Here is a 122,775-nt window from a genome sequence, read left to right on the forward strand (position 1 = left end):
AAATTAATCATTTGGCTGTGTATAGAAGGGAAGATTGGAAATCATTTTCCTCCAGAACATTCAAGGCATTATTCTGTTGCCTTCCAGCTGCCAGTGTGGCTGGCGAGAGTTCCACTGTTGTTGTGATTCCTGATTCTTTGTATGAAATGTGTCTTTTTGTTTATTTTTAATCTTTCTGAAAACATATAGGAGGATTTCCTCTCTGTCTTCAGTGTTGTGAAAACTCACCATGTTTTGTCATTTGTGAAACTATTTTCATCCATGATACTTGACGCTTAATGGGCCCTTCAGTTCTAGGAAATTTTACTGAATTACTTCCTGGTAGTAGTTATTTGATGGATAATTGGATAGTTCTCTCTGCTTTCCCTTTCTGGAACTCCTATTATGTGAGACCTCCTAGGCTGGACCTTATCTTTTGTCTACTATTTTCCATTTTCCATCTTTTGGCTTTTTTTGCTCTACTTTGTGGAAGATTGCCTCTAGCTCATCTTCCAACTGTTCTATGGAGTGTTTCATTTCTGCTATTATATTGTTAATTTTCAAGAGGGCTTTTTTGTGCATTAAATGTTCTTTTTTTCCAATATTTTGTTATGAAAATTTCCAAACACATAGAAAAGTTGAAAGAATTTATGGCAAACACCCATATAACCATCACCTGGCTTGAATGTTCTTTTTATAGCTTGTTTCATGGATGCAGTATTAGAGAATATTGATATTTCAGGGGCTTTTCTTGACACTTTCTTCTCCCTGTATTCAGATCGATGTTTATCAACTCATAGCCAATCTTGTTTTACTTATACATCTTCCTCTCTCCCATTCTTTTGAAGCATTATATCATTTTACCAGTAAATGTTTAAACGACTATTTAGAGAAGGTAAGAATTCTTTTTAAAACTCTAGCTACAAGGCCAGGCGTGGTGGAAAAGGTAGCATAATTTATCTAACCAGTTCCTCATTGTTGAACTTCTTGGTTGTTTTCAGTTGGTTCTCCTGTTATATAAACAATGCTTAGATGGACATCCTTAGGAACTTATCCTAAGGAATAAAGTATGTAATGATGGAACTCTTCCTAGCTTTAAGGTTCTGAACACTTAACTGAAGTCCTCTAGATCTCATAGTATGTCAGTTGCTGAAAAGTAGCTGGTAATTCATACGTGCCTGAAACAAAATGAACTTTTCTCATAAGAAATGAAAGAACAGCCAGAAATATGGTCTGAGAGTTTAAAAATACTTCAGACATCACTTTTTGTTCTTTTCACTTTAGCATAGTCATTGTCAGCAAATGAGCAGTTTATGGAAAGCAAAATGAAAACAGAAAGTGTTTATGAAAGAAAACCCGGGCAGGCACTGTGGCTCGCTCCTATAATCCCAGCACTTTGGGAGGCCAAGGTGGGCAGATCACCAGAGGTGGGGAGTTCAAGATCAGCCTGGATAACATGGTGAAACCCCGTCTCTACTCAAAATACGAAATTAGCTGGGCATGGTGGCACGCACCTGTGATCCCAGCTACTCAGGAGGCTGAGGCAGGAGAATCATTTGAACCCAGGAGGCAGAGGTTGCGGTGAGCCAAGATTGTGCCACTGCACTCCAGCCTGAGTGACAGGGCGAGGCTCTATCTCAAAAAAAAAAAGAAAGAAAGAAAGAAAGAAAGAAAACCCCCTGAATTTACTGACAATGTCCAGTTGAGCCACAGACAGAGCCAGCCTGCATCAGGAATATCTTTTTTTTTTTTTTCTTTTTTGGGACAGAGTCTCTGTCGCTAGGCTGGAGTGCAGTGGTGCGATCTTGGCTCACTGCAACCTCTGCCTCCCAGGTTCGAGCGATTCTTCTGCCTCAGCATCCTGAGTAGCTGGGACTACAGGTATGCATCACCACGCCCAGCTAATTTTTGTATTTTTAGTAGAGACGGGGTTTCACTATGTTGGCCAGGATGGTCTCAATCTCTTGATCTCGTGATCTGCCCACCTCGGCCTCCCAAAGTGCTGGGATTACAGGCATGAGCCACTGTGCCTGGCCAATATCACTTTCTTGGGTACAAAAATACAGTTAGCTGGAATAAATAAGATATTGTATTCAGTAGCACAATCTGGAGACTGTAGTTAGCAATAATGTATTGTATATTCAAAAGTAACTAAAACAGTGAAATTGGGATGTTCCTAATACAAAGAAATGACAAACACATAAAGTGATGGATCTCAATTTTTCTGATTGGATTATTACACACTGTATACCTGAATCAAAACATCACATGTACCCCATAAATATACATGACTATTCTGTATCCATAATAATTAAAAATTAAAAAATATTTAAAAGAATAATACTTTCCATTCCCAGGACTCTTCATGTAAAATCTTTGTCCTACTCAGTAACATCCTGGGCTCAGCATTTTCTTAATGCCAGCACCTCCATTAATGATTGTTCTGAATAGTTCTCACTCAGTGAGCCTATTGCCAGCGTTTATAATCCATTCATCTTTTCATTGCAGGCAAAAACTTATGTTTTTCCTGAAAAGACCGTAGCCTTTGATTACTTCTTTGTCTGGGCTTTTTCTGTAATATTAACCAGTGTTTTGCAGTCATAATTTCAACTCAGTGCAAAGCCATTGCAAATTCCTAAGGAATTCCGGGTCTCCATCAATCAAGCAGAAGAACACAGGTTGAGCCATCACAGGCTGGTGGTCTTGTGCCTTAATCCATTTTTTGTTGTCTGTTCTTCTGGAGGAAGGTGGTCCAGTACTGGTATGATGGCTTCATGGTCATCAGTACCCAGGTCCCTTCTATGTTTTAATCCACTATCCTTAGTATTTGCTTTCGTCTGCCATGATTCCTCATGCTCACAAAATGGCTGCTGGAGATGCAACCATTATAGCCAAGTTTCAGGCAGCAGGATGGAAGAAATAAAAAAGGGGCTAAAGGGCATATGGCTCAATCCACCACCCTTAACTGGAAGTCTCTTATGCCCTTTTCAAGCCTAGTTCTCCTGTTTTTCTTTTACAATCTGTGAATTCTTATATATCCTTTCAACAAATTCCTTTTCTGTTTATCAACCAGAGCCAATTTCTTTTGCTTGCAACCAAGAACTCTAATTGATACAATGAAAATAGTTTATGTCAGAAGAGAAAGGGGAGAGATTCTGAAAATAGCTGACAAGATTAGCTGTTAATCACCTGCAGGACCTGTGGGATTTCAAAGGGGACAAGAGAATGGTTGAGATTGTGGAGGGTAGGCTAGAGAATACCTCACCAAAAGATCCTCTTCTCAGTAATTAGGGAAGACAGATTGTTGGCTTAATGAGACCCTTGAGGTCTAAAACATATCTTGGGAGAGAAATGGAGGATGAGAAATACCCTTGTTTCCATTTTACCTTCCATATGGGATTGAGGTTAAAAAAAAAAAATACCATCACGGGAATAAGGAGAACCCGAAGTCTAGACCAGATTAAATGAAATAATGTATAAAGTCCAGTGCCAATTGGCTGGTCAATATTTCACAAATATTCACTGCCTTTCTCCTCTCCTGTTTTTCCCAGACAGAAACTAGTTCGCTTTCTCACAAACCCGCGTTGTCTTCTTCCTGGACACGCTGCTAGCCCACCATTCTTGCATCCAGGTGGACTGCGAGACTGAGTTCTGGCCAACGCATGGAATGTGTGAGGAAGAGTTAGGAACGCCCCTTCTGGATCTGGCCACAAATCTTCCCTTGAGATTCTCTAGGCTCTCTTCTCCCTCATCTGCAGCCAGGTTCAGAGGATTTTCAGAGGATTCACTGGAGGACTCAGTCCCCTAGAAAAGGCAGAGCTTCTAGATGCACCCATGAAGTCTTTGAGAAAGAGTGCCCTCTCCCGCTCTCCCAGTGACCCACATTGAACCGTGATACTGGATGAGTAAGTCACCGAGATTTGGGGATTGCTTGTTATAGCACTTAGCCTACCCTGAATAATTCAGCCCTATCTTTGGAGAAATTTTTTTTACCTCCTGGGTCTCAGTTTCTTCATCTGAAAATGAGGTCAAAGCAGGACCTGGGATATTGAAAAAGAAAAAAGAAAACGAGGAATTTAGAATACGGGCACTCTTGGTTGCCATGAGCTATAACACTGCATTTATAAATCCTATGGTTATTCTTTCCAAATGGTTTAAAACTCTACAAGGACTAAATGTAGAATTTCTCGACTATAATAAAGACTAAATTCCCAATTTATACATGGGTTGTGTTTCAAAAGTTCAGGTACAAGTTCCTTGTTGGAGCATTGTTTCTGTGAAAACACACACACACACACACACACACACACACATATATATATATATATTTTTTTTTTTTTTGAGATGGAGTTTCACTCTTGTTGCCCAGGCTGGAGTGCAATGGTGCAATTTTGGCTCACTGCAACTTCGGCCTCCTGGGTTCAAGTGATTCTCCTGCCTTAGCCACCCGAATAGCTGGGATTACAGTCATGTGCCACCATGACCAGCTAATTTTGTATTTTTAGTAGAAATGGGGTTTCACCATGTTGGTCAGGCTGGTCTCAAACTCCTGACCTCACATGATCCACCTGCTTTGGCCTCCCAAAGTGCTAGGATTACAGGTGTGAGCTACCGCACCTGGCCAGATTCAATTTTTAAACATATACATAGGTTCCTGCTTCATCCTCAGTTCTGAGGCCCCCTAAGCTCTACCTTGGAAGCAGTGAGTGAGATAGGCAAGCAGCAGCTGAGCAAAGGCTCTGAGGTGTGATCAGAGAGGGACAGGAGGGTAGGATGGGCTGCACCATGGGCCAGGATGTCAGCTGTACAAGCTTCCTGTGGGAGGAAGTGGAAGCCATGATACATGCAAGTCATTGCTAAATTGGATATTTCCAATTCTAGGTCTACCTCTTCTTTTTAACTGTGCTTGGGTACATGTTCTGTGCAGGGCAGAGATAGATTTACCATGAAGCTAATGAACCTCAGGCTTCGAGGTCCTCACTCCCATGTAGGACCTTTCCAAGGCCCTTGCAATGTGTTTACCAGGTCATTTGTTTTTGTAAAATTGGAAAAAGTAAGATATTTTAACTGCAGTTGGTTAAGGCTGCTGTCTATTTCTGCTCTGACTTCCCCTCCTTCACATTTTCCCTTGTGTTAGATGGCACCGAAGTGGCCACAGGCATTTTTGGGAAATAAAAGCTACAGGGAAGTTGAGTTGGGAATAGACTCCATTTGGTATCTATTCATATGGCATACCGACACTTCCATGCATAGCTACCACCTGCAACCCAGACACAGGAATACCTTCCAGAAGTACTCTTATTCATCCAGCAAGCTGACTTACCTGCTATTGTGACCTGTAGGTAGAAGAGCGGCTGGGCGCGGTGGCTCACGCCTGTAATCCCAGCACTTTGGGAGGCAGACGCGGGCAGATCATGAGGTCAGGAGATCGAGACCATCCTGGCTAACACAGTGAAACCCCGTCTCTACTAAAAATACAAAAAATTAGCCGGGCGTGGTGGCGGGCGCCTGTAGTCCCAGCTACTCGGGAGGCTGAGGCAGAAGAATGGCGTGAACCCGGGAGGCGGAGCTGGCAGTAAGCCGAGATCGCGCCACTGCACTCTAGCCTGGGCGACAGAGCAAGACTCTGTCTCAGAAAAAAAAAAAAAAAAAAAAAAAAAAAGGGCTTAGATCAAACCAGGATATAAAGGTGTCCAATAGCACCTGGCACCCGAAGTTATGTGGGCCTAAAAGTTTGAAAATATATGAAGTCAGAAGCTAGTCTGAAGAAAATTATTCCAATCATAAGCAGAAGATTCTGTCTCTTATTAAACACCAGTCAAAACAAGTTTTGTCCTGTCGGCAATAACACAGTAACTCAATAGCACAGCATATATAATTATAAATGCGCCATGCATTCTTTTATTTCTTGATGGGAATTGTACAATACACAATTTATCAGAATCCCTATGTTTAAATTCTTTTGCTGACTTGACACAAATTACTGCTATCAGTGCAGATGATAAAAATTTTATAATGCACCATTCATAATGAGGTTTTCAACGACAAATTGGCTAATGAATACAGTCCATTTGAAGAGTAGATCTAAGATTATTTCTTGCACAAGAAAATTTGAAATGCTCTGAAATCTTCCAGCTAATAAATGAAAGAAATTTAATCAAAGTTCTCCCCCAATTTGATAACAAACCAAAAAATTTACATGACTTTGCCAATAACAACTTTGAACTTGAAAGAAACTTTTATAACTGCCACAAATAATAAAAGACAAATTTGATCCACCAGGCTAAGAAAAGACTGAATTACCTTCCTGGTCTCTCTCTAAAATGATATTATCAAGTGATTGTCATGTGAAGAAGCAATCAAAGAGTATGCAGCCAAAAATGTAAGAAAAAAAGTAATATTCAAGTGTGACTAGCATTTAGTCAATCAAACTATTATAGAATTTTTTTTTTTTTTTTTTTTGAGACGGAGTCTCGCTGTCGCCCAGGCTGGCGTGCAGTGGCACTAGCTCGGCTCACTGCAGGCTCCGCCCCCTGGGGTTCACGCCATTCTCTTGCCTCAGCCTCCCGAGTAGCTGGGACTACAGGCGACCGCCAACTCGCCCGGCTAATTTTTTGTATTTTTAGTAGAGACGGGGTTTCACCGTGTTAGCCAGGATGGTCTCGATCTCCTAACCTCGTGATCCGCCCGCCTCGGCCTCCCAAAGTGCTGGGATTACAGGTGTGAGCCACCGCGCCCAGCCTATAGAAAATTTGTTGTGATGCTTGTAGTAGTCAGCTTTTCAAAATTTGTAATTTGTTGTGATTTCTCATTATAAATAAATATTCACTTTTATACCTGTCTTTATATTTGTAAGTTGGTGGGAGTTTTTCCTTAAAGAGGGCGCCCCTTCTTCCCCTTTCCCTTGGAATTATATATGCATCTCACTCCATAAAACCTGGCTGACCAAAGTGCAGAGTGAGCTCTTAGGTGCTGCTACAGCTATTTAAGGTGCTGGGGCTGGTATTGTCAAGTATTGTCAAGACACCTGTGCTGTTCAGGCTCTGAAAAGTGGTCATAGGTTAGAAAAGTCACCAGAGTGGATCAAATTAAAACACCTCTTTATGAGGTCACCTCTCAGGCATTTTAGATTACCAGTAATGTTACCAGGGCCTATCTTTGCTTCTGGAGGAACCCCAGGGTCAGGAGTTCTTGCCATTCACTGTCCTGGAAGCAAGGTGATTCCAGCTCCTTGAAAATTGTTAATTATTTGTGCTAGCGTCATCTAGTGACAAAAAGAGGTAAGTTCAGCTCAGCTCACCAAAATTTGTCAAAACGGTGCAGCTTTTTCTCCTTTTCTGTAATTGTGCAGAATACTGTGGTTTACTAAATTCCAGAGTGACTTTTATTAACTTATGTCCTCAAATAAGTGAAACTAGAGAAACAGCAGGCCAGATAGAGATGAAAATATAAAGTAAAGGCTGGGCGTGGTGGCTCTCGCCTGTAATCCCAACACTTTGGGAGGCTGAGGTGGGCAGATCACGAGGTCAGGAGTTCGAGACCAGACTGGCCAACATAGTGAAACCCCGTCTCTACTAAAAAATACAAAAACTTAGCCAGGAATGGTGGCGGGTGCCTGTAATTCCAGCTACTTGAGAGGCTGAGGCAGGAGAATCACTTGAACCTGGGAGGCAAAGGTTGCAGTGAGCCGAGATCGTGCCATTGCACTCCAGCCCAGGCAATAGTGTGAGACTCCATCTCAAAAAAAGGAGAAAAGAAAAAGAAAATATACAGTAAAAACTGAGAGGAAAGCAGCGCTTATTTTAACTCCTGATGGTACTGTTTGCAGGAGTCATGCTCCAGTGCCTTATAAGAAGTTTACCGAACTGCCAGCCTCATGGAGCAGGATACCCCTTTAAGATGGGTGGGCCAGGTGCAGGGGTGGGGTTGGGGGTCCTGCACAACTCTGCTGATGCTTGGTTGACCCTGACGGATATTCTGGGCCATCCTGGCTTTTGACTGGAACCTGCTACCTAGGTTGACCCTTCAGTTCCTCTCCTTATCAGCTCTGTTATTTCCAATCTCTGAGTCACATCTTGCCCAACTCCATTTCACTATGTCTCCTTCAGTTGGCATCCTTTCTCCCTTCCATTTAAAGTTTCCCCAAACAGATCTGGCCTTATTGTATCCTCTATTGAGTTTTCATTCAACAACATTTGTTGAGCATCTTTGTGCCAGGCCCATGTTAAGTATAGGAGACTCAAGGCTGAGAATAACACAGCGTTGCAAGCACATCCTCTGGATCCAAACTACCTGGGTTCGAATCCTAGTACCATCATTTCTAACTGTGGGATCTTGGACAAGTTACTTTGTTGTACTCCAGTGTCCTCATCTATATAAAAAGAATAATAATACGGTCATTTTCTCACGGGGTGAGAGGATTGACTAAGGAGCTTACAAGGGTGTCTGGTGCCTGGTAAGCACTCTTTAAGTGCTGGCTCTTAAGGCACGGTCCTTGCCTCTCAAGGAGCTCATGGTCTACAGTTGCCCCTGGGGGACAGGGCTCAGTCGGCTGGCTTCGCAAGTGACCTGCACCTCCTGGCTACCCTTTCCTGAACCGGGTGGAAGTTTTTGAGTCACAGATTCACTGTATGACCCCAGACAAATAAGTTCTCTCGGTCTCACTTTTTGCATTTATAAAGAAAGGAAATTGGACTAAAATTGATTTCCAAGATCCCAACAAACTAGTATACTTGTTCTGGGTCAAGTAGCCCAAGTTTCAAACTATGTCAGCTTGGCCAAGACACTTAGCCCTCAGAAGTTTGTTTCATCCCTGTAAAACGTGGATGATATTGCTAATCCCCTCCCAGTGTTGTGATGAGGGTTCAATAATACAAGGCAAGCCCCAGGCGCTAGCCGGCTCCAGGTATACAGCGAGAGGAAATCAGGACAGCTTTTCTGATTCACCGCAGAATTCTAGCCACCCGCCCTAGCCGTTCGGCGCACGCGCGCTGGCACCACCACCGCCCACGCCGACAGCAGGTTCCCGGCTTCCGGTTCCGCCACGGCCCAGAGGCGGTGTTGAGGCTAATGGCGGTGCCCACGGAACTGGATGGAGGGAGTGTTAAGGAGACCGCAGCGGAAGAGGAATCGCGAGTTCTGGAACCTGGCGCCGCCCCGTTCGGAAATTTTCCTCATTATTCTCGCTTCCACCCTCCGGAGCAACGGCTCCGCCTCCTGCCCCCGGAGCTGCTTCGACAGCTCTTTCCTGAGAGTCCCGAGAACGGGCCGATTCTGGGGCTCGACGTGGGGTGTAACTCCGGGGTGAGTGACAGGGGAGGGATTGGAGCATCCGGAGCCAAGTGGTTGGCTGCCTACACATCCACTGTGGTTTTGGCCTGGGCTAACACCCATCGAAACTTTCCCAAAACGAGTATAAAGCGTGGCTTTGACTGAGCCAGTGCCGCTGCTGCCTGCCCGCCAGGGTTCCACCATCTGTCTTAGGAATCTCTCTTGGAGAGGAGTCCTTGTCGACTACGTTCCCACTTTTCTTTCAGGGCCAGACCCCAGGTGGGAACGGTCCTTGTATCTAGGGTGGCCTCTGTCCAGCGTGCCTGGCGCTTTGGCTGGGGAGATGGGGCTTCCAGAGACACACGTTTGGGAACATGGGGTTAGGTTTGGTTTACTGGGAGAGAAGAGCCAAGGGTGACAGAATCATGCCTGATATTAAGACCCATGTGTGCTATACAGTGCAGGACAGACCCTGGGACCTGCATGTTTATTTCAAAAAAAGTGAGTAGGCCGGGCGCGGTGGCTCACGCCTGTAATCCCAGCACTTTCGGAGGCCGAGGCGGGTGGATCACAAGGTCAGGAGATCGAGACCATCCTGGCTAACACGGTGAAACCCTGTCTCTACTAAAAATACAAAAAATTAGCCGGTCTTGGTGGCGGGCGCCTGTAGTCCAGCTACTCCGGAGGCTGAGGCAGGAGAATGGCGTGAACCCGGGAGGCGGAGCTTGCAGTGAGCCGAGCTAGTGCCACTGCACTCCAGCCTGGGCGACAGAGCGAGACTCCGTCTCAAAAACAAAACAAAACAGTGAGTTGATAGAGTACAGTGGAGAGGATCGAGAAGCAAATAAAGCATTTTGCCCAAGGGAATGGAGAAGGGTGGCACTGCCACTCTTCTTGCTGCAAACTATTCTTAGGCATATGATTATAATCAAACCACATGCAAAATAAGGAAATGTCTCTCCCACACCTATTTGTAGCCACTGGGATATTCTACACTAGCAGGCAGTCTGAACTTACCATGGCAAATGCTTCAAAAGTTAGTACCCTCTCTGCGCTCCCTGCATCACTCCAGTCCAGCATCTGGAGGGCGGGGGACAATTGTTACGTTGCTGTCCTTTTACAGAAGAGACTTTGGGGGACGACTTCAGACCTTGTGGGACTCAGCTGATAGTAGGAAGGGGACATTTGGATACAGTCTCAAAGACTGGAATGAGGAGATGGGTTGATGTCCTGTGTCCCCTGCAAAATTTCTCCGCTGTGATGATACGGGAAGTCAGAGGGTAAAAACAATGGAAAAGAGAGACTGAGGTTAAGGCTTGGGATTTCACGAAAGGCATTAGGAAACCACCAGAGATTTTAAAGTTGAGAGTAGTATACACATGAGAGGTAAAGACATAGTTGGCAGCTAACTAGGGTAGTGGTTCCCAAACCTGGCTGTACGTTTATGGAGCTTTCTGTTTTGCAGTTTTTAAAAAATGCTTTTTCTTGTGGATCTTTGTAGTCAGGAAAGGGGAAAAAAAATGCTTGCACTTGATGAAACAAAAAAATTCAAACTACAAAGGGGTATATAGTAAAAAGTAAGTCTCTACTCCCAACCCTAAATCCTCCTTTTCCCCCACACAGTGGCACTACTGTTCATAATTTCTTAGGTATCAGTCTTGTGTGTATACCAGCATTTATGTACATATAAGTACCCCCCTTTTAGTTTTACAAATGGTAACACACTATTAGTAGCTTTTAATTCTGAGATTATTTATATCACCGCATTCTTTTTTTAGCAGCTTCCTAATGTTTCATTGGATAGATGTACCATAATTTATGGGTGCTTTTTTTTTCAATTTTAAAAACTCTTTTCCCAGCCTGGGCAACATGGCAAAACCCCATCTCTAAAAAAAATTAGCCAGGTGTGGTGGTGGGCATCTGTAGTCCCAGCTACTTAGAGAGCTGAGGAAGGAGGATCGCTTGAACCCAGGAGGTCGAGGCTGCAGTGAGCCTTGATTGTGCCACATACCCCAGCCTGGGTGACGAAGTGAGACCCTGTCTCAAATAAAACAACAACAAAAAACCCAAAAAACTGCTGGGTGCAGTGGCTGACGCCTGTAATCCCAGCATTTTCAGAGACTGACGCTGGTGGATTGCTTGAGCTCGGGAGTTTGAGATCAGCCTGGGCAACATGGCAAAATCTCATCCCTACCAAAAATACAAAAATTAGCTGGGCATGGTGGTGTGCACCTGTGGTTCCAGCTACTCATAAGGCTGAAGTAGGAGGATCTCTGGAGCCTGGGAAGTCAAGGTTGCAGTGATCACACCACTGTACTCCAGCCTGGGAAACAGAGTAAGATCCTGTCTCAAAAATAAATAAATAATAAACATTTTCAGCACCCCACAACTTCCCCTATATGCCTTTTCCTGTTCATAAACCTCTATCTCTACCCAGAGGTAACAACTAGCCTTCTGTTGTTTCCTTGCTTTTCTTTATAGTGTACTGTTTTTCTTCCCTGAATGATGTACTTTAATTTCACCCATTTTTGAGCTTCATGTAAATGGATGCTTGTCATATATTTTCTGTTATGGCTTGCTTTTTTTCTCAACATTATGTATTTGTGAGAATCATCCATGTTGTGCACCAAGCTGGGTGCCTTCATTTTTTAACTGCTATTTAGTATTCTATCTTCATGATTATACCACATTTATTTGTCCATGCCACTATCATTGGACATCTGGGTGGTTTCCATTGTGCATTTTCTTCACCTGCAGAAAAGGCATAAATAAATATTTTCCTCACATGCTTGTTACACCAAGCAAATAAAGTAGTAAACAGAAAAATGCCTTGAAAATACTATGTGGAAAAACACAAATTTGAGTTAGTTATAATGGTTATAGAAATCAAAGAGGCCAGGTGCAGTGGCTCATTCCTATAGTCCCAGCACTTTGGGAGGCCGAGGCAGGTGGATCACTTGAGGTCAGTTAAAGACCAGCCTGGCCAACATGGTGAAACCCTGTCTCTACTAAAAATACAAAAATTAGCTGAGTGTGGTGATGCATGCCTGTAATCCCAGCTACTTAGGAGGCTGAGGCAGGAGAATCGCTTGAACCTGGAAGGCAGAGGTTGCTGAGATCACACCATTGCACTCCAGCCTGGCTGACAGAACCAGACTTTGTCTCAAAAAAAAAAGAATTCAAAGTTAGAGAAAGGAGATGGTGACTTAAGAGTAAAAAAGGTGCTAATGTGGTAAAAATCACAAATCATTGGACTTGTCTAGAAGGTTGTTAGCAGTGACTTTTAGCAATGATGGTTATAGAAGCAGAATGTCTCAGAAGGAGGTGGTGAATCCTAAGACAGTAAAATTGAAGCTTTAGTGAAGGCTGAATGAGGACTTTGGAATCCAGACTTCCCCCACCGCGGGTCTGAGAAGCAGGTTTTTGTAAGATTGTGCTTGCTGTATTCCTCACTTTCCTGGTAAGAGACACTGGTTATGCCTCTGGACCCCTTTCCTCCGCCCTGGGGTCTTGAGATACCCAGAAAAAGAGTGAGTTTATCAGCATATTACCTAAGCTGGGAAATACTGCTGTAGGCTCCTTTGCTGCATCCATTTGGCTGTAACTTTCAGCTATATAACCCAATCTATCATCAGTGTCAGGAAAATATGGGGATGATGCATTACAGCATGTGACCCCTGGAGGGCACTGAGAGCCTACTCTGTAGAAAATTTTTGCACAACCTCTTTAGGTTATGGTTTAGGAACCTCACATCCTATACAGCCAGAGGTAAGTGGCATTCTCAGTGGGAGAATGATACAGATTTCTCTTCCATTCACTGATTGAGAACTGCAGTGACAAAGCTGTTTTGGATTCCTCTAGGATCTGAGTGTGGCTCTATACAAACACTTCCTCTCCCTACCTGACGGGGAGACCTGCTCAGATGCCTCAAGAGAATTCCGTCTCCTCTGCTGCGACATAGATCCAGTCCTGGTGAAGCGAGCCGAAAAAGAATGTCCTTTTCCTGATGCCTTGACTTTTATCACCCTGGACTTCATGAATCAAAGGACCCGGAAGGTTCTCTTGAGCTCTTTCTTAAGCCAATTTGGACGTTCAGTTTTTGACATTGGCTTCTGCATGTCAATAACCATGTGGATTCATCTGAATCATGGAGACCATGGCCTATGGGAGTTCCTGGCCCATCTTTCCTCCCTCTGCCGCTACCTCCTTGTGGAGCCCCAACCCTGGAAGTGTTACCGGGCAGCTGCAAGGCGTCTCCGAAAGCTAGGACTCCATGATTTTGACCACTTCCACTCCCTTGCCATCCGAGGTGACATGCCCAATCAGATTGTGCAGATCTTGACCCAGGATCATGGCATGGAATTAATATGTTGCTTTGGCAACACCAGTTGGGACAGAAGCCTTCTGCTCTTCAGGGCAAAACAAACCATAGAGACTCATCCAATCCCTGAATCACTGATAGAAAAAGGGAAAGAAAAGAACAGATTAAGTTTCCAGAAGCAGTGAGATGGGAGGGCAAGAAGACCAAGAAAGATATTGAAAGGGTTTTATATTGAGAATTATGTTCATTCTCCTTAATTCCTTAACGATCAGGCAGCCGCAAAACCTGGCAGGAGCTTTTGGTAAAATGTCCAAGGCACATAATTGAAAGAATCAGTATCTGTTCCCCATTGTTTGGAACAAATCTTGAGGAGAATGAATCTGTGGAGTGATGAGCTAGGATATCTGGATTGAGATGGCCTAGGAAAAGTGGTCCTGGTTATGGGTTATGGAGAGGGCTGCTTTTGGGGATTATTTATAAAGATCAGACTAGGCTAGTCTTAAAATATGTCAGTTCCTGGGCTCTCTGAATCTTACCTGGTTTCTTCAGGCTTCTGGACTTGCTAGGCCTGCCTTTGGGCAAAACCTTAGTAATTCAGGTCTGGAATGGGGCTTAGGAATCTATTTTCTGTTTTTTTGTTTGTTTTTGCATTCTTCTATTGTAATATATACATAAAATTTACCATTTTAACCGTTTTTAAGTACAGTTTTTCAGAACGTGGAAATCCCATCAAAAATTGGATTAAAAAATTAAAAGATAAATTGATAATTTTTTTAGAAGTATACAATTTTGTGACATTAAGTACATTTCACAATGAGGCATCTATTTTTAACAGCTCCCCCAGATGATTCTGAGGCAAGCAGAGGTAGACCATACTTTGAGTGCTTACGGTTCCATTCAGTCCTCCTCTATGTATTTTTCCTGGGGTGAGTTCTTCCCTATGGTTTTGACAACTACCTACATGCTTATGGTCCCCAAATATATTGGTAGCCCGACATCCACAGTTCCAGACTAGCATTTTTCCTGTTTTGTCATTATATCCCTTAGTTCTTAGGTACATCAGAATCAACAGATCTCAAAAGCAAGCTCACTACCCTCATTCAAAACCTAGTCCTATCTCATTTGATAGTAATCATTGCTTATGCTAGAAACCTCAGTTGATTTTCTCACTTACACTCCCCTACATTGACATGCTCTCAAAGTCCAGCAGCAAATTCTATCAATTACACGTAAGTTTCATTCCATACATGTGTCCGGTGCCTGGTGGGAGGTTCCTATATTAAAGTCATCTACCTTCCATCCATTGTCTGCCTTACAGCCACAGTTTACTCATCTGTACAACGAAATAACACCACTTTCCTTTTCCTATGCCCAAATGAGCTAAGGATGTGAAGGTATTTTGCAGAATATAGAGTGATAAAGAAAAATAAGGTGCTATTACACTGTGTGAGCATGCCGCAGACCACAACTGCACTTGTTAGACCGGAGGCTTATGAGAAAAACATCTCACCTTGTAGAAAACATGCATCTTACTATCTCTGATAACTTGTTTTTCAGGATGATGAAGTAATAAGCAGTCCAGCTTCAGTGCTACAGAGCATTTTAAAGGAAGCAGTGTTGGGAGGGAGGGATATGGAACTAATGGAAATGAGGCTAGTTTATGATGGTCTCAGTTATCACAGTAGATACAGAGCTGAGTTTACCCACAAGCTCTTAATTTAGGAACACTTTGAAACCTTGTAACCCTGCTGGGTGCTCTCTCCTCTCACTCCACCAAGGCAGTGCACAGAAACATACATGGGGCTGTGGTAGGATGAATAATGGTCCCCCAAGATGTCCACCTCCTTTAGCAAAAGGGGCTTTGCAAATGAGATTGAGGATCTTCAGATAGGGAGATTAACCTGGATGATCAGAATATACCCTAAGTGCAATCATCACTGTTCTTATAATAGGGAGGCAGAGGGAGAGCTGACCACAGTAGGAGATGTAATGACAAAAGCAAGAGGTTGGAGTGATGTGAAGAAGGGCTGCAAGTCAAGGAATGCAGGTGGCTTCTAGAAGTTAGAAAAAGCAAGAAAATGTATTCTCCCCTGAAGCCTCCAGAAGGAACAGCCCTGCCAACACCTTGATTTCAGATTTAATCTCCAGAGCTGTAAGAGAATAAATCAGTATTTTAAACCACTAAGGTTTGTGGTGACTTCTTACAGCAGCACTATAAAACTAATACATGGGCTCTGACTACAGTGAGACTGGCTTACAAAAGCCAAGTGGCACCTTTCCCAGATAACTCCTTGTTAACAGAAAATAACCTCAGTGAGCAGAAGGATACACAAGGGCTTTGTCCAACATGGCTAATTAAGAAATTGCCAGGTGCAGTGGCTCATGCCTGTAATCCCAACACTGGGAGGCTTAGGCAGGTGGGTCACTTGAGCTCAGCAGTTTGAGACCAGCCTGGGCAACATGGCAAAACCCCAAATCTGCAAAAAATACAAAAAAAAAAAAAAAATTAGCTGGGAGTGGTGGCACGCACCTGTAGTCCAGCAACTTGGGAGGCTGAGGTGCAGGATCACTTGAGCCCAGGAGGCTGAGGTTGCAGTGAGCCAAGATCATGCCACTGCACTCCAGCCTGGGTAATAGAGCGATACTGTCTTAAAAAAAGAAATCCTCAATAACTAAAAGCTTTCGGAGACACTTCAGCGTCTGAACCTGACCTGTTCCCTAGTAACAGATTGGCTGAGCAGTTACCTGACCTGTTGGGAGGAACCACTGTATTTCATGTCTGTGGCAGTTAGTTTCAAAAAGGATGTGCAGGCACGCACCTGTAATCCCAGCTACTTGGGAGGCTGGGGCAGGAGAATCGCTTGAACCCGGGAGGTGGAGATTGCAGTGAGCTGAGATCGCACCACTGCATTCCAGCCTGGGCAACATGAGCGAGACTCCATCTCAAAAAAAAAAAAAAAAAGGCAGAAAGGATTGGCTGGGCGCGGTGGCTCACGCCTGTAATCCCAGCACTTTGGGAGGCCGAGGTGGGTGGATCACGAGGTCAAGAGTTCGAGACCAGCCTGACCAACATAGTGAAACCCCGTCTCTACTAAAAATACAAAAATTAGCTGGGCGTAGTGGCACGCGCCTGTAATCCCAGCTACTTGGGAGGCTTGGGCAGGAGAATCGCTTGAACCTGGGAGGCGGAGGTTGCAGTGAGCCGAGATCGCACCACTGCATTCCAGCCTGGGCAACAGGGCTAGACTCCGTCTCAAAAAAAAAAACAAAACAAAACAAAAAAAAAAGGATGTGCAATTAGTGCCCATAAAAATGAGGTCCTCAGGTCGGGTGCGGTGGCTCATGTCTGTAATCTCAACACTTTGAGAGGCCAAGGCAGGAGAATCACTTGAGCCCAGGAGTTACAGACCAGCCTGGGTAAGACAATAAGACTTCATCTCTACAAAAAAAATTTTAAAATTAGCTGAACATGGTGGCGTGTGCCTATAGTCCTAGCTACTCGGGAGGCCGAAGTGGGAGGATTGCTTGAGCCTAGAAAGCAGAGGTTGCAGTGAGCCGAGATCGTGCCACTGCACTCCAGCCTGGACAGCAGAGTGAGACTCTATCTCAAAAAAAAAAAAAAAAAAGGAATGGCAGTTAAGCATATTTAGCCATATAGAAGAATCAGCCAAAAAGTTAAAATGGCTCATTGCTGGAGGTAAGGAATGCAGCAAATAATTGCTTCTGTATTATTTGATTATTAAACCATATGGACATATTACTTTTTATAAAAACTAATCTTAAATGAATAATTTTTAAAATTAGCCAGTGTTTTCTAAAATAACTCTCACTGTACCACCCATCTATCTGCCTAATTTTTCCCTCACAGCATAGCCAAAATCTTAGAAAATTTTTGTTGTTGTTGTTTGTACTTTTGTTTTGTTTTTGAGACAGAGTCTCACTCTATCACCCAGGCTGGAGTGCAATGGCACAATCGGCTCACTGCAACCTTCACCTCCCAGGCTCAAGCGATTCTCCTGCCTCAGCCTCCTGAGTAGCTGGGATTACAGGCACGTGCCACCGCACACAGCTAATTTTTGTATTTTTAGTAGAGACGGGGTTTCACCATGTAGGCCAGGCCGGTCTTGAATTCCTGACCTCAGGTGATCCACCCACCTCGTCCTCCCAAAGTGCTGGAATTACAGGCATGGGCCACTGCGCCCAGCCGAAAAGTTTTAAACATCTCCTGTCTCCATTCCTTACTTTGTAAATTTTTCTCAATCCTTCAGAATCTGGTTTTGCCAGGTCAGGCGTGGTGGCTCACGCCTGTAATCCTAGCACTTTGGAAGGCCAAGAGGGGAGGACTGCTTGAGCCCAGGAGTTCGAGAACAGCCTGGGCAACGGAGTGAGACCCCATCTCTATTTTAAATAAACAAATAAAGTCTGGTTTTATCAAAGTCTCCAATGACATGTGGCCAGAGTCAGTGGGGAAGTCTCTGTCCTGATCCAACTTGACTCAGCAACATCGGGGCGAAAAAATCATCCCTTCCTATTCATGGGGAATTGGTTCCAGGACCCACAAGGATACAAAAATCAAAGGATGCTTAAGTCCCTTACATAAAATAGTATAGTATTTGCAAATGACCTAGGGGTATTCTCCTATATACTTTAAATCATCTCTAGATTACTTATAATATGTAATATCATGTAAATACTATGTAAATAGTTAACACTAAATTTTTAAAATTTTGTATTTTTATTGCTGTAGTTATTTTTTTTTCTGATCTAGTCTTCAGAGAGATGTCGTTTTTATTCTTTTATTTTTTCTGATCTGAGATTGATTGAGTGCATGGATGTGGAAGCCACCAATAAGAAGGACCGACTGTATTTGGTCTTTTTTTTGGAAATCCCCTTCTTGGGTTCTGGTGACAGCATTCATTCAGTTTTCTTTCTCCCTCTCTGGAGCCCCCCCTCTAATGGTGATGTTCCTTGGGGTTCTGTTCCTTTCTTTTCTCTCCTTGCATGATCTCCTCAACTCCATGACTTCAGTAACCACCAACGTTCTGAGGACTCACAAATCTCTTATCTATCATCCCGATTCCTCTCCTGAGCTTCAGAATTATTTATCCCACAGCCTACATCAGTGCTTCCCAACCTTTTCCATGTCAGTACACACATAGAAAATGATGGTGTTTTATATGCTGGATGATGCAATCTGGCATAACCAAGATTGCTCTCTGACTCAGGAAGCTTGTGCTGCCCTGAGAATTGTGAAGCCCATTATGCAGCACCACCGTAAACTCTTCCTGAGGCACACAGTTGGGAAGTTCTGACAAGTTGGAGAGATGTTTCTACTTGGATGCCCCCTGGGCATTTCTACGTCCTCTCCATCACCACTATCACTTTCCTAGTCCAGACCACATCATTTCTCGTTTTTCTCCTCAGGTACTACAAAAACCTTGCCTGGCCCCCCTGACTTCAGTCTTGCTCTCTCTATCCTCCTCACTGCAACCACACGGATCTAAAATGCAAATCTGATTATGCTACCCTCATGCTTAAAACCATTCAAAGGCTACACTGCTCTTAGGATAAAGGATGATCTACCCACTGCTTACCTTTCCAGTCTCATTGTTTATCATACCCCACATGAACTCTGTACAAGTTATCTAATACTTTATATACAGAGCTTAGCATATAGATTCAATAAAAATGTTTGAATGATGAAAAGTGATGAAAAAGAGGTTCAAGGATATGAGTAGATTCATCATATCTGTGCCAGGTAGGAGGTTTCAAAGCACATATTGGCGATGCTGTCAGAATCCAAGGAACATGACTGTTCCGTACAGAATTATGTATATGTAGCAGTAAAGATCTATTCCTATATAGCAAGTGGACCAAAGATTATACAACAGCTCCTTTCTTCCTCTTACTGATCAGGAAAGACATTGAGATTGCACTCAGAGTCCATCCAACTGGAAAACAGCCAGATTACAAAAATGTTTTGAGGCCAGGCATGGTAGCTCACATCTATAATCCCAGCACTTTGGGAGGCCACAGTGGGAGGATCGCTTGATCTCAGGAGTTCAAGACCAGCCTGAGCAATACAGTGAGACCCTGTCTCTACAAAAAATGAAAAAATTAGCTGGGTATGGTGGTGCGCACTTGTAGTCCCAGCTGCTTGGTGGGGGCTCACTTGAGCCTAGAGGTAAAGGCTGCAGTGAGCTGTGATCACACCACTGCACTCCAATCTGGGTGACACAGCAAGACCCTATCTGGAAAAAAAAAAAAAAGAAAAAATGTTTTGAGAGGCTAGTTACCAACCTGACTATCTCCTGTTGCCAGTAGTTCTAAACTAGAGTCAGCTTATCAACCAATGGCTAAATGGCTACAGTTTCAACCTCTGAGAATTGAAGATGCTCCAACATTAAATGAATGACCACACAGTATTAAAGCAGGGAACCCCATTCAAAGTACTGATGTTAGCAGTGACGAGGTGATTCTCTCTGAGAATCCATCTATCAGGCACCAGCACTACATGCATAGTTAGACAATACCACCAAACTGGTTTGTTACTAAACCAGTAGTAACAGCTTGCAGCTACCAGAGACCTAAGAGGCCTAGCCTGTTTTGTTACACAGACGACTCAAGTAAATAACAATATATGATTAGTGGTATATCATAAGAGTGAAGAACAAACTTTGGGACTTCTGTGTAATTTTTAATTTATGCAAATAATAGCACTAAGGAATGAAAGTGCCTTAAGCCTCATCAAAAGACTGAAAGGGATCTTGAAGCAATAGTAGCTACACTTCTTTCAACCCCTGTCAGTGAGGATGAAGGTTTGTGAAGCATAGAGAATCTGCCAAAATCTGAATGCTGAAATTATCAAGTGCACAATAGCCTTTAAGGAAGGAGCGCAGGTACTTGCTCTGACAAATACAGATGTTCTGGCTGTTTATTAAACAAGGGTAAACATCTAAATGAAAAGTAAAATATTGGCTGGGCACAGAGGCTCACACCTGTAATCCCAGCACTTTGGGAGGCTGAAGTGGGCAGATCACTTGAGGTCAGGAGTTCAAGACCAGCCTGGACAACTTGGTGAAACCTCATTTCTACTAAAAATACAAAAATTAGCTGGCTGTGGTGGCGCACGCCTGTAATCTCAGCTACTTGGGAGGCTGAGGCAGGAGAATTGCTTGAGAATTGCAAGAGGCAAGAGAATTGCCTCTTGGAAGGCAGACCTTGCAGTGAGCCGAGATTGTGCCGCTACACTCCAGTCTGGGTGACAGAGCAAGACTCTGTCTCAAAAAAAAAAAAAAAAAAAAAAAAAGGAAAGTAAATTATCATCTTGATATTCTGTTTACTTCCAATAATTCAGTTATTTGGAAACATCCAAAAGTAGTTAGAAATGCCTGGCAGACTTTTAAGGTTTTCTACCTCAAGGCAGAATTAGGAATACAAGGCAATATTAGGAATACAACAGGTACATGGAGTTTTATTGGACTTTCAAGCCCTTTGAGGAAAGGACCATGTCTACTTTTTGTTGTAATCTCAGAACTAGCCCACTGATCCCTATTCAATGTTAGATGATTGAATAAGAATTCACAATGCTGTAGGCTTCCGAAGATGCCACTATCATCAAGAAATAAGGTGAAAAGGAGAAATGAAAACATGTCTATGAAAATATTTGCACCAGAATGTTAATAGCAGCCATATTCATCGTAACCCCAACTGGAAATACCCAAATATCCATCAATTGAAGAATGGATAAACACATTGTGATATATTCATGCAATGGAATAATACTCAGTAATAAAAAAGAACAGATTACTGATACACATGGATGGATCTCAAAAACATTACTAAGCTAAAGGATACAGACACAAGTACATACTGTAAAGCTCCATATATGTGAAATACAAATGCAGACAAATCTATGGTGCTATAATTCAGGAAGTTGCCAGGGGAGGGTGGTGGTGGGTTTGGGGTGATCAACTATAAAGGGGCATGAGGGAACTTTATAGGGTGGTGGTTCAGTATCTTGTTTTGGGTGTTAATTACATAGGTGTATATTTTGAAATTCACCAAACAAAGCACCTAAGATGTGTGCATTTTATTGCACGTTAAGAATAATTTAAGGGCCAGGCATGGTGGCTCACATCTGTAATCCTAGCACTTTGGGAGGCCGAGGTGGGCAAATCACCTGAGGTCAGGAGTTCGAGACCAGCCTGGCCAAGATGGTGAAGCCTCCGTCTCTACTAAAAATACAAAAATTAGCCAGGTGTGGTGGTGCACACTTGTAATACCAGCTACTTGGGAGGCTGAGGCAGGAGAATCACCTGAAATCAGGAGGTGGAGGCTGCAGTGAGCAGAGATTGTGCCACTGCACTCCGTCCAACCTGGGACAGAGTGAGACTCCATCTCAGAGAAAAGAAAAGAATAAAATATTTTTTAAGCAAAAAAATGAGAAAGCTGGTGGGGGTACCCATCAAGACATCTTTTAGGTTCCAGTAATAGCTGTCCTTGGGCACTCTTTTAATCAAACTACCTCTATGCTCAAGAACCCAAAATGACTTCTTTATCTTATGTCTTGTCACATCCATATCCTTATTTTGCTCTCCTCCATAAGAAACCTCCTCCATTAATTTCTCCCACTTCCCAACGTACCACGGTGATCTGCTCACGGTCCCATGCAGATAATTTGCTCTTTCCTATCTGAATCTCCTTGTGGCCTTTACCCTGCCTGGACCCTACTCAAGCTCTCTCTGCCCTTCAAATTCCGTATTTACATAAACCTCCTTCAGAAAAGAACTCTTAATCCTAGCCAATCTGAGCACCCTAACTTGCCTTACTTTTTATGTTCCTTTATTGGACTAATATGATACTCTAAGCTGCATCCTTTGTATACTCGCAACAAAAGAAATTTTAATGAAGTAGGCGGAGACTGTACCTAGGGGATTCCTTCGTATTTCCCTGCAGAACCCAGGTGAGAACCTACATTTCTGGGGCAGTCACTACAATGCAGGCTGTGAAGGTTATACGGTATTTAGGCAAGGGCAAATAGGTGTTTAATTAAGGACTAATGGGAATGATATTGAAGCTCTGAGGCTCTGCAGGGGCCTGGATGGGCTGTTTGCTTTTCCTCATCCTCACCGAGATAGCAAGTGGTTGAGAACAAGGTTGCATCCTTTTTCTGCCCAGCCTTACCCCCAAACCAGTGAGGAAACGACCAGCACTGCCGTCTGATGAGAGGAGCCTGTTCCTGTAACTGTTTTCCAGATTACTGGGGGGACGACCCCATCCTGGAGAAGGAAGAGAGAGGCGGGAGCATTTAAGGCCAAAGAGGCACTCAAGCCTTTCCCCCATGGATTTACACCCAACACGTATGCAGAAAGGCAAATTACAAACACCGACGCTCACAACCACACATACACGTGCACGCCCAGCCCCACAGAAGCAAACGCGCATGCCTGTGGGCCCGCGCGCACCTACTTAGTTTTCTCTGTTCTAGACGCCCTCATTCCACCCCCGCTCGGCCCAGCCCGGCGTCCTCTACCCAGGCACGGCTGAGGTTTACCAAGCCCGGCCCGGCGTGGAGAAAGTGTTTCTATAAGGGGGAAGGGAGGTCCTTCCCACCAAAGCGGAAGCGGCGCGCGCCGGCCGGGCAGACTTAGCTCGCGTCCTGGGAACATCTGGAGGGGGCTGGGAGGGGCGCGCATCCAGGCTGAACGTGGATTGGCTGCTAGGGAGGAGGGAGGCGGGGTCAGAGCCAGGGGCGGGGCTCCCCGGCCCCTTTAAAGCCTTGACATCAGGAGGCGGCTCCGGCACCCCCCTTTCTCTGCCCCCCGCCCCCAAGCCGCGGCCATGGACCTGGCGGATCCGGCCTGCCCTGGCCCAGCTCAACACCTGATTTCGGTGAGTTCTGGGTCTACTTGGGATTGAAAGGGCGGCGAGTGCGGGGGGGCGATCTGTAGCTCCGGGCCGGGGTGAGTGGGGTGTGGAGGGTACGGCTCTCGTGGCAGTACAGGGTCGGAGAGGGCGTCGCGGCTTCCTGCCCAAACCCTGCTGCCCGCCCCTCCGTCCCTCCCTCCAGCCGCACCCTCCTCGGGGGTCCGGCTGCGACTCTGTGCACCCCCACCCCACCCCCTCCCGCCCCCCGCGCCATCCTCGCGCACACTCCGTGGCCCCGGAAGGGAAACTTTCGGGAGTGGGGGATGTTCCGGGGGCCGGGCTCCCCTCCCTCTTTGAAAGCACTGACCTTGCCCCAGCTGCTCACCCCACCCAACCCGCATCCCACCGTCCGGGTGCCGCTTAGCGGTGCCGGGTTATTGCGGAGGGAGGGGCTCTCTCCCCAAAGCGCAGGCGCGGAGACGAGCCTGGGGCTCCCTTTCGCACTCCTTCCCATTCCCCGTGGCCTGGGGCGGTAGGGCCTGGGGAAGGCGGGGAGAGGCGGAAAGACCGGGTCTCCTAGAGAACAGCCCCTTCAAAGGCTTTGAGGGGCTGCGGGAAGGAGGAAGGACCTGGTGGGCTGCACGCTGAAGAGAAGCTAAGGGAGGGAGAAGGGTTGGTTGGGCAGGGAGCAGGGACAGGGCAGCGCCTGCAGAAAAGGCCCTCCGGGTGCTGGCTGCGGTGCCAGAAGAATGCAGAGAATTCATCTGTGCCCGACGCTTCCCTGGCTTAGCCCAACTAAGAAAGCGGCTGCCCGGATCCTAGCTCCCCTCTCCCTGTCCTGGGCCCAAGGTCCCGCGTTATCTCCAGTCCTGGCACGGCCCCAAGGGCACAGAGGGCCCTCACCTCCCACAGGCCTGGTTTTCCAGGCATCCCAGGGCTGGATCAGCTGAGTCCACCTAGTCTGCCCAGCTGCTACTTCTTAAAGGCCTGCCTTGCTGAGGAGCTGGGGGTCTTGGGCTAAGGAGTTCTCTGGCTGTAGAGGCAATCCCTCCCTCCCACTTCTCCGCGTCTGTCATGGGTCCTCCTTCTTAAGCACAATGGTCAGCCAGAGGAAGTGGCCCGGGCAGGGGTGGCCTGGGGAGCAGTAGAAAGAGTGTCAATGCCTAACCGTTTTGTGGTCAGTACTTTCGGGGAAAATGAACATAGCCCATTTGCCTTGTTGCAGACCCTCCCTTGCAGATATTACGCCATCTGGCTCTCTGAGACTCCTTGTGTGATAGGAAAATTCACTTCTCAAATTGGTCCCCCCATCTTCCTAAAAACAACCTGGGATTAGTGGGTTTCCTATCCCAAAGAAACCGTGTGTATTCCTTTCCGGGGAGATATTCCCATGTTCAAGCTTGTTTTCAAAGTCTATGGTCTGTGCATGAGGTGGCTTCGTCCCTCCAGCATCTTTCTCCAGCTCTGGCCCTCACGAAGAGACTGAGGACCTGGAGGGGCAGGTGCCGTGGTTGGCAGGGAAGAAGGATCTTCATGATAGGCCGGTGAAGACCTAAGTGTTTGGGGAGCAAGCGGGTGTCAATAAAGACAGAGTCAGAAGCTCTGGTCCCTACTTTTCCTAGCTTGCTGTATGACCTTGGCCAAGACAGTTTGCTCTCTGGGGCTCAGTTTCCCCATCTTTAAATCTCAGTAGTTGGACTAGATAGCTCTAATATTCCCTTCCACTTTTTGACATTGAATGGTTCCACTGATGGGTGAATCTGTAGGGGAGAAAGGTCCTCTGGCAGAATGGTTCCATTTAGAGGGAGCTAAAGTGTTGGGTGTGCTTTAAATTGCAATTAGTTAGGATTAGAACCCTGGGTAGAGAGAACAGGTTCCCTTATTCTAAGCCTGAGAGTAGACCTTGTCCCACACACCCCTGGTGCCTTGGGATATGAACTCCTGCTCCTGCTGGCTTGGGTTTGGCCCACCCATCACGCCTGTGCTGAGATATCCTGGCCCTTTGAAGAGGAGCTGAGAGAGGAGGAGGCAGCCAAGGGCCAGCAGGGTAAGCAGATTCCCAGGAGACAGTTTACGTCTCAGCTGTTGGGACTTGTTTTAGGATCTGGGCCAGGGAGCACAACATACTCACCCACCCGCCCTCTTATAGGAGGAGGGCAAGGAGGGCCCCACTGCTTTTGCCCATCCCACCCCCAGCCCTGCCCACCTCACTGCTGTACTCACACCCCCAGGTCCCAGGCAAGGGGCTAAGGATTCTTCCCCACCGCCCTCATCCAGCCCAGCCAGCCTCCCAGGCCCTGCTATACCAGCCAGTGGCAGCAGTGAGGAGAAGCTGCCCCCACCCCACCTTTCCCAGCCCCTTCCCTCTCCAGGGTAGGACTTCTCAGGAGTTGGGCTCTCCAGGTTGGGACTTGCTTTCCAGCCCAAGAGCCAGAGGTCTTGAAGTTCTTCTTGTTTGTTTTCATCCTCGGTCTCCCAGGTGAAGGGGAATGTTGAAGGAGAGGTGGTGGTTAAGGAAGCCCTGGGTTTGTTCATGTAGGGGCACATTCTCCCTGGGTTACTTTTCCCTCTGCTGGCTCTCCTGGGCCTGGGAAGCCCTCTGCCCTGGGCCCTGCTGCCTATGAAGGTGAAGCTGCAGCAGGAGGTGTTTAGGTTAAATCCCAAGGAAGCCTTCCTTACCGCTGTGAGCCGTTGGAATGGATAATGGAAGCTCCCAGGGAGGTCAGTTTCCCAGAAAGTGGCTAATGCTGGAGTCACTGTCAGACTGAAGGATGCAGCTGTTACTAGGCAGAAGCTGCTGTTCCCTCTTGGGGTGTGGCTCTGAGGCTGGCCAGCCAGAGGCCCCGTTAGAAGGAGGAAGAGAAAGGGCCCTTGCCTGACAGCCGAAGTGGGGTCCCTGACCCCATCATGCCTGAGTCACCAGAGCTGCATCTCTCAAAACAAGTGCCCTTTCTAGCCCCTGCTTCTCAGCCCCCTCCTCCAGTTCACCACCGCTCTCACTGTCTCCTTCGACAACCCTCACCCGAACCTGGCAGGTTCCCCGAGCCCCAGTCTGGCTGCATTAATGGACTGATTGGATTTTCTATACTTGGAGTTTGGGATTTCTGATTGAACATGCAAATTTATGTAAATCAATCTGGGATCTGCCACTACATCAAAACAACACAGAGCATAGGCTGGAAGGAATCCTAGAGACAGTCTAGTCCAACGCCCTCATGTTAAAAATGGGGAAACTGAAGTCCAGAGGGGGAAGTGATTCATGCGGTGGTGAGTGTCAGAGGCAGGACTCCTGATTCTGCTGTGTAGTTTTACATGGTCCCATTCTGCGTTAATGTTTTATGCATGAGGTAGCCTGGCTGGATTTAAGGCAGAGAGGGCCAGTTCTTGAACCTGAGATAGCAGAGAGCTGGGCCCTTGGAGAGTCAGAGTGTTATCGCAGGACCCCCCAGGGGCTCTGGTCAGCTTTGTAACATGCCGAGGAAAAACAGCTTCAAATCCCTGAGAACAAGACCCATAATATTTTCCCCCAGACACTGACCTGGAGGGTTGGAGGCTAAGGTCATTGGTTGCTGCCTGTCTTGGCCCTTGTGGTTTCTTGGGAGCTTAGATTTTGTCTGTCCCGGCATCTGTCACAGTACCAGGCACACAGCAGGCCGTGGATGGACCTGCATATGCAATGCCTCCATCTTTGTTTACCCTTCCCTCCTAGTTTGAGTCTCTACTGGTTCCCTCCGGGGACACAGTGGGAAAAGGTCGTTGGTCTCTTAGGATGCTTTGCCCACCGTCCTCTGCCCTCTTGGAGGGCAGACGCCAACTGGACCTCCTCTGCAGGTTTCTACGGCACTGGTCAGACAGGCCTTGCTGTAGGAAGGATCTCTTTATTTTAGGATCAATACCAAGGATGCAAGGGGGCTTCAGAGATGGGCTGGGGTCCCCAAGAAGCAGTCTTCCCCATTTCTTGACTCTTCTTGATCTGATCTGCCTACCTGGCTGTAAGGTGCTCCCCACTCCCACTTCATGGACTGTGCCTGTGGCGTGGGGCTGTTGGGAGGGCTGAGCACTCACTTACCCTGTGGTGCCTGGGCATACTGTATAGATGTGGAGGTGCCTGAGGCAGCTGTCAGCCTGCTTTGTGACACTCTGGGAGGGTGGGGCATGGGCTCAAGAACAGAGGCCTTGACTCCCAGCTAAGGCTACTCACCAGGCCCTGCTGCAGCCTAGGAGGGGGCTTGGGACACATATCTGGGTCTTTCTTCACCTTCTCCCCAAACCCAAGTCTGGAGGACTCTGGAATGAGTACCCCTGTCTTCAGCACCTTCCCAAAACACTGCAGATATGGAACTGGCACCCTCACCCCCCACCGCCCAGCAGCCCTCGGCGCCTGTGTCTGTAGTTCTCTGTGAGGGGAAATCCTTCTCCTTGGGCCTCAGTTTCCCAGCCAGTGTTCCTGGATTAATCATGCATCACCACTGGGGTGTGGCATCTGCTCAATAATTACCATTTTCCCAGCTCTGGGAGTTAGGCAGATGAAAGAGGCCAGGCTGTTATTAAGGTGAATTATTGTTGCTGTTATTACTGATTTCTAAAACCCAGCAGCTGCTGAGAAGAGCCCAGTCAGGCACAGCACTGTGAACCTTATGCTGGTCCTTGAACTCTGGGAATTCTCCAATATCCACTATGCTTTTTTTTTTTTTTTTTAATGTATAGATGTCTTAAAGGAGAGAAGACCCCATTCTGCTGCTCCTGCTGTTGCCTGCAGGGCTTGAGTGACAGGTGCTGCTTAGGACCTGTGGTCTGCATGTCTCCTCACTCTCATGTAGTTCAGCCTGAAATTGCCCCTGCCCTTAGACACTCTGGGTAGGCCAATGGTCAAGGTTTTTCTAGGCAGGGCTGTGAGGGGCCCTGGAACTCCCGTAGTGTGGCTCTGGGGTTCTCAGCAGTTGCAGTTCCCAGGGGCTGATTTACCTCACTCCCAGCTGGCTTGATGGGGGAGCTGTAATCGGCCCTTCTGTACAAGGATCTGTTCAGACACCCCCAGAACCTGCCCACAGCAGCACCAGGCACTTCCAGGGTCATTTACCCCACTTGCCCCAAACTTCCCCCTGCCCTCTGCCTCTGACCCTGACCAGACTGTCCCCCTTCCCAGGGACCTAGAATAAACCCAACTTTTACCCAAGTGGAAGTGCCCCTGACCAACTTCTGAATAGTGGTGTTACCATGCTCACACCACAGCCTGGGGTTAGGAGGGCCTCTCTGCTAACCCAGGGCAAGATTGCTGGAGAAGAAAGGATGTGAAGGCATCAGCAGCCCTGGATTGGAGCCCCCACGTTCATCTGACCGGCCACCTCACCTGCTTCCTTGTCCTAGGGGCCTGGAAGAGGTTGGATGCCACAGCTGGGAGGAGCTTTGGAAATCAACTTGTTGAGTAGTTGGATTCCTTCTAATATTTTTTGCAGTTTTATTTTTTCACCAGGTTTTATAAATATAGTTTGAAAATTGAAATCTCTGCTGGGCACGGTGGCTCGTGCCCAGCACTATGGGAGGCCAAGGTGGGCGGATCACTTGAGGTCAGGAGTTCAAGACCAGCCTGACTAAGACGGTGAAACCTCATCTCTACCAAAAAATATAAAAATTAGCTGGGTGTGGTGGTGTGAACCTGTAGTCCCAGCTACTGGGGAGCCTGAGGTGGGAGGATCGCTTGAACCCAGGAGGCAGAGGTTGCAGTGAGCAGAGATTGAGCCACTGCACTCCAGCCTAGGCAACAGTGAGACCCTGTCTCAAAAAAAAAAAAAAAAATCTCACTCCCACCTCCATCGCTTTCTCCCCCATAATCATTTATTAATTTCTTGTATATCCCTTGAGTTTCCTTACACAATACCAAATACACACAAATATATACTCTTTTTTTCATTCTTACCCAAAATACAGCATAGCATGTCTACTGTATTTGTTGCCTTACCTATTAGCAGTACCTGGGTGTGCCTGGATTTCTCCTGCCGCCTATGTCGGCTCTCCTGTTTCTGGGTGTCTTAGTCTGTTTGAACTGCTATAACAACATACCATAAACTAGGCAGCTTAGAAACAACAGAAATTTATTTCTCACAGCTCTAGAGGCTGGGAAGTCCAAGGTGAAGGCAAGGGCAGATTTGGTGTCTGGTGAGGGCCAGCTTTCTGATTCCTGGACAGAGGCTTCTTATTGTGTCCTCACATGGTGGAAGGGGTGAGGAATCTCACCAGGCCTCTTTTCATAAGAGCACTAATCCCATTCATGAGGGTTCCACCTCCATGACCTATTTATCTCCCACAGCACCACCGCCCCGCCGCCCCACAATAGCATTACCTTGGGTATTAGGATTTCAACATGTGGATTTGGGGGGATACAAACATTCAGACCATAGCACTGGCCTTGACCACTCATCCCAGGGTTTCCCAGTTGGCCCCAAGTCATGAGCAGTGTTCTTTCACCTTTGTATACCAAACTTCATTCAGATGCCAGGATTCAGGTCAAACCGGCCTCTGAGGAATTCTCAAGCTATATGAGCGGCCTGTTCATTCAGCCAGCAGATTATTTAGAATTTACTGTGTGCCGGATGCTGTGCTAATCTCTAGGGATACAGTGGTGATCAAAAAAGTCCACGTTAATCAAGTAATTTAACAGTTTTATAATTATAGCTGTGATAAGGGTTGCAAAGAAAGGACATGTGCTATAAGAGCAAGTGCTCCGAGGACCTGCCCCACCTAGTGTTGGGGGTGGCCCGTGCCGAGGCGCATGACATGGCACACATGCTGGGAGCAGGAGTCAGGCCAGGACTGCAGATGTGGGTACCACGTGGCCTAGAATGCTGGCTTTCTCAACTTGGCTTGAGTGGCTTCTCTTCTCCCCACTCCCGCAGTCTGTGGGATGTCCTGGGCCCCTTGAGTTTTATTGTGTCCAAGACAGGAGACCCCCTTCTCTGCCAGATGGTGCTGATCATTTCTCTTCCCCCACCTGCATCACATCGTCTTCTATTTCCCCAGCTCTGAGCCTGCAGGCTCCTGAAGCTGGAGCCTTTCTTTCCATTCCAGGCTGAGGGGAAGTTGGGGGGTGGGGATGGGGGTTTGCTTCTCACTTCCTCTGTAGACAGCACCTCACTTCCTGTCCCCCAGGCTAGAAGAAGGCTAAAACTCTTGGCTTTGCTGTCCCTTCCTCTCTCCTCCCCCACTGCTTTCCTGGAAAGCCTACAGGCCTTGAAGGAGCAAGGCAGCATCAAAGCCAGCAGCTTATCCCTGAAGGCCCTGCCGAGCTCCTTACCCCACCCTTACCCCGCACAAGGGACCTGGCTCCTCAGCTGCAGTCCTTTTCTAGATGGGATATTCTTCTCTCCTGTGCCCTGCAGGGGAGAGGAGTCAGAGTCAGAGGGCTCACCCCCATTTTACAGGAAGGAAACTGAGGCCCAGAGGGGTGCCAGCTTCACCTAGGGTCACGCGGTTTGGCTGCATGAATCTCAGGAGCAGAATCCCAAAAGCCTGACTCCTGTTTGTGATCACAAACAAGAGCAGAGCCCAGTGGGGGCTTGTGGGTGAACCAGAGCTGTTTTCTCCTCCCAGCGTAGAGCTGACAGCTTGGGGTGTCACCTCTGGGCTCTGGCTGGATGGTGCCCACTAGCTGAGCACTGGAGTTGCTTGAGTGCAGAAGGCATATTGGCTGGCCAGAGCCTATTCTTTTTGTAGAAAGAAGCCAGGAGATGGGGGCCTGGGTGCAGTGGCTCACGCCTGTAATCCCAGCACTTTGGGAGGCCAAGGTGGGTGGATCACAAGGTCAGGAGATCGAGACCATCCTGGCTAACACGGTGAAACACCGTCTCTACTAAAAATACAAAAATTAGCCAGGCATGGTGGCACGCGCCTGTAGTCCCAGCTACTCGGGAGGCTGAGGCAGGAGAATCGCTTGAACCCGGGAGATGGAGGTTGCAGTGAGCCGAGATCACGCCACTGCCTTCCAGCCTGGGCGACAGAGCAAAACTCCATCTCAAAAAACAAACAAACAAAAAGGCCAGGAGATAAAGTTTGGGGGATGGGCACTAGGAGCTGGAAGGGTATCTGCCCAGCTCTCCTCCCCGTGCAGGTGCAGCCTCCCAGGCCCTATTGTCTCAGACCTGGGAGAAAATACTAATAGCTGATGTTTCAGTGGTCAGCTCTGCCATCACCTCCAGGAGCCTCTCTGCCTTGGTTCCTCCTGTGGGGCCCAGCATGTGTCTCTGGTTATGCCCAGGATATTGAAAAGATGCCAACTCCCTAATTCGGCCAGGGGATAGGAGAGGAGTTAGTTATTGGCATGGGCCAGGGGAGCAGGAAACCATCACCTTCAAATGTCCTTAGATCCAGCTGCACTGAGTCATTCTGGTTCCATATACACCCAGAGGTTTCTGCCTCCTCACTTCTGTTGCTGCCTTTCCTTCTGTGTGGAATGACACCCTTCCCTTTTGGTTTTATGTAAACCCCACCTGTCTTTACCTTCTGTTCACTTGATGTCTCCAATTCTGAAAAACGGTTTCAGCTTTAGCTTAATATTTCTCTCCTGATTTTTAAAGTTCTTCAAAAGACTCCTCTTATGGAACTTCCTTCATAGTACAGCTACCTATCCACATGTCTGTTTTCTTTTCTTCCCTTGAGGCAGAGTCTTGCTATGTTGCCCAGGCCGGTCTTGAACTCCTGGACTCAAGCAATCCTCTGCTTCTATGCATTCAACTTTTTAGAATCCACATATGAGATCATGTGGTATTTGTCTGGGCCTGGCTTATTTCACGTAACATAATGTTCTCCAGATTCATCCACGTTGTTACCAATGACAGGATTTCCTCCCTTTTTAGGACTGAATAGTGTCCTATTATGTATATATAGCATCTTTTCTTTATCCATTCATCTACTGATGGATACTTAGGTTGGTTCCATATCTTGACTACAATGAATAAACATGGGAGTACAGATATCTCTTCAACATCCTGATTTAATGGTAGTTCTATTTAAGGGTTTTTAATTTTTTTTTTTTTTTTTTTGAAGCAGAGTCTTGCACCGTTGCCCAGGCTGGAGTGCAGTGGCGCAATCTCAGCTCACTGTGAGCTCCGTCTCCCAGGTTCAAGCTATTCTCCCGCCTCGGCCTCCCAGGTAGCTGGGACTACAGGTGCCCACCACCACGCCCGGCTAATTTTTTGTAGTTTTAATAGAGATGGGATGGTCTCGATCTCCTGACCTCGTGATCTGCCCACCTCGGCCTCCCAAAGTGCTGGGATTACAGGCACGAGCCACTGCACCCGGCCTTTTTTTTTTTTTTTTTTTTTAAATACAAGGTCTTGTTGTGTTGTCTAGGCTGGTCTTGAACTCCTGACCTCAAGTGATCCTCCTGCCTTGGCCTCCCAAAGTGTTAAGATTATAGGTGTGAGCCACTGGGTCTGGCCTATTTTAAGTTTTTTGAGAAACTTCCATACTATTTACCATAGTGGCTATACTAATTTATATTCCCTCCAATGGTGTACAAGGGTTCCCTTTTCTCCACATCCTTGCCAACACTTATTTGTCTTTTTTATAATATTCTAAATGTATGAGGTAATATCTCATTGTGGTTTAAATTTACATTTCCCTGATGATTCGTGATATCGAGCATTTTTTCGTATACCCACTGGCCATTTGTCTGTCTTTTAAGAAATGTCAGGCTCTGCACAGTGGCTCATTGCCTGTAATCCCAGCACTTTGGGAGGGTGAGGCAGGCAGATTGCTTGAGCCCAGGAGTTCGAGACCAGCCTGGGCAACATGGTGAAAGTCTGTCTCTACAAAAAAAATCCAAAAAATTAGTTGGGCGTGGTGATGCATGCCTGTAGTCCCAGCTACTCAGGAGGCTGAGGTGGGAGGATCAGCTGAGCCCAGGAGTTTGAGGTTGCAGTGAGCCATGATTGCACCACTGCAACCAGCCTGCACTCCAGCCTGAGTGAATGAGATGTGTGGTTTACAAACATTTTCTCCTATTCTGTAGATTGTCTCTTTAATCTGCTGTTTCCTTTGCTCTGCAGAAGCTTTTTAGTTTGATGTAATCCCCTTTGTTGCCTGTGCTTTTGGGGTCATATCCAAAAAGTCATTGCCCAGACCAATGTCATGGAGTTTTTACCCTGTATTTTATTTTCTCCTAGTAGTTTTACAGTTTCTGGTCAGGTTTAAGGTTTTTTTGTTTTTGTTTTTCCAAGACACAGCCTTGCTGTGTCACCCAGGCCAGAGTGCAGCAGCGCGATCTCGGCTTACTACAACCTCCACTACCTCCTGGGTTCAAGAGATTCCTGTGCCTCTGCCTCCCAAGTAGCTGGAATTACAGGCATGAGCCACCACACCCAGCTAATTTTTGTATTTTTAGTAGAGATGAGGTTTCACCATGTTGCCCAGGCTGGTCTCAAACTCCTGACCTCATGTGATCTGCCTGCCTTGGCCTCCCAAAGTGCTGGGATGATAGGCATGAGCACTGCGCCCAGCCAGGTTTAAGTTTTTAATCCATTTTGAGTTGATTTTTATATATGGTGTGAGATGAGGGTCTAATCTAATTTCAGTCTTCTGCATGTGAATATCCAGTTTTCTCAACACTAGTTACTAAGGAGACTGTCTTTTCCCTGTTGTATGTTCTTGGCATCTTTGTCAGCAATCAATTAACTGTAAACATGTGGATTTATTTCTGGTCTCTCTATTCTGAACCATTCATCTAGTATCTGTTTTTATGCCAGTACCATGCTATTTTGATTACTATAGCTTTGTAGTAGGTTCTTCAAATCAGTTAGTGTAATGCCTCCAAGTTTGTTCTTTTGCTCAAGAACAAACTTTTGCTCAGCTTATTTACCTGGCTTTACTCTAGGATGTGGTGTGATAGGTAGCATGGAGAATTTTGGATTCTCAGGGGTAGGTTCAATTCCTATATTCTAGAAATAAGAGGATTTTAACCTCTATTGTTTACTCTATCAAAGTAATTCTTTTGTGAGATGTATTGCTTTGGCTATTTGGGGTCTTTTATGGTTCCATATGAGTTTTAGGATTTTTTTTCCTATTTCTATGAAAAATATAATTGATATCTTGATAGGGATTGCATTGAATCTGTAGATTGCTTTGGGTATTTATGGACATTTAAAAAATATTAATTCTTCCAATCCCTGAACATGGGACATCTTTCCAGTTATTCATGTCAATTTCTTTTATCAGTGTTTTATAGTTTTTAGTGTAGAGATCCTTCACCTCCTTGGTTAAACTTATTCCCAATATTTTACTATTTTGTACTTTTTTAGGTAGTTCATTGTTAACATATAGAAAGGCTACTGATTTTTTTTTCTTGCATGTCTTATGTCCCCTATAGACTGAAAGCTCCAAGAAGCCCAAGAGCTGACCCTTCTCTGAATTGCCCCCAGCTATATACCCAAGCATTGCATTTCCTAGTAAGTTTGTCGGTTCAGAAATATCTGTAGAATGAATAGGTTAGTACTATTTGCCAGAGAGAGTCACTGCGGTCTAAGATTGGGTTGAGAACTTTTTTTTTTTTTTTTATGAGACAGACTCTCACTCTGTCACCCAGGCTGGAGTACAGTGGCGCGATTTCAGCTCACTACAACCTCAGCCTCTCAGGTTCAAGCAATTCTTCTGCCTCAGCCTCCCAAGTAGCTGGATCACAGGCGCGTGCCACCATGCCTGGCTAATTTTTGTATTTTTAGTAAAGACAGGGTTTCACCATGTTGATCAGGCTGGACTCGAACTCCTGACCTCGTAATCCACCCACCTTGGCCTCCCAAAGTGCTGGGATTACAGGTGTGAGCCACCGCGTCCAGCCTTTTTTTTTTTTTTTTTTTTTTTGAGAGGGTTGAGAACTTTGAAAGGGTCAGAGACAAACCTGAAAATGTCCCTTCCTCACCCTCAGTATGGTTTGTCCTATGGGCCCTAAGAGCCATTTGATGGAGGATAGTTAGGGGTCTTTTGGGGAACCTGATGAGCCCATGTATGTTCTTAGCTGTCCCTTCTTTCTAACCTTCTTTCTGATGAGAAGGAAAGGAGATCACCAGTTCTGCAGGGGGCAGGGTGGCTCAGGGCCTGGTCTGGTTGGTAGGAGTGGTACACTGGCAGAGGGCGTGGCAGGGAGTGCAGAAATACAAGGAAGGGCCTCTCCTCGGGGAGCTCCCCTTCTAACAGTATAGGGAGTCCCCTCCTCTTCACAGGGAATGTTCAAGAACACAATGCATTGCATTTGGAAATACTGATCTTGCAGGAGGCACTTGTAGAAGACAGAACAATGAGGCTGCACGAGTCCAGGAAAGCTTGTCCAAAGAGTTGCTCTGGGGCCAGACAAAGGCAGAGCTTTGAGGGTTGTGTTGAGGGCTTTGGTCGTTCCCAAAAGCAGTAGGAGGTCGTGGGAAGATTTGAAGTGGGAAGAACACCATCAGATTTATAGTTTTAGAAGGTTGCTATGGTGGAGCTCCTTGGAAAAGTGTTTGTGGCAAGGAAAATACAAGATAAGCCAGGAACATCTTATGGCAAGAGAGTGCTTAAAAAAAAAAAAAAAAAAAAAAAAAAAAGGAAGCACTGGCCGGGTGTGGTGACTTACGCCTGTAATCCCAGCACTTTGGGAGGCCCAGGTGGGTGGAGCTCTTGAGGTCAGGAGTTCGAAACCAGCCTGGCCAACGTGGTGAAACCCCATCTCTACTAAAAATATAAAAATTAACCAGGTGTAGCAGCACACACCTGTGGTCCCAGCTACTCAGGAGGCTGAGGCATGAGAATCGCTTGAGCCAAGATCACGCCATTGCACTCCAGCCTGGGCAACAGGGCAAGACTTGTCTTAAAAAGAAAAGGAAGCATGTTGAAAGAAGGACCCAACCTGAAAGATTCTCAGTGGCCAATGGCCATAGCTGGAATTTGAGCAATGAAATGTGATAATATTATTGGATTATAACCCAAAGATTAAAATAAATATCCAGTTCATCCATACCAATATAAATACATGATTAAATGGGATGAAGGGACAATTATTCCTTATAGAAAACTTGCAATTAATAAATATAGAAGGAAGATAAGAAATTGAAAATTATGTTTTAGAGCACCATAGTAATTGCTACAAGCAAGATCCACTGATTTTGGTAAAAAAATTGCTGGGTGAAAATTTAAGGAGAAACAGGATATTTACATAGTCCAAAGTATTGCCCCCAAAAATATTTAATTACCAAAGGAAAAATAGTGACTTTATAATGGAGAAACCAATTAATAGATACTGCCTAACCAAGTGATGAGGTTAAAACATCACCAGGAACAAGAAACCTTGATATCATGTGTGTCCTCAGATATAATGCCCTGGGGAAGGCATATCACCTCCGTGGTATTCTTCTCAAAGCATATAACCTCAGTCTAATCAGTGAGAACATCAAACAACCCAAATTGGAGGACATTCTCCAAAATGTTGACCAGTCCCTTCAGAAGTGTTACGATGATGAAAGGTAAGGAAAGGTCGAGGGATTGTCATGAATTGTAGACACTAAGGAGACTGGGTGACCAAGTACCCTGTGGAATCCTGGATTGGATCTTGGAACAGAATATTGATAGAAAAACTGATAAGATCCATATAAAGGCTATAGTTTCATTTTCTAAAAATTGTTCTGCTAAAGAAAGATGTGGAACCATGAGAACGTGCTACTATGCCTTTTTTTTTAAGTATGTATTTATACATAAAGTAACACATAGTTACACAGAAGAAGAGGTGGAAGAGGGGTGGGAGGAGCAGGGGAATGTAATAGGCAAGGGAAAAGTCATCCAGGAAGAAGTGGATACCCTCAAGAAAGTGAAAAGACAGCCCACAGAATGGAAGAAAATACTTTCTTCTTCTTTTTTTTTTTTTTTTTGAGACGGTGTCTCACACTGTCGCCCAGGCTGGAGTGCAATGGCACTATCTCGGCTCACTGCAACCTCCACCTCCCGGGTTCACACGGTTCTCCTGCCTCAGCCTCCCGAATAGCTGGGATTACAGGCGCACACCACCACACCCAGCTAATTTTTTGTATTTTTAGTAGAGACGGGCTTTCACTATGTTGGCCAGGCTGGTCTCGAACTTCTGACCTCGTGATCCGCCCACTTCGGCCTCCCAAAGCGCTGGGATTACAGGCTTGAGCCACCACACCCAGCCGGAAGAAAATATTTTCAAATCATATATATATATATAAATATAAAATAAAGGACTTGTATCTAGAATATGTAAAGAATTCTGAAAACTAGGCTGGGCAAAGTTGCTCATCCCTGTAATCCCAGTGCTTTGGGAGGCCAAGGCAGGAGGATCACTAGGAGGAGTTCAAGATCAGCCTGGGCAGTATGGCAAGACCCTGTCTTTACAAAAAATTTTAAAATTAGCCAGCTGTGGTAGTCCTAGTTACTTGGGAGGCTGAAGTGGGAGGACCACTTGAGCCTAGGAGTCTGAAGTTACAGTAAACTATGACTGTGGCAGTGCACTCCGGCCTAAGTGATAGAGCCAGATCTTGTCTCTTAAAAAAAAAATGTAGGCCAGGCGCAGTGTCTCATGCCTGTAATCCCAGCACTTTGGGAGGCCGAGGCGGGCAGATCACTTGAGGCCAGGAGTTGGAGACCAGCCTGGCCAACATGGTGAAACCCCATCTCTACTAAAAATACAAAAATTAGTCAAGTGTGGTGGCACATGCCTGTAATCCCAGGTACTCGGACGGCTGAGACAGGAGAACTGCTTGAACCCAGGAGGTGGAGGCAGCAGTGAGCTGAAATCGCGCCACTGCACTCCAGCCTGAGCGACAGAGTGAGACTCCATCTCAAAAAAAATAAAAAATAAAAATAAAGAATTCTCACAATTAGATAATAAAAAGACACAATCCCCAATTTAAAAATCAGCAAAAATTTGAAAAACATTTCTCCAAGGAAGAGATACAAATGGCCAATAAGCACATGCAAAGATGCTTAACATCATTAGTCATCAGGGAGGTACAAACTCAAACCACAATAAAATCTCACTTCACACTTACTGGGTGGCTGGAATCAGCAGATCAAATAATAAGTGGTGACGGTATGGAGAAATCGGAACCCTCATACATTGCTGGTGGTATTATAAAATGGTACACCTGCTCTGGACAACAATCTGACAGTTCCTCAAATGATTAAACCTGCAGTTATTATATAACCCAGCAATTCTACTCCTAAGTATATACTCAAGAGAAAGGAAAACATACATCTATAGAAAAACTTGTGTAGTGATCCACATTTGCAGGGTCCAACCAACTGTGGGCCAAAAATATTTGGGGGAAAAATCAATTAAAAAATAACAATAAAATAAAAATAATACAATACAATAATACAGTAACAACTATTTACATAGCATTTACACTGTATTAGATATTATAAGAAGCCTGGAGATGATTTATAAAGTATACCAGAGGAAGTGTTTAGGTTTTATGCAAATACTGTACCATTTTTTATATAAGGGACTTGAGCATCCTCAGATTTTGGTTTTTGCAAGGGACCTAGATCCAATCCCCTGGGGATGCCAAGGGATAACTACATAAATGATCATAGCAATATTCATAATAGCTAAAAAGTGAAAACAAGCCAAATGTTCATCAGTAGAAGGGATGGATAAACTGTGGCTGGCCCATACAGTGGAGCACTGTTCACCCATACAAAGGAATGGAGGCTGGGTGTGGTGGCTCATGCCTGTAATCCCAGCACTTTGGGAGGCCAAGGAAGATCACCTGAGGTCAGGAGTTCGAGATCAGCCTGGACAACATGGTGAAACCCCGTCTCTACTAAAAATACAAAAATTAGCCAGGTGTGGTGGCGGGCGCCTGTAGTCCCATCTACTCAGGAGGCTGAGGCAGGAGAATTGCTTGAACCTGAGCGGCGGAGGTTACAGTGAGCCAAGATCACGCCACTGCACTCCAGCCTGGGCAACAAGAGTGAAACTCTGTCTGAAAAAAAAAAAAAGATGAAAACAAAACAAAAAGAATGGACTACTGATACGTGCAACAACATGGATGAACCTTGAAAACATCATGCAAAGTGAAAGAAGCCAGTCGTAAAAGGCACCAATGATATGATTGAATTCACATGAAATGTCCAGAATAGGGAACTCAATAGAGACAGAAAATAGATGAGTGGTTGCCTGTGACTGGGTGGGGAGGGGGCAGTGTTAAGGAAAGGAACAATAAAAGCTAATAAAAGTGTTCTAAAATTAACCATGTTGATGATTGCACGTATCTCTGAGTATACTAAGAACCACTGAATTGTACACTTTGAGTGGGTGAATTGTGTGAGACATGGACGGTCTCAAAGCTTAAAAAGTCCAGGAGGAAGTGGTCACAGAGGTCTTATACCTGCGACGGCAATGAGGACTGAAAAATATTGTTTGGATTTAGCATCGTGGTGGTTACCACTGAAGTCGGACCAGGTTAAGGGAAGAATGAGAAGATGGTTTTGGGATTTTCTTTTTTGTTTTTTGAGAAGTTTGGCTTTGAAGTATCTAGAGTATTTTTTGAAATTTGGCAGTATCTGGGAAAATGTCAAGCAAAGATTGTTGTTTTTGTTTGTTTAAGAGAATAAAAAGGGTCCCTCTTTGTCGCCCAGGCTGGAGTGCAGCAGTAGCCGGGTCATAGCTCGCTGCAGCCTCGGAGTCCCTCAAGTGATCCTCCCACCTCAGCTTCCCAAGTAGCTGGGACTACAGGTGTGAGCCACTGTGCCCAACGAGAAGATTGTTTTTAAGATTTAAAGATTTTAAGTTTTAAAGGGCAGATGAGAAAGCTGTCTTCAGGAGGTAGATACTGAAGACGTAAATGGGGAAAGTCTGGGACAAGCAGGACTGGCTTTGCGCGGGAGCAGGCAACTCATCTGCTGTAATAGTGGATGAGGAGGTGGGGAGGGTTCCGAGGGGGATGGGAGGGTGGCGGCAGGAGGTGTGAGGGGGTTTCCCTCTGCTGGCTTTAATCCTCTGGGGAAACAGGAGGGTGGTAAGCCAGAAGTTATAGGAGAGTGGAGAGGGTGTGTGCTACTCATGGCACAGAATGAGAGAGCAGCTCTCTTACTTGAGCCGGGCAGGATTGCCAGGCTGGACTGACAGTGGGGCTGAGCTGGCCTTCTGTGGTGGGGAAGAGAGTGAGAGAGAGCGTAAGCACAAGCCTGGGGACAGCAGTCCCTTTGCAACACCCACTCCTTGTGGAAAGAAGCATTGTCCTAGAATACGCAAGTTGAGGAATCCCAGGGAGCTTCTTGAGCTCGCATGTGGCTATCTAAAATTAAATGTAAAATTCAGTTCCTCAGTTGGACTAGCCACATTTCAAGTGTTCGGCAGCCAGGTGTAGCTAATAGATAGCTTCCACGTTGGATAGTACAGACTAAGCATGTTCATTATTACAGAAAGTTCTACTGGACAGCACTGTTCTAGAAAAACGACTCCAACTTTTTGGTCTGAGGACCCTTCTATACGCTTAAAACTTGAGGACCCCGAAGAGCTTTTGTTTATAAATGTTATACTTACAGTTATTTAATTAATTTGTTTAAAAATAGCAATAAGCCCATCACATGTTAACATATTTTATTTAAAAATTTAATTGTATATGTTCCAAAAACACAAATAATAATAAGTCATTGTTCTCTATTTTTGCAAATTTCTTCTGTCTGACTTAATAGAAGGAAGCTGGCTTCTCCTGTCTGCTTCGGTATTCAATCTTTTGCGGTATCACACAGCATAGTATCTGGAAAATGCCACTGTACACAGGAGAGAATGAGAGTAATAAAGGCAGATAGTGTCTTAGTAGTATTATTAGGAAAACAGCTTTGACCTTACAGACCCCTGGAGAGGGCCACAGGGTGCCTAGGCCCCACTGTGGGAACCACTGTGGCAGAACAACCACCACTTGGCGTGAAGAAACTCATCTCGGGGAGACGGAATGATTTGCCTAGTCACACAGCATGTAAGTTAATTGCAGAGTTCGAACCGGACTCCATGCTAGACTCTTCTGCCTTCCGGTCTAAGGCTGTTTCCAGTACCCTCGGCTGGGCTAGGACGGCCTGGGCTGGACTTTTGGGAGTGGGGCCTGGGCCACTTGGCTGCAGAGCCCCTGGTGTGTGGTCCTATAAATAAACCCATTGTGTCGGCACCCCTTCCCTCTCCCCACCTCCTTCCCTCCCCCCACCCCCAGCAGCTGCTAGTTTTGTTACTGGGTTATGCTGTGGACAGGGAGCAGGAGGGCTCTGAGGGAGGGGAGATGAGGGATGTTGAAATCTGGAAGCCTTTGGGGCTCATAACACGACTGCCCTTCCTTCTTCCCTTCCTGGAAGGGCCGAGGACCTATCCTGCAGCTGGTTTGGAAGAACCCACACCATGGTGGTTGAGGTGCTTGGAGTGCCTGTGAAAAGGAAGCTGGGGGGATGTAGGGGGCCCCTTCCAAGACAGATGCCTCTCAGAAGGGCTATTGTGTCTCCAGTACCAGTTGTCAGGAGGAGGGAAGGAAATTCTTGTCTGCCCTCTTACCCTGAAGGGGGAGGAGACCAGTTGGAATTCTCAGGGCTGAAAGATGCTTTGGGTCAGGGATTAAGTGGCCCCTTTCAGGCTAGAAGTGCCCTGGGAGCCAGGCCTCAGTCCTCCTGTCCCTCCCCACACTCCTCAGCAGCCCAGGGCTGATCTTGGCTGGAAAAGGTGTTTGCTGTGGGGACAGAAGTTGCTGTTTACAAGTGGATTCTTGGGTGTGACTGGTAAAAGGGCTGGGAGGGTAAGAGGGATTCCAGAAAGCAGCTGGGGAGGGTGCGGAGGGAAGCGGTTGGTGTTACGGGTGATTCTGTGATTAAGTGAGTTCTCCATCTCTGCCTTCCTACAGCTGCCCACCCTCCCCCACTCCTGGTCCCTGGCTTCTCTCCCTAGAGGACTCTGGGGGGAACAGCTGGTGAGTGAGGGGCTCACCAGGGGCCAGGAGGCCTTGGCTAAGGGCCGGGGTGAGGGAATGAGGACAGGCTTGCTGCCGCCTGCCTCTCCAGCCCCTTCCTCCCATGCCTGGTCTCTGTTCAGGGAGGGGTCTTGCCTGTGCCCTGCTGGAGAGGAGGTAGGAGCCACAGACCCCTTCTGATCTGGCTAACTGAAAGGCCAGGACAGTAAGATCTCTTTGGAGGCCCTGAAAGCCCCTGTCCCCTCCTGGCTTTAAGGGGGAAGGGAGAGCTGGGGCCCTCCGTGACTGACTTGGCTGAAGAGATGGTGGTCGCCCAGGTTACCCAGAGACCCCTGAGCAAGTTTCCTCCTTCCTCGGCCCTGGCTGCCTGAAAACTGGCCCCCTCCCCACCCCCTCTGAAGGACGAGCCAGAGAGGACTCCGCTCTTCTCCCCCCTCCTTCTCTCCCTCCCCCTGCACTGAGGTCACCTCCCTCAGAATCAGGCCTTTGTGGGTGGAGGGGCCTCCGCTGGCAATTCCGGTGGGAGAAGCCTCCAGTTCAAGTTAGAGTTCCCAGACCCTGCCTGGCCAGCACTGTGTGTCCAGACCCAGCGTCCCAGACGTGTTGGGGCCACCAGAGGAATGTCTGAAACCAGAGCCATTCCAAAAACCCGAAGCCTGGGGTTTTCCCTGCCCCAGGTCGGGCTGAGCTCATGGCTGTGAGCAGGAGCTGTGGGTCCTGAGGGAGGAGGCGGTGCTCAGCCCCTGGGGAGGCAGCAGGGACCACCACTGCGAAGCCTGCCTGGGCAGGCATCCCCCATGAGAGGCAGGCAGAAAGCCCAGACTCCAGAGGGCCACATTCCTGACTTGGCTTCGATTTGGAGCTGGTGATGGTGGTCTCTCTCTGGATCTTGACCTTCCCTAGAGAAGGGTAAGGACGCAGGAAGTTTTCTTTAGAAATCTTGAACTCAGACTCTGGGCCGACTCTCATGGCCCGTGCTCCTCCCCACCACCAAGCTTTCCTGCAGGTCTCTTCCCCGTGACAGCTTCCTGCCCTCCACTGTGACGGCCCTGCAGATGCAGAGGAGGCCCCCTCATCCTGGGCTGACCCCAGACCCCCTCGCTGTGAGGCCAGAAAGTATTTCTCCCAAAGAGGGGCTGAGTCCTAGCCCCACTCCAGCTGGGGCACACTGAGAAGAAGAACTGTGACCACTGGCTGGCTCATAAATCGGAGGGTCTCCCCCATTCTCAGTGGGACTCGGGCCTCCTGGCCTGGGATTCACAGGGGCTCAGCTGTGGATCGGGGCCATGCCTGGCTTTGTGGAGTGTGTGGGGTCTCCATGCTCCTCAACACAGAAAACCACTGCGTGCACACATAGAGAGTCCGCAGCCAGTCCTCACAGCCTGGCCTTGCTCTTAACCTGGATGCTTTTTTATTATTTTGGGAAAAGATACTCTACATTGTTTCGTTGTTGCTTTCTTGTGAAGAACACAAATCTTAGGGTTTCCCGGTCCTTAGCGTTATCCTTTTCCAGACCCCGAATGCTGCCTTCTTCATCCCATTCCTTTCCCTCACCCTCCCAACTTTTTTCTCTTCCTCCACAGCATACCTCAGCCACACCCTAGCCCCTCTGATGGTGAGGGGATTGAGGGACACGCTGGGGACCGATGGGTAGGTTGCTGCAGGCAGTGGGAGGACAGTGGCCCAGAGACCAGAGTTGTGGGTGAGGGTGGCACTGGTCAGATGCCGGAGGTGACCTGAGACATTCTGGGTTTCACCCCATTTGAGTGTGGGAAGGAGGATAATTCTTAAATATTTTTCATTTTTTTTCCAGGCCTGTATATTTCTAAGTCTATCAAACGTGATAATGTTATGAGCAAACCAAGTTAAATATGATACATTTTTATGATGTTAAAATAAAAAACTTCAGATTATTATACAGTATTAACAATAAGCATTAGAGGCCAGGCACAGTGACTCGTGCCTCTCATCCCAGCCACTTGGGAGGCTAAGGCAGGAGATCACTTGAGCCCAGGAGGCCAAGGATGCAGTGAGCTATGAACGTGCCACTGAACTCCAGCCTGGGCAGTGAGGTGAGACCCTGTCTCTTAAAAAAATATAAAAAATCAGTATTAAACAGGTCTTCCTTTTCCTCCAAGTGTTTTCAGAAGTCCCCTTCCCACTGTTGTGTCCACACACACACACACACACACACACGAAGAAGCATTCTCTCTTTTCACTGTAATCCCAGCCCCCAAACATCCAGCTGCTTCTCTTTCTGGGGTATAGAAGAGAAGAGGGAAGGCAAGGCTGGCCCTGGGGCTGGAGGGCCGGCTGGGAGGAGTTGGAGAGGAGGCCTCTGAGGGCAGGGTGGGCAGAGCAGCATTCTGAGATCTTCAGGTGCCCCTATAGCGGAGACCCCTGGGTAAGGGCCCTGGGACTCGGAGTCGGCCTCTGTGTGAATGGACAAGGTAGCAGCAGGCTCCACAACAACCCCATAGCTTTGCACTGTGCCTCTGTCAGCAGGTGATGATATGAAAAGTCTCCATTTATGGAATTCACGCCAGACACTCTACATATATTATCTCATTTTGTCCTCCAACAACCCTTTGGGCTAAGTGTTCTTATCCCTGTTTTACAAGTGAGAACAAGAGAAAAGAGATTCATTAGTGTCAGATTTCTAGCCCAAGTTTCTAGCCTCCAGGGAGCCCTAGGGCTGTACGGAGCTTAAATGTCTGTTTTACTGTGGAGCTTACAGTGAAGCTTGGGTGTGTGCAGAGGAGTGGGAAAATCTAGGCCTGTCTGGTGTGCTTTGTGAAGTAGCCATGTGACTTGGGCAATATCCTCTGCCCCAGAGCCTGCCTCCTCCCGCAGGCGGGTGCTCCCCTTCCAGGGTTGTTAGGAGAACTGGATGGGATGGTGTGGAAGAAAGCGCCTGTGCTATTCATCACACTGGGTAAACACAGTGTGTGCAAGTGTAACTTTCTGTTCCTCGGTTTCCTCATCTGAAACACAGGCACTGATAATAGCATTTAACATTGTTGTGGTTAACTGTTGAGCACGAGGCAAGGCAATGTATGTTGTAGAACCGGGTTGTAAAGTACCAGGTGTGACTGTTCAGTCTCCTCTGTAGTCTGATGATTCCTGGCTGAGAGCTGGGGACCTTTGCACTGGCTCTTTCTGCTGTCCCAAATGCTTTCCCATTCCAGGATTTCATCTGGACTTCATTCAGGTCTCTGCTTAATTGTCATCTCTCCGTGCCTTATCACAACCCAACGCTGTACATTGTCGGCCTCGCCCAATAGAGTGGAAGCATCATAGCGGCTGGGCTGTCTCTGGCTGTTCGTCCCATGTCCCAGTGCCTGGCACATAGCTGGAGCCCAGTAAGTGCGTGGCTGACATCTTTTTTTTTTTCTCCACAGGCAAGGTGACCGTTCTGGATGCTAGAGTGAGTGTGCCCACCTGCATAAGGGGGCAGAGACAGGTGAGGGGCTTTGGGGCCTGTGCATGCTGGGGGTGGGAGAGGCACCCCTGGGCTCCACTGTGGAGGATAAGGAAGCAAGCACTCAGATGGCTCGATGGTGAGCTGCTGAGGACACCTCTCTCCTATAGTCCAAAAGCTCCAAGCCTTTTTATTTTTGTTTTGAAATGGTCTTGCTTTGTTGCCCAGGCTTGAGCACAGTGGCGATCATAGCTCACTGCAGCCTCGAACTCTAGGGCTCAAGGGATCCTCCCACTTCTTTTTTTTTCTTTTGGTAGATGCGGTCTCAGTATGTTGCCCAGGCTGGGTTTGAACTCCTAGCCGTAAGCCGTCCTCCCACCTTGGCCTCCCAAAGTGCTGAGGTCACAATGCATAAGCCACCACGCCCAACCCCATTTTTCTTTGTGGGGGCTTCAATGGCACAAGGGGTAGTCAGTGATGGACCGAGGTTCCACCCTTTTATAATAGGAAGGGTTGCCCATCTACTGGAAACCTCCACAATATTTGTATGAAAGAAAAACAACATTTTTCTCTAGCAGAGAAATTGGAACTCAATTGGAAGATGAAGACTAGTCAGTTCAAGCTAGCAACAATGGCAATGGTTTGGTGGGGTGGGAGGATCCCATGGTGTGACGCAGGTCTGAGCCCTGGCCGTGCTGGATGTGGTCATGAGCTTCGTCTAGTCATCAGTCTGTCTCCTACATGCCCGGGATCCCACCAGGAGGCATGTGAGTTTGGATGGGGAGGCAAATGCAGTGTTCCTGCCCTCATGGAGTTGACTGTCTGGTGGGGGAGGCTGGTGTACAATCTTGCAGGAGCATCGCCTGGGAGCCCTGAAGGATGAATAGGGAGGAGCTGGCCAAGTCGAAAGGAGCGGGTGGTGTCAAGAGACCCCAGCAGAAGGACCATCGTGCACAAAGAGCCTGATCTGACGGGGCCTAGCTCCTGCCAGGGCAGTGGGTGCCTAGTGAGGCTGGAGCTAGAAAGCAGAGCCCCGGAGGGGTGCAGGGCACTTCCCACTTTGTCCAGGAGGAGCCTGAGGCCCAGGGATCGGGACCTTGCCCTGGGATAACCCAGCAAGTGAGCATTGGAGCCAGAGCTAGAGCTAAGGGCGCCAGGCCCCAGGCTCAACTGTATTCTCCACATGTACTGAGTCGTGTTCTCAGGGTGCTCTTCCCTAGGTGGTCACATTTGACTCTCACAATGACCCTGTAAGGGAGGAAGAATTCTTCTGCCCATTTCTCAGAACTAGGAAACTGAGGATCATCTGGTTGACCGAGTGAATGAATGAGCTCGGTTTTCATATGTTCACCCAGTTCATACTAGGCAGAGCCAGGCAGAGGCTTTTGGCCACAAAGCCAGGGTTTTATCCATTGTCTCCACTACCTAAAGCATGTGCCTGCTCCAGGCAGGGGATCACCGATGCCCAGGACAAAATCCTAGTTGTCTTACTTGTTAAATTAGTTTAAATTATTATTACTGTTATGAGTAATAACGGTCTTGTGTTTTAAGTGGTTTTTTTTTTTTTTAACTTCTTCAAATCACTTTCACAGACCTAATCTTTGTTTGCAAACACTGAATGAGATTAGGGGATATTGGTGTTATTTTACAAAGAGAGGGACTGAGACCCAGGGAGGCTGAATGACGCGCCAGCTTGAGGCCAGTCCCAGTAGAGAAATCAGGTTTCTTTTGTGAGTATGGGGCTTTCTAAAACAATGGTCTCTGTTCTTAAGATGAGGAGAGTATCTGTGTGTCTGCCCCGTGACTGTGACCAGGAGATACCCAGCCTGGCCCTGAGTTGTTACAGTGTCATGCATATAGGTCACACTGACCTAAGCTCCAAGGAGACTAAAGGGTTTCATCTTTGTCCTCCTCCTTCTCACTTCCTCCTCATGCCCTGGAGTAGCCTGCCGGGGCTTCTCTTCCTTGTTCCCAGGGCCAGATGTCAGAGGCCATGGACCAGCCAGCTGGGGGTCCTGGAAACCCAAGGCCAGGAGAGGGTGATGATGGCAGCATGGAGCCAGGCACCTGCCAGGAGCTTCTGCACCGACTGCGGGAGCTGGAGGTGCGGCATGGGGCGTGGTAGGGGCAGCAGTGCCAGCCAGAGCCCTGGGGAGGCAGGGCTGCCCCTCCCTCTGAGCTTCCTGCGGGTTTTTGGGTGCCATGGGCCTTCCTCTCAGCCTGCTTTGCCAGGCAGGAGGCTAGCAGAACATTCTTTTGCAAAGGTCCTCTGAGAAGCCCTTTCCTTGCTCTTAGCTGCCCGGCCCAGTGAGGGCTCGGGGACAAGAAGCATGCACAGGGATGAGTGTCCTAACCCCCAAACACCTCCCTTCCTTACCTCTCATGCCTCTGCAGGCTCTAGGAAAGGGGGTGGTCAGAGGCCACAAGAGGAAGAGGCTGGATGGCCCAGGGCTCAGGAGTTGAGGGATAAGGGTGCAGATCCTCAGGCCACACCCCTCACCACATTCTTAACACCCTGTCATCCTCCCTACAGCCTCCTCTACCCGTCTCCCAGGGAAATAAGGGTTACTGTGGGCACCTCCCACCTCAGGTCTACCTGGCCACTGTATCCCCCAGAGCCCCCATTGCCACTGACTGAGGTCGGGGTTTATAGAAAACCATCCCAGGTCAGCCTTGCCCTCCTGCTGCCCTTGGCCTCTGCAGGATTCCTCATATGAGAATCTGCTCACAGCCAAGAGCTGGAGTGGGGGTATAGTTAGCACCCCTGTAGTTGCCTCCCCTTTCCCAAAAGGAATGTGCCCTGGGGGAAGAATAATCCCCAAAGCCACCTTTTTGCCCTCTTCCTCCCTCACTCCTGCAGGCAGAGAACTCGGCACTTGCCCAGGCCAACGAAAACCAGCGGGAGACTTATGAGCGCTGTCTGGACGAGGTCTGTGGGTCTGTAGTGGGACTGGGGGGACGTGGCTCATCTGCTCCTGGCAGAAGCTGGGGTCAGCTGATGGCTCTGCCTCGGGGCCTTCTGTCCCCAGGTTGCCAACCACGTGGTACAGGCGTTGCTGAACCAGAAGGTGAGTAACCCAGACACCCTGGGGAGAAGCCCTGGGCACAGCAGATGAGACCCTTCCTGGAGACTAAGGGCTTGGAGGACATGGGCTGTTGCCCTCCGGTGATTCCCCGTCTTTCCGCCTTGGGCGGGTCCATTCTGTTCTACCTAGAGACAGAGGTGGGACTAGGTAAGGCCAGGTCTCTGAGCAGTGGTCACTGATTTGAGCATGACTCCTTCCCTTACCCTGTCCCCAGCTGGCTTTTCCAGGTTGTGATAGCCCTTAAAGCAGTGTTGATGTTGTGAACCTAAATGGCATCTGAATATTTACTCACCTATGGTGGATAACTTCTTGACATCGGGGCCACTTTGACTCCAAGGCCTTGCTCTGTCTTATATAGGCCCTTTTTTGATGTGTGGTTTCTAAGAGGCAGAGGGCCAGGCACGGTGGCTCACGCCTGCAATCCCAGCACTTTGGGAGGCCAAGGTGGGCAGATCACGAGGTCAAGAGATCAAGACTATCCTGGCCAACATGGTGAAACCCCGTCTCTACTAAAAATAAAAAAATTAGCTGGGCATGGTGGTGCACTCCTGTAGTCCCAGCTACTAGGAAGGCTGAGGCAGGAGAATCGCTTGAACCCAGGTTGTGGAGGTTGTAGTGAGCCGCGATTGCACCACTGCACTCCAGCCTGGCGACAAAGCAAGACTCCGTCTCAAAAAAAAAGAAAAAAAGAGGCGGGGGGTCGATTCTAGGGATGAGAAAGATAACAAAGAGAATAGGATTTACCTCCCACCAGGGTGATAAACTTTAGAGAATTTACCATCCCTAGAAGATGCTATAGCTACCAACATCGGCAGGCTTAGATTCCTCATAGAAGGAGGTTGCAGCGGAAGGGTGTGCCCAGAAGGGTCCTGGGGCCTCCAGACAGATGCCGCTGCTCTGATGAAGAGCACTGTGACACTCTCCCACCATCCTCACCTCTTCTTCCTGCACCTCCCGGGGTGGGCGGCAGGACCTGCGAGAGGAGTGCATCAAGCTGAAGAAGAGAGTGTTTGACCTGGAACGGCAGAACCAGATGCTGAGTGCCCTGTTTCAGCAGAAACTCCAGCTCACAACAGGCTCACTTCCTCAGGTAGGCATCTGCGCTCCTTTCACTCCCATCGCACTGCCTCCTGCCTCCTCGGCTCCATCGGCCCCATCACCGTCTTCTCACATGCCCCTAGGGAAGCAGGCCATCAGCTGTCCACCTTCCATTCTGGGGGTATGGAAACTACCCAAGTCCCCTGGGTTTGGCCGTTCCCTCCTCCCAGTGCTCCCCACCAGCGGGAGGGTGTCCCTTCTTGTTGACAGAGCTTTGCACTTGCTCCTGCCTCGGGTGGGGAGATGGGTGGAGTCTGCAGATGCAATTATTTCAAGCTTCGAAGAGGCTTGTTTGGCCACTGACACAGCCTCTTCTTGGCCGGGCACAGAGGTAGGGCTGGGTGTAAGGCAGCCTAGGGTATGGTGTCACAGAGAGGTCAGGAAAGACATTTCGGTTCTGATAACTGTTCACAGACAGTCTCTGCTGGGAGCCCTGACACCTCCCTTCCCCAGGAGAAGCAGGAGGCTATTGGGGGTGACTCCTGGGCTGAGTTAAGGTGTCACTTGAGGTTACTCTGTGAGGAACCCCCACGGATGGGGTAAGACATGGGGGTGGGAGGATCAGGAGCAGCTCCAGATGCCTGAGGTGAGCAGCAGGTTGTTTCTGAGGTTAGCCAGCCCCTTCCCCTCACTTTGACAAGAAGAGAAGCACTTTTCTGTGTGTGTGTATGGGGGAGGGGGGTGTGCGTGTTTGTGTCTGTCTGAGGCAAACTGGGCAGCTCTTGGCCTCCAGCCCCTGAGCAGGCAGCCCCTCCGCTCACTGGTAGCTTGGCCCTTGCAGAGGCGGCCCCTTGTCACCATGGCCACTCTGGAGCCCCCGTCTCGCCAGGTTGGCACAGAGCTGGGTCAGAGTCCACAGCAGTGACTCTGCAGTTCTCCTTGCCCTAGATCTGTCCCTGTGGCAGGGTTCACCCTGGAATCCCCGGAGGCCCAACCACAGCAGCTCACCCCACCCCAGCACACTCTTCTCAATGACTGCTGATAACACAGGGGTCGAGTGTCCTTAAATCATTTACTTTTTACCTAAATGAATTCTGGAACCTCGTGGGGTTTGGGCCAATAGATTTATCTTCCCCAGAGGTAACATGACATAATGGAAAGAGCACGAAGCTTGGCCTCGGATAAACTTGGGTTGGATCCCTAACTTAGCTACTTCTTAGCTGTGTGACCTGGGGCAAATTACTAAGGTTTACAGACTATAGTTTTTTCTTTACAGATAAAGATAAAAATACCCATATTGCAGTTGATGTGAAGATTCAATGAGATGATATGTCGCGCTTGGCCCACAGTAGATAGTCAGTCAGTGGCAGCTGTTTATGATGTGATTCCCAGCTTGTGCTTTGCTAGGGTGAAAGCCCCTTTGCACAAATGCCAATTAAGCTCTTACTGTGAGCAGTGCCTTTGACAACACGTATGGAATTGGACTGCATCACAAGGCCCTGTCTAAGGGCTGAGGCCTCTGCAGGCCGACAGGAGCCCAGAACCCTGGGACTGTTGGGAGCTCAGGGAGGTAGAGACGCCATGCCACAAGGCAGAGTGTGACAGTGCTGTCAAAGAACCCAGGGGACAGTGTGGGGAGGCCATCAGAGAAGGATGGAAATAACAGTGGAACTGGGCCTTAATGGATGGATGGAAGATTTTTTTGAGATGGAGTTTCACTCTTGTTGCCCAGGCTGGAGTGCAATGGCGCGATCTCGGCTCACCGCAACCTCTGCCTCCCAGGTTCAAGCGATTCTTCTGTCTCAGCCTCCCGAGTAGCTGGGATTATAGGCATGCGCCACCATGTCCAGCTAATTTTCTATTTTTAGTAGAGACGGGATTTCTCCATGTTGGTCAGGCTGGTCTCGAACTCCTGACATCAGGTGACCCACCCGCCTCTGCCTCCCAAAGTGCTGGGATTACAGGCATGAGCCACCATGCCCGGCCGGATGGGAGATTTTAAGAGTGGAATGGGGACTGGGGCAGAGGGATTCCCTGTGGAAAGAACAGCATGAGCAAAGATCCAAGGGCAGGGAAGCCCAGAGAGCAGCAAGCTGTGCAGCTTGGCTGGAGCAAAGTACGTGTGAAGGGACAGTGAGGGAGACAGCAAGGTGGAGACGGTGGCATGGGAACAGCTGGCCAGCCAGGCCCGGAATGCCTGCAGAGGAGTTCACACTTGTTTCCATGGGCAATGGGCAGGCATAGGAGGCTTTTGAGCACAAAAATGCTTTAGAAAAGAAAATGAGGCCAAGCACGGTAGCTCACACCTATAATCCCAACATTTTGGGAGGCTGAAGAGGGAGAATCACTTGGGCCCAGGAGTTCAAGACCAGCCTAGGCAACATAGCAAGACACCATCTGTACAAAAAAAAAAATTTTTTTTAATTAGCCAGGCATGGTGACACGTGCCTGTAGTCCTAGCTACTCGGGAGGCTGAGGCAGGAGGATTGCTTGAGCCCAGGGGATCTAGGCTGCAGTGAGCTACAGTCATGCCACTGCATTCCAGCCTGAGTGACAGAGGCAAAACCCTGTCTCAAAAAAAAAAAAATCTCATCTCATTGTTAGAGTTTATAGTTTAAAGAAAAAAAAAGATGCTTGAGGTTCTCTTGTGCACAGGAGATTGAAAGACCACCAAACCAGGTCAAGGAGACTGAATGAGATGCTGAGCAGTGCAGGCCAGAGGCAGGAAGAACTGGGCTGGAGGCGCTGCTGCAGCTGGCCATAGGTTGTGGGGCAGGGGGCCTTGAGGGGCGCTGCAGAGACAGGGTTTAAAGGCTGTGAAGAATGAGGGAGAGGGAGGAGTTAAAGCTGACTTATATCTAGCCACAAGATGCCCAGGAGAAGGAAATTACATTCTCAGGGACTGAGAATGATTAAATCCTGCCTTTTCAGTCCTCAGAGTAGATGTTCCACATGAGACCAGGTAGGGGAGACAGAAATATTATAACTCCCTGCCATCTCTTTTCTAAGACCATCTAAGACCATTTATCTCAGCTGTCCCTATGATCCTCAGATCCCAGGTGGTCAGAACAGGAAGAGACCTTTGCGGTAACCCTCTTTGTGAGAGGAGAGGAAGCCCCACAGAAAAGTAAAGCAGGCCTGAAGCTAAGAAAGGCACCCAGAGTTAGACTGGCTGTGGCCCTCTGGGCTCGGGACATTCATGTTTCTCCAAAGCCCTCTGACCAGTCTCACTCTGAGACCCTAGATCTGCCTGTGCTGTGGTCTCCCGAGGCTTCTCTTACCGGTGGGTGGGGCAGCAGCAAGAGCTGCATTTGGGGCTGGGAGTCTGGGAGTCCTCCGTGAAGGAGCGGACTCAGAGGGGAAGGCCTGGCTTTGCGAGGGAGTAGGGAGCTGGGGTCAGACAGCTACTGTGCTAACTCTGCCTCTCCCTCTGCAGATCCCACTCACTCCACTCCAGCCACCATCAGAGCCACCAGCCTCCCCCTCCCTGAGCTCCACTGAGGGACCGGCTGCCCCACTGCCTCTGGGGCACTGTGCTGGGCAGAGAGAGGTAGGAGGGCTAGGTATTGTGGTCAGTACTCCACTGATGTTTCCTAGCAAATATCTGGAGAAGGGCTGTTTCCCAGTGCTCAGACGTTTGTCCAGGCTGGAAGTGTGAGCAGCCGAATGCCAAGAAAAGCAGATCCCCAATCCTAGCCACTGGCCCTGTGAGCAAATGCATTAGTAATGCATTAAGAGGCATGGTTAACACTTACTGAGCTCTTACTGCATGCCAGGCACTGTGTAGAACACCCTGGATCTCATTTGTCTTCTTTAGTGAGGTTAACGTAATAATCATCCCATTTTACAGATGACACAATGAAGCAGCTTAGAGCTCAAATAACTTGAAGGCCCTATCAATAGGTAGAACTGGAACTTGAGCCTACACAGGCTGACTCCAGAGCCTATGGGTTGCCCACTATACCACACTATGCTACACCTGAGAAAGGGCTGGGCATGGCATGACCCCCAACCCCTTTCTGCTGGGGATGAGGTCAGCGGGGTCAGCTGTGTTCCCTGAGGAAGCCTGGGTTTGCCTATAGTGACTGACTTAGGACTTGGCCACATCACACTCCCTTCTGGAGTCTGTGTGTTCTTTCTGGGCCCGAGAAATGGACAGGCCTCCCTCCCCTGGGACAAACACAGAGGTCAGAGTTTTAGGTGGTCAGCCCTGCTAATCCAAATGGCTGTGGGGAGTAGGGGCTGGGGCAACCAAGAAAAGGATGTAGGGTGCCTGCCCAACCCCAAGTGTGCCAGGAAGAAGAATTGGGGTAACCAGGGTTGAGCAACCCTTGAGGAAGCGGAACCATCGTATCCCAGTTGCTGTTAATTCCTTTTGGGGACACAGACACAACCAGGCCAGCTCTGTTCCTGGCATTCCCTGTTAAGCCAGCCCAGGGCCTGGGCCTGGAACTGGATCCCAGCTGTGTGTGGTCTCCTCCTCATGCCATCATCTCTCCCCTAAGGTATGTTGGGAGCAGCAGCTGAGGCCAGGAGGCCCAGGCCCCCCAGCCGCCCCACCCCCAGCGCTGGATGCCCTATCCCCATTCCTTCGGAAGAAGGCCCAGATTCTGGAGGTGCTGAGAGCCCTGGAAGAGACTGACCCCTTGCTTCTCTGCTCACCTGCCACCCCCTGGCAGCCTCCAGGCCAGGGGCCTGGCTCCCCAGAGCCCATCAACGGCGAGCTGTGTGGCCCGCCTCAGCCTGAACCCTCACCCTGGGCGCCCTGCCTGCTGCTAGGCCCTGGCAACCTGGGAGGCCTGCTGCACTGGGAGCGCCTCTTGGGGGGTCTGGGAGGGGAAGAGGACACTGGGCGGCCCTGGGGTCCTAGCAGGGGACCTCCTCAGGCCCAGGGCACCAGCTCTGGCCCAAACTGTGCCCCAGGCAGCAGCTCCTCCTCCTCTTCTGATGAGGCAGGTGACCCCAATGAGGCACCCAGCCCCGACACCCTGCTCGGTGCCCTGGCCCGCAGACAGTTGAACCTGGGCCAGCTCCTTGAGGACACAGAGTCTTACCTACAGGCCTTCCTGGCCGGGGCTGCAGGCCCACTCAATGGGGACCACCCAGGTCCCGGGCAGTCATCCTCCCCAGACCAGGCGCCCCCACAGCTGTCTAAGTCCAAAGGCCTCCCCAAGTCAGCTTGGGGTGGGGGTACCCCAGAGGCCCACAGGCCAGGCTTCGGTGCTACCTCAGAGGGCCAGGGGCCCCTCCCCTTCCTTAGCATGTTCATGGGTGCTGGGGATGCCCCACTGGGCTCTCGGCCTGGCCACCCCCATTCCTCATCTCAGGTGAAAAGCAAGCTCCAAATTGGCCCCCCTTCTCCTGGGGAAGCTCAGGGACCCCTTCTGCCCTCTCCAGCTAGGGGTCTCAAGTTTCTAAAGCTGCCTCCAACCTCGGAGAAGAGCCCCAGCCCAGGAGGCCCGCAGCTCAGTCCCCAGCTCCCCCGGAACTCGCGAATCCCCTGTCGGAACAGTGGCTCAGACGGCAGCCCCTCCCCACTGTTGGCCCGAAGGGGTCTGGGTGGAGGAGAGCTGTCCCCAGAGGGGGCGCAAGGCCTGCCCACCAGCCCTTCACCCTGCTACACAACCCCAGACTCCACACAGCTCAGACCCCCGCAGTCAGCCTTGTCCACCACGCTGTCCCCAGGCCCAGTGGTGTCTCCCTGCTATGAGAACATTCTGGACCTTTCTCGGAGCACCTTTAGGGGGCCTTCCCCAGAGCCACCTCCATCCCCACTGCAGGTGCCCACCTACCCACAGCTAACTCTGGAGGTACCACAGGCCCCTGAGGTCCTCAGAAGCCCTGGAGTCCCCCCCAGTCCTTGCCTCCCAGAATCGTACCCCTATGGGAGCCCCCAGGAGAAGAGTTTGGACAAGGCAGGCTCGGAGTCTCCTCATCCCGGCCGCAGGACCCCAGGCAACTCATCCAAGAAGCCCAGCCAGGGGTCAGGACGGCGACCTGGGGATCCTGGCAGCACACCTCTGCGGGACAGACTGGCGGCCCTGGGGAAGCTGAAGACAGGCCCCGAGGGGGCCCTGGGCCCAGAGAAGAATGGGGTGCCAGCCAGGCCTGGCACCGAAAAGACCCGGGGACCTGGGAAGTCAGGGGAGAGTGCTGGAGACATGGTGCCCTCCATCCACAGGCCACCGGAGCAGCTAGAAGCCAAGGGGGGGATACGGGGGGCAGTGGCCTTGGGCACAAACAGCCTGAAGCAGCAGGAACCTGGACTTATGGGGGATCCCGGGGCCCGAGTCTACTCCTCTCACTCCATGGGGGCCCGGGTGGACCTGGAGCCTGTCTCACCAAGGAGCTGCCTCACCAAAGTGGAGCTGGCCAAGAGCCGGCTGGCAGGGGCCCTGTGCCCCCAGGTACCCCGTACCCCTGCCAAAGTGCCAACCTCAGCCCCAAGCCTGGGCAAGCCCAATAAGAGCCCTCACAGCAGCCCCACCAAGCTCCCTTCCAAGTCACCAACCAAGGTGGTGCCTCGACCTGGGGCTCCCCTAGTCACCAAGGAGTCCCCCAAGCCTGACAAAGGGAAGGGCCCTCCCTGGGCAGACTGTGGTAGTACCACGGCCCAGTCCACACCCCTAGTACCTGGCCCCACTGACCGAAGTCAGGGCCCTGAGGGGCTGGCCCCACACTCAGCCATCGAGGAGAAGGTGATGAAGGGCATTGAGGAGAACGTGCTGCGGCTCCAGGGCCAGGAGCGAGCCCCCGGTGCCGAGGTCAAGCACCGCAACACCAGCAGCATCGCCAGCTGGTTCGGCCTTAAGAAGAGCAAGCTGCCAGCGCTGAACCGCCGCACGGAGGCCACCAAGAACAAGGAGGGGGCTGGCGGGGGCTCCCCGCTCCGGAGGGAAGTCAAGATGGAAGCCCGGAAGCTGGAGGCCGAGAGCCTCAACATCTCCAAGCTGATGGCCAAGGCGGAAGACCTGCGTCGGGCACTGGAAGAGGAGAAGGCCTACCTAAGCAGCCGGGCCCGGCCACGGCCTGGTGGCCCAGCCCCAGGGCCCAACACGGGGCTGGGGCAGGTGCAGGGCCAGCTGGCTGGCATGTACCAAGGTGCAGACACCTTCATGCAGCAGCTGCTAAACAGGTGAGGTCCTGGGATCAGTCAACAGGGGCTTGGTGGGCTTGGGGCACTTTTCCCTTCGTGGGCACACCTGCGTCTGGAGCTAGGCCTGCTTTTCCTGGGAGCTGGGGCTTCCCAGAGGTCAAAAGGGATAGAAGGCCACCAAAGCAGCTGGGGGAGGGGGGGGTCAGTGACTTGGCCTGGAGGAAAGATCAGGGGCTTGGCCTCATTGCTGGCTTCTCATTTGAGAAGAGTTAACAGTCCACATCTTCCTGGATGGTCTCCATACCAGATGAGGCAGCCTGCATGTGATAGTTAAGTGAAGGCTAGAGCCTAACTATGGGCTGATAAAGGTCTTCCTCAGGAAAGGGACAAGGGGAGTCCTCTTCCCATCTTGCCCTTTGACATCTGCCACAACAGGAGTTGTGGTTTAAAGAAGGGATCCACCCATCTTGGGGTTGCTCTGTCTGGGCCACATGAGGCAGAAAGTCTGCAGGAATTGGGCCCCAGGTAGGGTGCGTGGTTTGGACCGCAGGTGTGCTCAGAAGTTCAGCTAGAGCAGGTGGAGTGTGTCGTTCATGGACCAGGATGTGACCGGGTCTTCCAGTCTACCTGGAATCACCATCAAGCAGTCTCTAGGCTTGACCCTGGATAACTTTCAGGGAGTTCTCCCATCTTCTCCCCTGCCCTCTGTTCCTCTGGGGTTCCCTAAGGTCCTTGCCTGTTGCCAGTGTCAAGAAGGGTGTTGGGAGCAATCACTAGCGACATGTCCCCTTCCCCGGGGGTGGATGGCAGGAAGTGCCTCCCTAAGCCCAGCACCATTGGCAGGTGCAAGGCTGGAATGTCTGGGCAGGCAAGACCACCCTCACCTATATCTGCACTGTTGCCCATAGGGTGGATGGCAAGGAGTTGCCATCCAAGAGCTGGCGGGAGCCCAAGCCTGAGTACGGGGATTTCCAGCCAGTGTCTTCTGACCCCAAGAGCCCCTGGCCAGCCTGTGGGCCCCGGAATGGCCTGGTGGGCCCTCTTCAGGGCTGCGGAAAACCTCCTGGAAAGGTAAGTTCTTGGGGTAGGGACTGGGTGGAGGGCCTGGCTCTCTGGCCCTGCCAGGTCTCTTACCCCCTAGAGGGTTCCCCTTCCCCAAGACCATGAGTGCTGGATGCACTCACAGTCTCTACGGGGAGACTGGGGAGGGGAGAGGGGCTTCCCAGTCTGCAGGGGCTCTCAGATCCATACTCCTGGGCCCTAATCCTCATACTCCCATATGTTTACAGACACATTCCCACCCTCTAGAGGCATGGGGAGGGGTGTGGAGGGGGGAGGAATGGACTATGAGGTCTCCTGTACCCCACACAGCCGAGCAGCGAGCCAGGGAGGCGGGAAGAGATGCCCTCGGAGGACAGCCTGGCCGAGCCAGTGCCCACCTCACACTTCACAGGTCAGCAGGGTCAGGGGCTGAGGATGGGCCTGCCCCCACCCCCCTACCCACTTCTTCCCACTTTACTTCTTCCCGTCCCCGCAGCAGGTGCCAGGCTCTGTGTGCCATCTTGGTGCCAAGCACCAGGTGGGCACTGGAGCTACACAGGAACAAATCCTTCCCTGCCCTCAGGGTACTCACCCCATCTACACCCCTTCCCCAAGCCCAGGGCAGGTGGGGTTGGTGGACAGGTGCTGTGGAATGAGCCTGTTGGGCCAGGAGGGGCCCTGAGTAAGGGTGGAGCCTGGGCTTGGCGGGAAGTGGAGGCAGGCCGGGGACTGAGCCCAGCCTCACACTCTTAACGGGCCCTCCCCTCCCCAGCCTGTGGCTCCTTGACTCGAACCTTGGACAGTGGCATTGGGACCTTCCCACCCCCAGACCATGGTAGCAGTGGGACCCCCAGCAAGAATCTTCCTAAGACCAAGCCACCGCGGCTGGATCCCCAACCTGGGGTACCCCCAGCTCGGCCCCCACCCCTTACCAAAGTCCCCCGCCGCGCCCACACACTGGAGCGGGAGGTGCCAGGCATAGAGGAGCTGCTGGTGAGTGGGCGGCACCCCAGCATGCCAGCCTTCCCTGCACTGCTACCCGCTGCTCCGGGCCACCGGGGCCATGAGACCTGTCCTGATGGTGAGTGTCCAGGTGGGAGGGTGGGATGCCCCTGGGCATCCTGGAGCTGCCCAGGCAGCTCCATCCACCTTCCCTTTGTTCCTGGACAGATCCCTGTGAAGACCCAGGCCCCACCCCTCCTGTCCAGCTGGCCAAGAACTGGACCTTCCCCAATACTAGGGCAGCCGGCAGCTCCTCGGACCCTTTCATGTGCCCACCCCGACAATTGGAGGGGCTGCCCAGGACCCCCATGGTGAGAATTGCAGCAGAGGAAAGGGAAAGGACTCGGGAGCAGGAGGGAGTGATGTGGGGAGACCAGTTTCTCCAGTGAGGTACGGCCTGTGTGTCGCACAGTCTCAGTGCTGCACCCTCTGGGAGGAGGACCCCTGGGATGCCCTGTGAGCGGCCCTCCCCACTGCCCTCCTTGCACTTCTCTCGTGGGGAAAGGTTTCTGTCCCTCCCCAGAACCTTGTAGGACTGTTCTCAGTTGTACCTCCAGCCTGTTTCCTCTGAAGTATACCCCACCTTGGGCCCCCTCTGGAGCAGCCCCCCATCAGGTGCACAGACGCCCCTCAGAGGTCAGTGCCTCTGAGGCTGGGCCGAAAGGTGGAGAGGAGCTTCCTCCCGAGCTGCCCCTCCTTTCCCAGGCCCTGCCCGTGGACCGGAAGCGAAGCCAGGAGCACAGCCGCCCGTCCCCTACACCCCAGGGCCCACCTTTCGGGGGTAGCCGCACCCCCAGCACTTCGGACATGGCCGAGGAAGGCAGAGTGGCCAGCGGGGGCCCCCCAGGGCTGGAGACCTCGGAGTCTCTCAGTGACTCGCTCTACGACTCGCTCTCCTCCTGTGGGAGTCAGGGCTGAGGGGCTGCGCCACGCCACGGCCCCGCTGGAGCTGGGGACCACAGACTGGACCGGCTCTCTTCATGCCCAGCCCCCGGAGACGGGGACCCCTCCCTGAAGGGACCAAGGAGGCAGGTGGATAAGAAGGTGAAAAGGGGGTCCCTGGCACACCCCACCACCCACTGCTATGGCGGATGAGATGACCGTGCTCAGCTCAGGGAGAGACCCCGCCCTTGGTCCCTTCTCTCACCCAGAGTAAGGCTCTTCCTTGAAGGGACTGGGGGTTAAAGGCCACTGTGTCGCAGCCCCCCAGTCCCTACTTCAGGCTGAGCCATCTTGTGGTGCTGGGCTTCCTGCCCACCAGCCGTGCCATCTCTGCCCAACCCGGCTGCTCCTCTGCCCCGAAGCCCTCGCGAGGCCCTCCTGGAGGCCCCCGTGCTGGTGGAGTTTGGGGGCCAGGGGGACAAGTTGCCTTCTCTCTCTGCCCTGGTCCTCCCTGCTGTATGGATGGTGCTGCCCTCCTCTGCCCCATGCCTTTGGGGTCTATTCGTCCGTCTTTTTTGTTGTTGTTTTTATATATTGAAGCGCCTGGCCCAGCCCCCAGCCCCCAGCCCCGCACTGCGGTTAATTTATGTGTTGTTTAAAATGCGGCTGCTCTGCTTCCTGCCTCTGCTTCTGCCGTATCCCTAATAAAATGTGGAGGCCCCCTCCCTGCCCCTGACTCGGCTTGTTGTGTGGGAGGACTCAGGCAGGCCAGGTCGGGGGACACTGCATGGGTGCCAGGTTGAGGGACCCCAGGCCCCCTTGTGACACAGCCCCCTCACCAGGGCAACTGGCTGGAGTCATCCCAGAAGGTAACTGAGGGTTGGGAGAGTAGGGCCTGCTTAGGCCCGGAAGGGTATCTGGGCTCGGAGAGATTCTCCTGGGCCAGGGCTTGGGCATGGCGCGAGGCTGGGTGGCCCCTTGGAGAGGGAGCTGGGGAAGATGGCTGTGGACATGCACTCAGGCCCCACGTGTCCCAGGCTGGGGGGGACATGCAGACTCTGAGTAGAGTTGCATCTCTTCTCCAGACCTTGGTTTTCCTCCTCTATAGAAGATTAGAAGGTTAATCCAGACGAGCTGGTCCCATCAGCCAGACTTTCTTCTCAGCATTCTCCTCTTCCTACCCCTTCCCCAATTCTCTTCCTACCCCTTCTTAGTTAATATCATCATTGAAGAAATTAACAAGACGGAGAGTGTCAAGTCAGATGTCTGGGTTTTTTTTTTTTTTTTTTTTAAGTCAGTATCCAATTTTCTTACCTCTTGTCTTCTACTTCCAGATTCCTATCCCACTGTCCTATCCTTTCTGCTTTTATGGGCTTAAGCATAATATTACCAAGCTGTAAATCTGCTTCTTGCCAGGTGGGCTTCAAGAGGTCTACCTCCTTCCCACTTTTTATTTCTTGGTTTTTCAAGCCCTCTTCTCTGCTTGAACTTGGTAGATTACCTCATTTCCTAGTTAGAACAGAATTGTTTGCCTGCAGGATATTTCTCCTATTTCCTTTTGGGGAAGGAGTTTGGCATAGTAGGTTTGATGGAGGACTCCACCTCTTTCAAGCTGAGACCAGAGGGTCCATCCGCATTCTTACCACCAGGATCTGATCCATCTGCCTAGGCTTTATTCTCTGGTGTTTGCAAATGCAAGCCGTCACCTTGGTTTCCAGGGCAATGTGGGCTGACCGACCAGGGCAGGGCAGGTGGCATCAGTCACACCTGACGCCTGGAGGCAGCCCTTGCCTACCAACTGTTCCATGGTGGGAAACTTCCTAAATCCCCCAGCATTCTGCTAAGAGACCCTGGACCCAGATGAGTCACCCCACAGCCTACATAATTGTGTGCCCTTCACACAGACCCAGTGTTTTATCTAAAATGATTCTGTGGAGGAGGACATGCAGTTGAGTTTAAAGACACTCCTGGGGAATCAATTTCATGCACTTCAAAGAAAGATTAGGCTAAAAGACCATTTGATCCTTACTAAGGCAGAACACTTCATATCTCAGTTTGCAACATCTTCCTGCAGAATTCAGGTAAATTCACTGTTTTCTCCAAGAATAATAGGTGAATGTTTGCCTTTCCAATGTGCAAGACCCATTCTGCTGGATTTTCCAAACAAAGGAAGACAAAACTGCCAGGCCACCTCCCCCATTCCCCAAAATGGCATCAAGGCATCAGCAAAAGATTATGACAAGGCTTCAGGTTCAACTTCACTGGGCACTTTGCCTTTTGCAGGAAATGTCCCAAAAATGTTAACTCAAGTTTTCTCTGGGTAGCCAGTGGGGTTTTTTTTTTTTTTCCTTCTTTACCGTTTTCTAGCTTTTCTACAAATAGTGTGCTTTGTTTTCTTTAAAAAAAAATTTTTTTTTTTGTAGAGATGGGGTCTCACTATGTTGCCCAGGCTGGTCTCAAACTCCTGGCTTCTCCAAGTTCTGGGATTACAGGTGTGAGCCACTGCATCCAACCTGTTTTGTTTTCTTTATCAAAAAAAGTTTTAAGGCCGGGCGCAGTGGATCACGAGGTCAGGAGATCTATACCATCCTGGTTAACACAGTGAAACCCTGTCTCTACTAAAAATACAAAAAACTAGCCAGGTGTGGTGGCACGCGCCTGTAGTCCCAGTTACTCCAGAGGCTGAGGCAGAAGAATCGCTTGAACCCAGGAGGTGGAGGTTGCAGTGAGCCGAGATCACGCCACTGCACTCCAGCCTGGGTGACAGAGAGAGACTCTGTCTCAAAAAAATAAAAAAAAAAGTTTTAAACGAAAAACAATTATTCTCTGCAGCAAACTCTAGATATATGCCCTCATTCTGTAATCCTGTGTGAGTTAGTTCAAGCATATAAGTAAGTTACTTAAGGCCACGTGAATTTGAAGTTAATATAGGTGAGCATTTCTATAGTCTCGGGAAAAAATTTTTTTTAACTTTTTTTTTTTTTTTTTTTGAGACGGAGTCTCACTCTTTCGCCCAGGCTGGAGTGCAGTGGTGCGATCTTGGCTCACTGCAAGCTCCGCCTCCTGGGTTCACGCCATTCTCCTGCCTCAGCCTCCTGAGTAGCTGGGACTACAGGCGCCCGCCACCACGCCCGGCTAATTTTTTGTATTTTTAGCAGAGGTGGAGTTTCACCATCTTAGCCAGAATGGTCTCAATCTCCTGACCTCGTGATCTGCCCACCTCGGCCTCCCAAAGTGCTGGGATTACAGGTGTGAACCACCGTGTCTGGCCCCTTAAAAGGTTTTTAATTGTTAAAGGAATAGAAATTATAGAAGTATATGTTCCCCAGGCACAATGGCTCATGCATGTAATCCCAGCACTTTAGGAGGCCAAGGCGGGTGGATCACCTGAGGTCAGGAGTTCGAAACCAGCCTGACCAACATGGAGAAACCCTATCTCTACTAAAAAATACAAAATTAGCCAGGCGTGATGGCACATGCCTGGAATCCCAGCTATTCGGGAGGCTGAGGCAGGAGAATCACTTGAACTTGGGAGGCGGAGGTTGCAGTGAACCAAGATTGCACCATTGCCCTCCAGACTGGGCAACAAAAGCAAAACTCTGTCTCAAAAAAAAAAAAAAAGTATATGTTCATGGTTTTTAAAAAAAGGAATTGAAATTGAATGTTATAACTAATTATCAGGGAAATGCAAACCAAAACCACAATGAAATACCACCTCACTCTAGTTAGAATAGCTCTTATCAAAAAGACAAAAGAAAACAAGTGTTGGTGAGGATGTAGAGAAAATAGAACCCTTACACACTGTTGGTGGGAATGTAAATTAGTACCTCTATTAAGGAAAACTGTGGAGGTTCCTCAAAAAATTAAAAGTAGAGCACTATATGATCCAGCAATCCCACCAGTGGGTAAATGGAGGTATCTGTACTCCCTTGTTTATTGCAGCACTGTTCACAATAGCCAAGAATTGAAGTCAACCTAAATGCCAGCAATGGATGAATGGATAAAATGTGGTATATCTACACAGTGGAATACTATTCAGCAATGAGAAAGAATGATATCCTGTCATTTGAAACAAATTATTTGAACCTGAACATTATGTTAAGTGAAATAAGTCAGACACAAAAAGACAAATACCACATGATCTCACTGATACGTGGAATCTTAAAAAAAAGAAAAAGAAAAAGCCAATCTTATGGAAGTATAGAGCAGATGAGTGGTTACCAGAGGTTGCAGAGCCAGTGGAGGAGAGGAGGTTGAGGAGAGGTTGTTTGGAGGTACAAAACTAGATAGGAGGAATAAGTTCTGGTGTTCTATTGCACAGTAGAGTGACAATGGTTAACAAGAAGGTATGGTATATTATAAAATAGAAGAGAGGGTTTTGAATGTTCTCACCACAAAAAAATTATAAATTCATAATGAGATGGCTGTCCTAAATACCCTGATTTGATCACTATACAATGTATCCATGTATGCAGAAACATCACATTGTACTCTATAAGTATATACAATTATAAAGTGTCAGAAATTGAAAAGAGGCCGGTGAGGTGGCTCACGCCTGTAATCCCAGCACTTTGGGAGGCTGAGGCGGGTGGATCACGAGGTCAGGAGATCGAGACCATCCTGGCTAATATGGTGAAACCCCGTCTCTACTAAAAATACAAAAAGTTAGCTGGGCGTGGTGGTCGGCACCTGTAATCCGAGCTACTTGGGAGGCTGAGGCAGGAGAATGGTGTGAACTCGGGAGGCAGAGCTGACAGTGAGCCAAGACCACGCCACTGCACTGCAGCCTGGGTGACAGAGCAAGACTCTGTCTCAAAAAAAAAAAAAAAAAATTGAAAAGAGGCTGGGCACTGTGGCTCACACCTGTAATCCCAGCACTTTGGGAGGCCCAGGCAGGTGGGTCACGAGGTCAGGAGATCAAGACCATCCTGGCCAACACAGTGAAACCCCGTCTCTACTAAAAATACAAAAATTAGCCGGGTGTGCTTACGCACGCCTGTAGTCCCAGCTACTTGGGAGGCTGAGGCAGGAGAATCACTTGAACCCGGGAGGCAGAGGTTACGGTGAGCCGAGATCATGCCACTGCACTCCAGCCTGGCAACAGAGCGAGACTCCATCTCAAAAAAAAAAAAAAAAAGAAAAGAAAAGAAAAAAAATTGAAAAGAAATTAGGCCGGGCGCGGTGGCTCACTCCTGTAATCCCAGCACTTTGGGAGGCCGAGGTGGGTGGATCATGAGGTCAGGAGTTTGAAACCACCCTGACCAACATGGTGAAACCCTGTCTCTACTAAAAATCAAAAAAAAAAAAAAAAAAAAATTAGCCGGGCGTGTTGGCATGCACCTGTAATCCCAGCTACTCAGGAGGCTGAGGCTGGAGAATTGCTTGAACCTGGAGGCAGAGATTGCAGTGAGCCGAGATCACGCCACTGCACTCCAGCCTGGGCAACAGAGTGAGATTCCATCTCAAAAAAAAAAAAAGGAAAAGGAAAAGAAATGGAATGTTATACAAGGAAAAAAAGGGGCTGGGCATGATGGCTCACACCTGTAATCCCAGCACTTTGGGGAGCCAAGGGAGGAAGATCACTTGCACCCAGGAGTTTGAGACCAGCCTGAGCTACATAGTGAGACCATGTCTCTACAAAAAAATAGAAAATTAGGCCAAGGCTGTGGCTCATGCCTGTAATCCCAAGCACTTTGAGAGGCCAAGGCGGGCAGATGACTTAAGGTCAGGAGTTTGAGATCAGCCTGGCCAACATGGTGAAACCCCATCTCTACTACAAATACAAAAATTAGCTGGGCGTGGTGGCGCATGCCTATAATCCCATCTACTTGGGAGAGAATCGCTTGAACCCAGGAGGCGGAGATTGCAGTGAGCTGAGATCGCACCACTGCACTCCAGCCTGGGCAACAGAGCAAGACTCTGTTTAAAAAAAAAAAAATCGAAAATTACCCAGGCATGTTGGTATACACCTGTAGTCCCAGCTACTTAAGAGGCTGAGGTGGGAGGATGGCTTAAGCCTGAGTGATTGGAGCCTGCAGTGAGCGATGATCATGTCACTGCAGTCAGCCTGGGTGACAGAGTGAGACCCTGTCTCAAAAAATAAGTAAAAAATTAGCTGGGCATGGTGGTGTGAGCCTGTAGTCCTACATACTTGGGAAGCTGAGGTGGGATGATTGCATGAACCCAGGAATTTGAGGCTGTAGTGAGCTATTAGCATCCGACTACATTTCAGCCTGGGCAACAAAGCAAGACCTTGTCTCTAAAAATTAAAAATAATTTAATAAAAAACAGAAAAAAGGAAAAATCCCCTTCATACTGCACCCTCAGTTTCATTCCACAAGCAACCTGAGTTAATTGGTTATCCTTTCGGATGTTTTTATTTATTTTTATTTATTGATTGATTTTTGAGACAGTCTCGCTGTGTCGCTTAGGCTGGAGTGCAGTGGCGGGATCTCGGCTCAGTGCAACCTCTGCCTCTCAGGTTCAAGTGATTCTCATGCCTCAGCCTCCTGAGTAGCTGGTATTACAGACATGCACCACCACGCCCAGCTAATTTTTGTATTTTTAGTAGAGACAGGGTTTCGCCATGTTGCCCAGGCTGGTCTCAAACTCCTGGCCTCATGTGATCTGCCAGTCTCAGCCTCCCAAAGTGCTGGGGTTACAGGCATGAGCCACTGTTCCTGGCCCCTTTCAGATGTTTTTAAAATCCACATATATACAAGCATATTTATGTTTACCTTTTATTAGACAATGAGATTATCCTGTAGTTACTGATCTTCCCTTTAGCACTCAATAATATATCTTGGAGATTTTTCCAAAACCCATGAATCTCCACTTTTGTACATCATACTTCATTGTGTAGACATACTTTATTTATTTGTTTTGTCATGAGAACACTGCAGTGAACATTCCATATGTGTCTTTGGCCACTTGTATATTTCCATAAGATAAATTCCTATATTCTCCAGGTATAGTAGCTCATGCCAGTAATTTTAGCATTTTGAAAGGCCAAGGCGGAAAGAATTGCTTGAGGCCGGGAGTTTGAGACCAGCCTGGGCAACATAGTGAGACCCCATCTCTACAAAACCTACAAAAATTAGCCAGATGTGGTGGCACATGCCTGTAGTCCTAGCTACTTGGGAGGCTGAGGCAGGAGGATCCCTTGAGCCCAGAAGTTTGAGGCTACAGCAAGCTATTTTCCTACCACTGCACTCCAGCCTGAGGAACAGGGTAAGAGCCTGTCTCTAAAATAAATAAATAAATTTCTATAAATGGAATTGCTGAGTCATAGAGTGTGCTTAGGTTTTTGTTTTTTAAGACAGTGTCTCACTGTCACCCAGGCTTGCATGTAGTGGCGCCATCTCAGCTCACTGCAACCTCCACCTCCCTGGTTCAATTGGTCATCCCACCTCAGCCTCCCCAGTAGCTGGGACCTAGGCATGCACCACCACACCCAGTCAACTTTTGTATTTTTTGTAGAGATGGGTTTTGCTATGTTGCCCAGGCTGGTCTTGAACTCCTGGGCTCAAGTGATTCACTCGCCTTGGCCTCCCAAAGTGTTGGGATTAGAGGCATGAGCCACTGCCCTGGCCTTAACTTTGTTTTTTAATAGACATTCATAAGTTACACTCCCACAAGCAACATACAAGTTGAACTGTCTCCCCACTTCTTCCATATCATTGATTGTATCAAACTTCCTGTTAGCCAATTTGGTAGAAGAGATCATGTGGGGTTTTGCGTCAGTGTCGGGACAGCTTTGGCTTTCACTCAAAGTGAAATGGGGAAGCAGTGGAGAGTGATGAGAAGAGACTGTAGAGGGCTGACACAGAAGCAGGAGCCGGTAAGGAGGCCTCTTCAGGAACCTCATTGAGAGATGCTGGTGACCTGGACCAAGCGGAGACAGTCAGGATGACAGGATTTGCTAACGTAATTGATGTGAGGAAAGAAGAGTCAAGGATAACTCTAAGAGTTTTGGAGCAAATGGAAGGGTGCCATTCACTGATATGGGGAAGACTGGCTAGAGCAGATGTCGGCGGGGAAGGAAGGTCAGGAGTTAAGTGTTGGCCATGTTAAATTTGAGATGCCTGTTGGATAACATCCAAGGGAAAATGTGGAGTAAGCAGTTGGGTTATAGAAGTCCAGAGTTTAGAAAAGAGGCCTGGCTGGAGGCATAAATTAGTAAGTCATCAGCATGTGGATGTTATTTAAAGCCAGAGGACTGGATGAGATCACCAAAGAAGTGAGAAGAGGAAAAGTCTGGGTCCTGACCCCTAGCATACTCCTTTCTTTAGAGGTCAGAGGAAACGAGAAGGAAATGGCAAAGGAGGCTGCAGGGTGGTCCTGGGAGAATGTGGGGTCTTGGCATGTAAGTGAAGAAAATGTTTCAAGAAGGATTAAATAATCAGCTGTCACTTCTGCTGATGTGTCTGGCAAAAAGAGGATTGAAAATTGCCTTTTGAGCCAGGCGTTGTGGCACACACCTTTTAGTTCTAGTGCTTTGGGAGGCTGAGGCAGGATGATCACTTGAGCCCAGGAATTGGAGGCAGCAGTGAGCTATGATCACACCACTGCACTCTCCAGCCTGGGCGACAAAGAGAGACCCTGTCTCTAAAAAAATAAAAACAAATAATTTAAGAAACAGAAAATTCTTTTAAGATATAGGGAAGAAAAAGGCACATGCCTATGAGTCCCCCACCAGCTACTCAGGAAGCTGAGGTGGGAGAATCTCTTGAGTTTAAGAGTTCAAGTTTCAAGGCCATCGTGATCTTGTTTTCCTTAGACGCCATCTTTTTTTTTTTTTTGAGATGGCGTCTTGCTCTGTTGCCCAGGCTGGAGTGCAGTGTCACGATCTCAGCTCACTGCAACCTCCGTCTCCTGAGTTCAAGCAATTGTCGTGCCTCAGCCTCCTGAATAGCTGGGACTACAGTACAGGCACGTGCCACCACACCTGGCTAATTTTTGTATTTTTAGTAGAGATGGGGTTTCACCATGTTGGCCAGGCTGGTCTTGAACTCCTGACCTCAGGTGATCCACTCACCTCAGCCTCCCAAAGTGCTTGGATTACAGGCGTGACCCACTGTGCCCAGCCTAGACGCCTTCTTTAGGGACAAGTAAGTAGGGTAGAAGAGAGTGGGAGAGGAGATGGGGGTCAAGAAATTAGACTTAGACTTTTAACATTTTAAAGTTTTTATTTTTGAAACTATTTCATACACAAATGTTTCAAATACAGTACAAAGTTTTTTCCTCTCTTAAACTATCTTTTTTTTTTTTTTTTTTTTTTTTTTTAACAGAGTCTCACTCTGTCACCTAGGCTGGAGTGCAGTGGTGTGATCTCGGCTCACTGAAACCTCCGCCTCCTGGGTTCAAGTGATTCTCCTGCCTCAGCCTCTTGAGTAGCTGGCACTATAAGCACCCGCCACCACCTCTTGAGTAGCTGGCATTATAGGCGTCCCGATCTTTCACCTAAACTATTTAAGAGTAGGTTGCTAACATGATGTTTTATCACCCCAAACACTTCAGGTTTGTTTACTACAAACAAGGACACTTTCTTATCTTCCCCAATACCATACCATCATCAAAATCAGAAATTAATATTGATAAAAAAACTTTTCTACTCCTCAGACCACAGTCAACTTTCACTAATTGTTAGAATAATATCCTTTCTAGCCAGTTTAAAGTCACACATTGCTTTCAGTTGTCATGTTTATTTAGTTTCCTTCAATCTGGAACGATTCCTCAGTCTTTCCTAACTTACAGGACTTTGAAATTTTGGAAGATTACAGGTGTTGATATTGATTTGTCTCATTACTAAAAATGCTCATTTTCATTACTCGCTGTCTGCTAGGTTTCTCCGTCACACATTTACTATTTCCCTTTATAATGAATAATTATGTTGTAGGTAGGTACTCTGAAACTATGTAAATATTTAATTTTTATTTAACTTTTTATGTGTTCACTTATTTAAATCAGTATAGAATTGTGGTTTCTTATTTTATTCAGTGGTTTATATCTCAAATGCTCAAACTGTCCATGATTTGGCCAGTGGGAGCCCCTTCAAACTGGCTTCTGTGTCTTTTTGACAAATCATCATTCTTCAAAGACGTACTTACTTTCTGCCATAACATGCTCGAGATTCATCTTGGATTTTCCCCAACCCAGTACTGGAATCAAGCATTTTTCCAAAGAGCCCTGTTTTATTTTCGTGGGGAATATTTAGAAACAAAGATCTGGAAGCTGGGTATGTTCATTGTTGTTGGAGTGTTGTTGCTCCCAGGCTCTAAGGGGGGGTTTCTTAAACATAGGAAAAGTTAGCCAGACAGGCCCAGTGGCACATGCCTGTAGTCCTAGCTAGTTGGGAGGCTGAGACAGGAGGACTGCTTGAGCCCAGGAGTCAAGTTCAGCCTGGGCTGCATAGTGAGACCCCCCATATCTAAAAATTTAAAAAAAAAAAAAGAAATTACAGCATATTCTTATACTTACTGGAACGATAAACTAGAGAAAATCTGGGGCCGGGTGCAGTGGCTCACGCTTGTAATCCCAGCACTTTGGGAGGCCAAGGCGGGCAGATCACAAGGCAAGAGTTTGAGAACAGCCTGGTCAACGTGGTGAAACCCCTCTCTACTAAAAATATAAAAATTAGCTAGACGTGGTGGCACATGCCTGTAGTCCCAGCTACTCAGGAGGCTGAGGCAGGAGAACCACTTGAACCTGGGAGACGGAGGTTGCAGTGAGCCGAGATCGTGTCACTGCACTCCAGCCTGGCGACAGAGCGAGACTCCATCTGAAAAGAAGGAAGGAAGGAAGGAAGAAAGGGAAGGAAGGAAGGAAGGAAAGAGAGAGAGAGAAAGGAAAGAAAGAAAGAGAAAAAGAAAGAAAGAAGGAAGGAAGGAAGGGGAAGGGAAGGGAAGAAGGAAGGGAAGGAAAGAAAGGAAGAAAGAAAGAAAATCTGATGACGCAGGAAAGAGAAGAGGGAATTGTCGGGCTCCAGTGCATAAGTGGCTTTAAATAGCATTCATCATTCATAGGTACAGGAAGGAGGAATGCTCAGAAGCAGGTAGTTGGGTATATGTGATGGTGTCTAACTATAGGAGCTCTCTCCTGGGTGCTTTTATTTTCTCAAGGAAATATTCAAGATCATCAACTGAGAAAGATGGCAGGAGAAGATGTTGGAGGCTTGAGAAGACAGGAGAAGGTATGGGTGGTCATCTAGGAGCTCAAGAGAGTGAATGGACTGGGAAATGTAGTAGGATTACCAGGCAGCATGAAGGGTTCACCTTAGGTAATTAGGAATTTAAAGGGAGACTGGTTAACATGAATGTGTTGGTTTTCTTCTCCAGCCCATGCTTCCCATGCAGTGAGGTGAATTAGCCAGGGGTGCCATTTACTAATTGAGTGCAACAAAGGAGGGGGAAAGAAGCAGGGGAATTGAAGGTGTATGCAGGGGAGTGATTCTATTTTTTTTTTTTTTTTTGAAGTCAGTGTCTTGCTCTATCACCCAGGCTGACATGCAGTGGAGAGATTACAGCTCACTGCAGCCTCAAATTCCTGAGCTCAAGGAATCCTCCTGCCTCAGCCTCCTGAGTAGCTGGGATTACAAGTGGTCTTTGAATTGGATAAAAAGGGAAAAAGGAACAGTAAAAGAGGGAGGCATGGGGGAGTAGGGACAGTACATTGTAGGTCCCAGTGGGATCAAAGGAATTTTGGAGGTAGAGTACTAGTGGGAATAAGTTGGAAAGATGTTGGGAAGAAATGAGGTGGTGGTCACGGGATGGGCAGCATGACATTGAGAGAATGGGAATGGGGTGTTAAGGGTTGAATTGTGTCCCTCTCCCTCTAAGATGTGGAGGCCTACCCCCAGTATCTCAGAATGTGACCTTATCTGGAAATAGGGTCTTTACAGAGGTAGTCAAGTTAAAATGAGGTCATTTGGGTGGGCCCTACTCCTATTTTGACTGGTGTCTTTATAAAAAGGAGGAACTTGAAGCCAGATGGACAAGCACACAGGGAGACACCATGTATATTAGTCCATTCTCATGCTGCTAATAAATACATGCCCTAAACTATGGGTACTTTATCAAGGAAAGAGGTTTAATTGACTCAGGGAACTTACAATCATGGTGGAAGGGGAAGCAAACATGTCCCTCTTCACATGGCAGTAGAAGGAGAAGTGCTGAGCAAAAGTGGGGAATACCCCTTATAAAACCATCAGATCTCGTGAGAACTCACTCACTGTTACAAGAATAGCATGAGGCTACCCACTCCTATAATTAAATTACCTCCCGCTGGGTCCTTCCCACAACACATGGGGATTATGGAAACTACAATTCAAGATGAAATTTGGGTGGGGACATGGCCAAACCATATCACCATGTGAAGATGAAAGCAGAGGTCAGGGTGATGCATCCATGAGCCAAGGAACCCCAAGCATTGCCAGCAACCACCAGAAGCTGGGTGAGAGGCACAGACAGGTTCTGTCTCACAGCCTCAGAAGGAACCAACACTGACATCACCTTGATCTTGGACTTCTAGCCTCCAGAAGAAGGCTACATTTCTGTGACAATATATTTCTGCTGTCTAAGCCATCCAGTCTGTGGTACTTTGTTATGACAGCCCTAACAAACTAATACAGAGGAGGTGCAGTTATTAGTAATGACAAGGAGCAGGGTGTGGCCATGAGAGGTCTTTGGAGGAGAGGAGATCGTGGAAGTGAGAGGCCAGGGTATGGGGAGGATGTATCTACGTGAATATTGAAATCTCTTAGGACCTGGTGCAGTGGCTCACGCCCGGAATCCCAGCACTTTCGGAGGCTGGGAGGAGGATTACTTGAGCCCAGAAGCTCGAGAACAGCCTGGGCAACATGGCGAAACCCTGTCTCTACAAAAAAAACACAAAAATCAGCCTGGCGTGGTGGCACGTGCCTATAGTCCCAGCTACTCAGGAGGCTGAGATGGGAGGATCGCCTGAGCCTGGGCAGTTCAGGCTGCAGTGAGCCGAGATCACACCACTGCAGTCCAGCCTGGGAGACAGAGCAAGACCCTGTCTCAAAAACAACAATAGGCCAGTGCGGTGGCTCACGCCTGTAATCCCAGCACTTTGGGAGGCCGAGGTGTGTGGATTACCTGAGGTCAGGAGTTAGACCAGCCTGATCAACATGGTGAAACCTCATCTCTACTAAAAATACAAAAATTAGCTGGGCGTGGTTGTGCACACCTGTAATCCCAGCTACTCGGGAGGCTGAGGCAGGAGAACTGCTTGAACCCAGGAGGCGGAGGTTGCAGCGAGCCAAGATTCTGCCACTGGACTCCAGCCTGGGATATAAGACCACAACTCTGTTTCAAAACAACAACAACAAACCAAAGTCCAACCAAAGAAACAAAATCTCTAAGAATTAGGGCAGAAATCATGCCAGAGAGAATGACACTGAGGTAGGAATGAAACCTTCTAGAAACACGGAAGTAGCCCAGGGATTGGTAGGTGCATGGAAGAGGGAGGCAGCGTCCTACAACCTGAGACTCAGAGCTGAGGGATTTTAGGGAAGAAGGTTCTGAAAGCAGCACTGAAGAACAAGGAGGGCGCCTCGAGGCACAAAGGTGAGGCAGGGAAAGCTGCACCCACCTGAGGGGATTGCAGGGAGGGCCGTGTCCTCCAGGGGGAGCCAGGAACCTGCTGCCTGGGAAGGCAAAGGGAACACCAGGAGAAGATGAAGTTGGGGAGTTTTGCAGATGTAGGGCTGCGAATTCTGGAGGCAGTGGAAGGGCTTCAGGAGTTGGGAACAGACTTGGGAATGTGCAGAGCAGTTTGAGGATTAGAGTATGAGAGATGAGAGGTCATCACACGTCGATGGAGGAGCTACAAAATACGGTGGCCATTGTCTATCTATTTACCATATGGGGCCCTCACCTTCGTTCCATATCTCTGTACCATTTTAATTTCACACCGTGTGGATGGGGAAGTAGCGAAGATATGGGATGGTCACTGGAGACAGTGGAGAGGGGCCAGGCTGAGGACAAATCAAGGGTTTTCAAAGGAGGCTGGAGCCCAGTGGAGGCTGAAGTCCAGGCATCTCCTTAGCACCAGACTGCAGGAAAGTTGGACTTCTGTGGTTGCTGCTGCTTCTCCTAGCAGGGTGCAAAGGCCTGGTTCTAGGACTAGAGAAGGAAGATTGTGGAATTGGCGAGAGGCTAAGTGGAGTGACCCAAAGCCTCCAGCTCGAGTAATACTAATAATAATACATAGAAGCAAACCCATATATAATATTTACAATGTGCCAGGCACTGTTCTAAGCACTTTATACAGATTAAGTCCATTAATCCTCGCCACAATGTTTTTGGGTAGGTATTATTGTTATTTCTGTTTTACTAGGAGAAAGTGAAGATCAGAGAACTTAAGTAACTTTCCCAATGTCAAAGCTTGTCTATGGAAGAGCTGTGAGACAAGCCCAGACAGCTCAGCCCCAGAGTCTGCATTCAAAATCACAACACAAGCCGGTTGCTGTGGCTCATGCCTGAAATCCCAGCACTTTGGGAGGCCGAGGCAAGAGGATCACTTGAGCCCAGAAGTTTGAGACCAGCCTGTGCAACATGGTAAAAGCCCATCTCTACTAAAAATATAAAAATTAGCCAAGTGTGATGGCGGGCGCCTGTAATCCCAGCTACTCGGGAGGCTGAGGCAGGAGAATCACTTGAACCCGGGAGGTGGAGGTTACAGTGAGCTGAGATCGTGCCATTGCACTCCACCCTGGGTGACAGAGTGAGACTCCGTCTCAAAAAAAAAAAAAAAAAGGAAGCAAGATAAAGTGGAGGGATTAAGGGGCAGGACTGGGCTTGTAATGCAACCAAAGTGTAGGTGAGGAGGGGGCAGAGGAAGTGAGAACTGAATAACGTGGCTGTGGCCTGAGAGTAGGAGAGCAGATGATGAAATGGGGCTGGGGCGGGTGAGCATCCCTGCAGGAGACCAAGAAGCTGGGTTGGGGAGGCTCAGCCACAGGAGCCCTGGGGTATCCCAAGTGACATGAACGAGGGGGAGAGGACACCTGGATATAGGTCTGATAAATGCAGAGAACAGTTCATGCGAGAGTGATGAGGCAGGCCCAGTCAGGTGGCAAATGCCATCAAGAAATCAGGTTTCTCCCGCTGACTCAGGAAGCCAAGAAGATAGCATTGGGGGCCTTCTCTAAGGCAGGAGCATTCCCAGGAACTGTTTTTAAAATAACAAATATAAATTTGCCACATATGTTCTTTGTTTTCGATTCCTTCAACTTAAAAAAATATATTGTTGGCCAGATGCAGTGGTTCACACCTGTAATCCCAGCACTTTGGGAGGCTGAGGTGGGCGGATCACTTGAGGCCAGGAGTTAGAGACCAGCCTGTGCAACATGGTGAAACATGTAGCCATCAGATGGTGCAACCGAGGCAGCGCCCATCCGAGACGTTTGCAGGCCTGAACTGCCACCCTGTGGTGGGAAGAGGAAATATGCAGAGTGCCTTCCTTTCACCCTTTGTGACCAATGCACCAAATCCTGACCACAGTCTCCCCAGCCCACTGCAGGCCTTGGACAAAGTGCAGAGAATAAAAATATATGCGCTTGACGGACAGAAACTCCTCCCTGGCCTTATCTGTTTCTCCTGGAAGTAACCCTGCCAGTCCTTCCCCCAGCCTGGCATGGGAGGCGGGGAACACTTATCCTACAGTCAGCCCGAAGGTAGAAAGCGTTGGCAAGGGAGCAGGATGGATGGTGAGCCTTGTCTGCTTTTCATACCCTGGCCTTCCTAAAGTCAGGACGCACTTCGGGTGACCTCCCTCCCCATGCCGTGCCTCCACTTTCAGGCCTTCATTTTCTCATCCAACCACGTTGTTAATTTGCAGACCTTCACACCTAGTAGGTGTGAAACGCTGAGCCAGACAGCAGGAATTCAGAGGTGAATGGGGCTCCCAGTTCCAGTGGGTGATGCCAACAGCCCCCAGGTGACTCCAGCCGTGCTGTGATGGAGGGAGGCCCCAGAAGAGGCTCCTCTAACAGTCTTGAGGGCTCAGAGGAGACTTCCTAGATGAGGCGATATCAAAACTAAGACCTGTGGCCGGGCGAGGTGGCTCACACCTGTAATCCCAGCACTTTGGAAGGCCAAGGCGGGTGGATCACTTGAAGTCAGCAATTCGAGACCAGCCTGGCCAACATGGTGAAACTCCGTCTCTACTAAAAATACAAAAATTAGGCGTGGTGGCAGGCGCCTGTAATACCAGCTACTCGGGAGGCTGAGGCAGAAGAATCGCTTGAACCCGGGAGTCAGAGGTTGCAAGTGAGCCTAGATTTCACCACTGCACTCTAGCCTGGGCGATAGAATGAGACTGTCTAAAAAAACAACAACAAAAAAACCCCCACAGAACAACCTAAGACCTGCAGGGTAGGTACGACTGACCCAGGCAGAGAGGGTGGAGTGAGAGCTCTAGGCAGAAAAAGAAAAATGCCAATCAATGTGTAACAGTGAGGGATCTAGTGGAATATTCTAGCATAAAAATGAGTCTCATCGCTGGGGCACTGAAATATGGGAGGACAGAGGTAAGTCAGAGCCTGGGAAGTATGAGTTTGGACTTTATCTAAAGAGCAAAGATGAGCCATTGAAAAGTTCAGTGTAGAAAGGTCCTTCTAGAAGTAGTACAGTGGGTTGGGGAGACTGTGGTCAGAATTTAGTGAATTGGTCACAAAGGGTGAAAGGATGGCACTCTGCATATTTCCTCTTCTCGCCACAGAGTGGTAGTTCAGGCCTGCAAACCTTTCAGATGGACTGCAGAGATCCAAGACTAGTGAGGAGGCTGGGACAATAATCCAGGTGAGAGTCAGTGAGGCCTAAACCTAGGCAGTGGCAGAGGGGATGGAGAACCGTGGAATCAAAGTTTCCACACACTCCTTAAGTGGTGAGGTGCCTGGGTTTCCTGATGGAGCCTTTGAGATCCATCTAAGTTGTTGTATGTGTCTGTGGTTCATTCTTTTTATTGCAGAGTAGTATTCCATTGTATGGATGTACCACAGTTTGTTTGTTCATTCATTCACATATTGAAGAATATTTGGGTTTGTCCCAGTTGTAGGCTATTAAAAATAAAGCCTCTCTGAACATCTGTGTACAGGTTTCTTTTTATCTTTTTGAGACTGAGTCTTACTCTGTCGCCCAGGCTGGAGTAAAGTGGAGCAATCTCGGCTCACTGCAACCTCCACCTCCTGGGTTCAAGTGATTCTCCTGCCTCAGCCTCCCAAGTAGCTGGGATTACAGGTGCAGGCCACCACACCTGGCTAATTTTTGTATTTTTAGTAGAGATGGCGTTTCACCTTGTTGGCCAGGCTGGTCTTAAACTCCTGACCTCAAGTGATTCACCCACCTCGGCCTCCCAAAGTGCTGGGATTACAGGCATGCCGTGCCCGGCCTCATGTAGAGGTTTCTGTGTGAACACAAATTTTTATTTCTCTAGGGTAAACACCCAGCAGTACAATTGCTGGGTTGTATGGTTAATGTATGTTTAATTTTATAAGAAACTGCCAAATAGTTTTCCAGAGAGTCTGTACCATGTTACCTCACCACCAGCGACGTTCAATAGATCCAGTTGCTCCACATTCACACGAGCACTCAGTATTATCACTTCAAAAAAATTTTAGCCATTCTAGTAGGTGTGTAGTAGTATTTAATTGTTGCTTTAATTTGCATTCCCTTAATGTCTAATAATGTTGAACAACTTTTTTTTCTTTTCTTTTTTTTTTTTTTGAGACAGGGTCTTGCTCCGTGGTCTAGGCGGGGGTGCAGTAGTGCAATCACAGCTCCCTGCAGCTCAGCCTCCTGGGCTCAAGTGATCCTCCCAACTTCCCAACTCAGCCTCCTGAGTAGCTGGGACTACAGGTGCATGCCACCAAACCCAACTAATTTTTAAATTTTGAACATATTTTCATGTGCAATTTGCCATTTGTGTATCTTCTTTGGTGAAGTAGTGAAGTTCAAGGAGCTGACATTTTTATGGTTTAAAAATGTGCCAAGTTGGCTGGGCGTGGTGGCTCACGCCTGTAATCCCAGCACTTTGGGAGGCCGAGGCGGGTGGATCACGAGGTCAGGAGATCAAGACCATCCTGGCTAACACGACAAAACCCCATCTCTACTAAAAATGCAAAAAATTAGCCAGGTGCAGTGGTGGGCGCCTGTAGTCCCAGCTACTCAGGAGGCTGAGGCAGGAGAATGGTGTGAACCCGGGAGGCAGAGCTTGCAGTGAGCCGAGATCATGCCACTTTACTCCAGCCTGGGCGACAGAGCAAGACTCCGTCTCAAAAAAAAAAAAAAGAAAAAAAAAATGTGCCAAGTCAGGCTGGGCTCGGTGGGTCATGCCTGTAATTTCAGCACTTTGGGAGGTCAAGGTGGGTGGATCATCTGAGGTCAGGAGTTTGAGACCAGCCTGGCCAACATGATGAAACCCCGTCTCTACTAAAAAAAAAAAAAAAAAAAAAAAATTAGCCGGGCGTGGTGGCGGGTACCTGTAATCTCAACTACTCAGGAGGCTGAGGCAGGAGAAATGCTTGAACCCAGGAGGAGGCGGTTGCAGTGAGACTCTGTCTCAAAAAAAAAAAAAAGAAAAGAAAAGAAAAGAAAAGAAAAAAGTGCCAAGTCATCCATACGTCTATTCCTAACTTCTTCTCTTAGCTTTAGATTCATATCCCAATGTCACCTGGCATCTGCAAGGGTGTCCCACACCACTGCAATCTCAGCATGTCAGAGCCAAAACTACCATCCCACCCACAGACCTGGGCCTCCCTAGTGGAAGAACTAACATTTAGAAGTTTTATTATGGGCTGAACACACTTCTAAGTTGTTTACATACAGTAAGACAGGGATCTTGTCATTGTGTGAATATGGTAAAATATACTTACACAGACCTAGATGGCGTAGCCTACTATTCACCTAAGCTCTATGGTATCGCCTGTTGCTCCTAGGCTACAAACCTGTACAGCATCTGACTGTACTGAATACTATAGGCAATTATAGTAACACCATGATGAGCATTTGTGCATTTAAACATAGCAAAGGTACAGTAAAAATATAGTATGATAATCTTTTTTTTTTTTTTTAGATGGAGTCTTGCCCTGTTGCCCAGGCTGGAGTGCTGTGGCGTGATCTTGGCTCACCTCACTGCAACCTCCGCCTCGCGGGTTCTAGCAATTCTCCTGTCTCAGCCTCCCAGGTAGCTGGGATTACAGGCGTGCGCCACCATGCCCAGCTAATTTTTGTATTATTAGTAGAGACGGGGTTTCACTATGTTGGTCAGGCTGGTCTTGAACTCCTGAGCTCGTGATCTGCCTGCCTCGGCCTCCCAAAGTACTGAGATTACAGGAGTGAGTATAGGACCACCATCATATAAGCAGCGTGTCATTGGCCAAAACATCATCATATGGCACATGACTGTATTTTATTAATTTAATTCTCACAATAGTTCTATACAGGAAGTACTATTATTACTTCCATTTTACACATGGGAAAATGAGACACAGAAAGGCTGAGTAACTCTCCCAAGCTTGCACAGTTGGCAGGTGGCTGGTAGGACCATCCTGACCCCCTGAGAATCATCCTTGATCTCCTGTCTTTCTCACCTCCCCATGTCTCATTAATCACTAAGGCCTGGAGATTTTACCTCCAGAATATTTTAGTCCATTGTCTCCTGTCCTTATGACTACTGCTCTACTTCACATCATCTTTTCTCTTGCCTGGACCATTATGCCTTTTTTGTTTCTTTAGTTTTCCATGATAGAACATTTCAAACACAAAAGGAGAGAGAATCGTACAATCAATGCCCATTGCCTAGCCACAACCGATATAAACTCATAACCATTCATATTATCTATACCCTCTACTTTCTTCACTCCCTGCCACCATTCAACTATTTTTTTTCTTTTTCAAAAATTCTTTTAGCATTTTGTACACTGACAAAGTGGTAAAAGAAAATGACTGAAACTTAAATGTAAAAGAACACTTCATAATTAATTGTATACATTTATCTTAAATGTCAGTGAAAAACCAACTATTATAAAAAACAGGACAAAGTATATCACAAAGAAGCTAGAATTAGAAAAAAATAATAAAAAGATATCCAACTATGAAAAGTATGGCCCTCTTGGTGCCTTCACACCCTTCTGTTCTGTGTACTGATGTACTTTTCTCGGATAAATGTAGCCCATACTCATTCTTTTTTTTTTTTTTTTTTTTTTTTTTTGAGACAGTCTTACTCTATCACCCAGGATGGAGTGCAGTGTGTGATCTCAGCTCACTGCAGCCTCCACTTCCCGGGTTCAAACAATTCTCCTGCCTCAGTCTCCTGAGTAGCTGGGACTACAGGTGTGCACCACTGCGCCTGGCCAATTTTTGTACTTTTTTTTTTGAGACGGAGTCTCACTCTGCCGCCCAGACTGGGGGTGCAGTGGCACGATCTTGGCTCACTGCAAGCTCCACCTCCTGGGTTCACGCCATTCTCCTGCCTCAGCCTCCCTAGTAGCTGGGACTACAGGCGCCTGCCATCACGCCTGGCTAATTTTTTTTTGTATTTTTTAGTAGAGACGGGGTTTCACCATGTTAGCCAGGATGGTCTTGATCTCCTGACCTCATGATCTGCCCGCCTCAGCCTCCCAAAGTGCTGGGATTACAGGCGTGAGCCACCGCTCCTGGCTTTTTTTTTTTTTTTTTTTTTTTTTTCAGTACAGAAGGGGTTTCACCATGTTGGCCAGGCTGGTCTCAAATTCCTGCCCAACTCATCCTCCCAAAGTGCTGGGATTACAGGCATGAGCCACTGTACCCAGCTTCCCATACTTATTCTTTAGTTGTATATATTCTTCTGTCTACGCCAAGGCTATATTCATGTAGCCATCCAGGCAAGCCAGGACCCCTCAATAATCCACTCTATAATTTAATTTTACCACAATTGGTCATCCGATGATTTGCTATAAGAAGTCACTAGGGATTTGCTTCTGAAGACTCATTTTAACAATCCTAAATCTCACGGGTGGGATCCAGAACCCTCACTCCAGGCACTCCACAAGCCCAACTGAGTATTTTGATGCAAATCTCAGACATCATAGTAATTAATCCATACCTATTTCAGTATGCATCTTTAATTTTTATTTATTTATTTATTTTTGAGATGGAGTCTCGCTCTGTCACCCAGTCTGGAGTGCAGTGGTGAGATCTCGGCTCACTGCAACCTCCACTCCCAGGTTCAAGCGATTCTCCTGCCTCAGCCTCCCGAGTAGCTGGGACTATAGGCGCCCACCACCACACCTGGCTCATTTTTGTATTTTTAGTATAGACCGGGTTTCACCATGTTGTCCAGGCTGGTCTTGAACTCCTGACCTCAGGTGATCCGCCCACCTCGGCCTCCCAAAGTGCTGGGATTACAGGCGTGAGCCACCGCGCCTGGCCAGTATGCATCTTTAAAAGATAACTTTTGAAGAATGCAATCATAACATTATTAGCGTTATGCATTAATAATATTTCTTTATCATGTAGTCAGTGTTTGAGCTGTTATCTATTGCTGTGTAACACAGTGGTTTAAAACAGCAATAAATGTATTATTGCTCACAGTTTCTGTGGGCCAGGCATTCAGAAACAGATTGGTAGATTGGTGAGGCAGTTCTGGCTCAGTGTCTCATGAGACTGTAGTCACCTGAAAGTTTGAAAATGGAGGATCTGCTTTAATGGTGGCTCCTTCCCACTGGCTGGCAAGTCGGTGCTGGCTGTGGGCAGGGGGCTCCAGTCTTCACTTCAAGGCTTTCCACACAGGGCGGCTTGAATGGCCTCAGAACCTGTACTTAGTTTCACTCAGAGCAAGTGATCCAAGGAGACAAGGAGGAAGCTACAATTCCTCTGAAGACCTGGCCTCAGAAGCCACACACGCTTCTGCAGTGATATTTTGGTCATGCGTGCCAGCCTGCCTCAATGTGGAGAACTCTACCAGGGCACACCAAGGTGAGGATCCTTGGGGACCATCTTGGAGAATGTGAATCGGGGTTCAAATTGCTCCAATTCTCTCCCTTTTCCTTTTCCTTTTACACTTGGTTTTTTTGTTTATTTTTGTTTTTGTTTGAGACGAAGTCTCACTTTGTCGCCCAGGCTGGAGTGCAGTGGGGCAATCTCAGCGCACTACAACCTCCGCCTCCCAGGTTCAAGCGATTCTCCTGCCTCCGCCTCCTGAGTAGCTGGGATTACAGGTGTCCACCACCATACCCAGCTAATTTTTGTATTTTTAGTAGAGACAGAGTTTCACCATGTTGGTCAGGCTGATCTTGAACTCCTGACCTCAAGTGATCCACCAGCCTCGGTCACCCAAAGTGCCTGGATTACAGGCGTGAGCCACTGCGCCCGGCTATACTTGATTTATTTGAATCAGGATTCAAACAAGATCACATCATTGATTGCATTTTGTTGATATGGCTTATAAGTCTCTTAATGTCTAGGTTTCCTTCCCTCTCTTTTTGGATTTGTTCTTTGCCATATTTTTTGAAAAAAGAAACCAATAGTTTGAACTTAAAGTTTTCTTTTTATTATTAATTGACAGATAAAACCATATATGTGTCCAACATCTTTTGAAGTGTATACACATTGTGGCATGATTAAATCTAGTGAACTGACGTATGTATTATTACCTCACATAGAACTTAATATGATTCAGATTCAATTTTTTCTCCCCAGGCTGGAGTGCAGCAATGCGTTTATGGCTCCCTGCAGCCTCAACCTCCCAGGCTCAACTGATCCTCCCACCTCAGCCTCCCAAGTAGCTGAGACCACAGGTGTATTTTTATATTTTTTTGTAGAGATGGGGTCTTGCCATGCTGCCCAGGCTGGTCTCGAACTCCTGGACTCAAGCAATTCACCCACTTCAGCCTCCCGAAGTGCTGGAATTACAGGTGTAAGCTACCGTGCCCAGCCCAGATTCAATTTTTTTGTTGTTAAGAAAACTTCATTGGTAGGCTGGGCGCAGTGGCTCACTCCTGTAATCCCAGCACGTTGGGAGGCCAAGGTGGGCTGATCACTCGAGGTCAGGAGTTCGAGACCAGCCTGGCCAATGTGGTGAAACCCCATCTCTATTAAAAATAAAAAAATTAGCTGGGCGTGGTGGCAGGTGCCTGTAATCCCAGCTACTCGGTAGGCTGAGGCAGGAGAATCACTTGAACCTGGAAGGCAGAGGTTGCAGTGAGCCGAGATCATGCCACTGCACTCCAGCCTGGGCAACAGAATGAGACATCTCAAAAAAACAAAAACAAAAACAAAAAAAATACACACTTCATTGGTATTATTTACTTCTATCAGAAGGTATGTGATGTCAGGTTGTCTGTCTTAATATGATGTTAGTGGCCATTCTTTTTTTTTTTTTTTGAGACAAAGTCTCACTCTGTCGCCTAGACTGGAGTGGAGTGGCATGATCTCAGCTCACTGCAACCTCCACTTCCCAGGTTCAAGCAGTTATCTTGCCTCAGCCTCCTGAGTAGCTGGGATTACAGGCGCGCGCCACCACGCCCAGCTAATTTTTGTATTTTTAGTAGAGAGGGGGTTTCACCAGGTTGGTAAGGCTGGTTTTGAACTCCTGACCTCGTGATCCGCCCACCTCTGCCTCCCAAAATGCTGGGATTACAGGCTTGAGCCACTGCGCCCGGCATGAGTGGCCATTCTTATTTTATCATTATCTACTTTCATTATCAAAGGTGTTTTTTTTTTTTTTTTTTTTTTGAGACAGAGTTTCGCTCTTGTTGCCCGGGCTGGAGTGCAATGGTGCGATCTTGGCTCACCACAATCTTCGCCTCCCGGGTTCAAGCGATTCTCCTGCTTCAGCCTCCTGAGTAGCTGGGATTACAGGCATGCACCACCTTGCCCAGCTAATTTTGTATTTTTAGGTTTCTCCATGTTGGTCAGGCTGGTCTCAAACTCCCAACCTCAGGTGATTCACCCGCCTGGGGTCTCCCATAGTGCTGGGATTACAGGCGTGAGCCACTGCGCCCAGCTTCATCAGAGGTTTGATGCAACAGTGCCTCATACCAGGTCTTCAGTAACTGTTGACTTACCCCCTCCATTTCCTACTAGTTTCCTCCAACTTTCCTAGTTAGCAAAACCTGTTTTTGCAGCTCCTTCCTTGCACTCCCCATGCTGGAGCGTACTCCTGTCTTTCCTCGTGCTGATCCCTTGATCAGAAACATCCACTCCCACTGCCTTTCTTAATCTCTTCACTTGCCTCACTTTGACTCAAACTTTGAGATTTAGACTTAGCTGAGGTGTCATCTACAAAGCACTTTCTCTGACCGACCAGACCAGGCTGTGTCTCCTGCTGTTGTCTCATGGCCCACTATGCTTAACTCCTATTCACATGTAATGTTCACATGTGGCTCTCCAGCACTGCTCAGTGGTGAAGGACTCCAAGGCAGGAACTGTCTTCTACATCTTTATCCCCAGCTTAAACAAGACAGATCCCCTCATCTGCTCACCATGCTTAGAAAGAACATATTGTTTCTTGGCTGGGCGCAGTGGCTCATGCCTGTAAGTAATCCAGCACTTTGGGAGGCCGAAGTGGGCAGATCACTTGAGGGCAGATCACTTGAGGTCAGGAGTTCGAGACCAGCCTAAGCAACTGGGGAAACCCCCTTTCTACTAAAAATATGAAAAATTAGCTGGGCATGGTGGCATGCACCTGTAATCTCAGCTACTGGAGAGGCTGAGGCAGGAGAATTGCTTGAACCCAGGAGGTGGAGGTTGCTGTGAGCCAAGATCACGCCATTGCACTCCAGCCTGGGCCAGAGTGAGACTCCATCTCCAAAAAAAAAAAAAAAAATACTGTTTCTTCTTTCAACCCAGAGGACCTTCCACTTCTGCTGCCCACTAGGGTCTTCCTTGGTCTAGTTTTGGCCTGCAGGTCTCCTACACATGGAAAGAGCTGCTGTTTGTTATCCTCTTCCATTTAATTGGTAATTGGTGGGCTGGCTGGGGGAAGAAAGACTAAAAAGGCCGCTCACTCTTCTACGTTTCTTTGGTTACAAAGATTTGGGGTGGGGAGATTTTGCTCAAACCCCTTCACAATTTCCCTTTCCACCCTTGGCCAGAGCCATAGCCAGGATGTAGGTCAGGATGGAAAGGATGACTCCAGCCCAGGAGGACTAACCTTAACACTGCTTACATAGGTTAACAGTAAAGGGTAGGGGCTCTGGAGATAGTGTGCCTAGATTCTTTCTGGGCACACATCTGCCAGCCCTGGAAGTAACTGACCGTATGTAGTAAATACACCATCTTCTTAAACTACTGGGGATGTTAAGCAATCCATGTAAGGCACTTTGTACAGTGCCTGACCTTGTAAACACTCAAAAGGTGTTGCACCTTGTACTTCTCCCCTAGCAGATAAAATGGGGCTTTAAAGAGTCTTTAGGACCAGTCTTTTCTCAAAGTCAGCAAGAGAGAAAAGATGCTTAAGGAATATTTCCCAAGCTTAAGGAAAATGGCTATCCTTAGTTGGCACGGGCACATGTGGAGTCCGAACAGGTCAACTGGGAGTAACCTAGATGAACCAGTCAGAATAATGGTCAAATTCTAACAGGAAGGCCTGGGTCTACAGTGAATATGACAAGCAGAGAACAAGCATGGTAAAATTGAGCTACTAGGCTTGGCATGGTGGCTTAAGCCTATAATCCCAGCACTTTGGGAGGCTAAGGTGGATCGTTTGAGGAACACGAGTTCGACATAACCTGAGCAACATGGTGAGATTCCATCTCTACAAAAATTAAATCAGCGGGGTGCAGTGGCATGTTCCTGTGGTCCCAGCTACTCGGGAGGCTGAGGTGGATCACTTGAGCTCAGGTGACTGAGATTGCTGTGAGCCATGATCGCATCACTGCACTACAGCCTGGGTGACAGGGCAAGACCATGACCCTGTCTCCAAAAATCAAAACAAAAACACACACACAGAATTGAGCAACCTGATTGTAATGCAAGTTCCGATTGATAATCTCATATCTGAACTACGACAAGGACTTTTATTATTTTTTTGAGATGGGAGTCTCTGTCGCCTAGGCTGTAGTGCAGTGGTGCGCTCTCGGCTCACTGCAACCTCTGCCTCCCGGGTACAAGCGATTCTCCTGCCTCAGCCTCCCGAGTAGTTGGCACTGCAGGCGCCCGCCACCATGCTGGGCTATTTTTTGTTATTTTTAGTTGAGACGGGGTTTCACCCTATTAGCCAGGCTGGTCTCAAAACTCCTGACCTCAGGTGATCCGCCTGCCTCGACCTCCCAAAGTGCTGGGATTACATGCGTGAGCCACCACGCCTGGCCTTTTTTTCTCTGTCACCCAGGCTGGAATGCAATGGTGCATCTCAGCTCACTGCAACCTTCACCTCTCAGGTTCAAGTAATTCTCCTGCCTCAGCCTCCCAAGTAGCTGGGATTACAAGTGCCTGCCACTTTGCCTAATTTTTTTTTTTTTTTTTTTTTTTTTTTTTTGGTGTATTTAGTAGAGATGGGGTTTCACCATGTTGGCCAGACTGGTCTTGAATTCCTGACCTCGAGATCTGCCCACCTTGGCCTCCCAAAGTGCTGGGATTACAGGCATAAGCCACCATGCCTGGCCAACTTTTACATCTTTATTAACTAATGCACTTAGAATACAGCCGGGCAGCAGTGGGTGAACAAAAATACTTGCAGAATGAGTGGGTATCATTTGCCTTTTTTCCATTATGCATCCTCAAACTCCAAAGCTTGGCTGCACATCTGAACCAACTGCACATACCACCACAAACAACATATAGCAAAGGTGGCAGGGGGGGAGAGGACTGGAAAAAAAACTGGCTTACATATTTGACAGAGAAAATTCTCAACATTTGTGGCATGTTGGGGCTACAGAGTGGGAGGTCTAAGTGGGGTGTCTTTGTCTCTATTCATACTTATGACACAAACTCAATCGTGTCCCACTCCCAGCCCCCAGTAGCAAACCCTGGCAGTATCACAAGCTCCATGACCAGCTGTACCCTTGAATTTAACACAAACACCAGGAAAGGTTAAGGAATTTTCTTTATTTTTTACAAATTAAGACTATGCAGATTTCATATATTTCTGAATCAAAAACACCTTTGTCTTCACAGTATGAGTTAGAATGCAGCCTGAGCTGAAAATCAAGAAACTAGAAAAGAAAGTGGTAGAGATAACTATATTAAAAATCTGTTAGGCATTTTCTTTAAAAGTAGGTGTGTTTTTTTGTTTTTTTTTTTCTTTTTTTTTAATATCTTGTCATTCTTGGCACTGTTTCTAAAGAAAAACTCCATTATCCCAAGCAAAAAAGCACAGAAGGTGGAGTTTGGCTTCAAGAGATGTTAACTCAAAATCTTAGGCCTAGCAGAGAATCACCAAATTTATGGAGAGTTAACAGGGGTTTAACAGGAAGGAAGTGCCTTTAGTAAGTTCTCAAGCCAGAGGCTGGAGGCAGCAGCTAAATCAGAGGACAGCATCCTCAGTGAAAGTGAGCCATTTGGGGTGGCATGTCACTCCAGGAATAAACACAACTTAGAAACAAATGATTTCGTGGGATAGCACAGTGACATGGTGCACTGTGAACCTGAGGCCACTGTGTCAAACTGTGCACTGGTTGTGAATAGGGAGAGCCAAAAATTATGTCCTACTGGTAATGAGCTTTCAATGGCTCGATCCTCTCACACTGAAGCTCTGTAGAGCAGCTCAGAGCCACAACCACTCCCAACATTGACCCTTCTGGGGGCAGCTGTCTGTGGCAGCCCACAGGGAAGAAGCTGGAGATCCCCATTAGGACTGTCCACCCACACTTGAAGCCACAAAACTGCAGGGATTGGGGCTCTCACTGGTTTGGTCGCCTAACTCCCGCCTAAAAGGCCACAAATTTCTGGAAAACAGGTAACAGACCAAAAACTAAAGTGCATCAGTAAAATGAACATTTATCTACTGCCCCGAATCTCTGGCTTGACACTACCTACTGGTGTCCAGTTGGAGACAGACTAAAATGCACTGAAGGACTATTAGGATTGCTGCCTCCTAAGTTATCACAGCCTCGCTCTGTTGATGTGAATGAGGAACTACTTGGTTGTTAAAGGAGATTTTGCTCCCTGCTGCCCCAAACAGGTCCTTATCTAGGTTTGCTCCCCACTGCCCCAAACAGGTCTGGCAGGATTGGTTACAATGATCTCCAGAGGCTCAACCATTCCCCTTCCCTATCCTTGCTCGGGACATTTAATCACAGCCACCTAGTAGAGGCCGCTCAGTAAGGGGATAACAAACTAAAAAAACAAAAACAGGGCAAGTTTAGGGGAACCCTACGATGCTGTACCTTGATACACATAATCAGCCTTTTCAAAAATGCCTGACAAGAATTAGTCTTTCCTTTGTGCTGAAGTCTTCCCACCCATGGATGGAAGCAGGCTGACTCCCTGAGGGTCAGGCAAGGGGTGGGAAAGGGAACACATTACTTTTGTGAAGGCAAAGCAGAAAGGTGTGTTTGCCAGACCAGCATGGGCAGCTCAGAGGAAGCAAAGCATCCACCAGAAGAGGCTCTCCATTTTCTTTGTAGGGCCTGACAGTTGAGATTTGAGGCTGAGTTAACAATGGGACCACTGAACTTCTTTCCAATGGAAAACTCATGGCCCAGTCACACAGGAACTGTGCGCATACCAAACAACGATGAGGAAGGAAGGGCCGGGTGGCTCTACCAAACAGTTCAGGTCCACTGGGTGAATGAAGCCTGGTGGGAAAGCGGACTCCTGAAGTTGGCGCCCTCTGCTGGTCCCACTTCTCATCGTGGCGGGTCGACTGCCTGAGTAGAGGAAGAGGCTACAGATGGGGTTGACAAAAAAGGGAGTGAGGGGAACCCCAGGAAGATGAAGCCAAACTCCAAACTATATTCTGCTAATCAGTTTTTTGATCAAAAAATTCAAAATAGAGGAAACCACAAAGTACAAAAGCTTTTCTGATGCTTTTCATTATCACAGAACACACCACCTGTAATGTGTGCAAAAAGGAAATGAGGGGTGGAAGGAGAGGAAGTCAAATTGGGAAAGGCTGGATGGTCACTTCATTTCTTCTCTTTCTTCTTATCCTAGAAATGGAGAAAAATCACCCAATTAATTTTTTGACATTTGACATTCAAGCTAAAACTCTTGAGTGAGCATTTAGTTAGGGACTAGAAGTGAGCCAGACAATTAAAAAGAAATGAGAAATACTTCCTTAGCTCAGCAAGAACTGAATCTTAACCACATCCTACTGGTGGTTCCCAAAGTTGCCGACAGACCGACCAAGAATAAAGGTTAAGCAGCTGTCCCCACCCCCACCCCAGGAGTGCCTAGGTGGGCTGCCTGATTCACAGCCACTACAGCTCAGATCCCAACAGTGAAGGCTGCAGATGGCACTCTATCCTCAAAGAGTGAAACTAGAGGCCAAGACCACCAACCAACCATTAGGCGCGAGAAGTGCTCCACCCTGCAAAGTGAGCATGACTCTGGCATAAACTGACATTCAGAAATAATTTGGTCCAGCAGAATTCTTCATTCAATCTTGGATGGAAGCCCAGTGTATTAAGGAATGAAAATTGAGTTGCTTGTTCTGAAACTTGTACATCTGCCTAGTGCTCAGTCCAACCATGGCATAGCCCAGACAGAGCCAGCAATCCTATCTGGTCAGCTACTCTCGCTACCACTATGCTATCTCTAAGCTCCATAAGGTCTATAAAGAAAAGCTCATTTCATTTGTTTCCCCCACTGCTTGACTCAACTACGTTGGATACTCATTAGCCCTATATAGAATGCTTCCTTGGAAAAAAAATTAACAAATGGATAAAATTAGTCTACTTCTGAAATTTACAACGTCCTCCACAATACCTTTCTCTGAGTCACAACTATATAGCCTTTAAATTATTCATGTAGTAGGTTGTGTTTACTGCCACTGAAGCTTTTTTCCCTTTCATACTAAACTCAGGGATTAGTTAAAAAAATTTTTTTTTCACTTGCTGCTTTTTTTCTAACAACTGAAGACTTCTGGTTTACCTCTTACTCAGTGGCCTGCCTTACAGTTACCCTGGACCTAACACAGTGTGTGAGCAAGTTTTCAAATCTGAAGTATACACACATGCCAAGCTCAGGAGCCATTATTGTCTCATCTTTGGGTTGTAGGCTAACTAACCTTTTCATTCATGGCCAGGATCATCATGAGTTTTCTGAAGAGAGTAATGAAATCTAAGAAGAGATCAATGCAGTGCCTGAAAGGCAAGAACCAGATTAGGATCTGTACTTCAGACTTTCTTTTATCCACAAGCCCACAAAGATGCAGAATATAAACCCCACCCCCACCCCCACGAGCCAGCTTCTCCCACACTTTACCCCCAACTAAGGAAGTAAAACTCTGGTGTCTGAGATCCTTTAGACTCATCGAAGTCATGCGGCATAGAGAAAAGAGACTAGGCCGGGCACAGTGGCTCATGCCTGTAATCCCAACATTTTGGGAGGCTGAGGCAGGTGGACTGCTTGAGCCCAGGAGTTCGAGACCAACCTGGGTAACACAGCAAAATCCCGTCTCTACAAAAATTAGCAGGGCATTGTGGCATGTGCCTGTAATCCCAGCTACTGAGGAGGCTGAGATGGGAGGAACACCTGAGCCCAGGGAGGTTGAGTCTACAGTAAGCCATGACAGTGCCACTCTCCTACTGCGGCTTGGGTGACAGAGCAAGCCCTGTCTCAAGCGCTCTGAACTCTGCAGAGGTCCAAGTCTGAACCCTTAACTACCACTAATTAGTCATGAGACTGAGAGAATCACTACATTAAAAAAAAAGTGCCGAGCGCAGTGGCTCACACCTGTAATCCCAGCACTTTGGAAGGCTGAGGCGGGCATCACCTGAGTCAGGAGTTTGAGACCAGCCTGACCAACATGGAGAAACCCCATCTCTACTAAAAATACAAAATTAGCCGGGCATGGTGGTGCATGCCTGTAATCCCAGCTACTCAGGATGTTAAGGCAGGAGAAACACCTGAACCCGGGAGACGGAGGCTGCGGTGAGCCAAGATCACACCGTTGCACTCCAGCCTGGGCAACAAGAGCGAAACTCCGTCTCAAAAAAAAAAAAGTGAGCTGGGCATGGTGGCCCATGTCTGTAATCCCACCACTTTGGGAGGCTGAGGAAGGCAGATTGCTTGAGGCCAAGAGTTCGACACCATGTCCTCACGGGGCAACGTGGCAAAACCTCGTTCTACTAAAATTACAGAAATTAGCTGGACGTGGTGGAGAGTGCCTGTAATCCCAGCTACTAGGGAGGCTGAGGCACAAGAATCGCTTGAACCCAGGAGGCGGAGGTTGCAGTGAGCTGAGATGTTGCCACCGCACTCCAGCCTGGGTGACAAAGCAAGACTGTCTCAAAAAAAAAAAAAGAAAAAAAAAAAGTGGCTGGGCATGGTGGCTTAAGCCTGTAATCCCAACACTTTGGGAAACCAAGGCAAGAGGACTGCTTGAGACCAATCTGGGCATATGGTAAGACCCCATCTCTACAAAAAATAAATTAGCCTGGCATAGTCGCACGTGCCTGTTGTCCCAGCTACTCAAGAGGCTGAGGCAGGAGTACTGCTTGAGCACAGTAAATTCAGGCTGCAGCGAGCTGTGTTCACGGCACTACGCTACTGCCTAGGCAACAGAGCGAGACCCTGTCTCTAAAAAAAGAGTGTATCTTCTACTCATTGTTTAAAAAATACAGAAGTATAAATAGGAAAAGGAGAAAGATCTCTTTCCCTCACTTCTGCCTGGAGGTAGCCACTATGGATATGTAAATATATAGCCACCCCCCAACACTTTTTTTTTTTTTTTTTTGAGAAGGAGTCTCGCTCTGTCGTCCAGGCTGGAGTGCAGTGGTGCAATCTCCGCTCACTGCAAGCTCTGCCTCCCCGGTTCACACCATTCTCCTGCCTCAGCCTCCTGAGTAGCTGGGACTACATGTGCCCGCCACCACACCCGACTAATTTTTTGTATTTTTAGTAGAGACAGGGTTTCACCGTGTTAGCCAGGATGGTTTCGATCTCCTGACCTCGTGATCCGCCTGCCCCGACCTCCCAAAGTGCTGGGATTACAGGCATGAGCCACCGTGCCCGGCCCCCACACTTTTTTTTTTTTTGAGACAGGGTCTCGCTCTGTTGCCAGGCTGGAGTGCAGTGGCGCGATCTTGGCTCACTTCAACCTCCACCTCCTAGGTTCAAATGATTCTTATACCTTAGCCTCCTGAGTAGCTGGGATTATATACATGTGCCACCATGCCCAGCTAATTTTTTTATATTTTTAGTAGAGACGGGATTTCGCCATGTTGCCCAGGCTGGTCTCAAACTTCTGAGCTCAAGCGATCCAGTGGCCTCAGCCTCCCAAAGTGCTAGGATTATAGGTGTGAGCCACCACACCCAGCCTATTAGCCCAGATTTTTAAAAAATCTGAAATCTTTCAGGAATTGAGGAAGATTATGGTACACAGTTCCAAAACCGTGGGTTTCCTACCACATACACTCCCAAAGCTTGGCCACCTATGTTCAGCCAATGCCAACCTAAGTTCAGCTGCTGAACGGTATGCCTCAACCTTCATGCTTGTTAAAGACTAGTTCCCACACTCACCAGATATAATCTTGATCTCCATGTTCGGCCTTTTCAATAATGAGTTGAGTATCAAAAAGGACGAAGCCACACATGACCACCAGTCCCACATACAGGTTTGCCTAACAAATGTAAGAGATGAAGTTACTATACAGCAGAAGTTGCAGAGAAAAAAAAACCAGCCATACTTTCTGGCTCATAGTCACTTGAAAGTACATCAAATGTGAACCCTATGAACATTACCATTCACGAGAACTGCAGCCTAGGGTGAAGACCACATTACTTCCCTAGGCACAATACTGCACTGGTCACTGGAAGAGTTTCAATCATTTTAACAATCAGCCACTGCCAGACTGGCCTTACACAAATGGTGTCTGAGCAAACCATTTTCTCTTAGCAATGCCCAGCCTTGTGCAGCCTGTTTTCACTTGTGGCAGAAGGCTCCATCCTATGAAGGATAATGGGAAGGCTTAGAGAGCACTGCCCAAAGTAGTACAGAAAGAAGTGCAAAAAAAAAAAAAAAAAAAAAAAGGAAAGAAAGAAGTGTGTGAGGCAAATGGCTGCTAGAAAGTTCCAGGCTAAGTCTTACCTGGAAAAGCCAAATGGATCCAAAGAAAACATTCCCCAGGGAAGACAAAAGCAACAAGCTCAGGGCTGACATCAAGATACCTATAAGACACAGCAAAAAGCTGTCTTGAGAGAAGCCAAGGCAAAGTAAAGCAATCCCATTAAAGCCATTCCTTAACTTCCCCCAGAATGAAGGTTAATCTCAACTCAATAGTCGCAAAGGAGTTAGGGGTAAGGAAGGAGTACTAGTGAGAATTCTGGCTAAAGAGGAGCCCCCATTCCCTGTTTCCCAGTTCACACTTACCTCCCAGAAAGAGGTAGCTACGGCGCCTGGCATAGAGTGCACTGAGGGTGAAGCAGGTAAAGATCATTGCTGTGCCCATGAAAGCAGTGGGAAGGATGCTGTTAGAAAAAAAGTCCATTAGATTAAGGGCTACAGGTATACGGTCTACATTTAGAAGGTATATTCATAAAGATAAAAGCACATAAGACACTACCAAAAGAGTTACCTGGGGTTGACGGCAATACAAAACTCCAGGGCAGGGCCCAGGCCAACTCCTAGAAAACAAAAAACCCAGAACACAGTATTACGATCAATTCTTGAATAGGATCCTCATCCAAAAGCTGATCCCAAAATATAGGCATACTCATGCTCTTAACAAACGTGGACTAAAGAATTAAATCTCTCTCCCCTCCGCTGTAATTGTTTTCAATAAAATGTATACCTGACTGCGTTTTTTTTTTTTTTATAGAAATAGCTGCAAAATTGTCCTCTTAGCTGAAAATCATGGATGACCTCAGGGAGGGTACAGAGATTAGAAGAAAATAAAGTAGGCATGCCAAACGTTTCAGAGCTAGAGTGATGTAAGATGGTAATATAGGCCAGATCAGGAATTAGAAAAAAAGGATAAAGAGCAAAACAGTGCCTCGTGGCCAGCAACCTTATAGTCATGTAGGACTGACTCCCCTTTGTAGCAAAGAAAGGTGAGACTGGTTCTGCAGGTGGACACCTGCCAACAGGAGGGCAACCTGTTCCAGCTCTAACATTTCTTTCGTTCTAATTACTTTCCTCTTTCCTTCTGATAATTCCACCCCTTAATGCCTTCAAAAACTAGCTTGCCCTGATGCAAAAATCTTAATCCCTAAATCTCTTCCTTTCTAAAATTTCTCCTACATATATTAGACTGTCACTCAGAACAAGCTGTTCTAATTCAAATGTTTTGCAAACATTTTTATTACATAGCTTGAGTCTTGTTTCCTTTATGACAATTCTAGAAGAGCTGTGCCTTTCTTTTTTTGAGAATCAGCAAAGTGTCCTGCACAATAGATCTCAATGTATAGCTTTAATGCACTGTCTGTAAGACTCAGAACAGAAGCTCCTATGATAATTGCCAGTATGGGTGCAACTAAGTCGGATTCTCAAGTCTAGTTTATTAAAAGTTCTATACCTACTATTAATAGGTTATGCTACCTAAGCTCTTGAACCTCATTCATTCAAGTACACAATGGCTATTTTTGGACACAAAAGTAGAGTCACAGTGGCTACTCACAGAGTTTCCCCTAATGGATGGGGAAACAAAATGAACCTATATGAGATTAGAAAGCAGGCCAGGAAGGCCAGGCACGGTGGCTCACGTCTGTAATCCCAGCACTTTGGGAGGCTGAGGCAGGTAGATTACCTGAGGTCAGGAGTTCGAGACCAGTCTGACCAACATGGTGAAACCCCGTCTCTACTAAAATACAAAATTAGGGCCAGGGGCAGTGGCTCATGCCTGTAATCCCAGCACTTTGGGAGGCCGAGGTGGGCGGATCACGAGGTCAGGAGTTCGAGACCAGCCTGGCCAACATAGTGAAACCCCATCTCTACTAAAAATACAAAAGATTAGCTGGCGTGGTGGTTGATGCCTATAATCCCAGCTATTCGGGAGGCTGAGGCAGGAGAATCGCTTGAACCCGGGAGGTGGAGGCTGCAGTGAGCCAAGATCGTGCCACTGCACTCCAGCCTGGGCAACAAGAGTGAAACTCAGTCTCAAAAAAAAAAAACAAAAAAACAAAAAAAAGCGCTGGGTGTGGTGGCTCATGCCTGTAATCCCAGCATTTTGGGAGGCTGAGGTGAGCAGATCACGAGGTCAGGAGATCAAGACCATCCTGGCCAACATGGTGAAACCCCGTCTCTACTAAAATACAAAAAATTAGCCGCTGTAGTCCCAGCTACTTGGGAGGCTGAGGAAGGGGAATCGCTTGAACCTGGGAGGCAGAGATTGCAATGAGCTGAGATCTCGCCACTGCACTCCAGCCTGGCAACAGGGTGAGACTCCATCTTAAAAAAAAAAAAAAAAAGCCAGGAGGCAGGGTACTATGGCTCACGCCTGTCATCCCAACACTTTGGGAGGCTAAGGTGGGTGGATCACTAGGTCAAGAGATCAACACCATCCTGGCCAACATGGTAAAACCCCATCTCTACTAAAAATACAAAAATTAGCCGGGCATGGTGGCACATGCCTGTAATCCCAGCTATTTGGGAGGCTGAGGCAGGAGAATCGCTTGAACCCGGAAGGCAGAGTTTGCAGTGAGCCAAGATCACGCCACTGCACTCTCTAGCCTGGGTGACAGAGGGAGACACTGTCTCAAAAAAAAAGGAAAAAAAGGGCCAGGCACGGTGGCTCATATCTGTAATCCTAGCATTTTAGGAGGCCGAGACGGGCGGATCATGAGGTCAGGAGATCAAGACCAACCTGGCTAACACGATGAAACCCCGTCTCTACTAAAAATGCAAAATATTAGCCGGGTGTGGTGGCAGGTGCCTGTGGTCCCAGCTACACGGGAGGCTGAAGCAGAAGAATGGTGTGAACCTGGGAGGCGGAACTTGCAGTGAGCCAAGATCGAGCCACTGCACTCTGGCCTGGGCAACAGAGCGAGACTCTGTCTCAAAAAAAAAAAAGAAAAAAAAAACGGGGGTGAACTAATTAAGAGATACTGAAAATATAGCTCACCCCTCAAAATTAGACAAATCCCTTAACGTACCTGTAAGGAATGCAAATCCAGCAAGAAGTCCCAGTCTTTTCTGTTCAGTTTCATGGCTATGAGGTGTTGCCATCAGCCAAATCATCAATATCAGGGAGCCCAAGGCAGACAGCAGGCCAGCCTGTTAGAGTCAGAATCAATCAATCATTAAAACACTTGAAAGTTTCAAATTTATTTTGCAAGAGACCTTTATTGGGTTCAAACACTCATCTGAACTTCCTAACATTTGCTTATAACCTGGAGGCAGGAGAAAAAGTAGTGTTTTCTCAGGGATGGGGCTGAGGAGAGAACCCAGAAGCCTTGAAGCACAGAGTTAGGACCATGGTGGATGCTGGAGGCTCTTCTGGCTTGCGTAGTCCTTCAACTACAGTACAACTACCCAAGTCAAACTATGAGTGAGTCTTGCCCAAAAAATAGAAAGGATGAATGAAACGTGACAAGTGCTTAAAGTACATTCCATCTGTAGAACAAATAGAAATGATCCCCCTTTGATCACTTAAAAAAAAAACATGGTGGCTCACGCCTGTAATCCCAGCACTTTGGGAGGCCGAGGTGGGCAAATCACCTGAGATCAGGAGTTCGAGACCAGCCTGACCAACATGGAGAAACCCCGTCTCTACTAAAAATACAAAATTAGCCAGGCATGGTGGCACATGCCTGTAATCCCAGCTACTCAGGAGGCTGAGGCAAGAGAATTGCTTGAACCCAGGGAGGCAGAGGTTGCAGTGAGCCAAGATCACGCCATTGCACTTCAGCCTGGGCAACAAGAGTGAAACTCCGTCTCAAAAAAACAAAAACCAACAAACAAAACCCCCAAAAACCAAAACACCAAGACACATACATATACAGAAGACTGCAAAGTACTAAAATGTTAACAGTAGTTATTTCTGGATGATGGGATTATGGAAGTTTCTAAAATACTTCCTTCTCATTGCTAGTCTGTTTTCTGAATTTTCTAAAATGAACACATATTAGCTTTGTAGTAAGAAAAAAGTGTTTCTTTTTTTAAAAACGCCAAGTGGAAAAAACTATAGGCATTAGAAAAAAGAGAAATCATTAAGGATGGACGTAGACACTGAAGTTCCTTCCTTCCTTTAAAGGAAGAAGTTGATTCTCATTATTCAGTGTTTATGTTATAAAATCACAGTGGACAATGAATTAGTAAACCCTTGTTCCTGAGGGAAATAAAAGGTAGGTAGGTTCCTGCAAGCCTAAGGTCACAACATTTTCATCAAATGATCAATAGATACCTTGCTTTTATGTGTGTTTCTGTTTAAGGACACCTCATTTGACATTATTTTTGATTCCTTAACATTGAACTCACAGTTACAACAGCAGTACAACTCATGCCGGAATGAAGCTTATCTAATATACACATTTTCTTCATAAGGCACATTACGGTCTTTCTGCACTCAGGAATACTAGACAGCACTTCAGCACTACGCTGTTTGCATTCTGAACAGCAAAATTAAGCCAAGCATGGTGGCATGTGCTTGTATTCCCAGCTACTTGGGAGGCTGAGGTGCGAGGATCAATTGAGCCCAGGAGTTTGAGACCAGTCAGGACGACACCACAAGACCTCCACTCAAAAAACCCAGCAAAATCACCAATTAAAAGCACAAAAATACAAAGGAAGTGGCACTAAATGACCATGAAAAGAACATTTGTTTACAATATGAGAACTGAAACAAGAAGGCAGAGCACTGTCTTGTTCAACCTCAGCTGAAAATACTGCAACAGCAGGGTGACTCAACTTTTTCACCACTCTGTGACTGTCTGCAAAAAGTGCCATGAGTAACAGAGCGAGACTCTGTCTCAAAAAAAAAAAAAAAGTGCCATGAGTATTGATTTTGGGGTTACAAATTTTAATGAGTAGGTGAATTCACAAATATAGAGTCTGTGAATAACAAGGATTGATTGTATTTTACTAAATTATTTAAGGGCTAACCTTGCCTAAAACTCAAGCGATCAAAGCCCTATCCTTTGAGTGTCTAAAGTAATTTTTCACACAATCCCTGCCAGGAGATGCCTGAACATAAGGATAGTTCTCAACAGTGGCAAATGCCAACAGAGGCCCACCTCTACATTTATGCTAAAAGGAATACTCTACAAAGGCACAAGACTATGTTAGGGAGTCTTCAAACTTTCTGGTTATTCCTCAAACTGTACCTTCTACTCCTACTGACCAAACCCAGATTCTCTCTCAATACAGGAAAACAAATTGTTGAAGGTTTTTACCCAACCATGCAGACAACAGTTATCGGAAAATAAAACAGGTCAATTCCTTAAAAAGATCTCAATCCTGCCTCTCCTGATAGTTAATCACACAATCAGAGTTTTGTAAAGGAAGAATGGAGGAAAAGATAAAAAGGCTTCTGTGCCAAAGAATCCCAGCATGCATGCCATGAGCCTACTCAGTGGGTGGGGGTCTTGTACGTCAGCAGCACACCATTCAGTGCCAAGGTTAAGGCATTCTGTTTTTCGGTATCTAGAGGGGGCACAGTTGCCAGAAAATTAAAATGGCTTTACATGTCCTGATTTAATGTCTGAGTTTAAATCCTAAACTACTGATAAAGATTAAAGAGAGGAACAGGGTCCCTTGGACCACCTTGCTGAGCTGGTTTTTTCCTAATGTAATTTGTACCACAGCAACCAGGAGAGAAAATCGTTCTTACCTGAATGAAATGAGTGACCATATGGACATAGGCCCCTGCAGCCGCCACAAACATACAAAGGGCAAAACTTGCATAGACCTTCTTCAGGTGCTGCTGCGTTGACGGGGTTCTAAGAAAAGAATGTGAATAAGAGCAATCACTCCCAGATCAATCTCATATTTAAGCTAAGAAGAATCATTTCTCTCTTTCCCTTCCTGGGAATATGTAAAAGTTCTGTTACAAATAGTTTGAAATACTTTTAGGAAAAGCATATTACAATAAAAAATAATATTTTGAAAATAGGTTAACAGAACCTTAAATGCTGAGGAAGACCAAATGCCCAAAATTATGAATAATCAGTACCCAAACTAGAATAAATGCCTTTCCAATAACCACACAGCAACGTGTAGAATCTGGACATTTTCATCAGGTCCTCTGGATTCTGGCCAAGTTAATTTGTTAGCTTATACACACAAAAGTTATAAATGCAGAAAAGGGACAAAGAGATATGAAAAGAAATGCAGTACAAAACCAGTCAAGGTCAAAACACTTACATATGAGAAAATTTTAAAAGCGCATCAAAGTTGATCTTTCGATCAAATATGTTCATGGTTCCAGAGTCCGTGCAGCAGTCTCCACTCTGCAGAATAAAGAAAGGTTAGAGTCATTAAGTCATACAGAATCACACGAACAGCTTATAAAAAAAAAAAAAAAGCAACATGTAAGTTCAGAAAGATGAAAACTTGCCTAAAATTCTACAGCCCTAACACAACCATTTTTATTTTTATGTGTCCTACAATATATTTGCAATCATAGTCAACCATCTTAAAGAGGACAGAGGAATTCAATGCATCATCTTCTCCCTCAAACTATTTTGTTACTATCATCTGATTTCTATTCTTTCAGGTGATTTGCCACTTTAAAAGGCAGTAAGTTTATAAAAGAAATTCTCAATTAACAATCTAGTTAAAGGAACCTAGACATTGGCACATAAAGCAATTTTATGTCATTGTTTCAAGATGCTGAAGAATTCCCTTGGCTGGGCATAATGGCTCACTGAGGCCTATAATCCCAGCACTTCTGAGAGGCTGAGGTGGGCGGATCACCTGAGGTCAGGAGTTGGAGACCAGCCTGGCCAACATGGTGAAACCCTGTCTCTACTAAAAATACAAAAATTAGCTGGGTGTGTTGGCACACACCTGTAATCCCAGCTACTCAGGAGGCTAAGACAGAAGAATTGCTTGAAGCTGGGAGGCAGAGGCTGCAGTGAGCCAAGACACGCCACTGCACTCCAGCCTGGGCAACAGGGCAAGAGTCCGTCTCAAAAAAAAAAAAAAAAAAAATTTATCTCACTAGCAGCACCTCAAAGATAAAAAACAAAACTTTGACTAGTCTTAACAAAACAAACAGAAACTATAAAGCTGGGTCTGGCATTAAGACTTGCATTTTAAATATATGCGTATCAAATTTTCTTAACCTAACACATTTAAGAACTGAACTGAAAAGGACTCACAATTTTAAAAAAAGAGAGGTTCCTACCTCCATAAAAAAGGAATTTATGCAGAAAGGAGGATTTTTTGGGGGGTATTTTTTTGACAGTTTCAGAACCTTTCCTACAGAAAGGTTAGAACAGTACAAAGAATTCCTGTACAACGTTCACCCAGATTTCCTAAATGCTAATATTTCACATTTGCTTCATCTTCTTTCTATATAGCAATATATAGACAGATGTAAAAATATTTTTTCCCTAACCATACAGACACAGTGCTCCTAAATACTTCAGTGTGTATATCCTGAAAGCAATGATCAAAATCAGGATATTAATACTAATGCAATACTATTTCTAATCTGCAGACCTTATTCAGATTTTTGCCAACTGTCCCAATGTCAAAAAGGGCATTTTTAAACTGAACTATATCCAGGTTAGATCATATCAACACCATAAAGTCAAGTTCTTAAGTTTTGCTCCCTCCCCTATTTCACATGCAATCCTAAGTAAACGTGTTCAATCTACAGTACTAAAGATCCAGTCAAGAACTTTCATCTCTTCTAAATATAAATCCTCCAAACTGCTATCAGGGCCATAATGCCCATCCATTTTAAATCTACCAGAAAAGGAGGGGCAGGAAGGAAGGGATTCAAACATAAAGTTGTGTGAAACGCCACCTACTGAATGAAGCACTCTAATCAGCACCCAGCGCAACACTCAGAACAATTCATCTAGGTAATAATAAAAGTTACAGTCCCCAAACAAATTTCCTAAGGAATCCTGGGCCAGTGGAAAGATATAAACATCATCTGCTTCCTGAGGCTCTCTCCCACAAATGAAACAATCACAATGGCTGGCTTGCATTCTCTGGTTTCTTCTTTCCTTCTCTCATTAACATCACTACTCACCTCAGAACTTTTGTTAAGTCTGTTCTTAAGGACAGATACAGTGAGAAGTTGCAGAACCTACTAAGGTTGTTGCTCTCTCCTCTGAGTCACACGGATCTGGGCCCTCTTGATCTAGATGGTGCAATTCTTGCAGGTTGTTACAAGGCCAACCACAGCCTTCCATAACCAAGATGAATATGACTATGTCCTCTAGAGAGCACACTTACAGCATGGCAGAATTCAGCACCTGGAAAGTGTCTTTGTTTAAGGTTTCCCATTAACACCCCTAATGACATCCCTAGACAGCACTTACAATAATACTGAAGCAACTTTCAGAGCCAAGTTTCTCAGTATTCACAACAGCAACGCTAAAGAACCTCTTGCTTCCAATTACAAGAATTAAAGAAAGGTAAGGGATGGAGCGGGGTGGATCCTCAAACGCCCAGGGGATTCTAAGAAAGAGGCAATGCTCATGTAACCAGACCCTGCTTGGCGGAATCTGTTCGAGGGGAGGATGGCAGAAACTCCCCTTTCTCAGATACCTCTCTGACATTTCCCAGGGGGTACTGACTGCCTCTTTCTGGTTCTCTCTTAACAACTGTTGATGGAAAAACCAAAACCATCAAAGGCTGTGTGGGTTGGGGCAGGGGGATGAGATGTCAAATGGCAATTTCACTTTAATTTAATAGAAGCTTGTGGTTTGAAATCATTAAAAAATAACTAAAACTTCTGTTTTTCAATATCAGTATTTCAAAATTTAAAACAAAACATGTAACTACCAAATATTATAGATGCAAAAGGGCACAGCAATTTTATTAGCTTTATGGAGAAAAAAAAGAAACCTGGTAAAGCAGATGGTCCCTGACTTACCAGGGTTGACCTATCACTGGGAGAAATTGATACTCATTCGGTACACTCCTTGATTTGCGATGGGTTACATCTGGATACACCCATTGTAAATTAAAAATATCGTTGAGTCAAAAATGACTTACAGGTTGGGCACAGTGGCTCACGCCTGTAATCCCAGTACTTTGGGAGGCCGAGGCAGGTGGATCACTTTGACGTCAGGAGTTCGAGACCAGTCTGGCCAACACGGCGAAACCCTGTCTCTACAAAAAATACAAAAATTATCTGGGCATAGAGGCACGCCCCTGTAGTCCCAGCTACTTGGGAGGCTGAGGCAGGAGAATCACTTGAATCCAGGAGGTGGAGGTTGCAGTAAGCCGAGATCACACCACTGTACTCCAGCTTGGGCAACACAGCGAGACTCCGTTTCAAAAAAAAAAAAAACAAAAATGACTTACAAAAAGAAAAGGACTTACATTTTCAACTTACGGTATTTTCAACTTATGATGGGGTTTTTCCAGATGCAGCCCCGTCTTGAGGAGCATCTGTATACATTTAATGTATATGACACAATGTACAGATGACAATTTCAGAAATGTTAAAATGTGAGAGGGAATACATAGGTCTTAGAATCAAAGAGATATGATAGTTTGCTCTAGAGCTGTTCCAAATAGACAAGAATATACAGATAAGTAATGAGATCAAACTGTTCTGACAAGTTTTGCCAGATAAAATAAACTTACCAAGTTTCAATCTTAGCTTCAACTAGCGAAGCTCAGAAAAGATACCTACATTTGAATGGCCGATATGCAAACTCAGCCAAACAAGATTAAGTTGCACTTAACTCAAAAATAGCAGCTCTCATATCAAGTATTTTCCATTCTAGGAGCAATCAGCTCTTAAGAGCTTGAAGTATTATATTCAGTACCATTAACCAAGTAACTCGCTAACATTCCAGAGGAGCCCACGGTTAAATGAAAATCTTTGTTTTAAAAAAACACATTAAAATGTTATAGTTTACCACAATAAAGAAAAAAAGTACATTACAAGCTGCTAAAAAATTCAATACAGCAGTCCTTTCACACCTCTAAGCCTATTACTTACTAATTCAACTCTAAAATAAAGAGGAGGGGTTATTTACATAGAATACAATGTGGATAGTGCCTCCTGGAGTTGTGGAAAATCTGCCTATACTGCGTTTGTAACTGAAAAGTAAATGTTCAGGTGTTAATCATAACCAAATTCCTCTAATTTCATTCAGAGCCTCCTGTTATGCCTTCATCCCAGGAGAGGAAAACCTGTCAGAAGCTGTCAACATGTCATGCACATACTGCTAAAGTTTTGCTGAAGTGTCATCATTCTGTGGTATCCCTGACCAGCCTCCTCTGCCAGAGCCATGCAAAAACAAAAAGCTAAGAGCTTAATACATAGCTCTCCCAAGAAAAAACTCAAGTAAACACAATTGTTTGAGTTAGATATTCCTGTGGTCTGCTTTTGCTTGGGAAGACAGGAACAGCAGGGGCTGGTAGGAGACAGGCATTCTTAGCAGTGGACATCTAGGTCATGTTAAATGCCTTGTTTTGTTCTAGGTATCTCCCTTACCCTTGTCCTAAAATGAAAGACTATTATCAAGGGTCCAGCCTTAAATTAAAACAAAACAAAACAAAACAAAACAAAACAAAAAAAACAGGCTGGGTGCGGTGGCTCACGCCTGTAATCCCAGCACTTCGGGAGGCAAAGGCAAGCAGATCATGAGGTCAGGAGTTGGAGACCAGCCTGGCCAACATAGTGAAACCCTGTCTCTACTAAAAATACAAAAATTAGCTGGGCGTGATGGCGGGCACCTATAGTCCCAGCTACTCAGGAGGCTGAGGCAGGAGAATCGCTTGAGCCAGGGAAGCGGAGGTTGCAGTGAACTGAGATCACGCCATTGCCCTCCACCATGGGTGACAGTGCGAGACTACGTGTAAAAAAAATTTAAAAATTAAAAAAAACACAACCATTCTCTTCAGTCCTATTCCCACACACCTAGGAGCTACAGTGAACATGAAACATGCTGAAGTAGCCAAAAGCTATGCAAAACAAAACTATCGTGGATTTAGTATGCATTCTATGCAATGCTGGAGCCAAGACAGACTTTGCCTCAGTGTGTACAGCAACATTAAAACAGCAAGTCAAAGAAACACTGTTCGCACATTTAATTAAATATCAGTTTATGTTTTATTACGAAGACAATAAAGTCTCAAGGTTATGTTCACTTCCAAAAAACAAAAAAGGAAAAAGGCCATGCACAATGTCTCACACCTGTGAGCCCAGCACTTTGGGAAGCCAAGGTGGGAGGGTCGCTTGAGCCCAGGAGTTCCAGACCAACCTGGGCAACACAGCAAAACCTCATCTCTGCAAACAATTAAAAAATTAGCTGGGTGTGGTGGTGTGCGCCTGTTGTCCCAACTACTTGGGAGGCTGAGGAAGGAGAATTGCTTGAGCCCAGGAATTTCAGGCTGCAGTGAGCCATCATCATGTTGCTTCACTCCAGCCTGGTAACAGAGCAAAAATGTGTCACTGCACCCCAGCCTGGGCAACACAGCAAAACCGTTTTATAAAATTAAAACAAAAAAATTAGTTTGTCAATTACATGGTTCTTTCTTCCTGTTGTATTAATTCAACCATCCTGAACCTTGTTCCCACATATCTAGAAGGGACCAAATTGATACTTAGAAGAAAAATCCCATATAGTTTAAAAGAGGGGAAAGGGCTGGGCACGGTGGCTCATGCCTGTAATCCCAGCACTTTGGGATGCCTAAGTGGGTGGATCACCTGAGGTCACGAGATCGAGACCAACCTGGCCAACATGGTGACACCCAGTCTCTAGTAAAAAAATACAAAAATCAGCCAGATGTGGTGGTGGGCGCCTGTAATCCCAGCTACTCAGGAGGCTAGGGAAGGAAAATCGTTTGAACCCAGGAGGCAGAGTTTGCAGTGAGCCGAGATCGCGCTACTGCACTCCAGCCTGGGTGACAGAGCCAGACTGTCTCAAAAAAACAAAAACAAAAAAAGGAGGGGGAAGAACTGTTAGTAATTTGTCAGTAGTTTTTTTTCTTCTTCTTCTTCTGTGTTTTTGGCCAAGAAAGCTTTCCATTCATTAGTTTTTACTACTGAGTAATGTTCATACACTGTATAACCATGTCCCCTGCATAGTGGTTAAGACTGCCTGCTACTTCTGAATCCTAGTTATTTCCTTAGCAGTGGGACATGCAGCCAAGCTTCTGGCACTTAACCTCACTGTACTTCAGTTTCACCTACCATGTGTAAAATACTAATACATAACAATCCTTATTTCCTAAGGTTGCAGATTAGGTGAGATAATACAAATAAAGTTCTTAAAATAGCTCTTTGTACACAGAATGAGTTCAATACATGGTAACCATTGTTATTACTGGTGTACTAACATTGTTATTACTGGTGTACTCATTACTACAATGTCTTCAGTAGATTATTCTCTTTTAAAAGTCTAGTTTTAGCCTGTAATCCCAGCACTTTGGGAGGCTGAGGCAGGCAGATCACTTGAGGTCAGGAGTTCGAGACCAGCCCAGCCAACACAATGAAACCCCATCTCTACTAAAAATACAAAAAATTAGCCAGGCGTGGTGGTGGGCACCTATAATCCCAGCTACTTGGGAGGCTGAGGCAGGAGAATGGCTTGAACCCAGGAGGCGGAGGTTGCAGTGAGCCGAGATCGCGCCACTGCACTCCAGCCTGGGCGACAGAGCGAGACTCCGTCTCAAAAAAAAAAAAAAAAAAAAAAAAAGAGAAAAGAAAATTATAAACTGAAACATAAAGGCACTTGAAAAATCTCATTACTGGTAAAAGTATAGATGCTCGATTTACAATGAAGTTACATCCCAATAATCCCATTGTAAACTGAAAGTATCGTAATTTATGCACTTACTACATATAACCTACCAAACATTATAGCTTAAGCCTAGCCTACCTTACCTTAAATGTGCCCAGAACGCTTACATTAGTCTGAAGTTGGGCAAAACTATCTAACGCAAAGCCTACTTTATAATAAAGTGTTAAATATCTCATGTGAAAATATCATACCAGATATCCCTAGTCTGGGAAAAGATGGAAATTCTAAATGTGCAGGTTTTTTTTTTTTTTTTGAGACAGAGTCTCGCTCTGTTGCCCAGGCTGGAGTGCAGTGGCACGATCTCAGCTCACTGCAACCTCTGCCTCCTGGGTTCAAGTGATTATCATGCCTCAGCCTCCCGAGTAGCTGGGATTACAGGTGTGTGCCACCATGCCCAGCTAATTTTTGTATTTTAAGTAGATACAGGGTTTTGCCATGTTGGCCAGGCTGGTCTCGAACTCCTGACCTCAAGTGATCTGCCCACCTCGGCCTCCCAAAGTGCTGGGATTACAGGCATGAGCCACCATGCCTGGCCTGAAGTACAGTTTCTAGCAAACAGGTAGCACTTTTGCATCATTATAAAGTAAAAAATCATTAAGTCCAATCATCATAAATTGGGGCCCGTCTGTACTTTTGTTTAAATGGCATACCTTTCTTCTAGCACATTTATACTATCTCTCTTGTCCCACAGGGCCATGGGCATTTTGAGACAGCCTAATAGCCACTAAGTGATAATCTGATATGGTAAAGGATTTGATGAAGTAAATGCGCAAAAGCTTGATGCTTTCCCTGCCACTCCCAGGAGGTAGGTCAGTTCAGTTTCAGAACCATCCAAGGAATTGTTTCATTCAACTAGGACCGAGCTTTGATCTTCCCAGGTGGACACCCTAGATGTCCCCACCTCTCCCTTAACTTGGACCCAAATCCCTGGATTAGCTAATACTGAATCCATCTCTCCAGGGGGCTGCCTCAAAACCAAACCAGTAACTGGAGATGAAATGCCTACTGCCTTCAGTAAATTATTTTTTGTACCAAACGTTGACACTACTTCATCTCCCTCTCTATAACGTTTGACAGATACTGAATCCTAAGAAGGCCCCAAAATCCTAAATACATAATCTTCTTCCAGTATAAACCAGTAATCCCTCCCTAATAACACCATATTTAGCCCAAATGGGGAGCACACATAAATTAGGACAAACAGCACACCCACTTCACCCTCACTGGTGAAGCTCCTTTTTCAAGTGTTTTGGATTCCAGTTAATTGTGCAGGAACTTCTCACCCTGAGGGCAGAGCTTGCATCTGGTTCAGCTCAGCTATCCCCAAGATTTAAGCACTACAAAGTCTCTAGAGCAAATTTAGACCCTATTATCAGATCAAGAGTGCTGTAACCTCAAATCAACATTCCCCAGCTGGCTCAGAGTGGAACCTACCTCAAGGGGTCACTCAGATAACCTTTAAGTCAAGGAGACAGCCTTTCTCTCCTTGGTCTCGAACACCATCTTTGGAAAACAAAATGTGTATAAAAACTACGAAGGGCTGCATGCAGTTTGGTTAGAAACTCTGGGGGAACAAAACAGAGTGGCAGAAGACATTTCTACCAGATTCTACAACCAGGTCAAAGTAGTAAAGGAAAAAAAATTAGAAGTTAGAGCATCAGAATATTCAATGGTTTCTCTAGAGAAAATTAATGCCCTTGGGCAGTTTACGAAATAAAATGAAACTCGTCAGGCCAGCAGTAGTACCTTCTATACTAATACACCTGACTATATTTATATAAAATTTATAACTTTTAAGGTGCTTTTATATATGTATCACCTTTAATCCTCACACATCAACCCACAAGGAAAGGGAAAGATTAGGCCCATTTTATACATCTTTTTTAAGTTCAAAAAGGCAATGTAATAGTGGCAAGAGGACAGGATTTGGTGTCACAAGTGCTGCCACTTTCTACTATATAACCTAGGAAAAATCATTTTACCTAAGGTTATTTCAGCTTCCTCATCTGTAAGATAACGATGATGATCAATACCTGCTCTACTGAATGCCAATAAGAAAATCTGTGTGAAATCAACGTAAAGTACTAAAACAAACATTAGTATTGATTTGACCAACATTAGAAAGTTAAATAGCAGAGCCAGAACCAGATTTGGGGTCTTCTGACCACTATAGTCTAGTGCTCTTTTTACTATTCCATCCTACAGTAGAAAAATAAGCTTTATTTATATAAGCTTTCAAAAGTTTCAGCCATAGGTGAAAACAAATCTTTAAAACAAAAAAAACCCTCCCAAAACATACACTGATTCCTATGACATTTTTCTGCATTTTCAGCATTTGTATAAAGAGCACGAACTATATCTATAATCAGGGAAAATAACTTGAAAATGCTAAGTATCTGGATTAATTTTACCTTTTCTTATTCTTCAGGAGAGATGACTCTTTTTCTTTAGGAAAGGATTACAGCTGTAATCCTAGCATTTTGGGAGGTCAAGGTGGGCGAATCGCTTGAGGTGTGGAGTTCGAGACCAGGCTGGACAACTTGGCAAAAGCCCGTCTCTACTAAAAATACAAAAATGAGCTGGGCATGGTGGTGCGCGCCTGTCATCTCAGCTGCTTAGGAGGCTGAGGCATGAGAATTGAATGCACCAGGGAGGCGGAGGTTGCAGTGAGCCGAGATTGCACCACTGCACTCCAGCTTAGGTAAGGGAGTGAGACTGTCTCAAAAAAAACATAATAATAATAATAAATAAATCGCTTGAGTTCTGGAGTTGGTAAGCCTGGGCAACATGGTGATATCCCATCTCCACAAAAAATACAAAAATTAGCTGGAGCTGGTGACGTCCACCTGTGGTCCTAGCTACTCAGGAGGCTGAGGTGGATCACCTAAGCCAGGAGAGGTCAAGGTTCAAGTGAGCCATGACTGCGCCACTGCACTCTAGCCTGGGCGACAGTGAGACTCTGCCTCAAAAAAAAAAAAAAAAGAGGAGGAAGGTACTAAACCATGTTTCCACAACCAGATAAATAACGGAAGAAGCAAACTATGGATCAAAAGCACAGATTGTATTTCTCAAGGGTTCAACTATTCTGTCCCTACTGGAGTAAAGTGGCGGCAGAGAATCTAAATGTCAACACATTCTTTAGGCCAGAACAAAAATATTAGACACAAAGAATAAGAAAACACCAAAGAGTGTAAATACAATAATTACAGAAAAAAGTGTGTATACGCAGGTCATAAGAAATGTGTTTATGCAATTCCGGTATCTTTCCAGAATTCAATTCTTAAACCACACATACAAAAGATAAACTGTAAATAAATATCAATAAGTAACTAGAAAAGTCCATTTGCTATTTATTTACCTTTGACCTTAAAATCCTTGTCTGTTTCAAGCACAGTCAGCCCTTCTACTGGGTTACACATTCACAAGTTGCTAGAACACAGTCTCAAGTTCATAGTGATTTTTGTTGTGGGGGTGGTCAATGAAAGGCTGATGACCCCAAGCAGTCCGGGCTGGCACCGGGTAGTAATTCTACACTCAGTAAATATACAAAGATACCAAAGCCTACTTGTTACCACAGGTCCAGCAAGTAGGCCCAAGATAAAAACTGCCCAACGACGCCCTTGCTGAGCAGACTTAGAAAGACGCCCACAAAACCTCAAGACCAAGCAAAGCAAAGCCACCTCACCTGCCCAATCCGAAAAGAGCGGGGCCGCCCCGTGGGCCTGGAAGGCAGCCCCAGCCCCAGACTCCTCTCACTTCCCGCCTCTGCCGTTGGCTAAGTAACTGAGGAGCCTCGCGTGTCACAGAGGAGTGTGACGTCACCCGCCCGCCAGGCCCTACCTCGAGTCTTGGCTCCGGGCCGCTCACCCAGGGTCAGCCCGACCAAAGGACCCGCCCGCAGCCGAACAGCAATCGGATGGGTGGAGTTTCGCGTTCCTTCACCTCGGAAGGACGTGCTCTGAATTCGAACGATCGAAGCTAGGCCAAGGGGCCCTGCGTCTACACTTAGTGGAGGAGAAGGAGCGGGAGAAAGGAAAAGGCGGGCTGAGAAGGGGCCTTCGCCAGCGCTCTGGGGCAGAATAGAGGCCTCGACACCCCCCAAAACCCCCGCAGACTCGCCTCCGCCCCACCCCCGCTTCAGCACTGTTGCGCACGCGCAGCACTAGTTCCCTAGCTTCCCTCCCCACCCTGTTTTCCCGAGTCTGGTCTCCGAGCAGGGCCTCGTTCCTTCAGGGTGCCATCTGTCCGCAGAAAGAAGCTACTGCCACTCTTGCTCAGACAGTAACTGCTAACTCCCTTTCCATTTCTCACTCCCAGTTCGCCCAGTACTAGGTTCAGACGTACCTTCCTAACCCGCCTCTCCAAGTCCTACCAGCGCTTCTAACACCGGATGTGCTCTGACTCGCCCACTTCCGCTCCCGATCCTTTACCCGGCGTACGCCTCTCGAGGGAAACCCCGCCCTGTGGTCCGCTTAAGACCAGTCCTCATTGGCCGTTGGCCGCACTCCTGCCTTTCCATTGGCTGTACGTGCATAAACAGCGGCTGCTTAGTTCAGAGGCCTGAGCTTGTCGATCAAGACTACTGGCCACCAACCGCCGTCGAAGCAAAAGGTCTCCGCCTTCTTACCGTAGTAAGCCAGGGTCACGGTGCGCTGCTGCCTCTAGTGGAGAAAGTGAAAATGGGCCGGCCCCGCCCGGGACAGCCCGACGGCTTGTGAAGGGGTAGCGCTGCAGTCTTGGGATTCTGGCTTTAGTCTTGTCATGCAGTGTTAAAGGGGGAAAGCGATTCAGAGAACACGTTAAAAAAAAAAAAAAAAAAAAAAGCGCCCTCGCAGGGGGCGATTTACCGTGAAACTAGTGGAGCGTAAGCTTCAGAGCACCTTTGAAAACACTTCGATTTCTCTAGAGTATGCGAGAAGGAAATAGCAGGATTCCAGGAGGAAAACCAGAATTTAGGAAACCACTTTCTGGAAAGATAGAACAGTTCTTTTCAGCAAAGAATACAAATATCCAGGGTATGATTCTCAGTAGGCAAACCCAGGTATGCAATTAATAGAAGTTAATTTTCGGCTGGGCGTGGTGGCTTACGTCTGTAATCCCAGCACTTTGGGAGGCTGAGGTGGGCAGATCACTTGAGGCCAGGAGTTTGAGACCAGCCTGGCTAACATGGTAAAACCCCATCTCTATTAAAAATTTAAAAAATTAGCTGGGCGTGGTGGCGTGTGCCTGTAATCCCAACTACTCCGGAGGCTGAGGCAGGAGAATTGCTTGAACCCTGGAGGTGAAGGTTGCAGTGAGCCGAGATGGTGCCACTGCACTCCAGCCTGGGAGACAGAGCGAGACCCCGTCTCAAAAAAACCAAAAAAGTTAATTTTCTATAATACAACCTAATTTTTGCTGTAGTGTAGCAGGACAAGCCACAGACAAAACCCCTCAGACACCGAGTTAAAGCAGGAAGCGGTTTATTCTGCCAGGAGCATCGGCAAGACTCCTGTCTCAAGAGCTGAGCTCCCTGAGTGAGCAATTCCTGTCCCTTTTAAGGCCTCACAACTCTAAAGGGATCCGCTTGAGAGGGTAGTGATCGATTGAGCAAGCATGCACCGGTAATTAGATCAGAACAGGACAGGGATTTTCACAGTGCTTTTCTATACAATGTCTGTAACCTATAGATAACATAACCGATTAGGTCAGGGGTCGATCTTTAACTACGAGGCCCAGGGTGTGGTGCCTGGCTGTCTGCTTGTGGATTTCATTTCTGCCTTTTAGTTTTTACTACTTCTTTCTTTGGAGGCAGAAATTGGGCATAAGACAATATGAGGGGTGGTCTCCTCCCTTATTCCCCCACTTTGAGACTCTCACTCATTTTATTAGTGGGAGTTCTCACCTTCATCTTCACTACCTATGTCTTCCTGCATGACAGATCGATAGTGATTTATGTAGTACACTTGTGCTGAAGCATTCTGGTGAACTAGAGTAGTGATGAAACCTTTTACCATTTGAATGAGTACAGGTAGTAAATAAGGGATCAGTAAGCAGGTTCCTATTACTACTATAATTTTTATTATAAGAGTTTTAAATCCTCCTAGCACTGGGAACCATTTTTAAACATAGCTTCAGGGTCAAATCCGTTTCACACTTGTACAGGCACATGTGCCAGTTTCGTCATGTCTTTAACTATATCTTCGACTACTTGCCTCTGATCATCTATGTGCAGGCAGCAATTGGTAAGGTTAAATTTTCCACAGACTTCTCCTCGAACTAAGATATTTACTCGACGATCCAGTCCAGCCCCGTCGATTCCTAAGGTCACACGCTCCCCTTTTTTTCCAGCGAGGATCAAAGGGATTGGTTATTACTAGCTCTAAGGGGTTACATTGTCCCTTAGTACAGGAAGAGCCATTTTTTCCTTTCTGAAGGTGGACTGGATCCTTTTCATTTTTTATCCAAGTGGCCTAAATGACACAAGACCAGTATCCACATTCATTTTCACACAGTCCTCATTCATGACAAATGTACTTATTTTCGGTCATATAGCCTTTTTCCCAACTAAAAGAGCCACATCCCCTTCCTAACTTATTGCTATTAATGACAGCACAGGCATCAAACTTCAAGGTGACTTGTTTGGGCACCCCTTTTTCTTTTGTTTTGGCTAACACTTTACTCGTATCATTTATGAGTCCTCCCCACCAGTCCTCAGTCCTTAATCTTATTTTAAAAACTGTGGTCATGGGAGGCTCAGATGGGTCATAACACACATCAGGTTGGTCATTTCCTGGGCTACATACCTTGTATAGAATAGCATTATACAAACAAGTTCTTTTTAGAGTCCCGGTACACCTATAATAACCATAAAATAATAAGACTGTAGCAACTTTTTGTCCTACCTCAGTGACTTGATGTATACACTGGGAACAGTCCTCAGTCTGAGGAAGGTCAGTTGAAGTCCTTACTGTACAAGTCCAAATTTTAAGGAAAATGAGTCCCGTGATGAGTTTTCTCATGCTTCGGCCGTGTGTGGATTAGTCAGCTTCCGGATATGACTGGAGCAGGGCTTGTCGTCTTTTTCAGAGTCACTTTGCAGGGGTTGGCAAAGCTGCTCCTGTCAATGTACAGCTCACAGTCTACTGATGTTCAAGGATGGTCTTGGAGGTTCGGCCCACTAGAATAAACTGAGTCCAATACCTCTACACAGTTATGTTCAACTGGGCTCTCTGATACTGGGAGCAAGGTGGCAAGGTTTAGGGTGTTGTAAACTTCAATGGTTATGCGGGGATTTTCACATAGCAAGCTTTGGTACTTGGTTAATCTAGCATTTGTTAGCCAATGATGTCCTCTGGTATTCATCAAAGTTACCACAGCATGGGGGGCCTTTATATTCAGGTTTTGCCTAAGGGTTAGTTTTTCTGCTTCTTGTGCTAACAGGGCCATTGCTGCCAGGGCCCTTAGACATGGGGGCCAGCCTTTGGAAACCCCGTCCAGTTGTTTTGAGAGATAGGCCACTGGCCTTGGCCATGGCCCCACAGTCTGGGTTAAAACTCCAACTGCGATTTTTTCTTTTTCTGATACATAGAGTGTAAAGGGTTTTGTCAGGTCAGGTAGCCCCAGGGCTGGGGCCGACATGAGTTTTAACTCATGAAAAGCTTGTTGCTGTTGGTTATAATAGATATAGTTTATCCAATCTACATTTTTATTAACTGTCACCTACCAAAATATTGACTCAAATCCTGCCGCTATTTGATTCCAAGCTTTAAATTGATCTGGTATTCCCTGTGGGACTCCAATTGTGTCTAAATGGACGTGAGAGTCGGAAGACCAATAAGGGGCTTCTCTCACTTTACGATGTCTTATTTTTTTCTCCCTCTGGTTGATGAAATGCCAGGGTGAAAGGGATAGCCAAATGGACCAAAGCACAAGTGCCACTCCAGTTATTCGGCAGAGTGCTCAGTAAAGGTCCACCACAATACCACCACACAACCACTCGGGGATGAACAAGGGCTGACTGATGGATAAGCTCTTGAAAATTCTTAAGCTCATTGCATCCTTTCAGGTCTCCAAGGAATGCCAGGGAGACATGAAGTGAACTTAGTGTTGAGAGACGGAAGCTGGATAGCCCTTGGGGGCTGACCCGCAGGGTGCCGGACTTCGGGATATAGCAGAGAGAGCTTGGCATGACTTATTACTCCAGGCTGTAGAATCCTGGAAAAGAGCTACCATGCAGACCTACGCCTGGTCAACTGGAGGACCACCTTAGTGGAAGGGGGACAATCTGGGCCTCTGGCCTGCCATGTGCACAAGCATAACAATTGCTTTTGTTTAATGTGCAGATGGAATATTTGATTCATTTTAACCAGGCATTTGCATCTTGGTATCCTGTCTCAACTGCTAAAGTTTGTTTTAGGTCTTTAACTTCTATGATCCTCTAGTAAAATGAATGTATGATTTTAGGAAATTACAAAAACCAGTTAGGGCAGTCCATCCTTGCTCTTTAGTGGTCCACAGAATGTTGGGCCAACTACAGCATAAAAGCTCTACATTGTGGGGCAAGACTCCTGGTTGACACTGGAATCTTTATCGAAATTTCCCCAGATTAAATGGTCCTAATTTACTAATGCCCAGTCTGAGGAGAGTCAGAAGGGACAGAAGTACTTTTCTGAAGTAAAGAGCTGTCTTTGACTTGGCAAGTCCCCACAGGGTATAACAAGGCAAGCATTAAATGCAATAGTTTGAGGCAAAATTGACTTGGTAATGTTAATAACTAGACGGTTAGCAATAGAGTGAGGAAAGAAGGAAGAGTAATAGATAGATGAAAAAGTTAAATTTTTCTTAGCTTTAGTTTGGTAAAGTTTTCCCCTGGGACTATGGCCCACGACTCTGGAGGGGGTTCTTGACTTGGGTGTGGTGAGTCCATCCCCTTTCCACTGTACAAACAACAGTCTCGGTGGTTAGCAGCACAAGGTAGGGTCCTTCCCAGGCTGGCTCGAGTTTTTCTTCTTTCCACCCTTTGATGAGAACGTGATCTTCAGGCTGGTGCTGGTTTACCGGAAATTCTAGGGGTGGTACATGTGCTAAAAGACTTTTAGTTTTTGAGGGAAAGGAAAGTGGAAGATAAACCAAGTATATAATTTTTAAGAAATTGACCTTTTTTTTAAATGTGGGGACCTTGGCAGTGGACTTAGTCCTTAGTGCCTTTTTACTGAGAAATTTTCTTTAGCACCTATTTTTATTAGTTTTTAAACCAAAGAAAGCCAAATACCATTTTACATTTAACAATGCTTTTTCTATGATTTTTACACCAGATAAGCTAAATTTTACTTTTATATTAGTGTGTTATTAATATTAAACCTAATTTTAACAAAACCTTGTAGACATATTTATGCAATTTTTAATGTTAGACCACAAGGTAAGATTTTATAGACTCTTTTTAACTTTTTATAATTTTTGCTAAAGAGCAGGTTGGTGCTTTAAGAAAAACCTGCTATGGTTTTATTTTAATGTCCAGTTTACAGAAAAACTGGATGATACTGCTTTAACTTTAGCCAATGTTTACACACAGAATTTTCTTTCCAATTAACACTTTAAAACTTGATTAAACCTTTAAAACAAAATATACATATTTTTAGCCTTTTAATGTAGGTAAAAATTTATATTCTCATGCCTCCTTATAATTCTTTTACCACAGGTATATTTTACTTTCCTTATACACCTTGCACATAAACTGTTGTTTGTTTGTTTGTTTGTTGTTTACATTCAGGAGGCCTAGTTACTTTTAAATTATACAAAATTTCTTGCATAAATTCTTTTTTTAATAACATTTTTCTCTTTCACAACTTTTGCAGACAATTCTTTGACATGCTTCAACTTTCTGACTTATTACAAATATTTCTTTCTTTAAACAACCAGTTAATTTAATTCAGGACAAAAATTTACCATATAATACTCTTTGTACATAAATTCCGCCCCCCCCCCCCCCCGCTTTTTTCCTTAGGATGCTTCTGAACTGGTGAGGTGTGCTCACAATGAGGTTTCCTATAAGTTTTTTTTTTACTTTTTTCTGTTAGCAAAGCAGTTGCCGCTACAGATTGAATGCATTTGGGCCATCCGTGGGTTACTGGGTTAAGGATTTTTGATAGGAAGGCCTCAGTGCTTTCAGCATACGCCCTTGTTTACACTGACAACAAAGTGGTATTGGAGTGTTATAGGGTTACGGAGAATACCTTCAATTATCAATTACAGGTTTTAAATTTACCTTGGCTTTTAAAGGAATAGGGTACACTTTTCTTTTAACTACTTGTATATCTCTTTTTCTTTGATTTTCTGTCTCTTTTTCTCTTTGACTTTCCTTTTGCCTCTGTCTCTTTCTCTCTTTGACTTTCCTTTTGCCTCTGTCTCTTTCTCTCTCTCTGCCTCTCTGTCTCTCTCTCTCTCTCTCTCTGCTGGTCTTTCCTTGCCTCTGCCAGCCACTTATGCTGCCGTTCTCTCAATCACTGTCAGGGATCTAAAACCAGCTGTAACCAAGTGTCTATGTATGGGAACTGGTCTGGGTGCTTTGGCTTACAGGTTACCTTGTGCCATACCTTTGAAACAAGGGACCTGTCCAGGCTTCCTTCTGATGGCCAACCCACCTCTAATGCTGGCCAGTCTATCTTCCACAAAGTTTTAAGTTTTCCTGGTGTCATAGTACTCCATAGTCTCCCTTAAATTTCTTGAAATTTTTCAACATAGTTCCTAGTGGAGTGGGCTTACTTTGTGCCTGACCCATGCTTCTTTGAGACAAAACACCATGCTCACACCACACGCACACCACAAAACAAAGAACAGGTAAAAAGGGCACACACACACTTTTGCAGTCTACACCAAACCAAAATCAGAGTATCAAGAAATCCAAGCCAGGTCAAAACCAAAACCAAAGTATCAAGCAATCCAAATCAAGTCAAAAACAAAAACCAAAGTGCTGGTACAGGCACACCGTGGGTGATCAGGCCACGCTTCCACCCAAATGGAGTAGGCAAGTTCCCAAGACCAGTCCTGTCAAGCAATTCAAACCAAGTCAAAACCAAAACCAAAGTGCCGATAAAGGCACGTTGTGGGTGATCAGGCCACGCTTCCACTCAAATGGAGTGGGAAAGTTCCTAAAACCGGTCTTGTCAAGCAATTCAAACCAAGTCAAAACCAAAACCAAAACCAAACCAAAGTGCCATTAAAAGCATGCCGCGGGTGATCAGGCCACGCTTCCACTCAAATGGAGTAGGCAAGTTCCAAAGACTAGTTTTACCAAGTTTCAGATGTCCACACTCTAAGTACCAGTTCTTTCCTGGTGTTCAGCCACTGCATTGATCCTCCACAGGGGCCTGCCACACACTGCTCTGGCGAGGCATCCCACCCGGGCAAATGCCTACCCAGGAGCGCTCTCAGGATCTGCGTCACTTGGGCTGGTCGAAGTCCCCCACAGGGATGTTCCACAGGGCAGGCTTAAGCCGCCTAAGGAGCTGTCTCGACCATCTGCCAATCACCTTGCTTCCCGATCAGGTAACCAAGAAATGTAGCAGGACAAGCTGCAGACAAAACCCCTCAGACACCGAGTTAAAGAAGGAAGCAGTTTATTCAGCCAGGAGCATTGGCAAGGCTCCTGTCTCAAGAGCCGAGCTCCCCTAGTGAGCAATTCCTTTCCCTTTTAAGGGCTCACAACTCTAAAAGGGGGTCCACTTGAGAGGGTTGTGATCCATTGAGCAAGCAGTGGGTACGTGACTGGGGTCTGCATGCATTGGTAATTAGATCAGAACAGAACAGGACAGGGATTTTCACAGTGCTTTTCTATACAATGTCTGTAATCTATAGAAAACATAACCGATTAGGTCAGGGGTTGATCTTTAACTACCAGGCCCAGAGTGTGGTGCCAGGCTGTCTGCTTGTGGACTTCATTCCTGCCTTTTAGTTTTTACTTCTTCTTTCTTTGGAGGCAAAAATTGGGCATAAGACAATATGAGGGGTGGTCTCCTCCCTTATTTGTACAACCTAATATTTACTCTGAACCTCATTCCATCAGAATGGAAAAAAAAAGTATTACCAGCCCTTCATCGGACACTTGGACCCCAGCATGGAGGTCATTCTCTCAGGCCAAGTGTCAGTTGAGGGTGGACTAGGGTGGGTGGGCTAGGGACGAGGGCAGTGACCACCAGATGGAGCTGTCTTAGAAGCCCCTTTGGAGACCAAGCCAAGGGAGATCAAAGGGCTGGAATTCTCCCCAGGGCTTTTCCTCAGCGAGAAGCACCACCCGTGCAAGACATTATAGCAAGGAGTTGGAAAGCTGATAATACAAAGTTTAGAGACTATCAATTATTTAAAATCTATTTTTGACTAATTTATCTTTCTAACATCTCTATAAAATGGTCATTTAGTTGCAAAGAGTATGCAACTAAAAAATGCAAGATGGGTGAAGACTTATAGCGGTTGCTGGGCAGTTATTAATATTATTTTTCTGGACTTTGTGATGTCTGTGGTTTTTGTCAGTATTTCAAAATCTACAATGATTCTTCTCATTTTAAATACTGACTTTATGACATCATTTAATTCTTTATTACATAAGTTTATTTACTCTAAATAAATATTGAATTTATTACATAATTTTAGAGCCCCACAATTGTATATGTTTCAGGCTCCACGGAGCATATATCCACGCTTTTTTTTTTTTTTTTCTGAGACAGGGTCTCGTTCTGTCACCCAGGTTGGAGTGCAGTGGCACGATCTTGGCTCGCTGCAACCTCCACCTCCTGGTTCAAGTGATTCTCCCACCATAGCCTCCTTAGTAGCTGGGACTACAGACGCACACCAACACGCCTGGCTAATTTTTTTTTTTTTTTTTTTTTTTGGTAGAGACAGGGTTTCACCAAGTAGCCCAGGCTAGTCTTGAACTCCTGGGTTCAAGTGATCCACCCACCTCGGCCTCCCAAAGTGCTGGGATTATAGGCATGAGCCAACTGCCTGACCTAATCATATATCCACTTTTTTTTTTTTTTTTTTTTTTTGAGACAGAGTCCGTCGCCCAGGCTGGAGTGCAATGGCATGATCACTGCAACCTCCGCCTCCCGGGTTCAAGCGATTTTCCTGCCTCAGCCTCCCAAGTAGCTGGGATTACAGGTGCACGCTACCACACCTGGCTAATTTTCTGTATCTTCAGTAGAGACGAGGTTTCACCATGTTGGCCAGGCTAGTCTCGAACTCCTGACCTCAGGTGATCCACCTGCCATGGCCTCCCAAAGTGCTGGGATTACAGGTGTGAGCCACCATGCCTGTCCCCAAGATTTTTACCTTTGTACCAGTGTGGCCCTTTCAGGTGCTGCAGCTCTGTTTTCATGGCATACTTAAGGTTCAATTGACCTTTTGTCAGGCTTAAATTATGTGCCTAGGACAAGAGCTTGCTAAGAGTTCTGCCTGCACAGTTTTGAGTGACATAGGTTATTCATTTATTGAGTACCTACGACGTGCCTGCTTTAGGCATGTGTGGGTATATCAGTGAACAAAATACAAAAATCATGCCCTCATAGAGCTTAAATTCTAGAAGAGAAAAACTAAATAATAAGCATAGTAAGTAAATTGTATAGTATTGTTAGAGTATAAGTGCTGTAAAATAGAGTAGGATAATTGGTATCGGAAGTTCAGAGAGATGGAGGCTGAGGTGGGTGGATCACCTGAGGTCAGGAGTTCAAGCCCACCCTGGGCAACACGGTGAAACCCTGTCTCTACGAAAAATACAAAAATTAGCCAGGTGTGGTGGCACGCACCTGTAATCTCAGCTACTCCCGAGGCTGAGGCACAAGCATCACTTGATTCCAGGAGGCGGAGGTTGCAGTGAGCCGAGATCTCGCCAGCCTGGGTGACAGAGTGAGACTCTGTCTCAAAAAAAAGAAGAAGTTCAGAGAGATGGACATGTAGAAATTACAGAGGTGATAGGCTTCATTGGGAAGTGAGACTTGAGCAATAACTTGGAGGAGACGAGGGAGGGATTGCACAACACGGGATCCAAGGAAAGAGTATTTCAGGCAGAGGAACAGTAAGGGCTAAAGCCTTAAGTAGAAACATGCCTGGCACAGGTGAAGAACAGTAAGAAGGCCACTGCAGTGGTATAAATTAGGGCAGAAGTACAGGAGATGCAGTCAGAGAGGTAGTGTAGCAGGGGAAGATCATGTAGGGGCTTGAAAGACTTGGGACTTTGGCTTTTTTGTTCCGAGGAAAATAGGTAACCATTGCAGGGTTTTTAGCAGAGGACTAACATAATATGACTTACCTTCTTACAGTAACACTGGCTGCTGTTTGAAAATAAATTGTGGAGATTCAAGGGTAAAAGCAGTACAGTTAGAAGGTTCACACCAAAGTGGTAGTGGTAGAGGTGGTGGGAAGTAGATTCTGGATATATTTTGAAGGTAAAACCAATATAATTTGCTGGCAGATTGGATGTGGGATGTAAGAGAATGAGGAGTCAAGGATGACACCTAGGTTTTTAGTTGTATGTATTATTTATCTACTGTTTTGTAACAGAGCACTACAAAACTCAGTGGCTTAAAACAATAATCATTTATTATGTTATCTTTGAGGCCAGGCATGGTGGCTTATGCCTGTAATCCTAGCACTTTGGGAGGCTGAGGTGGGAGGATCCTTCAAAGCCAGGAGTTCAAGACCAGCCTGGGTAAGGGTAACAAAGCGAGATGCCAGCTCTACAAAAAAGAAAACAAGAATTTGAGAGCACCTTGCAGGTAAGTCAGTCAGTCACTCTTGCTGGCTAGCACAGTTCTTTCATAAAATAGTGTGAAATTGGGTCTCCAGAATAGTGTTGACATGCTTATTTGGGGTCAAACACAAGATGAGTTCAGGTCTCTGGGCTATCGACAGTCCTCTACCAACCCTTGGTCATGAGCCATGTGTTGGGGACCTTGTGCTGGCCTTCCTTTGTCAGTGTTCTGACTGTGGAACTGCTGGTGGTCCACAGCACCTGAAGACTACAGAGTGGTAGCAGACATCTTTTATTCTGTGTATGACTGCATGCCATCTCCTTTCTGCCCCATCAGTCGCACCCAGGGTAGTTACCCCACCCTGGCAGAAGATTCCATGATAGGTGTCAGGCAGTCCTCCCTGGGTAGTCCAATGATTTTGGGATTGTTGCTACACAGTGCCAAAGGGCCCTTTCCAACTGATGTCCTCTTTTGCTTCTGACTGATGTAGTGATGCAATGCTCCCTCCATGTTTGTCTTAAGTCATGCCAAATGAGGCATGCAGGAATGGGATCACTCCTCTTGCTGCACCCGTGGGCCCTTCACACATCTTCCCTGTTGGTGATGGTGTCCAAAAGATAGGCATGTGGTCATCATTCAAAGAACTGATAGCCTAGGAATGTCATAATTATGGTTTAAAGTGTGCAAAAGAAGATAGGGTTAGAAGAAGTGATGCTCTATGTTTATTAGATAAAATTCTGAGTGAAAATTTAACATGACCATAAAACAAATTATTGTTTACATTTTTGGGCATTCTCTGGGTAAGACTTGCATTTGTGATCATAATCAAGAAAATACAGTAATAAAATAAAACAAAATAAAATAAAAAAATTTAAAAAAGAAAATACAGTAATAATTTTTGAGAGAGTCATGGACGACATCATGAATAATGTATCATGAGTAATGTTGTAACCAAGAGTATTAAGGAACTCCAGAAACAAAAATGTCTACATTGTTTCACTACAAACAGGTTGCAAAGACCTATGGAATTATAGTAACAGGAGTTACTACCTTTTTCTCTTGGTGGGAGATATGAATAGCCAGGAATGGCATATTTGACAATAAAGAACATGAAGAACATGATTTTTGGACCTGAACAAGAAAAGGTGGTACCTTCACACTGTGAAGAATCATCACATGCTCTGATATGGACAATAAGCTGATATCTCTTTTCTACCCATTATTCTAAGTCTTCATTGATATATCATTTTGCTATATGTCATTATACTTCACACAGTCTCATAAACTTTGTGATACATTTAAAAATTGAGACATAATTTACATATCATAAAATTTACCATTTTAGGCCAGGCGTATTGGCTCACACCTGTAATCCCAGCACTTCGGGAGGCCAAGGCGAGTGGATCACTTGAGGCCAGCAGTTTGAGACCAGCCTGTGCAATGTAGTGAAACCCCATTTCTACTAAAAATACAAAAATTAGCTGGGCGTGGTGGCACACACCTGTAATCACAGTTACTCAGATGGCTGAGGCACAAGAATCTCTTGAACCCAGTAGGTGGAGATTGCAATGAACCAAGATTGTGCCACCGTACCCCAGCCTGGGTGACAGAGTGAGAGTCTGTCTCAGAAAAAAAAAAAATACCATTTATTTTTTAATTATTATAAATTACCGGCCCAATTTTTTTTTTAATTGAGAAAGGGTCTCGCTCTGTCACCCAGGCTGGAGTGCAGTGGTGCAAACATGGGTCACTGCAGCCTTGAACTCCTGGGCTCTAGCAATCCTCCTGCCACAGCCTCCCGAGTAGCTGGAACCACAGGTGTGTACAACCATGCCTTGCATTTTAAAACATTTTTTTTTGGCCAGGCACAGTGGCTCACACTTGTAATCCCAGCACTTTGGGAGGCCAAGACGGATGGATCATGAGGTCAGGAGATCTAGACCATCCCGGCCAACATGGCAAAACCCCATCACTACTAAAAATACAAAAATTAGCTGGGCATGGTGGAGCATGCCTGTAATCCCAGCTACTCGGGAGGCTGAGGCAGGAGAATCACTTGAACCAGGGAGTCGGAGGTTGCAATGAGTCGAGATGGTGCCACTGCACTCCAGCCTGGCGACAGAGC

General features: G+C 46.8%; 3 protein-coding genes and 3 long non-coding RNA genes across 22 annotated transcripts in view; 3 read left to right on the plus strand and 3 right to left on the minus strand.

Annotated features, from left to right (window-relative positions):
• Positions 1 to 2,094: 2,094 nt before the first annotated feature.
• On the minus strand, positions 2,095 to 10,354 carry LOC129136637 (uncharacterized). Its single transcript, XR_008538460.2, has 3 exons — positions 10,267 to 10,354; positions 3,973 to 4,019; positions 2,095 to 3,783 (listed from the first exon to the last, which is right to left on the minus strand). It is a non-coding gene; the product is annotated as an uncharacterized LOC129136637 (long non-coding RNA).
• Positions 8,985 to 15,751, plus strand: BCDIN3D (BCDIN3 domain containing RNA methyltransferase). The gene is made up of 2 exons (XM_001157619.8): positions 8,985 to 9,282; positions 13,111 to 15,751. Exons 1-2 carry the CDS (start codon positions 9,049 to 9,051, stop codon positions 13,753 to 13,755), a joined length of 879 nt encoding a protein of 292 aa, XP_001157619.1. The 5' UTR covers positions 8,985 to 9,048; the 3' UTR covers positions 13,756 to 15,751.
• Positions 10,981 to 23,243, minus strand: LOC134807563 (uncharacterized). Of its 2 annotated transcripts, none has more exons than XR_010148309.1 (3): positions 23,038 to 23,243; positions 22,703 to 22,851; positions 10,981 to 13,704 (listed from the first exon to the last, which is right to left on the minus strand). It is a non-coding gene; the product is annotated as an uncharacterized LOC134807563 (long non-coding RNA). The 2 variants fall into 2 exon arrangements; XR_010148308.1 differs by having other exon boundaries at positions 11,924 to 13,704; positions 22,757 to 22,851.
• Positions 23,244 to 23,321: 78 nt separating this feature from the next.
• Positions 23,322 to 60,671, plus strand: NCKAP5L (NCK associated protein 5 like). 5 transcript variants are annotated; one of them, XM_003313708.6, is made up of 13 exons: positions 23,322 to 23,464; positions 45,771 to 45,832; positions 47,736 to 47,894; positions 48,651 to 48,719; positions 48,820 to 48,858; positions 49,847 to 49,966; positions 53,351 to 53,464; positions 54,420 to 57,049; positions 57,919 to 58,081; positions 58,382 to 58,463; positions 58,824 to 59,132; positions 59,222 to 59,364; positions 59,759 to 60,671. In XM_003313708.6, the coding sequence occupies exons 3-13, from the start codon at positions 47,772 to 47,774 to the stop codon at positions 59,969 to 59,971; spliced, it is 4,005 nt and encodes a 1,334-aa protein (XP_003313756.2). In that variant the 5' UTR covers positions 23,322 to 23,464; positions 45,771 to 45,832; positions 47,736 to 47,771; the 3' UTR covers positions 59,972 to 60,671. The 5 variants fall into 5 exon arrangements, with proteins under 5 accessions (XP_003313756.2, XP_016778938.1, XP_063642764.1 ...); XM_016923449.3 differs by having other exon boundaries at positions 23,346 to 23,464; positions 48,820 to 49,023; XM_063786694.1 differs by having other exon boundaries at positions 23,368 to 23,464; positions 59,222 to 59,443.
• Positions 60,672 to 86,968: 26,297 nt separating this feature from the next.
• On the minus strand, positions 86,969 to 110,552 carry TMBIM6 (transmembrane BAX inhibitor motif containing 6). Of its 12 annotated transcripts, none has more exons than XM_063784773.1 (11): positions 109,768 to 109,931; positions 107,362 to 107,491; positions 99,347 to 99,432; positions 98,814 to 98,922; positions 96,139 to 96,259; positions 93,624 to 93,672; positions 93,419 to 93,516; positions 93,137 to 93,216; positions 92,569 to 92,669; positions 90,113 to 90,188; positions 86,969 to 89,033 (listed from the first exon to the last, which is right to left on the minus strand). In XM_063784773.1, exons 3-11 carry the CDS (start codon positions 99,400 to 99,402, stop codon positions 89,010 to 89,012), a joined length of 714 nt encoding a protein of 237 aa, XP_063640843.1. In that variant the 5' UTR covers positions 99,403 to 99,432; positions 107,362 to 107,491; positions 109,768 to 109,931; the 3' UTR covers positions 86,969 to 89,009.
• A 6,719-nt stretch (positions 110,553 to 117,271) lies between these two features.
• Positions 117,272 to 122,775, plus strand: part of LOC107967519 (uncharacterized) — an 8,968-nt gene continuing 3,464 nt past the window's right edge. The window contains exons 1-2 of the long non-coding RNA XR_010148315.1: positions 117,272 to 117,453; positions 120,516 to 120,674. This is a non-coding gene — a long non-coding RNA (uncharacterized LOC107967519). The remainder of the gene's footprint in view (positions 117,454 to 120,515; positions 120,675 to 122,775) is intronic.

This window comes from Pan troglodytes, chromosome 10 (genome assembly GCF_028858775.2).
Source record: "Pan troglodytes isolate AG18354 chromosome 10, NHGRI_mPanTro3-v2.0_pri, whole genome shotgun sequence".
Lineage (NCBI taxonomy): Eukaryota > Metazoa > Chordata > Mammalia > Primates > Hominidae > Pan > Pan troglodytes.

What these genes read in the sequence shown, in the direction of transcription:
- NCKAP5L (XM_003313708.6), top strand. Translation starts at nt 47,772, where the DNA reads ATGTCAGAGGCCATGGACCAGCCAGCTGGGGGTCCTGGAAACCCAAGG. An exon ending in AGGCGTTGCTGAACCAGAAG is followed by an intron (nt 48,859 to 49,846) that starts GTGAGTAACCCA and finishes GGTGGGCGGCAG; the next exon opens with GACCTGCGAGAGGAGTGCAT. An exon ending in CCATGAGACCTGTCCTGATG is followed by an intron (nt 59,133 to 59,221) that starts GTGAGTGTCCAG and finishes GTTCCTGGACAG; the next exon opens with ATCCCTGTGAAGACCCAGGC.
- BCDIN3D (XM_001157619.8), top strand. Translation starts at nt 9,049, where the DNA reads ATGGCGGTGCCCACGGAACTGGATGGAGGGAGTGTTAAGGAGACCGCA. An exon ending in ACGTGGGGTGTAACTCCGGG is followed by an intron (nt 9,283 to 13,110) that starts GTGAGTGACAGG and finishes GGATTCCTCTAG; the next exon opens with GATCTGAGTGTGGCTCTATA.
- TMBIM6 (XM_009425453.5), bottom strand. Translation starts at nt 99,402, where the DNA reads ATGAACATATTTGATCGAAAGATCAACTTTGATGCGCTTTTAAAATTT. An exon ending in TGGTCACTCATTTCATTCAG is followed by an intron (nt 96,260 to 98,813) that starts GTAAGAACGATT and finishes TGACTCTAACAG; the next exon opens with GCTGGCCTGCTGTCTGCCTT. An exon ending in TGGATTTGCATTCCTTACAG is followed by an intron (nt 93,673 to 96,138) that starts GTACGTTAAGGG and finishes TTTGTTTTCTAG; the next exon opens with GAGTTGGCCTGGGCCCTGCC.